This window comes from Cnephaeus nilssonii (assembly GCF_951640355.1).
Source record: "Cnephaeus nilssonii genome assembly, chromosome: 5".
NCBI classification, from domain to species: domain Eukaryota; kingdom Metazoa; phylum Chordata; class Mammalia; order Chiroptera; family Vespertilionidae; genus Cnephaeus; species Cnephaeus nilssonii.
The window spans coordinates 20,204,905-20,316,017 of NC_137076.1; the positions used below are offsets into that span (position 1 = coordinate 20,204,905).

Consider the following 111,113-nt stretch of genomic DNA (forward strand, 5'->3'; position numbering starts at 1 on the left):
GGGTCACTGGGCTTTTATTATATAGGATTTTATTTAACCCAATATGTAAAAACTTAATTCCATATGTAATCAATATAAAAACAAGATATTTTACATATTTTTTTTTTAATATATTTTATTGATTTTTTACAGAGAGGAAGGGAGAGGGATAGAGAGCTAGAAACATCGATGAGAGAGAATCATCGACCAGCTGCCTCCTGCACACCCCCTACCAGGGATGTGCCCGCAGCCAATGTACATGCCCTTGACCGGAATCGAACCCGGGACCTTTCAGTCCGCAGACCGATGCTCTATCCATTGAGCCAAACCGGTTTCGGCTTACATATTTTTTTTTTCATATTAAATCTTTGAAATGCAATTTGTATTTTACACTTGCAGTCCATCTCAATTTGGGCCAGCTACATTCAAGCACTCAATAGCCATGTGGCCAGTGGCTATCAGATAGCACAGGTATAAACACATCAAAGTGGTTACTCTGTTGGGAGAGTGGGTGAGGGAGGATGCTTTATTTTTCCTCCACATTCTTTTACATTATTCAATTAAAATAGTTTCATGTATTACTTTACTAAAAACAAATAATACCAGTCAGAATTACATTGTATAATACTTCATATTTCATTCTTTAATGTTTTATTAATCTTTTCTGTTTTTCAGTATTGAAAACATAGTAATAGCAAGAGAAGTAAAAAAGAGCTTATCAAAATGTGAGCCATCCTGGCTGGTGTGGCTCCGTGGTTGAACATTGACCTATGAACCAGGAGGTCATGGTTCAATTCCAGGTCAAGGCACATGCCTGGGTTGTGCTCCATCACCAATAGGGGGCGTTCAGGAGGCAGTCCATCAATGATTCTCTCTCATCGATGTTTCTTTCCCTTCCTCTCTGAAATCAATAAAAAATATTTTTTTTAAATGTGAACCATTAAGTAATGAGACTATTAAACTGATTCAACTGAATAAACATTTTCTGAGTTTGAGCTATCTGTGAAGAGTTAGGCTATGTAAGCATTATGGAAGACAAAAAGGATGAGACGTTGTCCTAAAATATTTTTGGAGACAGCTTTGGAACTCCCTTTACAGTTTCCATATTCTCTTCAGATTGGACTTGATTTCTAGAAATGGCCAAAAACCCTCCAGTTGGGTCCAGTAAATCAAGCTAAATATTTATGGTTTTGTCTAAAATGAACTGTGATTCTAGAGTCAAAGGAAAAATTTTATTATGTAACTTGCAAACTGGGAACTGCAAATTACTTCCAAAGACATTTATTGTCTGCAACAATAAATTAAGTGGATAATGCAACAAGGCAACTGTGGGAAAGGGCAGCTTAAAATGGATACATTCTGGCCCTAGGCGGTTTGGCTCAGAGGATAGAGTGCTGGCCTGTGGACTCAAGAGTCCGGGTTTGATGCTGGTCAAGGGCACGTGCCTGGGTTGCACGCTCGATCCCCAGTAGGGGGCGTGCAGGAGGCAGCCCATCAATGATTTTCTCTCATCATTGATGTTTCTATCCTCTTCTCTCTGATATCAATAAAAATGTATTTTAAAAAAAATGGATACATTCTGGTTTCCTTTAAAAAATAAAAAGTTGTTGTTCCATTCACTTAGCCCTGTGTACCTTCCTATTCTTTATTCCATCTCCAACTATTTTCTGCAAATTGCCCAGCATGCAAAGTTAGAAGCCAAAAGATATTCAACAGTTTCAATATTCTGTAATACAGAATTAGAAGGAAGCTTACTAATGAACCAACCAATGACTATTACTGCCTTTATTTTTTACTCTTAATAATTTGTTATCTCATACTTTGTTAAAATAAAGGGTAAAATTAAGTCTTTACTTTGTTCAGGACTCATCAGTGATTTATGATTGCCCTTGATGAAGAGTGAGCAAACACCAGGATAGGGACAAAACTGTTGACTACTATCCTAGTATATCGATATATTTTGAAAGAATGGGGCATCAAAAATTTTTAAAAATTTTTTAAAATTACCTATATATTTTTAGAATAACTTGAGTCTGCTATTATTATTATTATTATTATTATATTTTATTTTATTTTTTATTATTATTTTAAACTATATTTTTATTGATTTTAGAGAGGAAGGGAGAAAGATAGAAACATCAATGATGAGAATCATTGATTGGCTGCCACCTGCACGCCCCCTACTGGGGACTGAGCCTGCAACCCAGGCACGCGCCCCAATTGAACCTGACACCCTTCAGTCCCCAGGCCAACGCTCTATCCACTGAGCCACACCAGCTAGGGCGAGTCTGCTATTTTTAAAAGATTGGGACTAAAAATGCCAAGAGTAAAGATAAGAGCAAAGGGGAAAGGAGGTTATGTTTCCCCTTTGAAAATTTTCATAGAATCATTTTAAGGTGCAAGCGACCTAAATAAACCTAAGGTCATTTTTTTTTTAACTATATTTTTATTGATTTCAGAGAAGAAGGGAGGGGAGAGAGAAACGTCAATGATGAGAATCATTGATGGGCTGCCTCCTGCACGCTCCCTACTGGGGATGGAGCCTGAAACCCCGGCATGTGCCCAGACCAGGAATCCACTGGTGACCTCCTGATTCACAGGTCGACGCTCAGCCACTGGGAACACCGGCCGGGCAAGCCTAATGTCTTTTGATGGAGCTGACCTGTAGTTGAGTCTTAAGGACAAGAAGGAGGTCAGCTGGGGAACAACTGGAGGGAGAGTGCTCTGGGCCCCACGTTCAGCACCTTCCAGTTCTTACCTCTCTCTTAGCTACCGGTGGCTAGCCGAGAAAGATGTCACCTCAGCCTTGTTGATGGCCTCAGCTCTTTCCCTCACCCCAGTGCTGGCGCCCCTGTCGGTCGCAGCAGCTCGCCCGCCCTAGTGGCCCAGCACCCCCAAACTCCTCCTACAGCCTTCAGATTCCCCTCCGGGGAGGGGGCTTCCTCAACCTTGGTCTCTCCTCGGCCTCTGCCATCCGTCTTTGAGCTTTCCCATCACCGGCCTTCCTCTTTGAGGGTCGATCATCAGAACCTTCCGAAATTTTGGACGTCTATCTCTGCCTTCGGATCTTCCCCCTGAACGCAGCCTCCGGTCTCCCCGCGGTCCCTTCCCTCAGCAGCAAGGGGTTTGAGGAACTTCTCCCTCGGTCTGCGAGGTCTCCTCAGCCTCCTCCCTCAGTCTGTGGGGCCCCGCCCTCCATCTGAAGAGTCCCCCTCGCTGGGCCTGCGGGGTTCCCCAGCCCCGCCTGCCCGCCTCGCGCACTTACCTCGCGGCCGCGGGCTCTCCCGAGCTCGCACGCTCCGGGCGCGATCTCGGGGGCGCGCACGCCGGGCGGCGGCGACGCCGGGCCGCGCGCACAGCGTGCACGGTGACGTCAGTGCGCTGGCGGCGGCGGCGGCGGCGGTGGCGGCGGCGGCGGTAGGGCTGTTTGTTCTGCTCTCCCGCAGCCAAGGTGCCGAAGCAGTGGCTGCGACGGTGGCGGCTGCCGGCGGTGCTCGCCGGCGAGCGGGGCCTGTGAGCGCGGCGGAGCAGCGGGCGCGACGGGCGGGCCCCGGCGCCGCATAGCAGCTCCAGGAGGAGGCTGCGGCGGCCGGTGGGGGCGGCGTGCGGCCTAGCGTTTCAGGTGAGGACCAGTGCCCTTCGGGGCGACGGAAGGCTCAGGGCGGCCAGCGAGGGCTCTCAGCGCCGCCCGCGTCACCTGCATTGCGTAATGGGCCGGTGCGCCAGTTCCGACGCCATCGGCGCGAGGGTAGGAAGGCCGGGGCGACGCGGGCTCGGGCCTGCGGGCCTCCCGCGTCCCCGCGCCGCCCGCTCGCGCCGGGGTCGCCTACGCCGTTGGCGTCGGGGCGCCGGGCCGCTCGCTCTCCCCGTCATTGGCGCCGACGCCCCCGGGGTCGGGCCGGTCAGCGGGGCGGGGGCTCCTGCGGGGGGCGCGTGCGCCGCGGCGGGGCGGGCAGGCGGCCGGGGCGGGGGGGGGCGGGCCAAGGCGCTCAGCACTTCCTGTCGCCGCCATTTTGTCAAGTGAGGAGGAGGAGGAAGCGGCCGCTGCGGGGCCAGCGGCGCGCCCGGCCCGGGTAAGTCCGGGCCCGGCGAGGTGCCCGCGGCGCCGCCGTCCTCGGAGCGGCCTTGGCCTCAGCCCGACCGCTCACGTGGGGCGGGTCCGGCGCGCTCTTTGCCCACCTCGGCGCCTTGGTCCTTATGCCTGGGCTGGGGCAACGCGCCCCCGCCCCCATTTCCTCACCTTCCCGAGTGTCCTCGGAGCTCTGCGGAGAACGCGGCTGTTCCATCCCAGGAGGAGGCTGCCGCTGCACTCCGCCTGGGGGGCGAGCCTGGCTCTCTTTACCCAACTACTTTCAGCCTGGCAGCCCCTCGCTGGGCGCTTTGTTTTGCTGGGTCGGTGCTCGCTTGGCGTCCTTGCCACTGCCCCGTTTATTTGCGGTGTTACGCGGGGTGATGGTTTGGAGTTGGGATGTGATGGAGTTGTGATTCGGCGAAATAAAATGACCCCCCCCCCCCCCATGGAAATAGCACAGCTTTACCTAACTGAGACGCCCCCAAAGCCTGGCCTTGGACGAAGATGGGAAATCCCACTTTGGTGTAGTGGATAGTGTTCAGGCCGGTGGATGAGTCATGTGCTTTTGCTGAGTGGCTGGCTGACTTCCCTTTTACGCAAGACCACGCACTGTTTTTTGAAGTGTTTTTATGTAGTAGTTGTTTACTCATTTGATGTTTCATGCAACCTGGTGGGGTTTATATTTTTGGCCCTTGGGTTCATTTTTACTGTGTGTTGGATGCAAGAAGTGACCTCTTGCCGTCTGTGCCTAATGAGACTTGAAGTGTCTTTGCTTACCTTTGAGAGGGCTGTAGATGTCCGAGTTTACAAAAACCAAGTCTCAGTGTACCTCTAAGCCAGTGGCTCTTTGGTGCTATAATACAGTTGGGAGATTTTCATGAATGAGGCTGTCAGGTTCCTTAAATTGTGAGCCCTTGGAATTTGTAGTCCTTAGAATTTGTCACACAAGCGATACTCAACAGGATTTATGAATGTGCTTTCAATTTCAAGGTTTTAGATGGCACAGTTTTATGACCTTGCCAGTAATTTAATAAAACATTCCTTTCATTTTAATTTGGATGGGGATTATCTCCCAGCAAGGCATTGTAGATAACCAACTCCTTCTCCCCAAAAGCTTCAACCTGGGGCAGGTAAAACTCTCAGATGGTTTCAGCTTACCAAATCGAGAAGGAAAAGTCTGGTCTGAAACAAAATGCATCCCCTGATTATCCACCATATCCCCTATGTTGGTAGGAAACAGTATCTAAGGACTGAAGATGTGGACTAAATGAGTCTTAGACTTTGTTTCCAAAAGTTATCTTTTTGAGCCAGTTGTGCTCTTTGTACTAAATTGCACTTCTGCTTTTGGTGGTGGTGGATATTTTCGTGTTACACAAATCGGATTATTGAATGCCTTCTCTTTTTTTCGTATTTTTTTTTAAATTAATTTTAGAGAGAGGGAGAGAGAAACATCCATCACTTGCCTCCCGAATGCACCCGACTGGGAATTGAACCCGAAACCTGGGTATGTGCCCCTGGCTAGGAATCGAACCTGCCACCTTTCAGTGGACAGTATGTGGGAATTCCTTGCTGATGATGACAGTTAACTCATAAGGCATGAGTTTATGCTCTGGCTTCCACCAACAGCCACACTGGCCTCACTTTTTCTTAATTTAAAGCAAAAACCATTTGGTGCCTCAGTAACTTGAAGACTCTGGGCTGTTAAATTTTCCAACAGCCCACTGTCACTCTCACAATTATGTGCATGTAAAATGTTTTAATTTTTGATACTAAATAAATTTGTGAAGTAGGTTGTGTTTGTCTTTGTGTTTGTCTTTATGTGGTAAAAGTATAAAAAGAAAGGCTTGTCATTGAAAATTGCTACTAACGTTACTGGACATTCACATTTGCACAGTGAGGATTGTGGGGATTCCTTGCTGATGATGACATTTAACTCAGAAGGCATGAGTTTATGCTCTGGCTGGTGTTCTCTGTGATTAGAGTGTTGTTCCATGTCAATTCCTGGTCAGGACACAAGCCCAGGTTCTGATTGGGCCACGTGTGTGATACAACCAATGGATTTTGTCTTTTACATCAATGATTCTGTCTGTCTCCCTCTCCCATTCTCTGGCTCTAGAATCAATAAAAAGGCATATCCTCGGGTGTGGATTAAAAAAAATGGCACGAGTCTAAAAATAAAATTGTCCTAAATTGTTTTCTTTTTACTGGACTGTTAAGTTCCGTGAAGACAGGGTTTTGTTTGCTTCGCTTTGTCTATTTTTATTCTATATTGTATCCTTAATTCCTATAAGAGCACCTAAAATATTCTTTGAGTGAATAAACTGAAGAGATAATTGAGCAAGAATTTGGGATGTCCAAAATACCAACTGCAAATAATTCCTTTTATGTTAATAAAATATTGTTAACAGGGGACATAATTGTTCAGTAGGTCTTACAAGGAATGTGAATTTTAACTAAGATAACATTAAAATCTCTAAAAATTGCAGTAAACTTATTAATAGTCCAGGCAGTGTGGCATGTAGTATTTCTGTGCACTGTCTACTGTATATGTACTACTTAGCAGTTTGAAATGTGGTGAGTGGGTTTAGGCTGTTGTTCAACTCTGACCTGAGAAAAGTGTCTTAAGAGAGTGATAAATCGTGCCGAATAATAAACAGGTATGGGTAGCATTTCTTAATGTGAATCTCATATTGTCAATAAAAACTTGATTGAAAAAAAGATTGAGCACTTTCTTTGTGAAATTCTCATTTCATGTGTATGTGATTGGCTAATCCATATCAACAATTAGTTCCTGAGCTCTTACTATGCACAAGGGAAGACAAAAAGCTATTTGCTTGATGACTTTTGTTCGGTACATATATTCTTTATTAATGTATTCATCCCCAAAGTATTTATTGAATATAAACTATGTATAATGACAGCTTTACTTAGACATAATTTACACATGATACAGTTCACCAATTTAAAATGTACAGTTCAGCCCTGGCCAGTGGGGCATTGTCCCTTGTTACCCTATGGTCACCAGCAGGAGACAACCAATCAATGTATCTCTCTGATTGATGGCCCTCCCTCCCTCCCGTTTCCTCTCTAAAAATCAACAATAATAAAAACATTTAAAGTGTACAATCCAGTGTTTGCCTATTTTGTATATTTCAGGAATTATATAACACATAACGTTGTGTCTAGCCGCTTTCACGCGGTGTAATGTTTTCAGGGTTTGTACTGTAGTATGAATCAGTACTTTGTTCCTTTTATAACTGAATGCTATTCCATTATATGGATATGCTACATTTTATCCCTTCATCAGTTGATAGATATTTGGAATGCTGTCAGTGTTCATGTGCACGTTTTTGTGTGGACATATGCATTAATTTCTCTTGGGTAGATGCCTAGGCATGGAATTGCTGGGTCATGGTAACTTAACTTTTTGAGGCTGCACAATAACTTTTTAACGGCATTGATTTTCTAGTGCTTTTACAGAGGGCTTAGAAGAAAAGCTTAATGGAATATGGTATGGCCATTTAAAAGAATGAGGAAATGAAAGTGCAAGGATGTCAGCATGTTGACATGTACTACAGTCTGGGTAGTTTGATTCCCATTTAGTTTTTTAAATTATACATTGTTGGAGAACAGTTTGAAATTCGAATAAGGCACAGAAAACAGTTTGGAAGATGTACCCCAAACGTGTACTACTTTTGTTATGAAGGGAGATTTTAGAAACATTTAAATTTTTTCTTCAGTCTAAACAGGCTTTAAGTTAATAAATTTGATTTTAAAAACCTGCATCTATATATCCCAGCATAAATCATGGATGTATTCCATTCTAAAGAAATATAGTTAGAGCAAAGCAACCATCTGTCCCATTCAACCCTGAAGGGAATAGACTTGGTTGGTCCACATTTGAAAATGAGATTGTTAGGTTTTGTTTTTTCCTTCTTCGTTAATATGTTTGCTTGTCTTTTATTGGTTTCAAAGAGAAAGGAGAGGAAGAGAGGGATAGAAACATCAATGATGAGAATCATTGATTGGCTCCCTCCTGCACATCCCCTACTGGGGATTGAGCCCTCAACCCAGGCATGTGCCCTGATGGGGAATCAAATTGTGACCTCCTGGTTCATGGGTCAGTGCTCAACCACTGAGCAACACTGGCTGGGCTGTAAGGATTTTTTCTTTAAAAACAAAAGTAGCACGTGATCATTTTAAAGAATTTGGAAAACAGAATATTAAGATGGTGTTAAATGTGAAAAAACATCTTTTAAATCTATTTTTATTCTAGTCTTTCTACATGAGTAACAAAATCGAATGCACTCTTTAACTTTTAAAAAAAAAATTACATTGTGAACATTTCCAAAATGCTATGTTTCAAATGTTTGCCTAAGCCCTGGCTGGTATGGTTTAGTGGTTAGAGTATTGGCCCTCACACCAAAGGGTCTCAGGTTCAGTTCCTGGACAAGAGGAGTGCTTGGGTTGCAGGTTTGATTTCCAGTGAGTGTGGGAGGCAACCAATCGATGTGTCTCTCTCACATCCATGTTTCTCTCTGACCCTTCCTCCTTCCCTTCTGCTCCCTCTAAAAATCAATGGCGGGCGGGGGGGGGGGGTGGTGGTGGTGGTGGGAATCATTGGGTAAGGATTAACAAAAAGAAAACAAAGATAAATGGTTGTCTAATCTAACATGAAATACTATAGTTTAATTCTGCTATTTTTGCATGTGATTTTCAAGTCTTCTCTTTTTTCATGTCTAGAGTGGGAATTGCTAGACCAAAAGGGTGTGCATTTTTGAAAACTGGATACAAATTAGTTTTCTAGAAAAGTTCGATGAATTTCCTTTTTTTTCCCCCACAGCTTAACACAGTGTCTTGTTTATAAGGGTGAGGTTTTTAACATTATCCCCCCACACATAGCAATTGTGTGAAAACAAAATGTCGGCTTGAGTTTGTTCTGAGAAGCAGAAGTGTCTCAGATCTTGCTCTATGACCTTTCTACTCTCTTGTGCCCAGAGCTGGACTTTGTTTCCTGAATTCCTGACCCTAAACTAGGAGTCCAGTGTTATCTGAATGCTCTGGGGAGAGTGACTGGGAGGGCTTGAATGGACTCTTGGTGTCCAGTCCTATCTTCATTTTCTTCTGGCCTGCTCTAACCATTGTGGCACAGTTAGACCCCATTTTGAATCCTGGCCCTGCTGTTCGCTCTGTGACCTTCAGACTGTGTCTCAACCTTCCCCAAACTCCATTTACGAATCGTTCAGCTGACAGTAAAATGAGGCAGTGCCCTCTCAAGGTTAGCTACTTGCTTGCTGTCATTGACCTTAGCCAAAACTGAAATGAGATTAGGTACCCGGGTAAGAGAGTCACACTGATGAGGGCTAGGAAAGTGCACTAGTTGACACCAAGATCGGCCAGGTGCCTTTCTGAACGGAGGGAGGGGGTTAAGGTTGTTTTTAAGTGAGGATTTGTTTTTATCTGATAGTGAGATTAAAAGTGGTGATAATGGGATTGGTGGAAAAGTGGCAGCTCTGGGGACTGCCACCCATGGATCCTGGCTGAAGAGTTTGGGGAAATGATCCAGCAGAGGAAGGTGGTCCAGTGTATCCTCAGGCCTAAACTGTAACGTGCCTGTTTCATTAAAGCCTGGTTACCTGGACAAAGGCAATGGCCAGGTTGCCAGAAATTGCTGATGAACTGAGGTTTTTCCAGCGTCCCTTCATACCTTCCCTGCTTTCTTTGGCCTTGATTTGAATTGTGTTGACATCTGGCTTTGGTGAAAAGATTCTGGTCTCCTGGAAGATTTGTGTCACAAGTCAGGACCTCTCTAGAATGGGGACAAGATAGCTGGATATGCCAGGGAAACAGATTTCCTGGCTGGAAGGCTGAGATCCAGCTAATGGACTTTGGGCCTATTGACCAGAAGAACCAGTCCATTCTATTCACCATTACTAGGTGCTGTTAGGATCCAGTTCCATGTAGAAATTCCTTTCGTGTTAAACCCAATTGGAGAACATACTTCTTTCAGAGATTTATCAAATCTGAGTATTTAACTGTCAATTAAGAGTACTCAAATGCATATGCCATTTCTTTTTGACCTGTGACATCTTACAAATAAATACTTTTTTGTTGTTCATGCCAGGTATAGCATATTCTGTGATCTTTTCCTTGACAGTGTTGGCCTGTTCTCCCTACGTAGAAAATTTCAGGACTTTGGGCTGTGTTAGCAGGGTTGGTTGGGCTTGGGTGGAACTGTGTACCAGAGAGGGAGAACTATGGAGTCTACTGTCAGGTTTCAGTCCCAGACAGACCCCCATCTGGCTTTGACCTCAGGCAAGTTACATAATTCCTAAACATGCCCCATTATTTGTAAAATGGGTTCTGATGCGGGGGTGGGGGCTGGTGTCTCATTTTTACTGTGTTCAGATTGGGAGAATAAGGAGGAGCCTCTATTATTCTGGTGGGAGATAGGGAGTGCTTGCTTTGCTCTGCCTGAAGAGCTTTGAGAAAAGCTATCCAGGCCCCATTTTGCCTGTGGTCATCTTCTTGGTCTTATTGTCCACTTACAGCCTAAACTTCTTGTTTGTTCCTAGTTGCTGTTATGTCCACAGACATTGGCATACTGTGAAGCAGTGCCAGGGGAGACTTGGGCTTGGGCTTGCGCAATTTCCAGAAACAGGAATGAGTAATTCCTATGTCCTTGTGGGTGGCTAATGTCCCCAGTTGTCTTACCCCAGGCAATGACACATACATGCCTGTGGGTGAATTGGCATTTGAGATTTTGTTTTGTGTAAAAGAAGAGGAAGAGTGAGATACATTTATGATTTTACACTTGAAACACTTTCCACTGTGTTTGAGGAAATACATATTTCGTGGGAGCAGGTTGTTATTGTGAGAATTGAAATGGGAGATCTGCATGGAGTATGGAACCTGCCAGCACAGGTGGGGGGCAGGGGTGCTGGCTGTAGAAAGGAGTACACTATGCCTGCCTTGGACCAGTTGTATACCCTCCCAAGCCTCAGTTTCCCATATGTGAAATGGGATAATAGATTTTGGCTCTAAGAACTTTGACCAGTATCTAGATTTTTAAGGGAACGTAATTCTTGTTTTATTATGTGTTTTTCAAACTGTGGGTAATGGAATGAATGAATTAGGTAGATTGCAGTTATTGTGTAAGAAAAAAAAAGAAATGTTAAAGGGTGTCAGACACTCAAGGGTACTTTATAAAAACTTTTATTTCATTTATTGTGTACATGATAAAATGTGTTTTTTATTGTGGGTCATGTTAGAACAGTGTGAAATAACATTGTGTTAGATACTACTCAGTGGTAACTGGTTACCTTGATTTCTCCTCCCTTTTTGGCCATTTTGCAATCTGTTCATTACTTGCTGTTCGAGGAGGGGCGTTATCCAAGGCATCCTTTGAGATCAACTTAACGGTGCAGGTGTTCAGACATTAAGTAGTTGCTAGCAAAGAGACTAAGCAAGCAAGACTAAAAAAATTAATATAGTTAAGACTGCCGGAGGAATTACGCCACACAAGAATATGCAGTTGCAAATCACACAGCACACTTGATTACTCACAAGGTTCCTGGTGCTGTGGGCTCAGACTTAATGGGGTCCCCAGGGAAGAGTGGCGTTCTCTGCGGACAGCGGTGGATCCGTCTTTGGGTGGCTGGCCATCTGGTTGGGTCAAGTCAGCGGGAGGAGGGCAACCGAAGGTTAGGCCATTCTTCTGCCATCCATTGTGGAGCAAGGCAGCGTGGAGTGTGGACCAAGAGGATGATCGATGTCTAAAGTCGGGGACCCGTTTTTAAGCCTGTTCTGACCCAAGGCGGTCCATGTGGCTATCAGTAACATATGTCATCACACAAGTGTTAATCAGAGTACAAGCTGGTTATCAATCACAGTGTCACTCAGAAGGTGTCTATCAGGTTTACATCTGCCATTCCTAAGGGTAGCATTCAGCTATGGTCTTATCTATATGGTACAGCTAGGGCTTGGCCAGAGTGGTCATTCCCTGTGCTCTTTAATATTTCACACAAGTATTTCACAAAAAATAATTTTTCTACATTTCCTATAACACTTTAATTATTTTCTGTTGCTATAACATTGTAACACTCTCTATTTCCTATCATTATCTGTTACTATGACATTTGCCCAAGGATGTCCTCCTGGATATGCTTTTTAGTAGCAGGTGAACTGCATTGATTTTTGTTTTCTTCCTTGTACCCACTGCTTGCTAGAAGCTCTGTAGGAAGTGGGGGTGGTGTGGTGAAGTTGAGAAGTCATGTAGTGATGAAGATTGTCAGTAGTTTGCAACAGTCAAAACAAGTATATGTGCACGTGCATGTGTGTGTGTAAGGCAAGCTACTTGTTCTGTAGATACTGTCCTACCAAGTTTTAAATTAAGATGTCAGTTCTTTTAGGAAATGGTTGTATTGGATAGGTCTCTGGTATAAATATAACAAAACTAGTTACAACAAGAGGAAATTTGTTGGCTGATATGTCAAGAAGTTTGGAGTGGGGCTCAAGCACAGCTGAATCCAGAGGCTCTAACAGGGACATCAAGAGCTTGTTCTCTCTGATACCCTGACCTCAAGGTCAAGAGTGAGTCTTCCCCAGTAGTGCTTTCTGATGGCAGGAGACTCTGGCTCAGATCATTGCCCATCCCTGAACATGTGCAGGATGGAATGCCGAACCACCTTGCCTTAAACATGGCACTTGTAGCCTGTCTCTGCCCCCCACTTGTTCACCTCAAGTAGTAGCTCCAGCAGTGTATTGGTTATTATTATGAGACATGCCAAGTGGGATTTTTTTGTTAAACCATCTGTCTTTTACGCTAGAAGTAGAGTGTACTCCTTAAAGCAAGAAATTTTGGATAGGTGAAATGCAAGTTATTTTTTCATACTGAGATGGTAAACCAGAATTAGATGAAAAAGAAAAGGGTAGCCTGGTCGGTGTGGCTGAGTTGGTTGAGTGTCTTCACATGCACCAAGAGGTCGTCACCAGTTGGATTCCCGGTCAGGGTACATGCCCTGGTAATGGGGTTGGTCCCTGGTAGAGGGGGTGTGCAGGAGGCAGCCCAGCTGATCGATGTTTCTCTCTTATCAATGTTTCTCTCTCTCCCTCTCCCTCCCTCTCTTTATAAAATCAATTAAAAAAAAACTACACACTACCTTTTTTTTTTTTTTTAAAGAAAAGAGAGTAAAGAGATACAATATAAAGAAAAAAGAAAAGGGTGAAGTGAATATATATGGTTAAGGATGAATGTATAGAATCCTATGCTAGCCCTAACCAGTTTGGCTCAGTGGATAGATCGTCGACCTGCGGACTGAAAGGTCCCAGGTTCGATTCCGGTCAAGGGCATGTACCTTGGTTGTGGGCACATCCCCAGTAGGAGGTGTGCAGGAAGTAGCTGATCGATGTTTCTCTCTCATTGATGTTTCTAACTCTCCCTCTCTCTTCCTCTCTGTAAAAAATCAATTAAAAAAAAATATATATATATAAAAGAATCCTGTGGTAGAGGAATGAAAAACAGTTTATCTTACCAGGTACAGAGGGAGCTGCTGTGGGGGCTCTGGGAGGAGTCACGCCAAGTCTCAAGAGTCTCTTGGGTGGGTGAGAGGGCTTGGGCCACCAGTGAAAGGGCCCTGTTTGGCCAGAAAAACATCCCTCAGGAAACAGAGATAAATTGGGTGGGGAACTTGAGACCGTAAAAGGCCCACGAAATAATTTGGTCTGGCCCTGCCAAGGCATTAGGGGTGAGTTAATTAAATGTTTGACCAAATATAGCAAGCTAATTTTTAAGTTGATAATTTTATTTGGCCCTTGAATATAAATATCCAAATGGCCCTTGGCAGAAAAAAGGTTCCTCACCCCTGGCTTAGACCATCAGGGAAGCATAGGGCAAGGCTAGGATAAGAGACCAGGTAGATAAATTTCAGTAGACATTTACATGAATGAAATTGTAACGAACTTTTCAGTAGGCCGGATTCATCTTTGTCCATGTTTGCAAAAACTGTTGTCATTTGCTAAGCTGTGTACTTGAGTTCTTGTAGTCTGCTGCTTGGCATTCTTCTAGTATTACTGAAAGCTACTCAGATTTCCTTTATCAAAAACAAGTGTTAAGCATTGCTAGAGCAATAATTTTTCTACAATTTATTTGGCTTTATTTAGTCCTTTAAGGGGCTCAAATAATCGAGAGTCCAGTGGCCAAGGAAAAAATAGCCCTGCTTCTCACTAGAGCATCAGTTCTTAATTTGAGGGGAGGTCTGAGGTCTCTTTGAGGATGTGATGGATGCTGTGGATTCTTTCTCCAGAAAAATGTGTATGTGTGAACATTGAATAATATTTGGGGAGGGGGGTTTAGAACCCTAAAGCCCACCCAACGAGTATGTACTACAATGAATTAACTAGGGTTTTTGTTTTGTTTGTTTGTTTTATTTTTTGAGAATGAGAAATGTCTTGTTAATTAAAAGGCTCTTGATGGTTTTGGTCGAGTGGCTCAGTTGGTTGGAGCATCATCTCGTAAACCAAATAATTGCAGAGTTGATTCCCTGTAGGGGCACATACCTAGATTGTGGGTACTATCCCCGGTTGGGGCATGTACAGGAGGCAGTACATAGATTTTTCTCTCTCTCCTCCTCTCCCTCCTTCCCTTCCTCTCTTTCTAAAAATCAATAAAAACATATTCTTGAGTGAGGATTTTAAAAAGTAATAAAAATAAAAGGTTCTTGATGGTTTTGAAGACTTTCCTTTTTGCATGCAGCCTGATTTGTCAGATGTTTGCAAATTTATGAAGCAGAAACAAAGTGGAGCACCCATTTTGGTTTGTTCTTGTAAAAATCCTCCAGAGGTTTTTACAGAGTCCTCAAGTAACCCATGTGCCCACAGTGGTACAAACCTGCCCAGGGCCCCTGTGCACCCCTTTCTTAGCTTGTTCTCTTCACTGGGTATAAGGAATGTCAGAATATGCCAGAAAAGGCCTGTGGTGGCTGCAGATAAAAGATATGTGTTCTGGGGCTCTTTACTGAAGCTGCTACTGTTCCTAAAACTCTCCAGGATTTGGTGTCAGCCTAGTGTCTTTGCTATAGAAGGTAACCCAATAGGTCGCTAGCCAGCCTGATCATTTGGTGGTATTGGGTATGGGTAGACATGTAAAGATTATGGCTGTGGCTCCTTGTGTGACTTAACACCTGCTCTCTGCTGTGAGACATTTGTTCCTGCACGCCCTTGAACCTGCAGACTGAGGGAGATAAGCCATTCTTCATAATAATATACTTATACACTTAGGACTATGAACACCTATACCAGGTGGTGTGCATGATGTCACTATATTCTCCCTCTCCAAATCCCTGTCTGGTGAAAGAATAGGAAATACAATACCATAAACTTGAATAATTCATACTTTTGTAATTGGGACAGAGTTGTCAGAGGATGGAAAAGAACTATTACTTCTAAGAATGGTGCATATTAAAGTCTGCTTTGACCCTAGCCAATTTGGCTCAGTAGACAGAGGGTCCCACGGACTGAAGGGTCCCAGATTTGATTCTGGTCAAGGGCACATGCCTGGGTTGTGGGCTCAATCCCTAGGAGATGTGCAGGAGGCAGCCAATCAATGATTTTCTCTCATCATTGATATTTCTCTCTTTCCCTCTTCCTTCATCTCTAGTGATGGGCCAATGCTAGAAAGGTGATATAATTCATTTAACAAGTGTGCATCCAAGAAACAGATTTTTATTTTGCTGTTTTTAATTTTTAAAAAAATTGATTTTAGAGAAACATGCATTGGTTGTGATCAAACACGAAACCTGGGTATGTGCCCTGACCGGGAATCAGACCTGCAACCTTTTGATGACACACAACCAACTGAGCCACACCAGCCAGAGCTTTATTTTACTTTTAAAAACTTTCCTTTGACTTTGTAAAATGACAATTGATCTCATTGAATACGAGTTTGGCTCTGGTTGACTCGGGTAATTTCACTCAAGAAAATGGTAGAAATGTTAGACAAGCTCCATGCAAAACTGGACTAGTAATCAGATTTGAGAGTACATGATCAAAATACACTAGATGGATTGCAGCATAATTCTCTACCATTTGTGGGTCTGCCAGGAGTGAATCAACTGAGTGAGGTGCTAGTAGACCTAGTCAGACCCTACAGCCCATTCAGTTTTACTCCTTGATTATAGGCTCATGAAATGAAACTATTTTGAAAGTTAATACTGAATCATGACATTCACTTTTAATAGTGTTGTTGAGTTCTTATTTTCTGTTGTATTTCATTTGAACCTTACATCAGCCCTGTGAGAGTATATGTGTTTTAGAGTTGAGGAAATTGTGTTGAAGCCATCTGCCTACTTTTTTTTTCTGGTCAAAAACACAACATATAATTTTACTGTCATAACATTTTTTCTTTTTTTAAATATATTTTATTGATTTTTTACAGAGAGGAAGAGAGAGGGATAGAGAGTTAGAAACATCGATGATAGAGAGACATCGATCAGCTGCCTCTTGCACACCCCCTACTGGGGATGTGCCCACAACCAAGGTACATGCCCTTGACCGGAATCGAACCTGGGACCTTTCAGTCCGCAGGCCGACGCTCTATCCACTGAGCCAGACCGGTTTCGGCTGTCATAACATTTTTTTTAAAAAATATATTTTATTGATTTTTTACAGAGAGGAAGAGAGAGGGATAGAGAGTTAGAAACATCGATGAGAGAGAAACACCGATCAGCTGCCTCTTGCACACCCCCTACTGGGGATGTGCCCACAACCAAGGTACATGCCCTCGACCGGAATCGAACCCGGGACCTTTCAGTCTGCAGGCTGACGCTCTATCCACTGAGCCAAACCGGTTTTGGCTGTCATAACATTTTTAAGTGTACAGTAGTGTTAACTATATACACATTGTTGTGCAGATCTCCAGAACTTTTTCATCTTGTGAAACTGGAACTATATCCATTGAACAACTCTCCTTTTCCTCCTCCCCCAGTCCTGGCAGCTGCATTCTACTTTCTGTTTCTAAGAGTTTTGACTAATTTAGATATCCTGCCTAATAAAAGAGTAATATGCAAATTAACCATCACTCTGCTACATGCCCAAGCCATGCCCACCAGCCAATCAGAGTGAGTATGCAAATAAACCCAACCAAGATGGCTATAGCCACAGAGAGCAGTAGGGAGGCTTGGGTTTCCCTGGTAACAAAGGAAGCCAAGCTTTCCCCGTGCTGTTGCAGGCCTAAGCCTTCACTCAAGGCTACAAAGTTTCAATTATAGAAGGTAAACAAATCCAAACAGAAATGGCGGCAGCCACGGAACTGGAAAGAGCAGGAGGCTAGGGTTGCCCCCTGCTTTCCGTACACCCTGGCCGGCCCAGGCCTCCGTGTAAGGCTACAAAGTTTCAATTATAGAACATATACACAAACCCCAACAGAAACGGCTGCCGGCCACTGAGTGAGCAGGAGGCTTGGCTCCACTCCAGGCTACAAAGTTTCGATTGTAGAAGGTAAATAAATTCCAGATACCAGGGCCTCTGCTTGGGTTGCCAGGGGACGTGACTGGCCTGCAAACCACCACAGGCCCCTCACTCAGGCCACCCCATGCCCCAAGGGAACCCCCACCCTGATCTGGGACACCCTTCAGGGCAAACCAGCTGGCCCCCACCCATTCACCAGGCCTCTATACTATCTAATAAAAGAGTAATATGCAGATTGACCATCACTCCAACACACAATATGGATGCCCCCATGTGGTCAAAGATCCTGCCCCCATGTGGACACAAGGTGGCCACCACAAGATGGCCAGCAGGGGAGGGCAGTTGGAGGCAATCAAGCTGGCAGGGGAGGGCAGTTAGGGGTGACCAGGCCGGCAGAGGAGGGAAGTTGGGGGCAAACAGGCTGGCAGGGGAGCAGTTAGACATCAATCAGGCTGGAATGGGAGTGGTTAGGGGGTGATCAGGCTGGCAGGCAGAAGTGGTTAGGGGAAATCAGGAAGGCAGGCAGGCGAGCATTTGGGAGCCAGCAGTCCTGGATTGTGACAGGGATGTCCGACTGCACGGTGGGATCGGGCCTAAACGGGCAGTCGGACATCCCTTGAGGGGTCCCAGATTGGGAAGGGTGTAGGCTGGGCTGAGGGATACACACACACACACACACACACACACACACACACCCGCCCCGTGCATGAATTTCATGCACCGGGCCTCTAGTCTATAATATAAAAGGCTAATATGCTAGGTGTCCCAACTATCCAACTGGTTGCTATGACATATACTGACCACCAGGTGGCAGATGCTCAACACAGGAGCTGCTGGGACACAGGCCCTGCCACCAGCCCGGAGTGACACCCCACCAAGTCGCAGCCAACGCTTCCAGGACCCCGTGGCGCAAAATGCGGCCCACAGCCAAGCCCAGTCTGGAAACGGTCACTGTGGGCTCCGGGTAATGGCGTCACGTAGCAATGCCCAGCTTCCTCTCCCTAGTGACTAGCCTCCTTGGAGTTTCTTCAGCCCAGGAACACAGGTGGAAACATTTTACACTTTAACCAAATTTCTGTGAAGCGTTTTTCCTGTGCCTCACCTCATTTGATCCTCATAGAAGTCCTTGGAGTAGGTAGATAAGGAGACTTGGTGGAATCCTATTTTCTTTTCATTAGCCGGAAAACGGAGATTTAGAAAACTTAGAAACTTGACCCAACTGAAAAGAAGTAAGAAATGGTGGACCTTGAAAATGACTTCAGGTTTTCTCACTGTGCAGAATATAGTCAAACACTGCTGTAGTTAAATATTTTACCCTTTGTTCTCCCTGCATGATCTACAATAATAATCTGCTTTGTGTTGATATTTACTGCTGTGTTGCTGACAGTTACCTGAAAGAGAAGTTGGGGTGCTTCACTGGGCCGGAAAAAGTTTAGTTACATCAGAAAGCAGGTCTAATTAAGCAAGTTTATTCTCTCTATATAAAAGGCTAAGTTGACTCACGCATGCACGATACATACAAAGCTCTTGCTGATGCCAGTCGCACACGTGTGTTTCAATCTGTCATTGTCGATCATGAGTTTGGTTGACACTTCTATTATAGAGAAAGGGCGAATAGCGATATTAAAATATTTCTTCTAATAAATTTTCTTTCAATGTGCACGAATTTGTGCACCGGGTCACTAGTCTAATGTAAATGGAAAAATGCATTATTTGTCTTTTTGTGACTAGCTTATTTCACTTAGCATACCATTTGCAGACTTCTGCCACTTTCTCATTTAAGGTTCATCCTGTGGTAACCATAGCTCATTAGAATTGTTTTTATTGGAGTAGAAAGGGAGGACAGAAGAAGTGCCATTAATAAGCATGTTTTTGTGAACATTCTTCTGTGTGTGCATGCATGAGATGTGTGCAAGTGTCTTAATAAGTGCCCACGAGTGGAATTACTGGGCCATTGGAGTTGTTGTAATGCCAAATTATTTTAAAATCTCTTGCATAAGTTTACCTTCCCACATCCAAAAATGTTGGACTGCATTTTCACTAGCGTTGGCATTAACAGATTTTTATAATTTCCCAGCAGTGGTGAATATAAAATGTCATTGTAGCTTCAGTTATCAAGGATATCTAAATTAATGAGGTGAGCATCTTCTTCAGTCCTTCTTTGAAATACCTGCCCCTTGACTTTTGCTTCTTATTTTTTTTAAGCTTGATTATCTTTTTAAACTAATTTGCAGGAGTTCTTTGTAGAGTCCAGTACTAGTTCTTTGTGAGTAATTCATTTTGCAAATATTTTCCCCTAGTTGGGTGTGTCTCCTCTTGCATGTATAACATCTTTTGAGGAACAGAAGATCTTAATTTTAATGTAGGTGAATTTATGGATCTTTGTTTTATGGTTGGTGAGAAGAACACTACCTGAAGACACATGTTCTGTATTATCTTCTAAAAGTTGTCCAGTTTTGCCTTTCAAGTGTATGCCCTGAATCGTCAGGAAATGATTTTTGGGTATAGTGTGAGGAGTCATGCAGCCTTCTAATCCCTGTAGGTTTTGTGACCTCAGATAAATGACCAGTTTCTTCTGGCATTAGCATCCTCAACTGCAACAGTCAGTCCTAATTCTTACTGTGTGCGAGGTTCTGGTGAGGTCAGAATATAATATCCCAACACATGGAGCCCTGAGCTCAGTAGGCATTTAGTAATTGCTCCTTGATCTGAATTTAGCTGCATTCCCTAAGTGTGTAAACACCCAGAAAAAACTGGCACTTAACTGGGAAAGTTATTTCTAGTACGATGCCTGCCAACCACTACAGGCATCAGGGCCAAGCTGGGTTTGGCTGCTGAGTGAATCTCCTGACGGCACTGGCGGCTTGGAGGATGTTCAGCGGGTGCAAAGCTTGCCTGGTTCAGACAGGTGCTCAGTCAGTCCTAGAGCTGATTGCTGTGATATCAGATGCAGTCTAGAAATGACTGCTTCATCCCTGATGCAGTCTTAAGGCTGAGTCCTGACAACTTCTAACCAGGAGCTTCAAGCCTTAAGAGCTTGTTTAGTGAGTGACTGCCAGTGACCACATGTGCAGACACACAGTGTGCGCTCATGTTAGCAAACAGATGGCTGGGGATCTGGTGGTCTTTGGCATTTTTGTCACAGCATACCTTCTGTGAACAACTTGTGGAGGAATTGAATGGGCTAGGATTGTGTGGTGTGGTACAGTTAAAGATGTCCATGATCAGAGTAATGACTATGAAGGTTGGATGGACATTTCTTTGTGAGCTCTGGCCAGATTAAGGGTTTGAGAGCCTTTTCCAGTTACGTTCTCTGAGTGTTGCTGGTATTTTGGTCAGGAGCTTTGCCATACACCTTCACACAGGGAATTGCTGAGCAAGCATGTAGTAGTAAGCCATCAAATGTTTGTTTTTTTAAACAGTGGGGTGTTTTTTGTTTTTTAAATATATTTTTATTGATTTCAGGGAGGAAGAGAGAGGGGAGAGAGAGATAGAAACATCAGTGATGAGAGAGAATCATTGATTGGCTGCCTCCTGCATGCCCCCTACTGGAGATCAAGCCCGCAACCTGAGCATGTGCTTGACCGGAATCGAACCCAGTAACCTTCAGTCTGCGGGTCAACGCTCTATCCACTGAGCCAAAGCAGCCAGGGCCATACATGCTTTTGTTTGTTTTTAACATATTTTTATTGATTTCAGAGAAATAGAAACAATGATGAGAGAGAATCATTAATCAGCCACCTCCTGCATGCCCCCCACTGGGTATCATGCCCACAACCCAGGTATATTCCCTGTCCAGTGTAGGAGATGGACCTCTGTGGTTGGCTTTTGATGGAATTTGCTGATTTCCCCCCATGGCAAACAAGAATGTAGGGAGGAGGGAAGGGGAACAAAGAACTGTGCATGTGGGCCAGTGTCATGGTGAAAACCCTGGAGGCGTTTTGCGACAGCTAGATGGGGAGGTGGAGGCAGCTAGAAAGGCCTCAGCCCAATTTTTTTTTTTTTTAATGGCCTAATGGGAGATTGCAAGACCTAGGTGACATATGAGGAAACAGGTCACCCCATAGTACTCAGCCAGTGAGGAACCGGAGGAGGGACTAAATAAATAGGCTATGTTCCCTGGCCCAGGTGTGCCTGTACAATGGGATGGTCTCTGAGTCCATTATTTGAATTCAGACATGTGAGCATTTTCTCACACCAGGAATCAAATTGTGACCTCCTGGTTCATATGTCAACTCTCAACTACTGAGCCGTGCTGTGAGAATAAACAAGTAATCGTTCCTGTCAAAGAAGGGAGTTTAGGCAACCGCCATTTTGAAATGGCAAGGTCAGCCCCTTTTTCTTTAAATTAACCAATTGTGCAAAAATGTGAGCCTAAGCTTTGACCAATCAAGAGTGAGGGACAGACAGCATGCATCAGCAGTAAAACCCCGAGCAAGCTGGCTGCTCAGTGCTTGTTCTGCCAGACCCTGCTTTGGTATGCACCCTTCTGCAGAAGTAAAGATATTTGCCTTGCTGTCTGGCTCTCAAGTATCCTTTGTGTTCTTCCAGGACCCCTGGTTTTGGGGCTCACCTTATTTCTAACAATGCTGGCTGGACTACACATGGGTTTTTAAACAAGCTCCCTAAACAGTTTTCTGTGTAGCTATAGATGAGAGTCACCACTTTAGAGCTCTGTCCAGAGCAGCAGTTGCGTTGTATTTTTAGCTTGAGAATCTTGGTGGGTGAGCTGCAGGAGAGGGTAAGGACAGATAGCATCGGAATTTTGGAGCAGTAATGGCTGCCTAGTGGCAGCATGTTGCTGCAGCCTTCCTCTGGGGGAGGAAGGAGGAAGCATGAATGTCATGCCACAGAATTCATTCATACATGGAAATGTGTCCCTGTTCTGTGTGCCTCTACATCTGTGCGTATTGGGCTTTCTGCTCGAGGCTAGGGCATTTATTGCTAGGGCATCACAGAAGAAACTGCTTTTTAGCAAGAATTGGCCATAGCCCAGTTGCCCCAGGCCCTGCCCCCTTGTCCCTTTATCCCATCCCCCGCCCATACCAAGGAACTCTTGAGTTGATCGCATTGTTACCGCAAAAAACAATTGTGACTTTTTGTGAAAGCTGCAGAATTTTAAAGGCGGGGATTCTTTTTTAAAAGGGAGGGAGCACTCTGCCTATCTATCTATCTATCTATCAGCAAATATGCTAAGTGTCTGTCTGACCATTAGCTATGACACACACTCACTACCAGGGGGCAGACGCTCAACGCAGGAGCTGCAGTGATTTGGCAGTGGTGGTTCTTGGGTGACGTACCCCAAAACCAGAGAGGAGGGAGCCCGATTCCTCGCAGGGCCATGCGATTCCACCTTTGGCTATGAGTTAAGTAGTTGCTGGGGCACTGTTGCCCTGAATCTGGTTTATTGCACACTTGTGTTTGCATTTCAGACCCTGTACGAAAGCAACTTTGCAGAGTGCCCTCTCGCACTCCGGGACCCCTTGGGCGATGTTGGGGAGCCAGTTTTGGCCCGATCCCCACAAGCCAGGCCCAGGGACCCCACCTGCCGGAGGGACTCCGCTCATTCTGCAAATGCCCTTCTAGCCACGGCGCCACCCCAGGTGTGGCTGGCCTCAGGAGGTTGGCTTCAGGGCATGTCCACCCAGTCCCGCCCCACCAGCCACCTTCTAATTAATTTCCTTTCAGTGTGCACGAATCTGTGCACCAGGTCACTAGTTTATACATAATGATCACCTAATAGAATGGTTGGCCCTTCTGTTGTAAAACAGACACGATGGTGTCAAGTAAGTAGTGCCAGGCCAGAGTCTCAAGGCATTTGTGCGGGCACATTTGCTCCCCAAGTGTCTACATCTGCAGGTGTTTGTGGTGCCCTTGGCTCTGTGCCAACAGAAGAGAGCTGTTGATACAGTGCCCAAGGTATGATCTATAAAGGTGACATAATGACCCAAGTGCTGCAATCCCAGGAAATTAGCCTGGACTGCTTAGGAATCTCTTAGCATGGGACTTTTTTTCTTTCCTTGAGCCTCAGGTGGATTTGGACTGATTGTGAATTTAGGTGTGAATGATTTGGCATTCTTTCTGTCAAGCCAGTTTTTTGGTTGTAGGAAGTAGATTATTACAAAATTGTTTTAGCTCAAAAGTGTTAAAGAAGCTGTATAGAAGTGACTATTTCATCTTTTTTTTGGGGGGGGGGGGGCGCTTGTGGTGGGGAGAGGAGTTATGTGACCACAAGCTTTTACAGTAAGAATGCAAGGAAAGCATTTTGCAGTGTTTCTTGACAGCCATTCAAGTTAACCACAGTCTTGTACACAGACTTAGCCAAGGTTCAGGCAATAATAAACCAAATATTCTGGCAGTGCTTGTAATAAATACTTCTATTTGTGGACTCCTACTCATTTGTGTGTTTTGTAGAGCCCACCAATAAACCATTGTTTAATAGTGAAGTCCAGATTGGCCTGCCTGGGGCACCTGTGAAGCCTTTATCACAATTGTTGACTGCCATGTAACTCAGTGTGTTGGCCACCTGTCTTGCTGTGGCTTGTAGGGTACACTGCTGGGCCTTCAGCTTGAAAATGAGATGGTAGAAATGCCAGAGATTAGGGATGGGGTTAGGGTGTACCCCTTCTTCCCTGCTCTTGGGTTTTTCTATGCTGCTGTTACAATTCCATCCTTGAATTCCAAGTGAACCTGCTGCTTTCTGCCTCTTACATCATCCCTGTGATGAGGGCTTGCCTCAGATAGATGACAGGAAGATTGCTTGTTAGTCCACATCTATATTCCCTTTGTCAGCAGGCGGGGCATCTCCCACTAGACCTCAGCCCAATGCACAGGCAGATCCAAAAGATGAAATGTCGTCATGCTCTAAAGGAGTGCAAATGGAAAGTTCTTGTACTTGTCTAGTAGACAGAACAAAGGAAGGGGCAGGAATGTGTCTGGCTTTAATGAGTCAAAGGCTTGTAAAGCAACTTAAGTCCCCATTCCGCCCCCCCCCCCCCCAGGTGATGTACAAACTTTGTGAAGACAGAGTGGAGGGGCTATAAATGCTTCTGTCTTGCTTGTACCTTGCTTGTCTGCAAAAGCGAGGTAGTAATATATTCAACTGAAGTTTTTTCTTAATGGCAGAAAAGAGAAAAGCTCTAGTAAACTAAGAACTACAAAAGGAAGGCATAGCAATCTGTGCAGTCTGGTCAGCAGGAGGGCAGTCTGGTCAGCAGGAGGGCAGCAGGTCTCTCTGGCCTTTCTAACATTTGAAGGTGCCGTGACAGTGATGATGCAGGACCTGGGTGCTATGCTGTCTTTTCTGTGATGTAACTGAGGGCTGCTAGTGTTTCATATCTTGGATTTTACCTGTTTGTGTGTCGGGAGAGGAAGAAACACATATACATACATACAGCAGTGGTTCTCAACCTGTGCGTCGCAACCCACAGGTTGAGAACCACTAGCAGGGTCGCCTAAGACCATCGGAAAACACAGATATTTACACTACGATTCATAACAGTAGCAAAATTACAGTTATGAAGTAGCAACGAAAATAATTTTATGGTTGGGGGTCACCACAACATGAGGGGCTGTATTAAAGGGTCGTGGCATTAGAAAGGTTGAGAACCACTGGTCTAGATCTTAGGAAAGAAGCTAGTTTCTCAGCATTTGGTACAACCTGTGATTGTGATAAGACAAAATTTGGCCATAGGAACCTTTGAGAAGGCCACTACAGCAGACTTGGGGTGAGCAGGGGATAGGAACTCAGAGAAGGCTTCTTGAAGGAGAGGGGTTTGCCAGGATGTGGTGGTGTGTAGGACAGGGTATTCCAGGTAGGAAAGACCTAGTTTATTGAAACAAAGGAATCAAGCCCTAGCCGGTTTGGCTCAGTGGCTAAAGCATCGGCCTGCAGACTGAAGGGTCCTAGTTAAGGGCACATGTCTGCCTCCTGGAAATCTTGGGTGTCAGCCAGGTTCTAGAGCCCACGCTCCAAAGAGATCAGGTCAAGGTCACATGTCCGCTTTTCAGGGTTGATCCCCAGTAGGGGAAGTGCAGGAGGCAGCCAATCAGTGATTCTCTCTCATTGATGTTTCTCTCTCCCTCCCCCTTTCTCTCTGAAATAAGTGAAAAAATATTTTTAAAAAAGAAACAAATCAAGAGTGTCATAATGGTGCATGTGTGAGCCATACGTGTGATCATCTTGGAGAGAGACAGGGAATTTGGCTAGAATCCTTGGGTTTTTGTCATATGCCCAGTGCCCTGATGTGCCAGAGACAGTCTGCATAGACAGAGGACCGTGGCACCCCCAGACTGTGCTAATTCTGATGTGATGCAGCTTCCTTCAGCAAGCTGGTTTTCTTGAGTGGACAGGCTCCACCGAGGTTAAGCTTCAACTGGTTTACATCTGGGCCACTAAGTAGCTGACTTGAAAATTCTAGACAGCACAAAGTAGTATCATGGGGTTGAGTGTTGAGGCAATTGGGGATACAATTATAGCTGAAGAATAGTTTTATCTGTTCCCTTTTTGAAGTTCAGCTTGTCTACCATTTATGGTTTTTTACTCCATGCCACTTCACCATGCAGGTCCTAGAGCCCCAAGCTCCAAAGAGATCAGTGATTCTGTTCATTTAGGATGAGTCCTGTCATCCAGCCATCATTTACAACATTCTTCCCTGGGAACCTGGCAGAAAAGTCCCAAGAACTGGCTTGCTGAACCTTTGGAACATGAGTCTGTCTTAGGTTGCTAGTTGCCTGTATTATGTTGAAAAGACTTCTGCAAAAATAGTGGGAAGGGGAAAATTTCCCCACCTAGAAATTAGCCTTGGAAATATAACCAAGTTTTTATTGTGTTGAGTGCTAGCCACAGAATCACATTCCACCATTTCTCTTCTCATCCCCTTGGCTTCTGGACTGGGGAAGAAACGAGTGGACCCAGGAAATCTGGGCATGAGGGTGTTTTTCACTGAGCTGATGGAGATCACAGTAGAGTTCCAGTTGCCTGTGTGCCAGATACGTATTTCAGAGACCAGCATGTCTCCTCCACTCTGAACTGCATATCCAGACCTTTATCATTTATAGCTGCACAGATGCAAGGGAAGGAGAACATTCCGCCTTGGTGTTTTCATCTGTGTTTTACTACACATTTACAGAAATGTGTAGTTTCATAATATGAGAAAGTTACTGTGAATTACGTTTGTACAAACTCATAGACTCCTGGCACAGCACACCATTTCTTGATTGTGCAGTGGATCAGTTTTGGCTTGAATGTTAGAACATGTGGGAAGCTTTTGAAACTCTTAATACTTGGTCCCCACCCAGAACCCTGTTCATTGAAATCTCTGTGGGAAGAGGCCCAGGCATCAATATTTTTAAGGTTTCCAAGGTGCTGCCAGCTGTACAGTTCTGTAAAGCACTGTTTGTATCAAAATTTCACTCTGGGTCAGGTGCTGAGTGTTGAGACTCTGGGAAACTGCACTGTCTCCCGAGGAGAAATTTACTGGGCAAATTGCAGGCCCTTTTGGTCATGCTTGGCTAAAATGCTTTTGTTTATATCCACCCATGGATTTTTCATCTGCTCTCTTCATTGTAGATTACCACCTTCTTAGTCTGAGGACAGAGGAAATGGTGGTCTGGTTTATTATCAAGGCCCGTTTGACTATTTTGGCTACATTTGGGCTCTGCTGAAATCTGGGAAGTGGAGCCCTGACCATTTTAACCTTTTGCACTCGGATGTCGAGTGTGACTCGACACGGTTAGCATTGGTAGCAGCTCGAGAAAAAAGCAAGCGAGTGCAAAGGGTTAAGTGCTGAAGCTATTTATTCATTTGAAATGGAAGACTTTCTGAAATGAATTACCAGAGTCTTTGCCACGAGGTAAAAGGGTTGTGAAGTCACCAGTGTTCATAGCAGCAGTACTCACAGTGGCCAAAAGGTAGAAACAACCCAAATGTCCACTAACAGATAAATGGATAAACACTGGCATATCCATATCTAAAACATTTACTGAGCCTAAAAAGGAAGAAAAGTCAGATGCATTCTATAACATGGATGATCCTTGAAAACATTGTGCTAAGTGAAAGAAGCCAGACACCAAAGGACAAATATTGTATCATTCTACTTACATAAGATACCTAAAATAGTAAAATTCATAGGGATAGAAAAATAGAAGAGTGGTTACCAGGAGTTGGATGAAGCAGAGTGAGAGTCACTGTTTAGTGGGTGTGGTTTCAGTTTTGGACGATGAAAAAGTTTTGGAGATGGGTGGTGGGAATGGTTGCACAACAATGTGAATGTATATAATGCCACTGAACTGTGTACTTAAAAATGGTTCAAGTGGTAGCCCTGGCCAGGTTGCTCGGTTGGAGCATCATCCCGTACACCAAAAGGTTGCAGGTTTGATTCCCGGTCACAACATGTACCTAGATTGCAGATTCAATCCCCAGTAGGGTGCATGTGTGAGGCAACCGATCAATGTATCTCTTTCTCGCCCTCTGAAATCAATAAAAACATATCCTCAAGTAAACTTTTATGTTTTGTATATTTTACCATAATAAAATTTTAGTGGGTGTACCTTGCCACCTTGCTGAATATTGATTTTATTCACTGACAGATCAATGAGTGGTACCCAAATAGTTTATCTAAAGCTGTTTCCTTCTGTCACAGCAGTTAAATTGTTGGCTGGTTTTCTTTTGGTAAAACAACATAGTTGTCTTCTTGCCTGCTATTGAATTGCTGGCTGTTGCGTCCTGTTCCCTGTGCCTTCAACTGCTCCTTTCCCCTTTCAATAAGCTGCTTCTAACCTGGTGTCCTGGGAACCAGAGATAAAGTCTGCCTTCACCATGCCAGACAGATACATATTAGCAAATGACTTTGTAATGGCCTTATCAGATGCTACCACTCTAGTGTAGCTAAACTATTGAGTTTCAGGCTTGTTTTTTTGCTTCAGTTTTTACATTTGGCATCTGAGGGTTCAACTTGTCTTATGTTGAATTAAAGTTGAGTTTATTATCCACTAGAGGCCTGATGCACGAAATTTGTGCAAGGGGCTCGGCCCTACCCTGGCTTTGTCCGGATGGTCATCTGGATGGGCTTTCTGCTGATTGGTCTAATTAGCATATTAGCTCTTTATTACGTAGGATTGTTTTTTCCATCTGGATGTCACTGTTTTGAGTGGTACTTCCATTGCCCTCCTTGAGTTATTGGCTTCAATGGTAGATGGCTGTTGTGAGGATCTCAGATGTACACTGGGTCCGTGGTAGTCTGGAGTAAGCCAGCCCTTCCAAGGGCACTGAACCTCCTAGAGAAGGTGTCCTGCCTGCCCAGTGATGAGCAGAGAGCTGCTCTCCTTCCTTTCCTGGAGTCCTTTAGGGTCTAAAATGATGATATCTAAGACCTAGGATATTTTCAGTTTGGGGTATTTGGGCTTAGAAGCATCTCTAGATGTTTTCTCATATGCTCACAGTGCTTTATTAGGCAAGCAGCTTTCTATATTGGTCCATTGTGGTGTAGTCCAAATAATGCCAGAGCTTCTGGGTCCCTGTTTCCAGCAGCAAAGAGAGACCTTGAGGTATAGATTTAAGTCATCTGAGTCTGCAGTCATGAGTAAAGGTCATAAAGGTACCTTGCCAAGACAGTTGTGACTTGAAGGTCTTTTGCATTTGGCACATAGGATCTGTGGGATTTCTGAGAATTCTGAGATAGAAAACCAGGAAATAGTCAATAAAAACAGTGGCTTGTTGTCATAACAAGGGACTCTTCTTGGACTGCTTTCCTAATTAAAGGTGGAATATATTTGTGAAATGAAAAATTGGTCAGCAGAGTAGCTGTTATTCAGCATTGCTTACAATTGTGGCTTTTATTTAGGCAATCATTCTGTGACTACCAGGAGGAATTAGCATTCTTCTAGCTGTAATAATGTAAACCTAGGGTTTGCTGTCTTTGTAAACCACCTAATGGGTGGAGTCCAGGATAACTGACCCGATCCTTGCCTCTCACACTTGACGCTGAAGAAAAATGTACATATGCTTATAATAATCAATATTTAGGTAAAAAGTGAAGTTGTAGTATGGAACTGGCTTAACGAGCTATAAGTCCTTAAAGGTAAAAAATAATCTGTCCTTTTTCATTATCTTTTAAGATGACAATGTAAAGATGCTATCACTGAATGGAAGCTGCTATTTTAAGTAAATCACAAGCCACCATGTTCAAAATAGAGATATATGCCAGGGGAATGGTCTTTTGAGTAATTTACACATGAATGAGATGTTTCAGTGAAGAAAGTTTGTTCTCTGTGTGGACTGTTACCCATTTAATACATAATGTGGAGGAAATGAGAAGAGATTAAAAACCATAGAGCCTCACTTGTGAAAAATTCCAAGAAGTGGGGACTAAAAATGTCCCAATCTCAGGTGCCCCCACCCTTTTTTCCATAGTATGTTACACAGTTGTTGTTTTCATTCTTGATTGCCCCCACCCACCTCCCAGCTGGAATGTTGAACCCATAAGGGCAGGTGCCTTTGTGCTGAATCCCAAGAGCCTGCAGTAGTGCTACAAGGTATACAGTAAGTTTGTTGAATGATTGAATCAGAAATCCAGAGTTTTCACCTAAACCAGGAACATCTGAAATGACAGGGATATATACCTAGTTACCCCCAGGTTGCTGCTGCTTGGCCAGCCTAGACCAGTTGGTTTTCAGCCTCTTCATTTCCACACGGTCTTACAGACCGATGCCAGACAGATACATATTAGCACATACCAGTGAAGAGGGCAGCAAAAGGACAAGCCAGATAGATGCTGGATAGTGAGAAGAAAGCTGTAATCGGATCACAGGGACACAGTTAACAAAAGTAGGAGCAATCTGGACCCTTATCAGAACCCCTTGATTGGGGTCTTGCAGGTTCAAAAGTGCCATATGCCCACCTCTTTCAATCTAGGTCCTGCCCGGGACCATTACCTCTGTAGACTTTTTTTCTTATTCATAATACTTTTTTAAAACCTCTCAAGTCATACTTTCAGTTGAAATCTATCTTACTAGCTTTTATTCTCTATCTTTACTCATGAGAGATAGTGAACCTCACCCACAAGGGATCTTGTGTCTCTTGGGGGTGGTGCTTGCATGTTTTTGTTGTTGTTGTTGTTGTTATTTTGTTTTTTGTTTGTTCCTTTTAAGAGAGAGTGGAAGGGAAGGGGAGAGACAGAGAGGAACATCAACGTGAGAGAGACACATGGATTGGTTGCCTCCTGTACATGCCCCAACCAAGGCTGGGAAAGAGAGCCTGCAGCCTGCTCTTGACCAAAATTGAACCTGGCACCCTTCAGTCCGTGGGCCTACCCTACGCTCTATCCACTGTGCCAAACTGGCTAGGACAGGAGCTTACACTTCCAATATGTAAACGGAACAAATCAGTAACATGAAAACTGTGGGCTCAGAGAGAAGGAGGTTGTGTGTGCTGTGTGTGAGCTTTGTTGCCTCTGGATGTGCCTTGGTTGAGGGCAGAATATGTTGGGTCCCAGCCTTGAGGGCAGCAGCCCCAACAACTCAGTTGTGTTTGCCTAGAGCAGTGGTTGGCAAACTGTGGCTCGAGAGCCACATGCGGCTCTTTGGCCCCTTGAGTTTTTAGCAAAGGCCAGCTTAGGAGTACCCTAATTAAGTTAATAACAGTGTACCTACCTATATAGTTTAAGTTTAAAAAATTTGGCTCTCAAAAGAAATTTCAATCGTTATACTGTTGATATTTGGCTCTGTTGACTAATGAGTTTGCCGACCACTGGCCTAGAGGATCTTCCATAGGGCTAGTGTTCTGTATGATTGTGTTGAGTGAAATTACTTTCTCCCCTAGGCCTAGGCCACATCTGTGTAGGTGATATTCTAGGTATACTTGTACTTATTTACAGTCAAACAACCCTTTGGCTTCTCTCAGGCAACAAAGGAGAGAATGCTTTTGTTGCTGGCCAATCAGCAATTAGTACAATTTTAAAACAAAAAGAGGCCATTGAGAGTGCTAATGTTGGTAAGGGTGTGAAAGAAGCAGTGATCACTGGCAATTGAAGAGATTGAAAAACTGTTGTTGATTTGGATAAAGGAAAAGCTGTTAGCCAGTGACAGCATTTCGGAGGCATTGTTGTATGAACACAAGAAGATGCTGCATGCTGACCTGAAAGACACCCTTGGAACGAGTGCTGAAAGTGATTCCTTTAAGGCTAGTAGGGGGTAGTTCGATAAATTTTTAAAAAAATATATTTTATTGATTTTTTACAGAGAGGAAGAGAGAGGGATAGAGAGTTAGAAACATCAGTGAGAGAAACATCGATCAGCTGCCTCCTGCACACCTCCTATTGGGAATGTGCCTGCAACCAAGGTACATGCCCTTGACCTGAATCGAACCTGAGACCTTTCAATCCGCAGGCTGACGCTCTATTCACTGAGCCAAACCAGTTAGGGCTAGTTTGATAAATTTAAGAAATTTTTATTTATAGATTAAGCAGTACATTAGACACGTGCTGTATATAAGAAAGGTTAAAACGAAATTATTTGGGGCTCTGGAACAGATTAATTCAATTTACATGGTTTCTAATGGGGAAAAATGATTTGGTTTTCGAACAAATCACTTCTCAAAAAGCCTTCCAGAGCGAATTAGATTCTAGAACAGAGGTTCCACTGTATTTTTACAGGGTTTGAACTGGATTGAATTAGATGAAGATTTTTCTTCAACACCCATGGTGTGCTTCTTCACCTGAAAGTAGAATGCATTTTGATGCCATTTCTATGGCAACCAGTGAACTCGAAGGGAACAAATTATATTTTTGTGTTCGAACATGGTAACAGGATTAGTGAAGGCACATTGAAATACCATTAATACCAGTGCAGCATTTTGAAGAGAATTTAAATAGTCCAGTACTAATTTTTTTACATTGACTCAATTTGAGTACACTTCTAATAATCTGCATGTCATTCAATTTAGTCTCTGTTTTGAATGTCATCAGGGAGGGGGGCGCTTAATCCCAAATAGGTTTGCTCACAAACCTCTACCATTGGGGATTCTTGTGTTTGAATATGTGACACCCTACCCCTACCCCATCCTGGAGGTTTTTAGTTATCCATTCTTCCTTTAAACCAAACCTCCCCCATGAGACCAAATAATAAGATAAAATGTGAATTTCTTCTTTGTGGATCTGTGAAAGGTTACTTCTCAGGAAGACTTCCTTGATCTGAGTCCCTTGCTGAGGCACCACTGGCACCCTGGGAGGTAGCACTCTTTGCCTGCCCTCTTGTCCGAGAGGGCAGGGTCCTAGCTGTCGGTGACTCGCGGGGAGGGGTGGGGAGAGTGTCCAGTGTCCCTGCAAGCACACTTTGCTCATGGCCATCCCCCATGATTCACATCTTTCCCAGCTTCCATTCTCTTGGCTTCATCAGATTGAGCTATCCTGGCACCAATTTTAATTCGGTAAGAAGCATGGTTTTCAACTAGAGTAATTTGGAGACATTTTGAGTGAGTCACCTTAACCCATGGGATTTGGGAGACAGACATGAAGCAGTTCTAGTGTGGTTCTGTATTTTGCTTCTCCCTATTGTTATGGACAGTGAGATAGCGCATATGGTTTACATTCTTGTGCTCATGCCTTGCAGCCACCATGTACAGTGGGGACCAGGGCTGAGGATTGCTGCCTGTTCCTCTGACCTTCCTCTCGCCTCAGCAGATGGTACTGTTGCGTGTTCTTTTTTGCTAATGAAAGAGCTTATTCATGCCATTCACTGAGGGTGGACTCAGAGCTCTGCCCTCCTCCATCTGCCGGGGATGGCACCCACCATCCTTCTCAGAGGCCACCCTCATGCATTGACTTCTTCACATTGGCCTAGCACCCTGCACTGCCCTGAGCAGCACCAGCTGCTCTGAGGCCAGAACAAGGGAAATGCAAAGCCTCTCCAAGCTCTTTACACAATTGGGGGGAGCCATCCCAATTTGGGGAAGAGGGGCTCAGGGCAGCATCAGTAGTCCTGCTGAATTTTGCATGTCTTACAAAACATCGCCTGGGAAGGAGCTACATTTGTAACTAGATCCTGTGTTCCAGTCCCCACCTTCGCCTTGTGAGGAACCTGGGGGCCCAGCCAGCTCTCAGCTCAGGCTCTAGAGCCTTGTTCAGAAGTTCTCATCTCACCACTCCCTTTGGTGTGTCCACCTTGGTCCAAAACTCTCCCTTCAATATCTAATGCTTATGTACCTCACCTCACGGTTAATGTTTTCTAGGATAGTTTCCACTTCCTTCCCTTTGACACCAACTATTCGATTCTTGGAAGACAACTTATGTTTTCCCCAGTCCTTTAAATTGCCAACAGCCTGACAGAAAATCCAGGGAGTAGTCATGATACCCTAAAGCCATGTGGCCCACATCTGTCACCTATAACCTGGCCTGCGGTGTCACCAACCAGGAGGCTACTGGTTCCCTGGTCTCTTTTTCTGCCTACCTCCCCGGAGGGACTGTGGTTGGCATTCTTCTGGGTGCTCTCCCCTCTGGGTATACACCTTCCTTAATGGTCCCACTCAGCCCTGTTAGTCAGTTCTGTTCTGTCCTGCCCTTGTCCCCAGATAACCAACATTTTACCAGATGGTTTAGCAGTTGATTTTAATCCTAGGCTCCCCCTCAGGGTCAACTATCAGGAGTAAGCCTCTTAAATTATATTTGAATCTGACTCCCGTCCTCCACCCATTTTTGGGGTCTTATTGTGATCCTGCAATAGCTTTCATGCTGATCTTGTTCTCTATTCCCTCAACAATGTTCCCAAATTGTTGGATGCCTAATTCCTAACTAAGGTGACTTCAGCTAGTCCTGGGACCAGCAATCCTCATGGGAGAACACACCCTTACCCTTAGTTTCCCAAAGTCCTTCTCACTTTGAGATCTCATTAGATGCTAATCTCCCTTTGTGCAAATCAAGCACAGCTCCAAATCTTGTGCCAGCAGTCATGCCAGCAACATTATTTTCATTGTACTTATTTTTGCACTGGCTTTCTCTTCATAGCAGCTGGTGCTAGTTTTTAAGTTACTGACTTTTTTTTCTTTTAATTTTGAAAAATTTTAAATCTACAAAAAGTAGACTCACCAATTAACATTTTGCCACCTTTGTTTTATTAGTGCACAGGATTTTTATCTAAACCCTTTGAAAGTAAGTTGCAGATGTGATATTTTATCTCAAGTACTTCAGCAAGCATCTCTTTAAAAATAAGAGCATTCTCTTGCCCTGACAGAGGTGGCTCAGTTAGTTGGAGCCTTGTCCAGTACACCAAAAGATTGAGGGTTTGATTCCAGGTAGGGTGCATACGGAAGACAACTGATTGATGTTTTTCTCTCACATCAATGTTTCTCTCTTCCTCCTTCTAAAAATCAATAAAAACATATCCTTGGGTGAAGATTTAAAAACAATAATAAAATAAAAATAAAGGCATTCTTTTGAAAGCAGGGTCTCCAATAGGCATTTGTGCACCCATGTTCATAGCAACATTGATCATAGTGGCCACAAGGTGGAAGCAGCAAAAGTGTATATCCATATAGTGCAGTGGTCGGCAAACCGCGGCTCGCGAGCCACATGCGGCTCTTTGGCCCCTTGAGTGTGGCTCTTCCACAAAATACCACGTGCGGGCGCACACGTACAGTGCGATTGAAACTTCGTGGCCCATGCGCAGAAGTCGGTTTTCGGCCTGGGAGAGTCTATTTTGAAGAAGTGGCATTAGAACACTTTCACATGCTAAGTGAAAGAAGCCAGTCATAACAAGGACAAATAGTTTCACTTATATGAGGTAATTAGAGTAGTCCAATTCATAGAGACAGAAAGTAAAATGGTGGGTGCCAGAGGCTGGGGGGAGAGGATTCGGTAGTTAATGGGGACAGTTTCCATTTTACAAGATTAAAAACGTTCTGGAGATGAATGGTACTGATGGCTGCACAACAATCTATGCTAATAAAAGAGAATGATACAAATTGACCGTACCTTTGCGATGCCCACCAGCCAATCAGGAGGTGGGCATTAACCCAACAAAGATGGCAGGTTAATTTACATATGCAGGCGCTGAGCAGCCTTTGAGTTGTCACCATGGTGACGACGCAGGCGCTCCGCACCACCCCAGCAGCTCTGGGCCTCTCCACCCCAGCAGCTCCAGGCCTCTCGGCAGTGTGGGAAGGCTGAAAGGCAGCTCCGGCGGCAGCGAAGGCAGTGCTGGCAGCCAGGGGAAGGAAGGCCCATTCTTGCATGAATCTTCGTGCATTGGTCCTCTAGTGTGAATATACTTAATGCCACTAAACTGGTCATTTAAAAATGATTAAGCCGAAACCGGTTTGGCTCAGTGGATAGAGCGTCGGTCTGCGGACTGAAAGGTCCCAGGTTCGATTCCGGTCAAGGGCATGTACATCGGTTGCGGGCACATCCCCGATGGGGGGTGTGCAGGAGGCAGCTGGTCGATGTTTCTCTCTCATCGATGTTTCTAGCTCTCTATCCCTCTCCCTTCCTCTCTGTAAAAAATCAATAAAATATATATTTTTAAAAATGATTAAAATGTTAAATTTTATGTTGTGTACATTTTGCCACAATAAAAAAAACAAAAATCATTGAAGTGTTTATTCATTTAAAACAAAAAGGGCATCAGCCTTAAAAACCCACAATAAACATTTTGTTATATACAAGAAAATCAACAGTAATTGCATGCCATATTAGTTTTTCCATTTTGACTCCCAAAATGTCTCTTCCATTCAAACAGGTTCACGTATCTCATGTGATGTTAGTGTTTTCTTTTAAATAATTATATTTAAGTTTATAAAATGCAAGTTGATTTATAACACAGGTGGATCACTGGGTGATGAAGGTGGTTGGTGTGGGACTGAGTTGGGGTCAAACCAACCCTAAATATGTAGTGTGGTCTGGGTCACTGTAGTTCTGGAGCTGAGTTTCTAAAGGGTGTGCCCTGACCTAGCATCTAGAGGAGAGGAACCTTCTAGATGTTTATGGTAAGGTCTGCACGGGCTCTTGAGTATCAGAATGTGGCTAGTGCAGCTGAGGAACTGAATTTTTAATTTTTATTGAATTTGAATTAAATGTTAAAGCTGATGCTTAATTTAGTTATTGGAGAACTTTTAAGTATGTTTGGAATACTTTGGATATGTAAATCTACTTTTTCAACTCTTAAGTTTTATAGACTCTAAATACAGATAAATTATTTTGAGTGAAAATTTAGCTACTAAATTGAGATGTGCTCTAAGTATGGGGTACACACGTGGATTTTAGACATATTTAGTATGAAAAGAAGGGTAAAATTTCTTTCATTATGACTACATGTTGAAATATTTTAGGTATATTGGGTTGAATGGCATATACTATTATATATTCAACAAAATATACTCTTAACTTGACCTTTTTACATTAATGTGGCTACTAGAAAATGTTATAGTGCTTGAGTAGCCACATAATGTTTCTGTCAGTTGTGTGTAGATATGGTGCAAGTATGAATTATCACTTTCTCTGTGCAGCAGCCCCCATTGCACCCTCCACCACCAGGTCCTAAGTCCTTCCTTTATGTCTTATTCTGGGCTACTGAAGAACTTTGGGCCCTATTTATTTATTCATTCATTCATTCATTCATTCATTCAAATTCTCAGCTGGAGTCTTTTTCTCATCTTTTGCCCTCTCCTAATGTGAGAAATGCTTACCTGTTCAAATTCAAATAATGGACTCGGAGACAGAAGTATGGCGAAAAACGAGACTTTTAATACGTTCTTGAGAGCAGGTGTCCGTTCTTGAGAGCAGGTGTCCGTCCAGGTGTACAGGCACACCTGGGGTAGCAAACAGCCTATTTTTCAGTCCTTCCTCAGGTTCCTCATTGGCTGAGTACTATGGGATCACTTGTTTCCTCATACATTGCCTAGGGGTCTTATTGTCTCCCATTGTACCATTTAAAAATACTAGGCTGAGGCCTTTTCTAGTTGCCTTAACCTCCCCCTGTCTAGCTGAGGTGCTGCCTCAGGGGTTTCCACCTGGAAGCTGGCCCACGTACATGGTGCCTTGCTCTTACATCCTCTTCCCTCCTCCTTACATTCTGCTTATCCTGGGGAAATGCAGCAACTGGTTCCATCAAAAGCTGACCATGCTGGAGATGGATCACAGAGGCCCGTTTCCTACACCTCATGGAGCCTTATGCCTATGAGCTCTTGAACCCTGGGCACGCCTCTGCTCCTCCGCTAAATGTCAGGCCTGTGGAGGGAAGGAGCTTGGTTTGGACGGGAGGAAGATGCTGACTGGTCTGTGTTACTAGATACATAGGAGAAGACCTCTCCTTTTTTTTTTTTTTTTGTATGTTTTTATTGGATTTTAGAGAGGGAGGGAGAGAGAGAAATATCAGTTATGAGAGAGAATCATTGATCGGCTGCCTCCTGCACGGCCCCTACCGGGGATGGAGCCCACAACCCTCATGTGCCCTGACTGGGAATCGAACCAGCGACCTCTTGGTGCTTGGGTCAGTGCTCAACCACTGAGTCACACTGGCCAAGCTCTCTCACTTCTTCTGTCTAGTTCCTTGCCCCAGGCCCTCAGACAGTACAGAGGTGTGGGAATCATTGGTGTGAGGGCATTAGGACCCCAAAGAAGATAATGGGGACATCAGCTCAGCACCCTCCCAGATGTGGAGTCTGGGAGAACTCAGAATCCCAAAGAAGGATGTGGAGAGCTGCAGAAGGGTCATGGGCTCATACTGCACAGTGGGTGTGGGTCTCCGGCTTTCTTCAGCATGGCTTGCAAACTAGTTATTAAAAACCCACTTTGCCCTTTTCACTCCACTTTGCCCTTTTCACTCCAGGATATATGTGTGTGCGCATTTTTATTCCTCTATATACCAGACCCTGGTTTGAAGCTTCATGTGGTGAATGTTGTATATTTTTGGCAGCTTTAATACAAAGGCATTGAGGAATTCCAGGGAATGCTCCAGGTTCATTGGGAATATGATTGTGCACTGGGGCAGCGGTTTCGGTTTCGGTTTCTGGTGGCCTGAGAGCTCCTCACCGAGTGGGTGCTAAGGACAAGCTTACAGAATCAGCCAGGTAGTAAACTTGAACTGTGGGACAGAATCAGAATCTAAAATCTGCTGCTTCCCTGGGGCATAGAACCCAGGGTTGGCTTTGCCAGTGGTTACCATCTACAAGCAAGCCCTGGGCTGCAGGGGAGCCCTGCTAGGAGATGGACCACACTTTTCTCTCCAGTATCTGCATCCCCCTCCTGTCCAAGTAAGAGTTGGGACGCTTAACTTCTGTGAGTCATTTACTTCCATGGAAGCTAGGTGTAATTAATGACAAACAGGAATATTCATTTTCACAAGGCAGCAGATCCCTGGGCAGTTCTTTGCTTCCTTAGCTGTTCTTGAGAGGAGAACGATTATTTAAATCTAAGCATCCACCTCACAGATTATGAGGGCAGAAGTAGACACTGAATATTTGCTGAGGGCTAAGGCCTCCCTGCAGTGCATGGAGGTAGCTATCTGAAGGCCTTACCCTAACATGACAGGAGAGGTGCCTTAGCTGTTTCTCTGGGGCTGCTTGACTATCAAAGGGCCGATTTTTGCTGTACCCTTGGTGTCTCTAGTTCAGATGCTGTCATCTCTCACTGGCTGGTTGTCTTTGGGCCTTGTGTCAGTCTTTCATTTCCTACTTTGGAAATCGGGGACTCAGTCGGGTCTTCAAGTTCTGACATTAACTTTGTCACTTTCTGTGTTCCCTTTTCTTTGCGAAAAACGATGCTCTCCCTTCTCCCACCCGTTATTTGGGTTCTGAACCCAGTGAAAGGTGAGGCAGGCCCTGGCCAGTGTGGCTCAGTTGGTTAAGCATCATCCTGTGCACCAAAAAGTTGTTGGTTCGATTTCCAATCAGGGCCCATGCCTAGATTGGGGGCCTGCAGGAGACAGCTGATTGATGTTTCTCTCTCTCAAAAAAATCAGTAAACAATCTTTAAAAAGAAAAGAGAGAAAGGTGAGGCAAGGTGAGAGGAAAAGTCAGTCATCTTTCCTGGAGCCACTTCTTGAGAGGGCCTGATACTGACAAAAGTAACCTTCACCCCCACCCCACCCCCCAAATCTTTAAAATTTAGCTTCTCGGTGAAAGTCAGAGGGTAGGTAATATCATTAAAGGAAAGGTCACTTCATTAGCATAAACTCTTAATTGAGGTAACCAGGCTCCTGCATCTCTAAACCCTGCGTCAGAGTGTGCCTTTATCCATCATGGATATATCTGTTCCTGGCTCTTGGGAGTGTCTCCATGTCTCCTCTTAGCCATTGAAGGGCTGGTTTTAATTTTCCTCTCATTGAGGGCTTTTGGTGGTGATAGCTGAAGTGTTGCTCAGATGTCAGAGTTGTGGTGTCTCTCGGACCTCTCTGCTAGCCCCATTCCCTGAGCCCCTGTTATCCCCAGTGAGCGTAAGTGGGTCCCCGGGAAACCTTCAGTATCACTCTCAGCCACCACTCTGCTGCTTAGAGCCACCACATGCTTTTGTGGAGATTCCGCTCGCGTTAGCTCTGCTTACTTGTTGAATGTTGTTTTCACTTATACCAGACCTGTGTACCCAGCTGATGCATTCTGGAACATTTCAGCCACAGGCAGTGGACTGCTTCTCCCTGTGTACTGCTAGCCATTGGCTGTGCAAGTTGTTGATCGCACTGCTCACCTCCCTCTGCTTGGCCTTCCAAATCTCCAAACAGCTTGACTTTGGTCACTTGCTTGGAGGTTGACACTAACATGTTTCCCTCAGTATTTGGTGTACTGGAAACATCATAGTTTTTATTTTTACAGTTTTACATTTTGTTCATAAGGATTATTAACTTGATTATTATCCTTTTGTTGGAAATGGGGAGGGTCCCAGAGAACCAGTGTGCTTATCATCTAAAGAAGCTTTCCGGTCTACAGCAGGGCAGTCCCAAGACTTTTGTCAGCCTAATCCTAATTTCTCACTCTTAGTTTTTCTCCTCATTACAGTAGTTCCCTCCTACTGGGAAATTCTCATCTAAGTGGAGGAATTGCCTGGCCTTCCTGTCCACCTCAGCTTTGTGATCTGCATGGCTCTGTAGCCATCTTGGAGTCCACCTATCAAAGTAGAATTTTTCTTCATGAATTAACAGCCCTGTTACATTGCAGTTCTTATTATAGTGTAGATTAATATCAGTGTCAGCTCTTTTGAAAAATTAATAACTAAAGATAAAAAGTGAAGATAAGTGAAGGACTAGAGTAAATAACTTTAAAAGAGGCAATCAGAAGACAATGACTTAGGAAAGGCAAAACCCAAGACCCAGGTCAGTGGGAATGTAGAGTCTAAATTAATGGCATCATAAATAGGTATAAGTCCTCCACAGATCCACTACCATATCCCACTTCATTTTATTGTTCTGTGTACCTGCCTACTTGCACATTTTTACCTAATTTCATCTGTAATTTTTCATTCTGCTTTATCTCACCTTGCCACAAAGTGTAGAAACGGGTTGCAAACCACAGGCCAATCTCAACTATATTGGCACACAGTCACATCATTTGTCTAAGATTTTTAGGGGGCTGCTTTCCTGATATAGCAACAGCAGAATGCAATATTGCAACAAACTATGTCTCACACAGCTGTCTTGTGTTTACTCTCTGGCCCTTTATAGGAAAAATTAGCCTGCCCCTGCTGGGAATATACTTTAGCCTAGCACTGTGGTCGGCAAACTGTGGCTCGCGAGCCACATGCGGCTCTTAGGCCCCTTGAGTGTGGCTCTTCCACAAAATACCACGGCCTGGGCGAGTCTATTTTGAAGAAGTGGCGTTAGAAGAAGTTTAAGTTTAAAAAATTTGGCTCTCAAAAGAAATTTCAATCGTTGTACTGTTGATATTTGGCTCTGTTGACTAATGAGTTTGCCGACCACTGGCCTAGCACATTTTATCTTGTCCACGTTAGAGTTTTGTTTGTTTTTACTGTATGTCCATCATAGGAACATTTTAAATTTACAAATCCATACAACCAGATTTACTTGTCAGCACCAGTGGGACCTTTTATTGTACCTGAGCCACTCAGTCCTCCATCTTTTGGCAGCTTTCTCAGGGGAAAGATGGTGTAAAATTTTCAGTGCCCCTATTTTTTTTTTTTTTTAATCCTCACCCGAGGGTATGTTTTTATTGATTTGAGAGAGAGAGAGACAGAGACAGAGACATTGATGTGACAGAGAAATGGCAATCGGTTGCCTCTCATACATGCCCGGACTGAGGATTGAACCCACAATGGTATGTGTCCTGACCGGGAATTAAACCTTTTGGGATGACACTTCAACCAACTGAACCCACCCAGCCAGGGCTCAGTGCCCCTAATTTAATGACCCAACAGGTCATTTAGATTGGTTTCTAAAGCAAAGGGACTGGAATTCTGATTGGCAAGGTTGGCGCTTGCCTGGGGCCTGGCTCCTGGCCCTCCTGGCTGCAGGGTCCTTGTAGACCTGGTCCCCTCCATGGGAGACAGAGAGCTTAAGTGTATCTGTACTCCCCTATGAGGAAGACTGGCTCATCTGCACCTTGAGTCGCCTGGGTTAAGGCAAGCTGCTGGGTGGAGTCCAAGGTGTAACAGGCCCAGTTGGCAAGTCTTAGGGGTGTGGGTCAGAGTGTGTACAAGCTTGGGGAAGGAGGATTAAGACTTCTAAGAGCAGCTTCGGCTCACAGCCACTGGCTAGGCTCCAGGCAGTGCAGTCTGGCTGATGACATGAGTGCTGTTCTCACCAGCTGCCTGAGCTGGTTAGATGGACAAGAATCCTGTGTGTGTGCTTCCCCACTGACACAGATCACACAGTGAAGCAGGCTGTGGTCCTGAATGGGAAGTAACTTCTGCTCTGGGACCATGAGGGAGCAGACCTTCTGATACTCATGTTTTGTAACCAGTGTAACCAACAGTTCCAAGAAAGATGTTCTTAGGACAGGGTAAGAATTGCTGCAAATTAACTAGCATTGAGAAATTGGTGAACATTTATCCCAAGTTAGAGTTCCCCACTCCCTTCTCTTTGTTCCCGGGTATAATCTTGCACTTCCCCCAAATGATTTTTAAAAAATACATATTTTATTGATTTTTTTTTTTGATTTTTTTTTTTTTTACAGAGAGGAAGAGATAGGGTTAGAAAGTTAGAAACATCGGATGAGAAAGAAACATGGATCAGCTGCCTCCTGCAACCCCCCCCTCCTCCCCACTGGGGATGTGCCGCAACCAAGGTACATGCCCTTGACTGGAATCGAACCTGGGACCCTTCAGTCTGCAGGCCTACGCTCTATCCACTGAGCCAAACCGGTTAGGGCCCAAATGATTTTTTGTAGTAGAGCCTTGTAGCGGTGGGGAGGTGACTTCTTTTTTCTGAAGAGTGTGTGTAACTGTGAACTTATAACTTCTTTAGGGGCTGGGGTCACCTGGTAATCACCAGCATTTTGCTTGGCATGAAACAAGTTTAGGCCACAGCCCTGTGGGCCCCTTACTGCTTGGGATGCATAAATAACAACTTGGTTTCTGCTCCCCTCCACCTTGCTTGCTATGGCATCAGCAGAGAAGTGTACTTCAGATTTCACCTGTGATGTGGGCCGAATAACATTATAAACAGATGCCAGGTACTATGAGTTATCTTGGCTCTGATTTGTTTATGGGTGTGAAATTCTTTGGAAAGACCACTCCTGAAATCTAACTGAGACTCAGCTCAAGGACCATGTGGTATTCTGCAAAGAGGGTAGGTCCACTAATTAATAAATGCTGGGACTTTTTTTTTTAATATATTTTTTTATTGTTTAAAGTATTACAAATAGTAGTACATATGTCTCCTTTTTTTCCCCCATTGACCTTCCCCCGGCCTCCCCTCCACCCTGGCAAATGCCCTCACCCCACCCCAGTGTCATGTGTCCACTGGTTATGCTTATATGCATGCATACAAGTCCTTTGGTTGCTCTCTTACCCCCAACACTCCCCAGCCTTCCTGCTGTAATTTGACAGTCTGTTCGATGCTTCTCTGCCTCTGTATCTATCTTTTTGTTCATCAGGTTTTAATGTTCTTTATTATCCATAAATGAGTGAGATCATGTGGTATTTTTCTTTCACTGCCTGGCTTATTTTACTTAGCATAATGCTCTCCAGTAAAAAGTCCGGCCGTTGTTGCTCAGTAGTTGTCAACCCATGAACCAGGAGAGCACATGCTTGGGTTGCGGGCTTGATCCCTGGTAAGGGCAGCGTGCAGGGAGCAGCTGATCGATGATTATCTCTCATCATTGATGTTTTTATCTCTCCCTTCCTCTTTCTGAGATCAATAAAAAAACATTTTAAAAATAAATAAGTAAATAATAAATAAGTGCTGGGACATGAAAATGGGGTGTCATTGGTCAAATTGCAGACCCACAAGGCTCAGCAGTGCTGGTCAACTGCCTCCACCCCTGGGTTTGGTTGGTGAGCAGAGGCTTCTATGGAACAGAGCACTCTAGACAAACAAAGCCCCAGGTGACCTCTGACCAACCAAGCCACCGCGACTGCTTCCATGTTGCCATGGGGATGAGGATGATGAGGCCTCCTTATGCCTTATAGAGTTGCTGTGAGAATTAACCAAGTAGATACAGATCAAGTGCTTAGTGCAGAGCACCAGCCCAGGAAGCACCACGTACCTACGGGCAAGCTTTCTTAGGCCCTGGCACAGGTGTGTGTGTGATAAGTATGGTCATCTTTCACGGGAGAATTGAAGCTTCGAGTCAACCTGCTCTGCTCCTGCCTTCCCTGGCATCTTGCTAACTATGTGCATGTCACTTTAGCACAGGGATGAGAAATGAACAGGACAGAGTTAAGGCAGGGTCATGGCTTTGTGGGCCCTTTGGGAGACCAAGACTTCAGGTGGAACCATAAGTATAAAGTGTAAACAGTCATAATCTGCTAGGTTTACTCAGCCTCTTAGAATGGGCAGAACTGGGACTGAATCTCTGGAAATCAGCTTATTCCTGGGCAGGTGCATATAGCCTTTCTCTTTTCCTCTCTTGCTTGCCTTCCAAGTCCCAGAACCAAGCATACCTTATGCCTGTCTCTCTCTCATCTCCTACTTTTCAGGAAACAAAATAGTTTCTGTTGAAATTTGAAAAACATTATATTGCGTTGTCTGCTAAATAATGTCTATCATTAAAATGTTTTCAGGTCACTTAAATGAGTTGGTATTATAGCAATCAATGTCCTTGAAACAGAAGTGCTTAATCGGGGGCTGGGGGGTGTCTGTAAATTTAGGAAAATAATTTATTTTCATTAACCCAGAAATTCCCAAACTTTTGTGGTTCACAACATTCTTAGCATCTCAATGTTTTGTTTTACTCCTAGGCCAAAGCATACAACTAAATAAGTATTAATGTCCCAGCAGTTTGAAAAAAATAAAGCACATAAGTTGGAAGGAAGACAATACCTTTGGATAATCATAGTTACTTCCTAATGGAATGTGTGTGCCTGTTGCACAGCTCCTCACACGCTTAGAACCAGATTGGCCATCTGCTACCTGCATTTCTTGTACCACGTAGATTTTTACATGGTGTCTGCTTTTTCTTGCAGTAACTTCTGAACAGCAAGCTTTGTAAGATATGACATTGTCAAAAGAAATATCGTGCCATCTGATGTTGAAATGATTAATTGCCTTAATTTCTCTAAGCTGTGAACATGTAAGAAATCTTTTGGGAGTATATCCAGAAATGGGACACCCAGTTGGATCATGCAAACTTCTTTGGGTTGGAAATAATAAGTGAAATTCTCTTTCCCTTGTCCTTCAACTAACTCAACACATGGTGGCTCCTGCCTCTTGGCCACAGGTCATTGTGAAAACAAAGGAGACAGCATTTTTGGGTCTTTTAGGTGTAAAACTTTGGTTGAATTGGTTGAAGATGCTGTCTACTCTGTCATGAGAATCTAGACAATAAATTTCTCCATATATCTGCAGGTAGATTTATGAGTTTCTGCGTTTCCAGCTTCTCTTCCCCATTGGGTCCAGGTGCTGAGAGCCATTTATTTCCTGTAGGACTCAGACACACAGAGAGCAACCCTGGCACTCACCCTCACTGATGTACCCTGTTTCTATGCATCCCTTCTTTGGTTCCCCATCTTTTGCATCTGTGAACAGCATGCTGAATGTGTGCAGGTATAGTTGAGTATGGGATTCTCAACTATATAGTTGAGGCAGGAATGAGATTCTCCTATTGTCTACCTTCAGAATGTTCCTGGAATCTGGGTCCAGTGCACCTTCCAAGCTTGCCCCTCACCCCACACTATATTCCCAACCCTGCAGTTAGGGACTTGTGAGGACAAAAAGCCAATGTGGTCACTTGGCCCCTTCACTGTGCCATCCCACCTGCCCTCCTTTCAGCTGCCTGCATGCACTGGTATCTGTCCTGCCCCCAAACCTGTGTCTGTGTTACTACATTGGTCTTGCCTTCTGTCTTGTCCCTCTCTGCTCCTCTCTGCCTCATCCTCCTCAGGAGTGCACACACTCCCTGTTTGTGGCCAGAACAGCCTTGCCCTTCTTCTTTGCAGTACTCATCCAGGCATTGCTTAATCACTTACAGAATATTATTTCAACTGCAGTTTCCAGTCCTGGCATGGAGCTCAGATGAAAAGCATTGGTTGAGTGAGTGATGGTCTGGCCAGTCACCACAATTTCCTTATGCTAATGAGAGCTGCTTTCCTTTTCCAGAACTTTGGACTTGAGCTGAAAGCCCCAGAATGACAATCTGGTGTGGTCACTGTGGGATGCCCTTTATCCCAGGGTCATTCACTGATTACCTGCTTTGTACTGGGAGGACAGGGATGAAGTAAAGATGTCCCTGCTCTGGGGCTCCCGGGTGTGTGTATGGGGGGAGGCTGAGCTTCAGAGCCACAAAGAGTTCAAGGTAGCACCAGGTATAGCAAATGAAAGTTCTGAAGGTGAAGGAAGGAGTCTATTGTGGCCCTTTGTGTTGTTTGGCACGTTGATGGTAGGGGCTGGCTGGGGCAGTATGGAGCGAGGGCGACAGCTGTGGAAAGGATTTACCCAAGGCTGCAGTCTTGTTAGGTCTGTGCCTTAGTAAAGTCATCCTAGCTCTCACATAGAGGCTACCTGGTGCCTCTGTTCCCTGGCCTACAATAGACTGATTCTTTTTTGGGGGGGAGGGGGTGGGGTGAGGCTGAGTGCAGTGAACTTTATTGATGGTGCGCGACAAAGTAGGGCCCCCTACACCCCTCCCCTTCTTCAGGGGGTCTGGGATGGAAACGGTGGTCAGGAGATTCTCAGTGTGTTGGGGAATTGATCTGGGGCAAGGACTCCCCAGCAGCGGAGGGCCTCTCTTCCTCTTGCTGGGGCTGGTGGTCCAGGGGGCTCTTACTCCTTGGAGCCCATGTGAACCATAAGGTCCACCACCCTGTTGCTGTAGCCAAATTCATTGTCATACCAGGAAACGAGCTTGACAAAGTGGTCATTGAGGGCAATGCCAGCCCCAGCATCAAAGGGTGAGGAGTGGGTGTCACTGTTAAAGTCGAAGGAACAACCTGGTCCTCAGTGAGGATGCCCTTGAGGGGGCCCTCTGATACCTGCTTCACAACCTTCTTGATGTCATCATATTTGGCAGCTTTCTCCAGGTGGCAGGTCAGATCCACAACCGACACATTGGGGGTGGGGGCACGGAAGACCATGCCAGTGAGCTTCCCATTGAGCTCTCCTTGGCCCCAGCCTTGGCAGCGCCAGTAGAAGCAGGGATGATGTTCTGGGCAGCCCTCGGCCATGATGCCACAGCTTCCCAGAGGGGCCATCCACGGTCTTCTGGGTGGCGGTGATGGCATGGACTGTGGTCATGAGTCCCTCCATGATGCCAAAGTTGTCATGGATGACCTTGGCCGGGGGGCCAAGCAGTGGGTGGTGCAGGAGGCGTTGCTGACAATCTTGAGGGAGTTGTTATACTTGTCATGGTTCACACCCATCACAAACATGGGGGCATCCGCAGAAGGGGCAGGGATGATGACCCTCTTGGCTCCGCCCTTCAAGTGAGCCCGGCCTTCTCCATGGTGGTGAAGACACCGGTGGACTCCACAGCATACTCAGCACCACCATCACCCATTTGATGTTGGTGGGATCTCGCTCCTGGAAGATGGAGATGGACTTTCCATTGATGACAAACTTCCTATTCTCAGCCTTGACTGTGCCTTTGAACTTGCCATAATAGCATCACATTGGAACATGTAGACCATGTAGTTGAGATCAATGAAGGGGTCATTGATGGCGACAATATCCACTTTGCCAGAGTTAAAAGCAGCCCTGGTGACCAGGCACCCAATACGGCCAAATCAGTTTACTCCGACCTTCACCATCGTGTCTCGGGGTTGTGGCTGCTGGCACTGGGAAGGAGAGGAGGCTGTCTGATGAACAGGAGGAGCAGAGAGACTAGACTGATTCTTACTGGTTTCTCTTATGTTTGCTGCAGTAGGAATTAATGTTTTGTGTTTCTTTTTTCTTATTTCAGAGAGGAAGGGAGAGGGAGGGAGGGAGAGAGAGAGAGAGAGAGAGAAACATCAGTGATGAGAGAGCATCATTGATCGGCTGCATCCCCCCCACTGGGAATCTAGCCCGTAACCCCAGCATATGCCCTGACCAGGAATTGAACTGTGGCCTCCTGGTTCAGAGATCAACGCTCAACCGCTGAGCTCCACTGGTCGGGCTTTTTCCTTTTTTAAAGGAATGGCTTCTTGACCTTTTCTAAGGATTTTACTTGCCTACAGTCATGGGAGGGCTGAGCTGCAATGTGCAGGTTTTCTGAGCCTGGCATCTCACAGAGATCCCCTTGGCTCAGTTGTTGCAGATGCAATCCCTCACATCAGCCATGGATGTCACCTGTCATTGGTTGTCCTCAGTGCCTCCTTAAAAGAAACTTTGAGGTACTTGTGGCTCCCAGGTCCATCTCATCTGTTGAAACAGCTTTCTCCACATAGCATGCCTTCATGCTTGAATTGAAAACCTCCAGCAGTTTCTTTCTTTATGGAATTGACCTCAGGCATTGAAAGTGTGTGAGTTTTGTGCCTTGGTTTTTCATGTTAAGATGGTGTGTCCCCACACCCCTTCTTGTCCCCCCTCCCAACTGTTTGCTTTGGACCCTCCTGGGGGTGCATATTCAGCTCATAAGTGGTTCAGAATCATGTGTCAGATTCTTGGCTACCCTGGATATTTAGGCCTGATCTTTGCACATCCTGTTTAATAATCACATTGCGGACCAGTAGTTTTATTGCTAGCTTTACCCAGTGGCCAGATAAGTTTCTGTTGAACGAGTACAAAAAACGTTTTACATAAATGTTAAAGGCACGCCTTAAAATTAAATACCCATTGCATTTTGAAGTTATTTATTGTTCTTACAAGCTAATATCTTTTTAAAATATGATACTTTGTAAAACACTGTGTAATATGAAAACACTGGTGATGCTTCAGCAATGTGTTTCTTCTCTGTGCCTTTGTTTACTTGTCTTTAAAATGGGGATGATGCCAGATGCAATCTCAGAGATGTTTTAAGGATTTAGATATTACCATATGTCAGATCTGAGCCAGCTGGCTAGGAATGGGGTTTTGGCTTTTGTGGTGGAGGTAGTTTAAAGCACAGAGATGAAGCAGAGTTCAGGATCAGGTTTTCTGTAGAAAAAGCTCTGTTCATTTTGTGAACAGAAAATTCAGTTTCTTTGCCCTTAAGGGATTTCCAGAATATCATTACTTAGTGGAAAATGTATGGGACTGCTTCCTCCTCATGGGACTTGATTGGTAGGGACCTGGTGTCCTTGTGGCTGACAGGGCTCCACTGCGTTGAGGCCAGAATGACTCCTCCAGGGAGGGGCCACCGACTGCCCCTTGCCTGCAGGGATTCACCAGGTGTGTTTGTAATTCCTAAGCTTCTTTCTAGGGGGAATGTAATAGTGGAAACCAAAGTGAACATCATTCTTTATCTTCATTTAATGCCCTCTCCCTCCCATGCTCGCTTCTCTAGCACACCCAGGCCTCCCTTCATGATGGGGCCACTTGTCCCCTTTTGTCCCTTTAGGCACATTGGTCTGCTGCGTGGCCAACTATAGGCATTTTTAACCCTACTGACATACTACTTCTCCGTGGTGCTGCCCCTCTGTCAATATAAGCACTCCCAAAGGCATGTCCTGTACCTCTCTCTGTCTCATTTCAAGCAGTGAGCCAAAGGCTCCTGGCCAGCTGGCAAGTTGCCTAGTCATTCACTCTGTCTCCTCCTCCTGTCTCACTGGCCCGAATGTTACCCAGTAAATGATTACCCCGTCCACTTACCTAATCGTGGAAGTCTGATGTTCTATGAATGCTTTTCTGTCATTTCTCTCTCTTCCAACAGTTTCCTGCAAACTCTCCTGGCCCATTGGCTTCTCCGCTTGCAGCTTTCAGTCATGCAGTCGGTCTTGGCTGGCTCCCCTCTGGAGAGAGTCACAGACTGAGGCCACAAGCCAGAGGCCTTCTGTGCACATGGCCAGCCCTCCATTTCCCCCACAGCTCTCCTGGAGGCCAGGTTGCCCTCACCACTCCTGCCTCACCCATCTTGTGTTGATACTTGTATCCTTAACTCTGTGCACGTGTGTGTGTGTGTGTGTGTGTGTGTGTGTGTGTGTGTAATTAGTTTACTGTTTTATTTATAGCACCTTTTTCTGAAAGAAAACCAAATCAGAACACACATGGATAGCAGTAAAATTAAATACCATGAGAACAAAACAACATTAAGTTCTGTTCAGATAATAGTCTGTAAACCCTCCCCCGGCCTCACCCAAACCCTGGCGTGTCGCTCTGCAGATGGCTGTAGACCCTGTTTCTTTGAGGTTGAGGTCCTACTCTTGATCAACTAAACCTGAGAACTTGGAGAAATCCTCTTTTCCTTGCCGCTCACCTCAGGATGAAAGCATGCCTTTTGTCTGCAAGGTTCCATGCCCTTCCGAATGTAGCTTCCAGGGTGCTGCCGCTCCCTCTGTCCCTTTCTCAGGTTACTCACGACACCCTGCTGCATCTTGCTTGGTTCACCAGTATTTGTTCTCTATTCTCTGAGCAAGCTTTTTCTGACAGTTCCATCCTTTACTCCCAGCCTTTGGTTGCTTCTCCCTGGATCTACCTGTAGGCATTTTCAACTCTACTGGCCCCCTTGCTGCTTTCATTGGAGTGCATTTTATTCAAGTCTTGGCTCTGGGGCCCATCTCTTCTTGCCAAACTCCCAGTCAGATGCCTTCATGTGTCTCCTTCCCATCAGTGTCACCTCTGTCCCCATTGCCCTGCATTGATTTATGCTATAGGCACTATTTTTTCTGGACGTCACATGGCCATTAGTTCTAGCCACACTTGTACCACCCCAATGGGTACTTGCCTTGTATTCCCAGAGCCTGAAGCAGGCCTACCCAGTTACATCTTCCTTTGGAAACTATTGTAGTCTGAATAGTGTTCCTGTGGCCCACTGTCAGATGAAGTTATTTAAGCGGAATGCCCTTCATGATCCTGCACTTCTGGCACGCTGCTCTCTTAGTTTGGGGCTACTCCCCGCAAGCTGCTGCCCAGCTGATCTTCACCTCCAGTCTCCCTCACATTCTCATGCCACCTCGAGATAGGTGCCCCTTCCCTATCTCGAGCACCGTGTGTGCAAGAGGTACCAGAAAACAGCTTGGCACCCACAAAGGCCTCCCTAACCCCTCTTCCTCTAAGAGTTCTGCCTGAGCTCTGGGCTCTGTTCTCCAATAGAACCCACCCTTCTTAGAGATTACCTTAGGAGCCATCTCTCCCTTCTTGAGGCTTAGGAGTACTCTGGGAGGGCACATACTGTAAATTTTTGCCTGATGTCTTAGACGTAGTTAGATCTCATTAAATAGTTAAGTTCAGCATGGGGTGCAAGACTCCTTGGAGCAGGCAGCATGATTGATGAGAGCACTATGGAAGAAAAGCTGGTGTCTCTGGCCATGTCAGTTTTGCTAGTCCTCAGACTCATCCTGTAACCAGGACCCCAGCGTTGGGGGCATGTGGCTAGGATCTGCCTGCCTGCCTCAGGAAGTCCAGCTCTCTATAGCCCCACCGAGTTGCTTTTACATAGCAAGCTCTCTCTCCCCTGGTGCTTTTAAAATTTGATCATTTACCAGAATTGCATTTGCAAAAATCTTTGTGGGAACTTCAGTTAAAAGTACACGTGGACTGGATTATAAAGTAATTCATCAACAGAGTGCCTGGCATGTGCTAAGTGTGTTCCAGAAAGAAAGCTGTGACAGAGCCAGCCAGTTTTCCCTGTCTTGTTTTGTCCCCTGCCTACCAGAGTCCTGTGGTCCTAAAATAGGTCCTCTTTCATAAGCCCTTGCCTGACTTCCTCAGCCAGAGTTCTTTTATCCCTAGTAACTCTTGGGTTTATTAATGGAGATGCTCCTGTGATGCAGGCAGCTGCTAGCCAACAAAGTCTGTCTTGCTCTGCTCACTGGGTTTAAAGCTGATCATTCCTTTGTCTTGCTAGTAGGAAAGTGTCAGAAAAGCAGTGTACAAAAAGAATGCAAATGGTCAGCACATGTTTGAGCAATGTTTCTTCTCATTAATAGAATCTGGGAACTCTCAGCACTGTGAATAAGGGTGGGTTTGTGTGTCTGGAGAGTGGTTTGGCAATAAAAACGTGTAATGCTAGCCCTAGCTGGTTTTGCTCAGTGGATAGAATGTTGGCCTGTGGATTAGAGTCCTGGATTCTATTCCGGACAAGGGCACATGCCCGGGTTTCGGGCTTGATCCCCAGTAGGGGGCGTGCAGGAGGCAGCTGATCAATGATTCTTTCTCATCATTAATGTTTCTCTCTCTTCCCCTCTCCCTCTCTGAAACCAATAAAAAATATATTTTTTAACGTGTATCCCTGCCCTAGCCGTTTGGCTCAGTGGAGAGAGCATCGGCCTGTGGACTGAAGGGTCCCAGGTTTGATTCCGGTCAAGGGCACGTGCCTGGGTTGCAGGCTCAATCCCCAGTGGGGAGCATGCAGGAGGCAGCCTATCAGTGGTTCTCTCTTATTATTGATATATCTATCTATCTCCCTTTCCCTTCCTCTCTGAAATCAGTTTTTAAAACAAAAACATATACCGCTGACCTGCAGTGGTCTCTTTAGAATAACTTCAGCAGATACACAAAATCACCCTTGTAAGGATGCTTTTTGCAGAATTTGGTGCGGCTTGAAGCAGAGGTTGTTCAAGTTAAAGGGATCCACAGGACAAGGGGTTCAGATAGGCGCTGGGCGAGGGTGGGATAAATAAGCTTTAAAATCAAGTTAATAAAATGGTAGGTCAAGTATGGATTCATTATTGTGTTATCAGCAGTTCCTTGTGGGATTTCTTTAATCAGCAACCACATATGATTTAAGTTGCCAGAAGATGTTCTTAGTAAGCTTGAGGCTTTGCCTGGAACACTTCAGTAGTGGACAGTGGCCATCCCAGAAGGGCAGGCCAGCCTTTCTACTCCTCCCTGCCTGGCCTCTGCTCATCAAATGGAATTACTGACTTGGTTTCATGATTCATGAGCCATAAATACAAACAAGAATTTTAATGTAAATGACATATTTGGGGCTTGCAAATCATCCTCTTTCATACATGGGCAATGTCCCCTAAAAGCTCTCAGATGTTATAAAACCCGGTTTGTCTGTTTTTTGTTTCTTTTTTCTAAAAACCTGATTTGTTGCTCATTGTCCCTCCTGCATGAGCTCCATAGAGCCACAGCCCCTGCCACCTCCTGTTTGGCTTACCTCCATGCCCTGTTTCTCCCCGTTGTTACCTGTTCTCTCTTTCCTTTTGGATGACAAGTCTTTGAGAAGAGCAGGCCCTGGAGCCCTTTTAGTCAGTGTATGGAGTGGCTCCTTGGCCTACAGTCTTTGCGAGAGGAGCTTAGTCCTTGGTCATGGTGGTGGTGTGGAGACACATGTCGTCATGGTGGCGCCTCTCCACTGATGGTGGCTTTTCTTTTCCCTTTTAGAGTGCCCGGTGAAGAATGTGATGGGATCAGTAGCATGTCTTCGGAGAACGGCCCTGGGACGAGATTAAGAAATCTGCCCGTAATGGGGGATGGACTAGAAACTACCCAAATGTCTACAACGCAGGCCCAAGCCCAACCCCAGCAAGCCAACGCAGCCAGCACCAACCCCCCGCCCCCGGAGACCTCCAACCCCAACAAGCCCAAGAGGCAGACCAACCAACTGCAATATCTGCTCAAAGTGGTGCTCAAGACACTATGGAAACACCAATTTGCGTGGCCTTTCCAGCAGCCTGTGGACGCCGTCAAGCTAAACCTCCCTGTGAGTAGTTTGAGCAGGAACCCAGAGTAGCATCTTCCAGGGCTCTTTTTACGCTGCTCCTGGGGAGGATAGACTCTAGGGCAGGGTAGAGATATGCTTGAGTTGTTGTGAAAGCATGAGACCCAGCTCTGAACTCCAGCACCCTCCGGCCCTAGAGTGAGTGGTTTCAGCAATCCTGAGGAGTGGTGATGAGGAAGAATAGAGGACGTGCTTATTGGCTTAAGCAGATTAGGATCCCAGGAAGTATTGTGTAGAGAGCAATTGAAACAAAGGTAAAGGAGTACTTGCAGTTTCCCTTTCATTCCATGGGTAGCTGAAGGGGGAGCACTTCTGTCCCCTCTCTTCTCAGGTGCTCCTAACCTTCCCAGAAGTAGATGCGGTTGGTCAAACCATGCAAGAGAAGGCTGGCTTGCTGCAGGAGCAATCCTCTTCTGGTACTGGCGCCATTATTGTCACTCAGAGCATAGGACAGGGAAGGTAGTTGATTATTTCCCAGGGAGCAAGTTCATGGAAGTGGCCTGGCTGGAGGCTGGGTATGGGTGCATCTTTGTCCCAGCTGCCTCTCTGCATGCCCTCATGCCTACCCGCCCCTTTGTGGCTATACTGCACTAGCTCTTGGTGGTTTTTTGTTGTTGCAGTTGTGAGTTTTTTATTTTGTACTCTCTGCCTCTTCTCTCTCTAGAGAGGTTTCTGTTTGTCTACATTTTTAGCAAATGATTCTGGAAACTCGACTTATAACCTTAACTGAACCTCAAGGAACAAATGGGATAAATGCTTTAATATTGTCTTTTCTTCAAATGCTTTAATTGTTTTTTTCTTCAAAGCATCAAGGACTGAATGTCTTTAAGTTGCCCTCTGCTGTTTGCTAAGTCCCATCCCTACACATCCAACCCCTGCACCAGGAATTGGAATTAGATAACCCAGGCAGCGGTTTTTGAGTGCTAGAGCTATATAGCTGTAGGACCTCCACCTTAGCCAGGCATCCAGATTCAAGTAGGATGAACACACTGGCATGATTCTCCTGGCTTAAAGGCCACTATATCTGGGACAACTGTCCAGTGCTATCGGTCCGCTGAATACATGTCATGTGCACTTGAGAAGAGATAGTCAGGAGAGGGCACTGCAGGTCTGAGTCATGAACTGGCTCAGGAAAGAGGATGGAGGCAAAGAGGGTCCTCGCCAAATTTGGACTTCAGAGGCCACACTTGTCATTGACTATAACAAGGGGTAGAAGCAGCTGACCTGTCACTAGAGGGAAGCTCTTGGGAGAGCTTGCTACTCTGGTCTCTGGTTGAGCTGGTTGTGCAGGGTCCCAGATGAGGGTGATCTTCCTAGAGCAAATACAAAAAATGGGGGAGAAGAAGCCCTGGGGTGGAAACCAGGGAGGTGGAAGCTTGCAGAGGGGAGCCAGGAGACCTACCAACAGAGAGCAGTCCCCCATGTCTCCACATTGGAGGCTACAGGGGGGCCAGAAATGAGGATTCCGACCTGACCCTCCTGTTGGCCTTTAGGAAGGCATTGGTGACCTTAGGAAGATGTGACGCAGAAGTAGAAACCAGATTCTCGACGGTGTGAATGAGAAGGTGAGGACACGAAGCCATCATTCGAAGAAATTTGGCTTTGAAGGGAAACGCGGCAGGGTCAGAACAAAGAAGGGGTTGGTTTGTATAGGGTGATGCAGAGGGCTGAGAGGGTGAGGCAGACAGGAGAAAGGGCACTGGGGGAGCTTTTAGGCAGGAGCGTACTAGCCAATGGGACAGCCACAGGGGCAGGTTGTCTATTAGGTCAAGGATTCCACTTGTCTCTGTGACTGTTGACATCACCCTCAGCAGTTCTGATATAGGAAGGAGAGGCGGATAGACAGTGGCACTGATCCATTATCTTTAGAGAGGTAGGAATAGTGAGAAGTAGACCCAGAGGGGCAGGGTGGTGGTGGTGGTGGTGGTGGGTGGTGGTAGGCTGGGAGCAATGTCATGCTAAAGCCCAGTTTTTCAGGGGACTCAATCCCCCACCCCTCCACCTCCCACTTTAGGAGATGTTAATAGGCTCACCCAGAAAAGGTTTCCTTTCCTTCTTCCCCTGTTTTCTTATGCCTTTCAGATCTTCACCTCCATTTTCGTCTCTGATTCTTGTTGGCAGACATTTCACTAGAATGCCTGCCTCTTTCAAATTCAGTACACATGTATGGTTGGATTGTCATTCCACTAAACCCACTGCCTCCTTGTCAGTCCCTTTTCCCTACCACCCTCTTTTTGTCTTCATCCCACCTCCTACCATGTCCTCTATCCTCAACCACTGTCCTGTTTGCCCTTGAGTCACTTGACACACTGTGGTCACTTCAAGCACCTGACACCTTCTAAGAGACCTCTGACCATAAATAAAATCTGAATTTCCATTGGGACAGATATATCTGGACTTGATTCTCTTGGGAGAGGTGATCAGAGCACAGTATAATGTAGTAGAAAGTCTGGTTCAGTCTCCCCTTTGAGGCCTCTTGGCCTGGATGCCTAGAGCTGGGATCTATGTGAGCTGGTGATTTTTGTTCCTTTTCTCCTGGGTTTCAGAGCAACTCAAAACCTCACACCCCCAGCTTGCCTTTTCAGTACTGCCCACCACTGTTCCCAGCGAGGACGTTGGCACATGCTAACAGATAGGCCTTCCCCTGCCATAGGCTTCCACTTGGACTTGGTTCTGTTACCCCATTCAAGCCTAATTATGGGGTTCTTGCTGGGGCTAGGTGGCTGCATGCAGGTCCCCCGCCTGGCTCTCTGGTCCTTCCACCTGGAAACCTAGGTGCTTGTTCTGTCCCCAAATTCCCCTATGGTTGTTTTTAAAAATAAACATTTGGTTTTAGTATTCCAGACTTAGAAGAAAGCTGTGGCGACAGTAGTGTTTGATCCAAAGGGCTTGTGGACATCTATGCTTGCCATATGGCTCCTTCTGTTTGGCACTTGCAGAATAAGAACCAAGGGTTTGAGGAAGGTCTGTGAAGGCTGTGCAGATTCCTCATTTGACAGTTAACCTGTTTAGTGCTTACTTGTACCAGATACTAATGGTTCCTTCGTGGTAAACTGTGTACAAGTAAAAGAAGTGAAAGTCCAATGAATTTGACTGAAGGTGGAGGTCTGCTCCATGATTATTCAGTGTGACAAGAAGTAAGGGATCCAGTTGTTAGGGGTGAGCTCCACTACTGGTTCCATTGGAGTTTGCATTTTATGGACGCATAAAATATCACATTGTGGAGAGAAAGTAGAACCTGCCACAAGTGGTTTTACTAGATAAAAACTGCTTTTGTAAAGGCTGTATGTTCTCCCCATTATTTATTTAAAATGGAAGGTCACTTTAACATACACACACACACAAAAATCTCAGTAAAGACAACCTGTTCCCAGACAGGGCAATTGGCAAACTTGAATGTTTTTTCTCCAAATTACCACCTAGCATTTGGGAATCCTTCCCTGGTCTACTTTATCTTGGGGTCCCCTTGAAATTGTTCACGACACCATGGAAGAACTTCGGGCTGTGCATCTGTGGAGTGACCTGTGAGATCTGTAGGCCCAGCTATGAGTGCTGTGTGACTGCAGAGGTGACACTGGCCTTTTGCTCTCTCTGCTCTCCAGGATTACTATAAGATCATTAAAACACCTATGGATATGGGAACAATAAAGAAGCGCTTGGAAAACAACTATTACTGGAATGCTCAGGAATGTATCCAGGACTTCAACACTATGTTTACAAATTGTTACATCTACAACAAGGTGAGATGTTGGGGCCAGTGTCCAGCTGCCCTACGGGGAGGAAGAGGCGGATATGTCTGAAATGCATAGGTAGGGCTGTTGGAGTAGATTGGAGTCTGACAGAGGACACTGTTAGAAGCAGGGGTAATGGAACCCGTGGTCTTGCCTATGACTGTGTTTCTTTTGCGGGGAGAGGGGTGCTGTGTGTTTTTATTCTGAGCCGTCCTTGTTAGCTTGAAGCACGTGCTTCTTATGTCCTTGGGATTTGGGTTCTTGAGTATGTGTAGTAGAGAAGGTGTAAGAAGAACAATGAGGACTTGTTAGAAAGTCCATTTGGATGATGTAAATTGTCAAGAAGAAGTCTACAAAATGTATGCTCAAACAGAAACCTCAATGTGAGAGAGGGGGCAGTGGGGCCTGCCTCATCTGGAACTGTGAACATGACTGTTGTCAACTTGTAGCGATAGAAGCAAGTGTCCCCCAGTCTTACATGTAGACCTGAAGATCACTTCTTAATCCAGTAGCCAAACCTTTAAGCTTGGCTGTGCCATGAAGCCGGATCATTTGTTTACAGTTCAGACCACACATGTGATTAAAACCAACCCTTTCAAATAGAACGACCCTGGAGGGAGACACTATACAGAAATCACCTTTTGACCTCTGCTGGTGTAGTGGGTAAAATTGCCCAGAAGAGATGGGTAGGTGAGTTTCTTGAAGTTTACCACATTTTTTTTAAATTCTCAGCTCTCACTATTAGATTTAAGCAAAATGTGCACAGATGAGGTTCTCAGTTTAGAGCTGAGTGGGAACAGTATACTACAAACTAGGGGAGATTGGGGATCCGTAAGGCAGTATGAGATGGTCATTGCCCAGAGCCCAAGTGAGCTGGCTTGGAATACACTGGGGAACATGGTTGGAGCCCTGCTAACATACCTGTAGCAGGAAATCATGTGTAAATCAAGTACATCTAGTGAAGTTAAAAGAATAGTATTAAAAGAAGGGCCCCTGTGTCTGATTGATAGATTGCTAGATGTTTAAGGCATAAGGATGGTTTCTCAGATGGGCCAGAGCTTAAAAGGCTAGAGAGGGAGGTGCTGGTTCAGCAGACGTGCAGGTACATGAGACTGTGATGCCTAGTGGTATAGCTGTGTTGTGGGCCTTTGGGGTTCATCTCGGGGAACCTGAATATGATGCTTCACACTTTGGGCAGAGGTGGTGGCACAGTGTGGGGAATTCTTGCTCTGCTTAGAAGTTAGGTGGGGGGAGGGGCGGTTCTGACCCTCATCCTACATGTCTCTTCCAGCCTGGAGATGACATAGTCTTAATGGCAGAAGCTCTGGAGAAGCTCTTCTTGCAAAAAATCAATGAACTGCCCACAGAAGAAACAGAGATCATGATAGTTCCGGCAAAAGGAAGAGGACGTGGAAGGAAAGAAGCGGGTAGGGGCCCCCACACTGAAATAACGAGGAAATGGCTTCATTTCTCCCCATTGTTTGCCCCTCTTCACTCCAGTAGAAGACTAGGAGTGGTAGGAAGATGGATGCTGGTTGGATACAGTTGGACCAGGTTCAGTGGTGGACCTGCCCCCGCGGGTTCCATGACTGTGTAACCCTCCCCCAAAGTAGAGCTCTGCCTTTTTTGATGGGCTTCAGTTAAGAAGAAAGTAATACTTCTTTAAAATATTTTTAAATTGTGTTCATTTTTTACCCTGCCAGCACCATAGATAGTCTCTGCTTTTTCATTTTAGAGAAAAGAAATTAACCTGACCAAAGGCATTTTTAATTAAACCCAATCTTAGAGTCTCGGGGGTTTGTTATCTGAATTATCTTAATGTGCTTGTGTTGGAGCCCTGCCTGTTTTTTGGTGCCCGGACTTTTAGTCTGCCTTGCCTATCTCAGTGCCTATTCTTGCCTTCTGCATCTTGCCGTTCATGGTTCCTTGCTGCAGAATGGTGATGCTTGCAAGGTGGCCATGCTGTGAGCTATTTGCTTCTCGCAGGAGCCAGCTTTCACCTGGCTTCCCACCACACTCAGAAGTGGTGATTTCATGGGAGCAATGAGAGTTAGTTGCCCTGCAATGCTGAGGGGTAGCCAAGGAGAGCTGGTCTCAAGTCACCCCTTAGCCACAGAACCTGCCTGCATGTGGGGCGGACATAGGGCTTTGTATATCTGGGCTCACCCGCACAGCTGCAGGGAGGCAGCAGCTGGCCAGTCTCCCTGTGGCTCAGGAAAGTGGGAGCTTGCCAGTTTCCAGAAGCCTTGGCCATGGCTTCTAATGCCCGCCCCCTACCAGGAACACTTGCTCAGAGGCAGTGCTTCTGGGAATGAGGACAGTACTGCCCGAAATTGCCAATAAACATTTTTCTGCTCTTCATCTGCAGTCCTGGTGCTGACTCTCAATGTGTGTTTCCTCCTTCAGCCCAGGCCTCCCTGCTTATGAAGGGTCTTTGTGCCCAAGAGGATACTTGCAGCCAAGATCCCCAGGAAGTGTGAATGCATTGCACCCACCACTACTGAAGCAAACCCTCTCTCTCCACCCCACCCCAACCCTCCCCAGCAGGTGGACAGACTTAGCTGAGGTCTGGGGTGTTTGAGATGTTTTCTCTTAGGCAAATAGCTATGGTGACACTGTGTGCCACATCTATGAGGATCTGTGCTCACCACATGTGGCAATGTCCCCAGGAGGTCAGCTTGCTTGTGTCAGATACAGCATCTAACCACCTATCCCTTTTATGGTTGGTAGGGCCGGCAAAACCTGGCGTCTCTACGGTACCAAACACAACGCAAGCATCGACTCCTCCGCAGACACAGACCTCTCAGCAAAACCCTCCACCTGTGCAGGCCACACCTCACTCCTTCTCCACCATCACCCCAGACCTCATTGTCCAGACCCCTGTCACAGTGGTGCCTCCCCAGCCACTGCAGACTCCCCCGCCTGTGCCCCCTCAGCCCCCACCCCCACCAACTCCCCAACCTGTGCAGAGCCATCCACCCATCATTGCGGCCACCCCACAGCCTGTGAAGGTGAGTGTCCCTTATGTGCTTGTGTGTGGCCCAGCCCAACCACTGGTGGGCTCCTACCACCTCAGCTAGCGCTCTCCCACCCCATCTCCTTGATTTGTAGCAGTGAGTCTTGCAGGAGATAGCTACCCATCCTTGCCAGTGCTTCATGAAGAGCTTGTCCTGGCTCCCAAGGGCACTTGTGAGTGTTGGGGGATGGGGGAGAGGATTAAGTCAGCATAGTCCAGAAGCTACTGACCCAAAGATCCCATAATGGAGGCACTGTCTCCTGAGGTTGTTGACCCCTCCCATTTCTGATTTAGACCATACATGTTGACAGAGGCTAGCTAAATAGTTTCTGAAACGTGCCTTCCAAGGTGGCCTACTGGCAGGCTCGGATCTGGGAATCCCCCAACAATGAGTAGGAAGCTGCGTCAGGATGTTTTGTTGGCCTTTGATGAGCAAATACAACGCTCAGTGGCATGCATTCTTCTGCCCCTAGAAGGGCCTGTCCCAGCTGCAGAGCAGAGTGGTGGGACACGGTCTCCTATTCCTTGGGAGGGTTGGGACCATAGGAAGGACCTGGTCTCCGGAGTGACTTTGAGGGCTCGAAATGCCAACCACACCCTTGACTGTGCTTATCTCTTCTGTGCTTTCTGCAGACAAAGAAGGGTGTTAAGAGGAAAGCAGACACCACCACTCCCACTACCATCGATTCCATTCATGAGCCACCTTTGCTGCCCCCAGAGCCCAAGACCACCAAGCTGGGCCCCCGGCGGGAGAGCAGCCGGCCTGTGAAGCCCCCAAAGAAGGATGTGCCCGACTCACAGCAGCACCCAGCACTGGACAAGAGCAGCAAGATCTCAGAGCAGCTCAAGTGCTGTAGTGGCATCCTCAAGGAGATGTTCGCCAAGAAGCATGCGGCCTATGCTTGGCCTTTCTACAAGCCCGTGGACGTGGAGGCGCTGGGCCTTCATGACTACTGTGACATCATCAAGCATCCCATGGATATGAGCACAATCAAGGTGGGCCAGCAGGTGTCCATGAGGCCAGGGAAGACCCCAGAACTGTGCCCCAGCAGCTCTCTAGCCGCCTCACCAGCCCAAAGGAGTGCAGCTCCCCCTTCTGGGAACTGTAGGGACATGCTCCTAGACAATGTGGCAGTTTTGGTCTGAGGAAAAGAGCCCTCTTTGACCTTGGGGCCCAGTGCCACTGGCACCTTGCATACAGTAGATGCTCCAGAGAGTGTGGGGTTTGATGACTTTGCCAGGCTCTGTGTCATGGGGAGGGCCTTGCTGTCTTCTCTCGGTAGGAGGCACACGACAAGCGCTGGCATTTCATCACTGTCATATTCTGAGGCCTTCTGGTTTTATTGTAAGCTTTTTTGCATTTTCCTTCTGAGAGTGGAGTAAGCCTACCCAAACATGGGGTGGGCACAGCGGGGACAACTATGTTCCTTTAGACCAATGTTTTGTCCTGTGTCACCAAAACAAGTTTTATATACCTGGTCAGAGCAGGGCCCAGCCCTCCCTTTTCAATTCTGGCTTAAGCTCTGCCTCTGTGGATTCTATGTCCACTTCTCCCTTATCCAGGCAAAGTGACCACATGGGTGGGTTTGCATCCTAACGGCAGTTTCCAGCCCTGAGAATTGCTGTTGAGTGTTACCTTTTCCACCTGGCACTGAGAACTAGGGTGATGACCTCTTTCCATGGTCTGGGTTAAATCCCAACTTGCTCCTGCTAGTAGCCCTCCCTGTTGCTACCTTCCACCAGCAGGGGCAGACACAACCTGTCTTGTCTTTCCAGTCTAAACTGGAGGCCCGTGAGTACCGTGATGCTCAGGAATTTGGTGCAGATGTCCGGTTGATGTTCTCCAATTGCTACAAGTACAACCCTCCTGACCACGAAGTTGTAGCCATGGCCCGAAAGCTCCAGGTGAGGCTCTGGGAAGCTCCTGGGCAGGGCAGGCCTCTGTGGGCCTTGGCAGACTTTATCTCTGTCACTTGCTTTTGGCGTATGCCACATTGCTTTGGAATAGTGGACTCCGGATAACACCTACAGTTCATATTGAGATCGTTTCATTATAATTAAAGCAGGGGGCTTGGTTGGGGTTTGGATCTTGGGCATTTTGGGTTTTATTTGGGGTATCCCACTGAAAGCCCCCATCTCCCTTGCATTTGGTTGTCCTTGGTTAGAAGAGTGTGTGTGCTGCTCATGGCCCAATCTCTTCTCCAAAACAGACCTGTCTCAGGTGGGGGGCGGGGGTGTGACACTCTTGCCAGGTAGACACTTTGTCACAGTTGTGAGCTAAAGTAACTACTTGACCTTGGGCATTTCTTTACTATAGCCCTGAAGCCTTGGCTTGCCTTCCAACTGCAGAGCCTCTGCTTTTAGATGTCCCATGTGTTCACAATGCCCTAATGGGATTCATGTTCCCTTTAAGTGGATCCTGGGCTGTGCACACAGTAGATGTGCGGGGAATGGAGGAGCAGATTACAGCATAAATGTGTACATCACGTTCTTTGTGTGTATGTGTGTGTTTTTAAGGGAATCATATTCACAAATAGCAACAATTAATCTTTGGTTAGAAAGATCAGAGGTTAAATTGTGAAGAATAAAGTCAATATTTAGTACTGTTATAATCTGTCTTCTTTTTTTTTTTATCTTTAAAATTACACATATAAGGCTCCAGGTTGCTTCTGCTTTTAGGGACAGACACAGCAGGCGTGGGCTAGGCCACATGCCAACACAAGGTGCAAGTGCTCTGGCTGGAGCTCAGGTCCATCTCACATCCCATGTCCAGCCACTTGTGAAATACTTTCAGGGCAGAAGTCAGGACTTGGAACTACTTTTGCGTCTTGTGGGTCTATTCCAGTTGAAGGTCACCTGAGCCCTGCTGCCCACCTGCCTCCCAGATATGTTAGCTCCACATGTTGTTTCACTGGAGCCAAGGCAGTCTCCCCAGTTCTTTCACTTGGCCTCTGTCCTAGTCATGGGTTGCCTTGGGTTCAAAGAATGTGTCTAGAACACTTGGGGTAGAAAAAAAACTTGTTATTAGTATGGACCTGCCTGGTTTTATTTTGTCTTAGTTTTGGGGAGGCAAGGGGGCTCTCTCTATTTGGTGGTGTTGGCTTTCTTCACATTTCTACTGGTTCGCTTTTTTTTTTTAGCATTTCCCATTCTTGAAGTAGTATAGGCTTTATCATTTTACTGCAATTCTCACACGTGGCCACCAGATGGCAGTGGTGCTCGCAGTATTGCACCTTAGACAAAACACCTAACCCTCCTGGGAGGACTGGGGCAGCTTTTTCCCAGATTGATTCCCACACACTTGATTTGCCTTCATGTAAACAGATAAACCCAAACAAGTTCTCTGCCAGCACCAAAGATTGTCTTCCTAACTTTTGTGCCTGTTTTAAGATTGGTATTTTCTTCTTTATTTTGCCTTTTTTTTTTTTTTCTTTTCCCTTTTCTGGGAGTGGTATAAGCATGCTTTCAGGGCCGGGTTTTTTTTCCCCCCCCTAATATATATTTTTATTGATTTTAGAGGGGAAGGGAGAGAGAGATAGAAACATCGGTGATGAGAAAGAATCATTGATCAGCTGCCTCCTGCACACCCCACACTGGGTGGGGATCGAGCCCACAACCTGGGCATGTGCCCTTGACCGGAATTGAACCTGGGACCCTTCAGTCCACAGGCTGATGCTCTATCCACTGAGCCAAAGCAGCTAGGGCTCAGAGCGGGTTTTACCCATAGCAAGGCCACTGATAATGCTTGCCACACAGCAGCCTCTTTCTAAACATTGATTCTAAGTACCAGGCTGGGCTGGGCTGGGCTGGGCTGGACTGGACTGGGCAGTACACAGGTGGGTAGCTCAGCACAGGACCACCTCCACCCCCAGCCTGCTTTGATGCAAGGTATGGGTCACCTTATTGAAAGTAATAAACCAGGAGGAGGGTGGGGTCTCTGCTGAATGGCAGAGTTGAAGTGTCAAGCTCTCTGACATCTCTCTGAAAGGCAGTTGCTATTTGTATGGCATTGTGGGCTTTGTTTTATTTTTTTCTCTCAAAGCTCTTCTGGATCAACATGGTTTAGATCACTGGATTTCCCAGCAGGAAGGGAGAGGAGAGAAAGGTGCAAAGCCCCAACCCTTGTTTGCCTTTGTAAGCGGTCTTGAGACCTGTTATCTCTTAGGTTATGCCCAAGGACTGGGATTTACCTGGGAAGTGTGATATGAAAAAGGATCTTCTTTGTTTTCCTCTTTCAGTCTCTAAATTCTGGGCTTGGCAGCTATTGTCACAAACTTCTGGGCTTGAGGTTTCCTCAGGAGCCCGAGGGTGACTTAGGACCAGAGCTATTAGTAGTACTGGCCTCTCTTCTCTGTTGTGAAATAAGTAATTTAGGACGTTTAGTACCCATGTGGATTATCTGTTTATTTAAAGAAAAAGTGCAAATTAAAGTAGAATGCAATTGTGTTTATAGTAAGGAAAAAATTGAACTGAAACGTGTTGGTATTCTGTGTTAGATCCCAGAAACAGGAAGCTTTTGAGGGGTGAGTGTGTGTCTCAGGATACACTCATGGCTGCATCTCCAGCACCTGGACCCTAGTGGGTCTCCCGTTCCCTGTATTCTGTTTCTCTTTTTTGTGCCCTTTGTGCCTTGGATGTGGCCATACCCCATAGCACTATCCAGACTTGGCTGAGATGGAGCTGGACTATACTTCCCCCCAAGGGTCTCCAGCTGCCTGCCTGGCTTTGAGTCAATTCACTTGGAGGTCTTTGGGCACTACGGCTTCCCAGCATCTAAACATCTCTGTTTTATTAAAAAGTGGGGGGAGGGGTATGCTTCCTCCATGAATCTGATGCAGCCCGGTTAAGTGATCCTGGTCAACATTCTAGCGAGAGGAGGTACTTGTTCTGAAACTAGTGTGGTTTGCTGGTGCAAAGAATCACAATGTGGTCCAGATTCATGGGGTAGGGTGCAGATGATGGCATGCTGGGCAGGGAAGCTGGGTCCACTTTGAGACATACCAGGACAAGTGCTGTCTCTCTTCCCGCCCCCCATTTCCACAGCAGCCAAAACCTATGTGGAAGAAACAGGGACATCCTTATGGCAAGAGTAATGCTGCCTAGCAGCTGGCAGGGGAGTCTGGGCCAACAGACAGGTGGCATGAAGCATCTCCCATTTCGTAAAAGGTTACCTCTTAGTAGCACTGGGTGCTGGGCCCTGCGTGCTGCTCTCCCCCTTTCATGGGGTCCTGATGCCCTGACACCTTATTGGACACAATTCTCTCACCTGCCCCCTGCTTCTTGGCAGGAGGCCTAAATCTTCCAGATGTTTGTGTAAATCACTGAGGGACCTGGGTGGAGAGGACCTTTCTCACGCCACTGGGGTCTCTGCTCTTGTGTGAAGCCCCCTTTCCCTGGCAGCCTGGGTGGTGGTCTCTGTTTATTCCTCCTGTTTTCTCCATGTCCCTTAGACCTGCTTCAGGATAGGCCAGGCCTTCCTGGAAAAGGAGCTGCCTCAGGGGAGGTGACAGCACCACAGTTGTGTGGGATGCCTGCCTGCCCTGCCCCAGGGGGAGGGGAAACTGGAGCTGTTTCCAGAGACATGCGGGCTTTTAGAGATGGCTGTGTCAAGTGTGCTCCAGTTTGAAACAACAGTCTTGGAGCTCAATCCCATGGCCCTCCTGGGCCACACTGCTCTCGGGGGGATCAATTCACACTTAGGGAAGGCCCCTTCCATCCTGTGAGATACCATGTTGACTGACTTATACCGGGCTTAAAGCAGATCCCAATATCCTGCTGGGAAGACAGCCCTTTTCCTTCCATTTCTGTCCTCTGTCCTGGGTCATCACTGGATTTATGATAATGAAGCCCTCAAGGTAGGATGGGACCTGCCAGCTAATTAGTGAGGCAGCATGTGCTGGCTTGCTAGGTGCTCAGGGAGGGCTGCTGCCCCCCTGAGCTATGACCTCACAGTCCCATCAGATTCCTGGATCTTCGGATTGGAAGCTATCAGAGTCTCCTGGGCTGTGATTTCAAGTTGAGTAGTCCCGTGGCTTCTGCTCAGGTGCTTACACCTCACAAAGCTGGCACCCTCCTGTAGCTTATCCTCAGCATCTCCACATCCACTCTCTTGTAACTTGCTTACCTTGCCTGGCATGCTCTGGAGACACCTTAGCCGGTGGCATGGGTCTGCTCAGTTATGTGCCCCAGAGGTGATCTGATGAGTGGGGAGGCAGACCCAGCCATGTGCCTGCTGCAGCAGGGCTTGACCTCCTCACTGGCTGAGGGCTCTGCTGGGTGCACTTTCACCGCTGGGCCTTTGCACATGCTGTTTGCTCTGCCTGGTACACTCTCTAAAATTGCGGGCCCCACACCCTCCCTGCAGGAATGTGAACTGGAGGTAGGCAGAGCCTCCTGCGCTGGTCACTGTTGTGTTCTGGTGCCCAGTCCCAGTATTCAGAAGGTTCCCTTGGGATGTGCTGACTGAGCGCCAACCTGACAAGAACCTTAAAGCACTCTTTCTGTGGGTCCTGGTCTCAGCCCACCATTTATCAAGGATCCTCAGTGATTGTCTGCTTCCTGCCACCTATTTCCCTTGTCCTTACCTAGACTGTGTGCCAGGCTGTGTCAGGAGCACCTTTCTCCTCAACATTAGATTAGAGAGAGGAGTATTGGAATTAGTGTCAGGAAGCCCTAGCCAGCGTCTTGCCATAGTGGCAGGGAAAGGGTTACCATCGGTCTAGCTCTCACCTTCCCGCTCACTTCCTATTCCTATTGAGTTGACCCCAGCAGCCAGTGAAGCTATGGTGACACTGGGCCACAGCCTGGCCACCCCCACATGCCTGGGAACCCAGCAGCCCTGATGGGCATGGCTTTCCCCCATCCCCACCTCCCTACCCCTCAGGATGTATTCGAGATGCGCTTTGCCAAGATGCCGGACGAGCCTGAGGAGCCTATGGTGGCTGTGTCCTCCCCTGTGGTGCCACCCCCCACCAAGGTTGTGGCCCCACCCTCATCTAGTGACAGCAGCAGCGATAGTTCCTCGGACAGTGACAGCTCAACTGATGACTCTGAGGAGGAGCGAGCCCAGCGGCTGGCCGAGCTCCAGGAGCAGGTGAGGGCATGACCACTTCCATCCCTAGTTCCCCCTGGAATCCATGGACCAAGCATTCTCCCCAGAGCTCTCCATGAGATGATCATGGCTCTGAGTCCTGGCAAGAGCAGAATTCCCAGTGGTGCCATTGTGCTAGATCACGGGCATATTGAAATATACATATGTATGTCACATGTGGAGATGGGGAGAGATGGCTGCTCTTTGGGCAGAAGGGAGGCTTCTGGACCCTTTCATTGTGTAGAAGGAGGCCAAGCCAGGGGCTGCATGGTTGCTCTGCAAGCTGGCCATTGGGCCTTTAGTGCCCAGTGTGTCTGCACTCCTGCCCAGTCTCCTAGGGACCCTCCTCCTGGGCCCAGGATGGCCAAAGGGCTTTAACAGCTTGTCCGTTTAGGTGGTTGCTCTGGGCACGTTTGGAGTCCAGGACCTGGGTGGGCATGGGCACTTTAGAAATCTGATGGGATGGCAGGTCAGGGAGCTATACCAGCTCCCTCCTTCGTCCCCGGGCCCTGATGCTTGGGAGTCCTCGCCAAGACCAGTGTGATAGGCATGTGTCTTGCCTGTATATTCCATAGCTCAAAGCCGTGCACGAGCAGCTTGCAGCCCTCTCGCAGCCCCAGCAGAACAAACCAAAGAAAAAGGAGAAAGACAAGAAGGAAAAGAAAAAAGAAAAGCACAAAAAGAAAGAGGAAATGGAGGAGAATAAGAAAAGCAAAGCCAAGGAACTTCCTCCCAAAAAGACCAAGAAAAACAACAGTAGCAACAGTAACACAAGGTCTGTGCCACCCTAATGCCCCCATGGGGATCTAGCCTGCCCCAGTCAGAGGTTGATTATCTCTGCTCTTCTCCCAGGGACAAGCCTTTGGCGTTCTCCAGGTTTGGGGGGAGAGGATGACCGGTAGCATGGTGCAGATGGCAGGGACAGGCCACAGCAGCTCCCCTGTTAACAGTGAAGACCAGCAGGGTGGGGGTATAGAAAGGACCCCTTCCAGTGAAGGAGTGGAACGGGTCCCCAGCTTCCCAGGGTACCCATTCCTGACAGTATCTGCATTGTCCCTTCATAGCAAGAAGGAGCCGGTGCCCATGAAGAACAAGCCTCCTCCAGCATACGAGTCAGAGGAGGAAGACAAGTGCAAGCCCATGTCATATGAGGAGAAGCGCCAGCTCAGCCTGGACATCAACAAGCTCCCTGGTGAGAAGCTGGGCCGAGTGGTACACATCATCCAGTCGAGGGAGCCCTCTCTCAAGAACTCCAACCCCGACGAGATTGAGATCGACTTTGAGACCCTAAAGCCATCCACCCTGCGGGAATTGGAGCGCTACGTCACCTCCTGTTTGCGGAAGAAACGGAAACCTCAAGGTGCCCTTGGGTTCCCTCGGGGCTTGAGGGTTGGAGGGGGGTCCCAGGCAGAAGAAGGGTGGCTAAACTGCTTTTCCTGCCCTTCCATCAGGGAGGCCCCTGTGGGCACCTCAGGTGACTCTCTTCCAGACTTGGCTTTTTCCTTGACATAGACACCTCTGGAGGATTGTGACATGGCCCTCGACGCTGCGCTGTCAGTGCCCTTCTTGACCTCTCTGGTTGATGGTCACCTGGGGCCCACCTGCACCTTGGTATTCTAAGCCTTGCTCTGAGCAGCAGCTGTTTTCATCTTCGGCCTCTGAAGTCTTTTCCCCCAAAAGCCACACACATAGCATCCCCTCACCCCACCCTTTGGTGCCTCTGAGGGTTGAGGCTGGGGGAGTCTTTAGGGTAGCTCTATGCCTGCCTGCCATTCTTCTCTAGCTCAGCATGGCCCCCTCTGTCTGAGTCTTCCAGGTAGCTCTTTCGTGTTACAAGTGTCTTGTCTTGGCTCAGCTTTTGTCTTAAGACCAGTAGGACTTAGGATCCATAGCAGGGCATTGTATGCAGCCTTCATCCCATCCCAGACTGACTCCAGGGGTCCTGGGCCTCTTCACTCACTGTCAGGAAAGTTACTGAGGAAGCCTTAGCTGACTCCTCATAGGGAATTTCCTCCTGCCTGTTTCTTAATCCTGATGAACACTGCAGAGGGGATTCTGAGAGATTGGTCAGGGGCAGGGCAAGCTTCTTGAAATTCCAGTGTAAACTGAGTGTTTGGCTAGCAGGCAGCAGGCTAGCATCTTATCACGGGGAACAGGGGGCTGGCTGGGGGCGAGGATGCTGTCAGGAGCCTCTGGCTTGTGGGGCAGTGGAGTAAGTTTGTGTTAAGAGCAGCCCCAGGGTTGGGCCTTGCCTGATGCAGTTCTTATTGTTTTACTGCAGCCGAGAAAGTGGATGTGATTGCTGGCTCCTCCAAGATGAAGGGCTTCTCTTCCTCTGAGTCTGAGAGCACCAGCGAGTCCAGCTCCTCTGACAGTGAAGACTCCGAAACAGGTTAGGGTCCTACTCAGCATCTTGTCCCACTCCTACCTGTGTTCAGCACCATTTGTCCTATGTGACGGTCATAAGAATTGCCTGGCCACTATTTTAACTCTAACTGGGGTGTTGGGTAGCCTGGCACCCTGTTCTCTCCCTCATGGCCTGGGCTAGGAGGACACAAGTGGCTGAAGGTATTGGCACTGCAGAACTGGGGTGGGGGAAAGCTGGTGAGGATATTGGGTGTTGGGGCCCAGGTGTTGGCATTGATCCTAGTGTGACCCTACACAGCTCCACAGTCTTCCTGCATCACAGTCACATACAATGTGGCCATCCCAGGTAATGTGCTTCATTCGGCAGGTGTGGAGCAGCCTACTGTCAGCCCTGCTGTCCCCAGACTCGGGGCACTGCCATCCTCCTTAGCGTGTGCTCACTGCCATGTTGGTGGCTCCTAACTGCGCACACTTGGACATGGGAGTCCTGTGCCTCTAACAGTCCTTCTCTTTATGCTCCATGGGCCTGCACATGTGCCCAACCTGAGCAACAGTTTCAGTGTGGGAGGTGTGGGGCAGGTGGAGATGCTGGGAGCTGCACAATGGTGGGGAGGGAGGCCTTCTTCCAGCTGTGTGCTTTCCTGATGATACTCAGGGGAGCAGAAGCTCAGACTTACCCAGAGAGGCTAAGGAAGAAGCCTGGCAACCAGCCTGTGCTGTGAGATGGAGCCAGCTGTTTCCATGGGGTGGCCACTGCTGAGCAGACAATCTACAGACTACCTGAGAGCTGGTCCTGGGGGCCTCAGCATGTCCCACCAGGCAAGCAGCAGTGTGCATGTCCACAGTGGGGAACATGTGTTTGGACAACAAAGCATTTTCTTTTGTGGACCTGTCCTGTCTCTGGTATTTTATTCTAACTGGAAATAAACCATAAGCTCCACTTAATCAGTTCATATAAATAATGTGACCTTATTTTACCAAGGAGGTTTGAGGATCATTTACAGCATCTGGGAAGAGGATGCTGCTCTGAGGCTTTGCATGCACAGGTTCCTTGTGTGGGCTCAGCCTGTTTCTGTCAGGGGAAGCTAGGGACCAGGGGCCTCTGGTCCTTGTCACTGTCCTTCTTCCCTGTTTACAGTAAGGGCACCAGACTTTCCAAGTGTGTAGGGGACTCACCTGCAGGGAAATTAAGAGGGTGCTGAGGGCTTTCCTGAGGCTACAAATGCTGAATTACCTCGTTTTCATTGGGCCCAAATGAGATGGAATTCATTAGGCCATGCTCTGTATTTATTGAGGTATTACTGTATGCAGAGGCTAATGTGTACAGTTTGTAGGACACCTTTGTCACCATCCTTTATTCTTTTTTTTCTTTTTCTAACCATCACCTCCCCCCCCCCATTCCATTTTTATCCATTTACCAGCAGGGGGCGCCCACAGCCCATGCCTGCCCAGAAAGGGCTGCCTGGCCAGGCTGCTGCCCTCTGCAGGGTGAATGGCTGTATTCCTGGTCCCAATTAGCATTCCTGGTAGCAGCTGACTTCTCACTTTGGGTGCCAGTCACACGTAGGGTTTGCCTTCACTCTGGGGTTCCTAGCAGGCTACTCCTCTTAGGAGTTTCTCATCCTTTCGCCTAAGGATTCAAGTGGTCAAAAGAAAACACTAAAGGCTAAAATTGGCATGGGGCCTGGTCATTAAACCAGCACAGGTTGGCTGAGTGTGAACTGCTTTGGCTGATGTGGCACCTTAGGGGGTTATGGCTGGCCTTTGCCCCTGCCCCCCAGGCTTAGCAGGACCACTCCAAGGCTCCCGAGTGTCCTGCTGCCGTCTTTGTGGGGCGACCATGACGGCATTTTCAATAGCTCTCTCCTGTTGCCAACATGTTTTTCTTTCTTTTTTTCTTTTTTCTTTTTTTTCACATTTTCCCCTCCTTTAAAGAAAGTGGAAAGATTGTGCAACAAGTAATCTGAGAATCCTGGGAACAGCTGTCTTGGCGGGAAGGAGGATGAGATTTACAGTCTCCAAGCTGCCAGCCTGCAGGAACTCGGGCTCTGGTTAACCAGCCTGACTCCAGCTTATCCCTCTTCCCATGCACCCTTCCCACCTTGGGTTTGTGAGTCTCCATTTTGCCTTCATGGTCCTGGCTTTCCTTTCCCATAAGTTTGTACTGAAGAGCTCTGTTGTGGGCCAGTAGGGGCTTCTGCTATCAGGAAGGACCCATCCTGTGGGTTTGTGTTCCTGTGGCTCAGATGCTCCAGGTCCCAAGGTGGGAGCCTGTGACTCTGCACCACTGAATACAACCATTGCCACCCATCCCTCACAGGAAACTGCACTCACTTCCCAGGCAGCTCTTCCAGCAGCTGCTCATGATGGGTCCATGGAGCCGGACAGCCCCGGTTTCTGCAACCAGTTACAGGTGGTTCTGCTGGGGCAGGCATATTAGAGGTATTTTACTTGGTCTTTGGGGGCTTAAATAGTTTTTCCCTCCTTGTGTTTCCATTTGTATTGGAGCTGAAATTCCTGAAAGGGCCTATATTTTGTCACTGGTATTACTAAGTAAGAGTCAGTTCTGCCGATACAGCCCAGAGACATGAGTCACCAAAAGAAACTGAGCAGAGGCACTAACTCGGGGACCCCTCCTCTGGCTGCTGTTCACAGACAAGGATGCTGAGGGCAGATCAGGGCATGGGACTGGTCCTCGGGGTCATTTTGCAGTTCAAGGAGGCGGTGTGCTCACAGAATAGGGGAGGAGGGCAGGCATAGCTTTCCCAGCCCAGTCCCATTCTACCACATGTTCTCCCACTCAGCAGCACGCAGTGCTTTTAGCCTCTTCCACCACATTTTCTGAGCCCAGCTCCAGGTTGAAGTGTGGATCTGCTTGAGAGTTCAGTATTGGGAGGACAGAGTGAGTACAAGTGTCAGCATCCCACTGCCCCTAAGGCATCTGTAGACCTTATCTGGGCAGGCTAAAGGTGCCCCAGTTCCCCCTTTCCACTGATGTCTCAGGTGGCTATGGCAGAGCTGTGGCTTCCCTGTCACCAGTGCTAGGATCCTGTCGACCAAGCTCATGGGGCCAGGGATGTCCTAGGATTCCTAGGATTCTTCATCCTGTTTCCCTCCATCATATTGCTGATGTCTGGCTCTTTTTGGGTGGGGGTGGACACACAACTTGTGTCCCTCTTAGGAGCAACCCTTGGCATCGACTACTAGGGCTGGGACCTAGGTTCAGAGTTGTGGGGTATTTCTTTTGGGCTTGGCCTGGTCTTCTAGTTGCAGCTGGAGCACACTCCAGCTATTTTAGTCTCCTCTTTTCCTTTTCCCAGGATTGAAGCATGTGGGTGTTTTTTAATAGCTCCAGGGGGAAAGGAATGCTTTATGTTTTGGAAAGATTTGAGCTGGAAAGTGCAGGCAGAGGCCATGGGGCATTCTTCCCAGACAACCAGCCTCAGCTTCCGACCCACAGAGTCTCTGAGGGACTTGGTCCCAGTCTGTTCTTGGGACCTGCTGTTGCCCGCTCCAAGGGTGTGCCGCTTGCTCTCAGGGCAGTGGAGAGGCCCCTGGTGGGGATGGGGGAGAAGGCAGAGACCTGGAGGACTGGGCTGTAACCAGTCTGCCCACACTGCCAGGTGACCCCTCACACACCCACATGCAGCTGGCGGGATTCTGGGGCGGGGCTAGCCTTGTGGAATGTGCCCTGAGTGAGAGGCTGAGCCAGTGGGCGGGTTTTTCCCATGCGTGCACTGGGAGGCCATGGGAATGCAGTCGTGTCCATGCATCCGGGACTCTGGCAGAGGCATCTGCTCTGCTGTTTGGGTGGGAATGACCCTATGCTTCTGCCTGGTCAAGGGGAGCTGAATTCCATGCCCCAGAAAAAGAAAGGACGACTTTCCTCCTTGGCCTGTTTTTATTTTATTCTACACCCCCATCCCCCTTAACTGTGTCTGTAACTGATTTCTCTTTTTATAGTTTATTTTTTTGTTTCCTGGGGTTTGTAGGAATGCAGAAATGAGATGTTAGTTGTAGATGCTACACCCGAGAGCCCCTGTCTTTTCTTCCCTCTACCCAGGTCCTGAGTAGGGCCAAATCACCTTCCTGAGATGGACAAGGTGCAGCAAAGCAGGCCCAGGGGGATAAGCTCAGAGTGAGTGGGGCCTGATGGCATCGAATACCAGGCTGGTAGGACAGGCAAGTAGAAAGGAAGAGACCTCGCACGTTAAAAGGCTGGTAAAGTAGATGCTGTTGTGCATTCAGGGTGTGCATGGGACCCAATCCTGGAAGCAGTTTTGTATAAAAGCATAAACGGGCATGGGTGGTTTTGGAGACGTCCATGGCCCTTGTAATGGGAAGGTGGGTCTGTCCCTGCTCTCAGCTGGCCAGGCTGGGGCAGGGCTTCTAGTCTCCGGCGCCGTTCTCTGGTGTCCTGTCAGCGAACAGGGCACAGGAGGCTGGCTCGGTCTGCAGTTCTTCTGTTCTTGTGACTTGGAACGGTACATTCCACACCATTTCTCTCACACTGGTTTCTCTCTCCCTCTATGTAGGTCCTGCCTAATCATTGGACACGGACTCTTAATAAAACGGTCTTCAGTTCCAGATTCCTTCCCAGCAAGCTCTAGCTTAAGTCCATTTTCTTCTGTGAAAGGGACAGGACTCCATCAAGTTATGGAATTCCTCAGAGCCCTGGGCCTGTCCCCAGGGTGCATTAGTCATGTCCATCAGAGCAGCACACGCCTAGTCCCGCCTCCGGGAAGGCTGCCTTGCCTGGCTGGCCGCCCGGGCCTCCTGTGTACAGACTGCCCGGCTGTCCCGCCCAGCCTCCCTGGTCGTCTGGGCTCCTCTGGGTGGGTGGCATCTCCCAGAGTGATGACAATCTCGCTGCACACGCATGCGTGTGGTGCTGCTCCATGTGCAAGGCCCCATCACAAGTATGTTTTCTCTCTCTTCATCCCTCTGTCTCTTTCTGGGATTCTGGATCCTAACCACTTCCCTCCTGGACCTGGCAGTGACATGTAGATCCCAGAGGAGATCTCATTCACCCTATGGAAGAAAGAACACACTAACACCTAGAGCTTTCCCAAGTGAGGAATGGGGGCTGTCCCTCAGCACACCTTCTTTTCAGTGGCCCATGCAGCTCCGTCAGCCGAAGGCTATCACCAGCCACAGCTCACTCACAGCCCCTGGAGTCCTTCCATTTTTGTTGTTCCCGTGGTTGCCTATTAGGCATTTTTCCAATTTCTTTAGCCTCTTCTAAAGTCGCATAGGAAAAGGACCTCTGGGCCGCCTTTTGTCCTTTCCAGGTGAATAGGAGCAGGCTGCAGTGGGGCTGGCCACTGGTGAGGGCATTTGGGGAGGCAGCTGTGACCTGGCCCCTGGAGCCCATCGTCTCTGCCCCCAGTAGTGTCAGGGTCTGGGCTAGTAGGTGAGAAAGGGCTCTCAAAATCCAGGGCACTGAACTGGTCAGTGGTAAGGGCATCAAAGCCCTTAGAGCCAGCTCCCTGCACATGTCTGAGGGACATGGCCAGTGCGAGCACCCTCCTATTTTTCAGTTCCCTGGAATAATGGCATCTGCTGGGAGTTTGGCAGGCCAGGGTGGCCGCATCATATAAGCCCTCTGAGAGGCACTGAATAGGCTTTTTTTGCTCTAAAAATAAATATTGGCCCTTTTTTGGTCATGAATCCAGCATCTTAGCAGAAAATTGCCTGGTGTGAAAAGTCCCCTAAGGAACAGCATCAGCCTTAAAGGAATATTTTTTAATTTTTTTTTTTAATATACTTTGTGCATATTTCAAGACCTTGCCATCTGCTGGTGTCTTGGAACCAGCCTTCTGGAATTGGAGCTGGCTGGAAGAGGTGCAGTTCACCATCCGCAGGCCCAAGCAGCTCTTGCTGCCTCAGATTGGCCTTGGCCTTGGGTTCTAGCTCTAGCCTCCCACCCCCACACCCAGCCTCTAGGGTCTTGCTGTGATGCTGTGAGGTCCAGGCTGCTCTCTGGTCCTCTGGCCAGTCAACTTTCAGTCAAGCACTCTTTGCCAAACAGACTATTTTGAGTTGCCCTTTGGCCTGTGCCTGATGTGTTCCCAGCACAGTTTGGCCTAGCTGAGGCCAGGGGTCTTTTTGCCCAGAGATTCCCAAAGGACAGTTGGGAAGTGGCTGGCACTGTCTTTCTGGGAAGATTCTTAGAACAAATGGAAGCCTGGATTCCCACAGTGTCAGCCTGTGTGCCACCCCACCACCCCTTCCCACACACTTGTACATGGGCTGTAGTCGCAGATTACAGAGTCCTTGCACCCTCTCTGTTCAGGGATCCTGTCCTTCTCGCCCGTGGGTTTTCATCTGGCAGAGAACATGATCTTTAAACTCGAACTCTCACCTGTGCCCAGTGCCCCAGGCACAGAGCAGAGCCCACTCCTTACTGAAGACCCTGTGCTCAGACAGTGGGAGGTGCCAGCCAGGCCTCAACTCACCAGCTGGCTTCGGGTCCTGAGGACTTGCTGAGGGATGGGAGCCCACTGGTGCCAAGACGCTATTTAGTTCAGTTTAGGGCTCCTTACCTTTTCCCTGCCCTTACTCTCCATCCTGTCTCCTTCCCTTGATTTGGGGGGTGTGGGAGGAGGAATCAGTGTTTTAATCAGATTTTACAAAAAACGTTTTAATTCTTTGTACAATTACCATCCTATGTAAAGATGACATTTGTGTTCAGTTCAAGATTTTCATGGAATAAAGATCACACAGTACTTGAGGCCATCTTCATGTAACCCTTTCTAGAGAGTTTTGTGTGGGGGTGTCTTGGGGCTGGTGTGTCGTGAAGCCGTGCACCTGTTTTGTCTTCCTACCAGTCACTCCAACATGAGGCTCGGGCCACATGAGCCAGATGCACTCTCCCAAACAGGCTCCAGCACCCTTGGTTCCCCCCGCCGGTTCTTTTAGTCCTCTGGTCCTGAGCGTATGCTTTGTGCCTCCAGCCTCTCTCCCACTCTAAGGCTATCCTACCCGGCACTGCCACGGAGCCCTGGAGTACTCCCAGTGACCTTTCCAAGGCAGCCAAGACTTGTTCCCTGGAACCCCCAGGGTCCCATTGCACTCTGTCCCCCTGAGTTCTCATATGGGCCTCTCTCCCCGCTCAGAGCCTACGGGGAGATAGGACTCAGAGCCACCATCCCTCTTGTATGGTGGCAAAAACAGTGCTTCCCCAAGTGCACAAGATGACAGGCCACCCCAACCCTCTTCCCATGACACAGTGTCTTCTGGTCAGGATTTGCCCACTGGCCCTCTTCCCCCAGTTACACACACACACACACCAGGCTCCCCAAAAGCATGCCCCGTGTATGAACAACTGTCCCCGCCTCCCTCGACATGCAGTTTCTGTTCATGGAATTGATGCTGGGAGAGGATCCTGTCTGGGAGGAACACCCAAGCCTCTTCCGCTTCTTTGGTGGCCACAGCACTGAGCTTTCCCCCAGCACGAGCAGGGTCCCTGTGGTTCTGGGCCCTGGCATCTTCAGTACAATGCTTCCCCCATTCCCCACCATGTAGCTGCCAGAACCTATGGCCTTGATCCTGCAAATCACCTAAACTGTCCCTTTGTATGTCTCACCCACAGTAGTATCCCTTTCCCCAGGTGTCCTGCTGTGACCCAGAGTCCTGAGCCCTGTCTCTTGGAATTTTTAGTGTCCCAGTTTGGGGCTGGGCCTACAATTCTCATGTCCCAGGTGTCCCGATTGCTGCCATTTGTATGAGGATGTGTGTCTAGCTGCTGAGGTCTGTGTCACTGTCTTGTCTCTCGCATGGAGTGGTGAACTCTTGCAAGGCATCAGATCCCTTATCCCTTTGGTTGGCACATGGCACCCTGAGGCTATGCACCTCACAGAACCTTAGCATGGCCCTCCATGAAAGCAGCTATGAGAAGAGGTAGCCCTGCTTTGGGCAAAGCCTATGTCTTCTGACCCTAGCAGCAAGAGCCAGCATCCTGGCAAGGAGCCAGGGGATGCCAGGCAAAAGACGTGAGTCCAAAAGGCGCTGTGGGTTCCAACTTCCCACCTGGTGGTTAGCAACTTCATCATTTCCCAGCCCGTGAGCACCGGCCTGGCTTCTCTCCCTCCCTCTCCCTGGGGTTTGCATACCAGTGGAGTTTGGCGAGGGGCATTCAGCTGGCTAGTTCCGTAGAGTGGGTAAGGGGGGCATGCTGGCTCTTAGCGCACTCCTCACAGATGTGTCCCCACAGTGGCGGCACCAAGCTGTTGTCCTCTGAGGAACCAGGGCACATACTGCCTTCTCCCTGCAGCACGTCCACTGCGTACCAACACAGCTTTTCTGAGGCCACTCTCCCGAGAGGAGGGAGAAGCTGGCCATGGCATTGAGCATCTCCCTGTTTGCTCCTGGTGGTTCCTGGGAGGTTTGCTGGCTGGCCTGCCTTCTTCCCTTCCCCCTCACCCCCCCCCCCCTAAAGTACTCACACACTGTGGCCTTCCATGTGTCAGCACTCTCCTCACCTGTCCCATGGCTCTGTGGCCAGACTTTGGCTCAAGCCTGCACCACATCTCTCACCCTAACTGAAGCTATTTGCCTCCTTCTGGGGGGATGGGAAGGAGTACACCTCAGTCATTGGAGGCAGCTGTGTGGCTCCTTTACACTTGTGTGATCCAGGGCAGTCCCTTGACTTCTGAGCCTCACTTTGCTCATCTGTCACATGGTTATGATCATTTCCAACACCATAGTTATTCCAAGACAGTGGGTTAGGGTGCAGACACTCAGATTGCCTTAGTGACCTGTCACCAGAAAGTAGGGGGAGATGTTGGGCAAGAGGTCTACATAGCTCAACCCCCAGTTCCCAGGTGTTATTCTTTAATGCAGCTAGGGGTCAGGAGTTGGGCAGGGAGGCCTTTCAGGCATGGTCCCAGCTAAGAAAAGTGGCAGGCAAATGGGTAGGTGACACTCCCACATTGTCTTTTTCCCATAACAGACTCTCATACCAGACAATCCAGCCACCCTGTCTCACCGTAACTGGCCCTTCTCCTGAACTCACCCTGTTTTCTCCTGGTTCTGCATCCAAGGCAGCTTAGTCTTCTCCCCTAGACCTCACTACCTTCTCTTTTCCTTCACAGAGATGGCTCCGAAGTCAAAAAAGAAGGGGCACCCTGGGAGGGAGCAGAAGAAGGTACGTGATCATAGAGGTGTCTTCCTTTAGGGGAGTGGTGGTGACCTGCCTCTCTGGGCCCCGGGGGACCCTGGGGCTGGCCCGGAGGTTTCTGCCTGCCTGACATCAGCCTCTGTCTGTCTGTCCGCAGCACCATCACCACCATCACCAGCAGCTGCAGCAGGCCCCGGGCCCTGGGCCCCAGCAGCCACCACCACCTCCCCAGCAGCCCCCGCCACCCCCACCTTCGCAGCAGCAGCAGCAACAGCCACCCCCACCACCCCCACCCTCCATGCCACAGCAGACTGCTCCCACAATGAAGTCCTCGCCCCCGCCCTTCATCGCCGCCCAGGTGCCCGTCCTGGAGCCCCAGCTCCCAGGCAGCGTCTTCGACCCCATCGGCCACTTCACCCAACCCATCCTGCACCTGCCGCAGCCCGAGCTGCCCCCTCACCTCCCCCAGCCACCCGAGCACAGCACTCCGCCTCATCTCAACCAGCACTCAGTGGTCTCTCCTCCAGGTGAGCTGTGGCCATGGCTGCCCAGGTTCAGGGAGGCCCTTTCCCACCCTGGTCTCACCATTCTGCCACTGGGCACTCGGGGCAAACTTCAGATCCCATCTCAGCTTCAGTTGTCTCTAAGGGGATGTCAGCAGCTTCTCAGGGCCATTGTGGAAATTATACAAAACACCCAGGATAGCCTTTGCAGACAGTTACCAAGTCAGTCGTGCTGGGTCAGGCATTGTTGGGTGAAAAAATATGTGACCCCTCTGTAACTCCCAGTTACAAATGGGGGGACACACACTGATCCCAGATAGGAGGGTCAGATGGGGGCATTTAGGACATGCCTGCTTTGAGACTTGAAGACAGGGACTAGGTGGAGGAAGGGAGGGAGGTGGGAGGCACAGGCCACCTGACAGGACAATACTGGTGAGGGCCCGATCCCGTAGACCTTCCTGGCAGCTGCCTTTATTCTGGAGATGGTGAGGACCTGAGGAGGGTGGGGAGAGAGTGCTTGTCAGAGATGGGTAGAAGGTCAGGTTGGAGTAGAACGGCCAGGCTGAGGACCACAGGAGCCTCACTGCCACACTATTGTGTCCTTCTAGCTTTGCACAACGCGTTGCCTCAGCAGCCGTCGAGGCCCAGCAACCGAGCTGCCGCCCTGCCCCCCAAGCCTGCCCGGCCCCCGGCTGTGTCACCTGCTCTGGCCCAACCACCCCTGCTCCCACAGCCCCCCATGGCCCAGCCACCCCAAGTGCTGCTGCAGGAGGAAGAGGAGCCACCCACCCCACCCCTCACCTCCATGCAGATGCAGCTCTACCTGCAGCAGCTGCAGAAGGTGCAGCCCCCCACACCTCTACTCCCTTCCGTGAAGGTGCAGTCCCAGCCCCCGCCACCCCTGCCACCCCCGCCTCATCCCTCCGTGCAGCAGCAGTTACAGCAACCGCCACCACCTCCTCCACCCCCGCAGCCACAGCCACAGCCCCAGCACCAGCCGCCCCCCCGACCTGTGCATATGCAACCCATGCAGTTCCCCACCCACATCCAGCAGCCCCCGCCACCCCCAGGCCCACAGCCCCCCCACCCGCCCCAGGGCCAGCAGCCACCCCCACCGCAGCCCGCCAAGCCTCAGCAAGTCATCCAGCATCACCCTTCACCCCGGCACCACAAGTCGGACCCCTACTCAACCAGTAAGTGGCCTCTGGTTCCTAATCCTAATCCTAACCCAGGGAGGCTGGGACTGGGTCCAGGGTTTTGTCCTTGAGCAGCCAGGCAGGTCAGCTCATGCTTCAGGCTGAGGTTGGAGAGGGGTGGCTGACATGGTGTGGGTGCTTCTTGTAGTGTCTCTATCAGGTATGTCTTGCTTGCAAGCTGAGATGGCTGAGAAGAAGGCCCCCACTGGCCCTCCTCTTAGAACTCAGTCAAGAACGTTTCAGTGTATCGTAATTCCTGCTACGTGGGAAGCCTAGAACCTGGGGGGGTGCTCCAATCTGTGGTTGGAGCAGGCTTCCAGGAGGAGGTAGCCAGAGGATGAGCAGCAGTTAGTTTAACTGATGGGGGGGGGGGGGTTCCAGGCAAATCCAGGGGCAGGTGTGAGCAGTGGGGGCTGTTTGAGAACCTGCAGGAATAGGTGCTCTGCTCTTGATGTCATGAGGCCCATCTGGTGGAGCCAGGACCATGTTGGGGAGAATTGGGCTGAAGATCAAAGGTAGTGTGCTTCCCACTTCCCCTGAAACCATTCCTATCTCCTGCTGCTTGGTCCAGGCTGCCCTATTTTCCGACACAGCATTGGTCAGGTCATGCCCTCTTGCCTTTCTTGGGCATTTGGTATCTAAATGTCTGTAAACAAAACATTCTGGCCAGCCCTGGTGTGGCAGTGTGGCATTGGTGCCTCGTGGTGTACTGACGTACAAGGGTCAGAGTTGAGGTCCCTGTGGGGGTGCAGCATTGCTGCTCACAAATTGAACAGGCCATAACTTTATGTGGTGACTGCTGCTAAACCCAGCAAAAGCTGCCAGGTACCAAGTGGATTGCTGCAGACTTGGGCCAAGAACAGCTGGCTGTCTTCCCTGGGAAAGACGGGTGCTGGTCCTGGCAGCCATGCAGCTGTGCCTCTTCCCATCCGTGAACAAGGCCAGGCTTCCAGTAGTGAGTAGTGATAGGTGATGAGACCTTTAGAAGAGCCAGCAGGCGGGGGGGGGGTGGGGGGGGCAGGTCCCCCAGGTCCCCCAGGTCCCCTCTGGTCACCTGGGTCTATCTCACCATGGCCAGGGAGTGATGTGGATTGGAACCCAGCTAGGGCTTTGGGTCTAAGGCCAATGCATTGGAATCCTAAGGAACTCAGCAGGCATCCTTGGGTGCTGAGCCAGCTCTCAGGCACTGCCACTGGGCCTCCCCTCTAGGTATTAGTAGAGAAAGCCACCAGCCGGCAGGCGATTCCTACAGATCATAGGCCTAAGAGCCTGCCCTAGTCACCTCTGTAGGTGTTCTAAAGGGAGCCTCCCCAGGCAGGAGGCTGTTACAATCGTGTGACTGCGGCTGGCAGACCTAGGCTGGCAGAACCAGCCACCTGGTGCTGGGGGCCAAGGCACAGGCACAAAACTGGTCCTTGCCGTCATGTCATCTCCTTAACAGCTTTTCTGACTCGAGAGAGAGTGTAGGGGAATCAGTTGTGGGTCAACTCCAGGCCCACTAAAATGGGCACCTCTGCCCAAGGGGCCTGTAGAGGGCCCAAGGGTGTCTGTTGGCAGACAGAGGCAGGTCAGTGGCAGGGCAGGTACACAGAGCCTGGGTTAGGTGGTTCAGTGTGAGGAAGGACCAGGAACACAGGCACTGCAGAGCGGTGTCTTTCTTTTGTGGATACTGTGGTGTGTCCCATGGTGGAGCTGGCCAAGACATGTAGGATTCAGCCTGGAGGGTGTACCCTTGCTAGGGTGGATGGAAAAGTTTAGGGCAGGACTTGGTGTCTCCTCCACTGCCCAGTCCTGAGGGGCTGGTCCGCTGTGATCTAGGGCTGTTACCTCACCAATGAAGCTAAGGTGTCAGGCTTCAGTGCCTCGCCACACCTTTCCCGGGACCAGTAGTGGGGCTTTCCAGGCTCCTGCCCTCTATAGGGTGTTTGTACCCTGTGGCTGCCTAGGTCCCTACACCCATTGTTGGGATAAAGATCAGTGGACTGGCCCACCTCCTACAGGAACCACAAGCTCAGGACCTGTTCCCTAACTCTGCTCTGGTGCAGGCCAATTCCAGACTATCCTAGGCCTGAAGCAGCTGTCTAGGCAGGCAGGCCAGGCCACACGGGAACTGCCAGGACCCAGGCTGCCTATTCTGGGCGGTTATTGATGTGCCTTGCCTTTAACCCAGGCATTGCCATAGAACTATCTGGAGAGCTTTTTTATTTTTTTTAAATATATTTTTATTGATTTCAGAAAGGAAGGGAGGAGAGAGAGATAGGAACATCAATGATGAGAGAATCATTGATTGGCCACCTCTGGCACGCCCCACACTGGGGATTGAGCCCGCAACCTGGGCATGTGCCCTGACCAGGAATTGAATTGTGACCTCATGGTTCATAGGTCGACGTTCAACCACTGAGCCACACTGGCTGGGCTGGAAAGCTTTTAAAAAGTTCTCAGACCCAGTCCCCACCTAGGACCAAACGTATCAGATTATGCACTTCTCAAACCTTCCTGATGATTCTGATACAGGTTTTAGATACTAGGACTGAGTGCACGGCTCCACAAAGCCCTGCTCCACGCTGAGCTTGGGGCCTGACTGAGCAGGCCCACAGGCCCCATGTGGCGGGGCTCCCTGGTGGGGCTCTGATTGGATTGGGAGACCAGACTGGGCCCAGGACTAGCAGCCTCCACACCAATCCGGCTGACATGCTCCTTGTCCCCTTTCCTAGGTCACCTCCGTGAAGCCCCCTCCCCGCTTATGATACATTCCCCCCAGATGCAACAGTTCCAGAGCCTGACCCACCAATCGCCACCCCAGCAAAGTGTCCAGCCGAAGAAGCAGGTAAAGAGCAGGGCTGGGCCTCGGCCCCCAGGGCCAGGCACGGGCCAGGGCCAAGGCCGCCTGCCTGCCTCACCGGTCGCCATGCCTGTGCCGTCCCAGGAGCTGCGTGCAGCCTCTGTGGTCCAGTCCCAGCCCCAGCCCCTGGTGGTGGTGAAGGAAGAGAAGATCCACTCACCCATCATCCGCAGCGAGCCCTTCAGCCCCTCGCTGCGGCCGGAGCCCCCCAAGCACCCGGAGAACATCAAGGCTCCCATCCACCTGCCCCAGCGTGAGTGTCCCGTCCACTCTCTGCCAGTGCTAAATGTGAGCTGCTTATTGGCCGGCCAGTCCGCCATGCCTGCCCCATGGGGGATCCATGCCTGCCCCATGGGGGATCCAGGCCCACAGGCTATTTGTGTTCCAGGGCCTGAGATGAAGCCCGTGGACGTTGGAAGGCCTGTGATCCGGCCCCCTGAACAGAATGCACCCCCGTCAGGGGCTCCCGACAAGGATAAACAGAAACAGGAGCCGAAAACACCAGTTGCCCCTAAAAAGGTAGGGTCCGTGGGCCCACAGTGCACCTCACTCCCCTCACCCCAAGGAGGCCTCCATATGGCAGCAGGGCCCCCTCACCCACCCGGTGGTCTCTCTGCCTCACAGGACCTTAAAATCAAGAACATGGGCTCCTGGGCTAGCCTGGTGCAGAAGCACCCCACCACCCCGTCCTCCACAGCTAAGTCATCGAGTGACAGCTTTGAGCAGTTCCGACGCGCTGCCCGTGAGAAAGAGGAACGGGAAAAGGCCCTGAAGGCGCAGGCTGAACATGCAGAGAAGGAGAAGGAGCGACTACGGCAGGAGCGCATGAGGTGGGCGCGGGCTCCGCGGGCGGGGGCTCCTGGGGCGCCCCAGGCCCCAGGCTGACCTGGAGCCCTGCTCTGCTCAGGAGCCGTGAGGATGAGGACGCACTGGAGCAGGCCCGGCGAGCCCACGAGGAGGCACGCCGGCGCCAGGAGCAGCAGCAGCAGAGGCAGGAGCAGCAGCAGCAGCAGCAGCAACAACAACAAGCGGCTGCAGTGGCTGCAGCTGCCGCCGCCCCCCAGGCCCAGAGCTCCCAGCCCCAGTCCATGCTGGACCAGCAACGGGAACTGGCCCGAAAGCGGGAGCAGGAGCGAAGGCGCCGGGAAGCGGTGAGTCAGGGGCCCTGCTGGGGAACCCCAGGGCAGGAGTACAACCCTGGAGGAGTTGGGAAAGGGGACCTGAACTCAGAGAGGGGCAGGAGCATCACTCTGAGAAGTGGGCAGGCAGGGAGACCCTCAAGTGTGTGCTTGGAGCAAGGAACCTGCTTGTCCACACCAGCTGGCCTCGGAGCCACGAGGTCCAGGGAATGGGCCCTAAGGGAGCTGCCGATGCTGGAGGGGTGGGGGTCCTCTCACTCTCTGACTCTTCCCTCCTCTTCCCTCCAGATGGCAGCTACCATTGACATGAATTTCCAGAGTGACCTATTGTCAATATTTGAAGAAAATCTTTTCTGAGAGCACCTAGGTGACTTCTGACTTTGATTTTCTGGCAAAAAGTTGACTCTCCATAGTGTTAGGCGTGGCAGCGGAGGAGGTAGCAGTATCCACAGCCTGTCTCTGGGCCTGGCCCTTGTGCATGCTATGCCAGGGCAGGCCTGATGGGCAGCTAAGGACTGTAGAGCCCGTCTGCCTTACAGCCAGCCGGACGTCCTGCCACCCTCACAGGACATCAGTTCAGAACACGTCTCACTATGAGCAAGTGTCGGCCAGACCCACGTCCGCGTCCCCGCGTGCGGGCAGAGACCCTACTCTCCGCCAAATGTCTACACAGTATACAGAGGACATCGTTGCTGCCGCCACCGTGACTGGTTTTCTGTCCCCGAGAACGTGACGTTCATGACGTCCTGCCTGCCGGGAGTCCTTCCCCACACCCCAGCCTCAGATGCCTGCCCCCAGGACAGCAGGACAGGCCCAAGTGAGCTGGAGGCAAAAGAGGGCACCGGTCCACCCCCTTGCTGGCACTGACTTTGCCTTGAACAGATCCCACCCCTGCCCTCCCCCCACAAGCCTTTAATCAAGAGCCGCTCTCTGTAAGTGTTTGCTTGTGCAAAAGGGAATAGTGCCGTGGAGGTGTGTGTGTCCATGGCAATCCAGAGCGAGGTGACTGTCACGCGCGTGTGGGCCAGCCTCGCCTGGTGAGTGAGGCCACCAACCAAAGTCAGTTCCTTCCCACCTGTGTTTCTGGGTTTTTTTTTCTATATATATATTTTTTGTTGGATTCTATTTTATTTTTAATTCTTCTCCTCCAAACAATGGCACTGCTTATCTCTGAAATGGTGTAATCCTCTCGTCATTGGGCAGCAGCTGCCACTGCGCTGTGGGTAGTGTGTGACTGTGGCTGTATAGTGAAACATAGTTGGCATATCTTCGTTTGAAGTTTGTTGGTGACTCCACCAAACTGGTGTAAAAAACCTCAAAAACCCACAAAAACAAAACAAAACACAAAACACAAAAAAAACTGCCTACATTGTACTCAGTTTCAAACTTTATTAGTCTATTTTTAATTACAAAACCAGAAAGCTGTGTTTTCTTTTTCCAACCCCATTCATTGGCTTCTTTGTTTTTAATGTCAGATCTGTTTTGAGTTGTTTTTTACCAGAAAAGGAAGGGTCGGGCTAGGGGACAAGGCGGGTGCCAGGGCCACAGACTGAGGCAGAGGCTCCTGGCCTGGCACCGGCTTGGTGCCCACCTGCGGGCACTTCCCTCACTTTTTTTTTTTTTTTAAGTTTTATAATTGGAGCCCTTGGTGAGGTTACACGTGCCATGATAACCCACTCTACACCACAACACTGGTGCCTCAGTGTTGGCCATACTCTGGAGTCAGTGACTGGTTTGACTTTCATACAGTGAATATGCATTTGGTCTGTACTGATCATGGAATAAACACATCTCTCTTTTTTAATGCTGGTGTCTCCCTGACATTTCTTTGTGAACCACCTGTTATCTAGGCTAGACCCAGGAGTCTCCAGACCCCAAATCATGTCTATATAACTCGCACCAGGGGCCATCTAGCCCATTTCCCATGGTCTTTCCTGCCATCCCAAGCTGAAGCTGTGACAGGGAGCCCAGGTACCCATTCCTCCCTCCTAGGCAGGTGGTGTGCTCCAGGGAACCTGGCCAGATTCCAGACAGTATTCTCCTACATCCTTGTCCCCTACTCACCGGGGGACTTGGGCCACTTCTCCCACTTTGTCTCCCTCTACTTAACTCTTTTCATTTAAGCTCAGGGTTAACCAGATATTCTTAGGTAAGTGTACATCCTCCCAACTAGGATCCTCCCTCACATGCACACAGATGCACACCCACACATTCCTGCCAGAGAAAGTCCACCAGGTGGCCACCCTTGTCTGTGTGCCCATCTGTAGCCACAAGGCAAGCGGGATACCCAGGAGCAGCCCCTAGGATGAAAGATGAAAGTATATCATTTATATGTATGCAGAGACACAAACTGATTGAAACATTGCTAGCACTGTTTATTAATCCACATCCCCCCTTTATCGGTGTATTGTGTTTGGGATCTCCCAAACCTCCCAGAGAGGTGCAGTTCTGGCATCTAGCCAGCCCCCCCCCCACCACCACCACCACCACCTCTCCTGCGCCCCTGCCCCATCCTCCAGGCTCTTCCTCATAAACACTGTGCTGGTTCAAGTATGACTTACATTTTGGTTCTTTGGGGTTGCTTCTATCTCATCCCACACGCTCCCTCATTTTTGTTCTGACACTTCCCCAGATGCACACAGATCCGACCATTTAGCTGGAGAAATGGTTGTCTCCACCTTCCTTCTAAAGAGTGAATTCTGCCATAGCCCTCTTCACACCTCCCTCATAGGTGTTTCTCTAACTGGGTTATAATTACAACTTGGATCTATTTAATTTCTCTGGCCATTTCCCAGGCCCTCCCACAGTACTAGAAATCTTAGTCCTATACAAGAGTGCGAGGTGTGTACAAGCCCCCACTGTACTGTATGCACGGATCGCTTGGCCAATAATTATGTCAGTGAATCTGAGACTTGTATTAAACACTTTAGACATTTGTAGAAGGGAATTCGTAGACTTTTCACTTATATACTAAAGGTTTTTTTTTTTTGTGCAGTTCTCATTGCAAAAATAAACATTTGTACTGAATATAAAATTACTATCCTGTGACTACTGCTGTCTTTGTTTGAGGGTAGAGCTGAGGGTTAGGGGTGGGGGAGTGAGAGTCAGTGTTGTGTACTAGTAGCAGAGGAAGAAGTAATGTCCCCAGAAGCCCAGTCATGCAGCAAGATTAGAGAGCTCAGGAGGGATATCAGGGTTGTCAAGTGGTCAAGAGAATTGATTTTATAGAAAATGTAAAAGAAACTAAAGCTGTGACGGTCTAATCATGCAAGAAAAGAAGGTTAAGTGCAAGGGAAACAAACATTTGTACAATACAGGCAGAGTAATCATAGACAACTACTTGACGGAGTGCATTGTTTACTAAGGCCGAACCATGTAAACCACTATTCCCTTTAAGTAGCAACCCAGGGACTTAATTATGGTCCCAGGACAGTATAGTGTTCAGCAGTGACAATACAAAGGTAAGATTAACAGTGGAAGGTGGAAGGGAGGGTGAGAGATGACAAAAAGGGGTGAGTGGAGTGTTTCAAATTAGAGGAACCAGTAGAAAAACTACAGATGGGAAAAGCATGTCCAGTGGTGGTGACATGATCGAGTCAATGGATAATATCCCAAACTGATAATAAAGAAGTAGGCACAGCCCAGCCAGCGTGGCTCAGTGGTTGAGCGTTGTCCTATGAACCAGGAGGTCACAGTTCCATTCCCAGTCAGGGCACATTCCAGTGTGGGGAGTGCAGGAGGCAGCCGATCAATGATTCTCATCATTGATGTTTCTCTCTCTCCCTCTCCCTTCCTCTCTGAAAGTTACATATATAAAGAAGTAGGCACATAAGCACACTGAGGTACCCACGATACCAACAGAAAGCCAAAAGCGTTCCTATGGCTGCCAAAGGCTGGGAGGTGGAGCTCAAGACGGCTGCTTTTCTCAGAATCCTGGATTGCTGTTTAGCCAGTTGTACGACTTTGGGCAAATGACTTAATCCTCAAATTGCAGGTTCGTGGTCTGTGATGCAGGAGTGTGATAATAGCACTTCCACGTAATAGGGTTGTTATAAGGGTTAAATAAGGGACCGTGAAATAGGGTCTTGGGGAACGGTTGCAAAACGACGAAGTCTCTTGCCCGGCCCAGGCCCACTTCCTCTTTCGGCCACAGTCCCATTGATGCAACAGGCCCGGTTTTCCGAGGAGTCAAGGGCATCCCCTCCTCCACTTGCTGCGGAGCCCGGGCCTCAGCACCTGCGGCTGGGCTCTCGGGCGGGACCTGTCGCCTGCACGTCAAAATGACCGCCACAGTCCAATCACCGCTGTGCAGGGGCGGGCCGAAGGGTCCACTGGGCCAACTGGAGGCTAGCGCGGGGTCGAGGCTGCAGGACCCACCGTTGAAACCAGAGCTGGGCGAAGGTGCTGTTAGATCTCTTGGAGCCAGGCCGAAGGGTGGGTCGCGCGCTCCCGGGGGAGGGGAACTCCCGGGAGATGGCGTCCGGGGACTCCTGAGGGAGACCTCAGGCCGCAGCAATAGCCCCAGCCGCCCTCCTAATCTCAGCGGTGGCGCGGGCTGCCCCCTCCTCACTCTTCTGGGTCCGCTTGGCCCGCCATATTGGTCTCTGGCACCGCCCCCTTGCCTCATTGGCCCGGGTCCAGGCCGGCCCCCAGCTCATTGGCCCAGCTTTCTTGCTCAGTCCTCCGCCCAAGGTTAGACCCCGCCTTCTCTCCGCCCACACACCTAAGCCACGCCCCCAACCCTGACTAGGCTCCTGGGCCAGGTTGGGTCCACCCTTCCGGCTGGTAGGCCACACCTACCCTTCAGTTCCCCGCCCCTTCGCTCCAGGTTCCTCGCGTTTCACGCAGGTCTCCCCCTCCTCCCTGTTCTTGCAGGACTCCGATCTCCCTCTGGAGTTACACCCTCACCCACCTGCTGCGGGAATCCTTCTAGGCCACGCCCCCATGTTAAGCCCCGCCCACCGCTCTAGCTCCTCGCACCCCTGCGCCCCAAGGTTCCTCCCCACCCACCGAAGCCTGGTCCTCGCAGGCCCCACCCTTGCACCCTAGTCCGGTTCCCTGTGGCCATCGCGCCCAGGTGTTGAGCTGGCGCTCAGGTAAGTCGTGTTCTCTCCGTGCGTTCCGCAAACCCCGACGGCACGGAGGGACCCCAGGCTAAAGGCGGTGGGCTCCGCGGCCCGGACCCCGCCTCGCCGCTGCTGCGCGCGCCCCTGGCCGCGAATCCCGACGGCAGCGCAGTCGTCCCAGGACGCGGCGACATGCCCGAGCTGGTGGTGACGGCTCTGCTGGCGCCGTCGCGCCTCACCCTGAAGCTGCTGCGCGCCTTCATGTGGAGCCTGGTGTACTCGGCGGCGCTGGTGGCCGCCGCCGTCTATGGCTGCATTGCGCTCACGCACGTGCTGTGCCGGCCCCGGCGCGGCTGCTGCGGGCTGCCCCGGCGCTCGGCACCCGTCTGCCTGAGCGACCCTGAGCTAGGGGAGCACTGCTTCCTGACCCTCAAGGTGAGCGCACGGGGTTGCCGTCGGGGCTGCGGGGCTCGAGCAGGCTGGGAGGCGGGGCTGCGGCTTCGTGAGCTGAGCGCTAAGGGTGGAATCCAAATCTAAGGCCGAGGTGGGGGGTGGGGGGTGTTGGAAGGGCGGGTTCCCAAGCATAAGGAAGAGGGGTTCCCCAGATCTTAGACTGTGCCTCCCCCAGAGCTCGGGCCTGCGCCTGCACTATGTCTCCGCTGGACGCGGCAACGGGCCCCTCATGCTTTTTCTGCACGGCTTTCCCCAGAACTGGTATGTCTGAGGCCCAGGGCACTGGGTGCACAGGGCTCGCGGGAGGGGGAACTCGGACCACCAGGGCACCCAGGAGGCAGGACCCGGGCTGGGTAGACTGGGGGCGAAAAGACACAGGGCTCAGGTGGGGCGCTGTGGGACAGGTCCATAGGAGGCCCCAGGGACCAGAGGCTCCAGGGGATGAGACATAGAAGAATGGATCTCTGTTAACACTGCCCGGGATGGGCCTCTGCTAGGTGTGGGATGGAGGTGCACCTTGGGGACCCTGACTCAACCTCCCTTCCTCTTCTGCCTGCTCGACAGGTTCTCCTGGCGCTACCAGCTCCGGGAGTTCCAGAGCCGCTTTCACGTGGTGGCTGTGGACCTGCGTGGCTACGGCTCCTCTGATGCACCCAGGGATGTGGACTCCTACACTATGGACTTGCTGATGGCGGACATCCAGGACGTCATCCTGGGCCTGGGTGGGGATGTGTCCCCATCCCAACCTTGGCCTTCCCCACCCCTGACTCACCTCTGCCTGGTGTCTCACTCCCTCCGTTTCCTCTGATCCCTCAGGTTACTCCAGGTGTATCCTCGTGGCCCACGACTGGGGTGCACTTCTCGCCTGGAATTTCTCCATCTACTACCCATCCCTGGTGGAGCGGATGGTGGTGGTCAGTGCTGCCCCCATGTCGGTGTACCAAGGTGTGTCAGGCAGTCCAGGGCGCTGGAATGCGTCTGTCTGAAGGAGCATGTGTCTGTGTCTACACTTCTCGGTCCATCGGTCAACACTCCTGGGGCTGGGGGGTCGGCCGCGAACCTGGGTCCCTTCCCCTGTGGCACTCCCAATCTGCAATCAATGACCGTCACTTAGGAGTAACTCACATATTTTGAGCACTTACTGTCACAATTTCTCTGACAAGGAGCCTCACACAATAACCTTCACAAGCCACCTCGGCTTAGGAAAGTGTTATTATCCCCATGGTCCAGTTGGGGAAACTGAGAGAAGTTAAATGGCTTTCTTCTGGCAGTGAAGGCATAGGTCACTAAGCAACTACAGTAGCACAAGATGCCATCTCTGGCTACCCAGTGCTCATCACATCACCTGATTTTAATTCCCAGCATTGCAGTCATAGCTGAATACTTGTTCTCCACCCCTACCTATCCCCCCCCTCCCCCCGTCTCTCTCTGTGTCTCTCTTGCTGTTGTTTCTTGCCTGTTTCCATCTCTAGACTGTCAGCTCCCTGAGGACAAGGGAGTTTTGTCTGTCCTGTTCACCACTGTGTCTCCAGAGTCTAGAACAGGGCTTGGCACACAGTAGGTGCTCAATAAATGTTCGTTGGATGAAGCAGGCCTGGGCAAGGAAAGCACACCAGTGGAGGTGGGCGCTCCCAGGAGCTGCAGAGGGAGGTGCCCCGTTCTGTAGGTACAGTGCCTACTCAGCAGGAAGGGCAGCTGGTGCCAGGGTAAAGGGGGACGTCAGGTGTCTTCACGGCTCAGACAGGCTGCAGTTGCCTGCCTGAGCGTTGGTGCGTCTGTGTGCCTGACCTGGGTGTGTTTAGGGGTACGGGGATGTGGAGCCATCCCAGGCCCAGGCCTCATGTCTGCATTCCCCCCCTCCCCAGATTACTCAATGCGCCACATTGGCCAGTTCTTCCGTTCCAACTATGTGTTCCTGTTCCAGCTTCCCTGGCTGCCCGAGAAGTTGTTGTCCATGTCTGACTTCCAGGTGAAGTAGAGTGAAGGCCTAGGGTGGTGGTGGGTAGAGGGCAATTGGTTGGGTAGATGGAGCACTGAAGCCAGAGTCTTGCTTTGTTCTCAGATCCTGAAGACCACCCTCACCCACCATAAGAGGGGCATCCCACGCTTGAGCCCCAATGAGCTTGAGGCTTTTCTTTATGACTTCTCACAGCCCAGTGGCCTCACTGGGCCCCTCAATTACTACCGAAACATCTTCAGGTAAGTCCAGACCCAGGCGGAAGCTCAGGAGAGTTGGTGGGGAAGGAGGTACGGGCTGCCATACTTCTTCTGCCTGTCTTGTCTTGGTCACAGGAACTTCCCCCTGGAGCCCCAGGAGCTGGCCACGCCCACCCTGCTGCTGTGGGGGGAGAAGGACCCCTACTTCGAGCAGGGGCTGGTAGGGGCCATCAGCAGGCGCTTTGTGCCCGGCCGGCTGGAAGCCCACATTCTGCCAGGCGGGGGGCACTGGATCCCACAGAGCCACCCTAAGGAAATGCACCAGTACATGTGGGCCTTCTTACAAGACCTGCCGCACTAGCGGCCCTTGCTCACTGGCCTGCGTGCACCTGGGAGACCACACAGTGTGCACTCACAGGTGCTCTCTTGGATCATGCAGAGGGGTGGAACCCCTAGATTGCACACAAGAGCATCGGTGGGTGTCCTGGAGCACACCAACCCATATACTCACAGGCATGAGTGTGTACCTGTGAGCAAGCACGTTGACTCCAGGAAACCAGGGATGCCTCTACTCCGTGGAGCTAAATGCTGTGTTCTCTCTCCCTTCCCTGGGGCCCCAGTTTTCTTGCCAAAATCAGCACCCCGAAACCCTGAAAGTAAACTTTTTATTTCCTGTCCCTAGCTTCTATCTCCATCCAGTCAGGGTCTTCAGCTAAATGCTGCTTTGTCCAGTACAGTCCTGGTAGTCACATCTGGCTACTTCGATTTAATTGCAAATTAATTAAAATTAAATACAATTAAAAATTCAGTTCCTCAGTCACACTAGCCATCTTTCAAGGGCATCAACATAAAAAGTTCTATCGGCCTGGCCCGTGTGATTCAGTGGGTGAGCATTGACCCATGAACCAGGAGGTCACTGTTTGATTCCCTGATAGGGCACATGCCCGGGTTGCGGGCTTGATCCCCAGTGGGGGGCATATGGGAGGCAGCCGATCGATGATTTTCTCTCATCATTGATGTTTCTATCTCCCTCTTCCTTCCTCTCTGAATCAATAAAAAAAATATGTTTTTTAAAAAGTCCTATCAGACAGTGCTGATGAGGATGTTCCTAGTGCAGGGGGCCTCCTGCTTGGCTCCTGACCACCTCTCCAACGGGGGACCCCTGGGGAGGCAAGTGGGTGCCCAGAATCCTCTCCAGCCAGGCCCTGGGCAGCGCCCTCCCATGACCACCCAGTCTTAACTCCAGGCCTTGAAAGGTCAGGTTCTCTCACAGCAGCCTGGGAAAGATGCCTGGGGTCTTGTCTCAGGCCCATGGGAAAACAGCTCTTGGCTCCCTTAGGATAGGTGAGATTCTGGATTGGGCACAGGAAGGGACCAGCTCGCCGAATGGCCATCCAGGGTCCGAGGCCTGCTTCTCCGGCTCTTGGAGTCATCTGTTCCAAATTCGCCAGTTTCTGTTGATAACTATTGGGGCCCCAGGCTCCAACCTCCCAGTGAGGGCGGTACAAGTCAAGGGTGGATTACCCGCCTCAGACTAGTCACAGCATCCACCTCTATCTCCCTAACCTTTGTCTGGCCTTTGGGGACAGTACCATGACCCACAGCATGACAGATCTCTCTGGGGATCCAGCAGCTCATCCACACATTCTCATCTCTGAGGGGCCTGCCTGGCCAAAGCCAGCCTGTTGGTCACACCAGTCGGCCCTCCCTTGTCTCCAATGTAACAAACATCCTTTATATATATATATATATTATTGATTTCAGATAGATAGATAGAAACATCAATGATGAGAGAGAATCATTGATGGGCCACCTGCTGCACACCCCCTACTGGAGATCAAGCCCGCAACCTGGGCATGTGCACCGACCAGGGATCAAACCCTGACCTCCTCATTCATAGGTCGACGCTCAACCACTGAGCCACACCGGCCAGGCCCAATGTAACATCCTTTGGTTGTGGGTGGCAGGAACAAGCACCAGGTGTTACCGCCGTGGGGTCAGACCGGACCTGGGCTCAGCAACCTCGGTACTTGAATTCAGCTGGCAAGGCAAGAACTCAGAGCAAAGACTCAAAACTATAAGAGAAAGTTTATAAAATCACAGAGATGAAAGAAGTAATTTGTAGAAGAAATGGGCTTAGGAAACAAGTTATAGAGGCAAAGGAAGGGACGTTGGAGTTAGAAGTGAGGAAGGTAAAGGTGGCTCCCCTGGGGGGAAGAGGAGGAGGAAGAGAAAGGCACCTGCATGCTCCTGGGAGGGAGCACACTGGATCCTCTGTCCTAAGGGTTTTAAGGGTGGAGATTTTAGGGGAGGTTTCAGGGGAAAATCTCAGTAGAATATTCCGCAGCTTTCCAGGTGTGTCCTTCCAGGGTCCGGGTCTCCACTGATTGGTCGGCGCCAGGGCAGGGGTCATTATTCAATGCAGCTGGTCCTGAGGTCAGCCGTGGTGTCACTGGTCTGGTTTGGCTGCTTTCTGGGCCTGGAGCTGAACTACAACTGAGGCCTGGAGAGAGGAAAGGTCAGGGGGTCCCAACCCAAACCGCAAGAGCAGCAATACGCTAGGCCCTAGCGGCTAGGGGAAGAAAGGTCACCCTGGGGAGGAGGCCTCACCCTACAATCGTCCTTTGCTAGGCACCCAGGGCTTTCTGCCCTAGAGACCTTCTGTTCCTGGCCCATCGTCCTTGCTCTGCTCATGTCTGTCTGTGTACCACATCCCCCCGCTCAAGGATCTTGGCTCTGGATTCTTTCAGAGAAAAGGGGCGCAGGGTCTCTTCTTTAGCTGCTTCCTGCTGAAGAGGGATGAAGTTTTCCTTCAGAGCTAAGAGATCCTTGCTCATTGTCAAAGGAGTAATGAGACCTAAGAACAGAAGGAGGTGATGGTGGTGTTTAGAGGTGGTATTCCCGAGTATGAGTAGGGTTTGTAACATGGTGGAGACAAACTGTGTTAAAAATCTTAGCATTGCCCTAGCCAGTTTGGCTCAGTGGATAGAGCGTCAGTCTGTGGACTGAAGGGTCCCAGGTTCAATTCCGGTCAAGGGCACATGCCCGGGTTGCAGGCCCAATCCCCAGTGGAGGGCGTGCAGGAGGCAGCTGATCAATGATTCTCTGTCATCATTGATGTTTCTATCTCTCTCTCCCTCTTCCTCTCTGAAATCAATAAAAACATATTTAAAAATTTTAAAAAAACTTAGTATTATTGGGGCAAAAGCTAGAATGGCAAGAATTACGACAAATGATCCTGTGGAAGGAAAAAAATGTTTTCATTCTCATTAATTCCAAGTAAAAGGATGGGAGAAAAATGAAACAGTTTTGAGGGTTGTAGCCAAATATTTAAGAAAATTAGAAAAATTCATGATCCAGTCCAGTTTATAGGTGAAAAATATAAAGCTTTTAATTGAACTGGAGTCTAATATTTACAATTGTGTGTTATAGAGTGTATTGAAACATAATTTCCCACCTAAAATTACCCTCATTTTTAATAAAAAGCCAAATTAAGACCAATTTATGTATTGTATTAAGTCCAGTTTCAATTGTTTGCATAAACACAGTAAGAATAGCAATTGATTACATAGGCTTTCTTTTTAAAAATATATATATTTTTATTGATTTCAGAGGAAGGGAGAGGGAGAGAGAGAAGCATCAATGATGAGAGAGAAGCATTGATTGGCTGCCTCCTGTGCACCCCGCGCTGGGGATGGAGCCTGCAACCCAGGCATGTGCCCTGACGGGGAACGGAACTGACTTCCTAGTTCATAGCATTCTCAACCAGGGAGCCACACCAGCCGGGCTAGGCTTTCTTTTTTTTTAATATATTTTATTGATTTTTCACAGAGAGGAAGGGAGAGGGACAGAGTTAGAAACATCGATGAGAGAGACACATTGATCAGCTGCCTCTTGCACACCCCTACTGGGTATGTGCCCGCAACCAAGGTACATGCCCTTGACCGGAATCGAACCTGGGACCCTTGAGTCCGCAGGCTGACGCTCTATCCACTGAGCCAAACCGGTTAGGGCAGGGCTAGGCTTTCTTAAGTCTTTTGCTGGAATCCCATGATTGAGCTTTAAGTAGCCCCTCAGGGCAAAGAAGCCAAGCCCCCTAGTTGCCATCAGGTTCGTCTGAAATATGTACAGACTTGGGTGACTTCCTCAAGTTCTTGGGTTCCGTCCTTGCCATCTCTCAGGAAAGCAACCTTGGCTGCTTACCTGGAAAGACTGCCATGTGACCAAGCAAGGTGCCTGACCATTTCTCCCAGGGGCTTATTGGCTTCAGAGTCAATCTTAACTCCTTCAGGCTTTCTGGTGACATCCAGAGTCCAGGCATGTCTCTCTCAGGCATGACATTCCAGTCAGAGTCTTGGTTAATAAAACCACAATTGGAAACTGGGCTTATTGAAATCATGCAAAAAAACCCCAACACATTGCCATGAAAATAGTAGCACTTCAGTTTCCAAAATCTGGAGGGATTAGGTAGAGAGAAAAATACAATGTTCAAAATCCTTTTATTTTTTTAAGTATATTTAAAACCATTTGGCTACACCGGCCAGGCATACCAAATCCTTAAAAAAAAAAAAAAAAGTCTTGCCCTGGCCGGCTTGGCTCAGTGGATAGAGCGTTGGCCTGCGGACTGAAGGGTCCCGGGTTCGATTCTGGCCAAGGGCACATGCCTGGGTTGCGGGCTCGATCCCTACTAGGGGGTGTGTGGGAGGCAGCCGATCAATGATTCTCTCTCATCATTGATGTTTCTATCTCTCTCTCATTCTCCCTTCCTCTCTGAAATCAATAAAGAAATATATTTAAAAAAAAAATAAGTCTCCTTGTATTTGGAAAGCAAGAGGAAAATTCTTGTTCTTTTAACAGAATGAAAAATAACCAAATTCTAACTCTATATTAGTTCACTTTTTATTTTTAAATTTATTTATTTAATTAAATTCATTATTTAGCTTACTTATATAATTTCCTTTTAAGATTTTTTTATAAACCTTGCTAAAACTTTCACAAACCTTTTTACAACTTTCATAAACCTTTCCCATTCAGAAATAATCAGCTTTAGAACAACTCACTTTTTTTCTTTTTAATTTTTTTTTTTTTATTGACTTCAGAGAGGAAGGGAGAGAGATAAAATGATGAGAGAGAATCATCAATCGGCTGCCTCCTACATGCACCCTAGTGGGGATTGAGTCCGCAACCCCAGCATGTGCTCTGACCAGGAATTGAACCGTGACCTTCTGGTTCATAGGTTGACACTCAACCACTGAGCCACACCGACCAGGCTCTCACTTTTTTTTAAAAAAAAAAATGTATCTCCATATTTTTTATCAAGATTAGGAAACCTTTTTTTCTGCCAAGGGCCATTTGGATATTTATAACATTCTTCATGGGCCATACAAAATTATCAGCTTAAAAATTAGCTAGCTATATTTGGTCAAACATTTAATTAACTCACCTTAATGTCTTGGCAGGGCCAGACCAAATGATTTCTTGGGCTTTATATGGCCTGGGAGCTGGATGTTCCCCACCCCTGCTTTATACCTTCTATCACCAAAATTATAAAAATTTTTCCAATTAATTAGAATTCTTAATTCTTGGGAAACCTTAATTTTTAGTGACTACTAAAAAGTAAGCAATTAGCCCTAGCCGGCTTGGCTCAGTGGATAGATCATTGGCCTGTGGACTAAAGGGTCCTGGGTTCAATCTGGTCAAGGGCACATGCCTGAGTTTCGAGCTTGATCCCCAGTAGGGGGCATGCAGGAGGCAGCTGATCAATGATTCTCATCATTGATGTTTCTCTCCCTCTCTGTAATCAATAAAAATATATTTAAAAATAAAATAAAAAGTAAGCAATTAGTATCCTTTCAATTGGCAAGTACATTTTATAACTTTTAGAAACAGGCTTCTCTGTTGGCAAACACACTCATGCTTTTAAGAGACATCATAATAATAAAAGGCCAAGAGGCGTCAGGACCAAAACGACCAAACAACCAGTCACTGTGAAGTGCATGGAGCACCTCTCGGGCCCGCCCCCGTGGCCCACAGGCTCCCATCGAAGCAAGGCAGGTGGCCGCGGTGGGCGGGCGGGGCGGCGGGCAAGTGGGTGTGGTGAGGCGGGCACACGAGGGTCGGCGGGGCTGAGCAATTTCCCAAACTGGGCCTCTAGTATTTCTAATAAAATATAAGACATTAGCCCTAACCAGTTTGGCTTAGTGGATAGAGCCTCAGCCTGCAGACTCAAGGGTCCCAGGTTTGATTCCAGTCAAGGGCATGTACCTTGGTTGGGGGCACGTCCCCAGTGGGGGGTGTGCAGGAGACAGCTGATCGATGTTTCTCTCTCATCGATGTTTCTAAATCTCTATCCCTCTCCCTTCCTCTCTGTAAAAAATCAATAAAATGTAAGACATTAACAGCTCCAAATTTATTTTATTTTATTTTATTTTTATTTTTTTTTTAAATACATATTTTATTGATTTTTTTTTTTTTACAGAGAGGAAGGGAGAGAGATAGAGAGTTAGAAACATCGATGAGAGAGAAACATCAATCAGCTGCCTCCTGCACACGCCCTGCCGGGGATGTGCCCGCAACCAAGGCACATGCCCTCGGCCGGAATTGAACCTGGGACCCTTAAGTCTGCAGGCCAACGCTCTATCCACTGAGCCAAACCGGTTAGGGCTCCAAATTTATTTTAAAGCATTTTTTTATAATAAAGGGCCAAAAGTAGGTGAACTTAAGACTTGTCTAGCAAGCAATATGTTACAGCTGAGATGAGTTAATTGATCTGCTTAAGTGGCTAAAGTTTTTTTTTCCAATAAGATTACCTCCCAGCTGGGCAGGTGTGGCTCAGTGGTTGCGCATCAACCTATGAACCAGGAGGTCACACTTTGATTCCCGGTCAGGGCACATGCCCAGGTTTTGGGCTTGACCCCCACTGGGGGGTGTACAGGAGGCAGCCAATCTATGATTGTCTCTCATCATTGGGGTTTCTATCTCTCTCTCCCCATTCCTTCCTCTTTGAAATCAATAAAAAAAATTTTTAAAAAAACAATTACCTCCCAGAAATGTGCATTTTAAAAGATGGCTAAGATAAGATTTGGTGGGCTGTGTACTGTTTCTGGAGACACACCTCTGGCCCTGTAAAGACTTCATTTATAAAACAAGGACAATTTTTTTTTTTTTTAATATCTCAAGGTTTGGCAAATGTTGGTAAAGGGCTGACAATTTCATTCATCCATCTTTGGAATGTTTCTTTCCATTTGGGCACATTTTTCTTTTAGGCTCTGTAGCAATTACAGAGATCTAGCTTTGTAGGTAGTACATGGCTGAGAGTCATTCTGAGAGCCGTGAAGACGTGCATGTATGGAAAAGGCACATTGACCCAAGGAGGCTTCATCCTCCATTCACTTCCCTTGGGAATGGCAAAACAGGTCTAGCTGCAGGATAGTATTACTCGTAAACGTAATGGTGCCATGAACTGGCTAAATCTCTCCGTTGCTCACTTTATAGCGGGGCCAGGCTCTGTTATAAGGAAGCTTGAGGGACTTCGGGTCAAATTTCTCCCAGGTGGCGAATATGCATCCTAAAGGGTTATCTTGAGACACCGTGGACAGGTTCGCCATCTATGAAGAGACAGGTGAACTCCCAGCTGAGAGTTAGAGGCACCCCTACTGGTCTCCGGGCTGTCCTGTGGTCAGAACCACAAGAGCATAGGTTCCCTCTCACCCGGGGACATGCCTGGGCTGCGGAGTGCATGCCCTGTACCCTGAGGGCAGACTTAACAGCGACCTCCCTGATGGCCAGCATGGGGAGGATGGACTTACTCTGCCCAGACAGGTGGATTCCATCCCACAGGCATTTCCTGCCATCTGGGTGCCACCCGGCTATAGCGTCTTACCCCATGCTCTGAGGGCAGACTTACCAACAGTGGGCACAGTGATGGCTGAGCACTGTAAGGATGGACTCACTCCGCTCAGACAGCTGGACTTCAGTCCCAAGCGAGGCATCCCTGCTTGTCTGCCTCTGGACTTAGCCGGCCTTACCAGAGGTCTCCCCTCTCGCGTCTGTCCGTAAGAGGAGTGCCTGATATCTCCGTGACCTCCGACGGAAAACTCGGCCTGCAACTCTAGTCTCCAGTTGTTGGGCCAGTGACCTGTTGCCCTGCCTTTCCTGATCCCCAAAGCCCTGGTCCCTTAGGAGGTCTAGGAGAGAGAGCCCCCACCCCTCAGAGAGAAAGGAGAGTCCCTTTTAAGTTATCCCTGAGGCTTTCATAGAAGTTGGAAATAATAAAGATGATTAGAAGAGTGTAGAGGAGGTGAGGGTGGTCTCACTCCCCAGCTTCAGGGACCCCAGGGAGTATGCAGAGTTGCGTTTTTAAAACCAGGAGGCCCCCAAGGAATCAGAGAAGATTCCTGGTGGTCTATCTATGTTAGCTGGGCCTGTTGGCCTTCTCTAGGAAGATTAGAAGCTCTGGGTGCCCCTTACTGAGTGCGTTTAGGCTCTCCTTTACCCAGCAAAAGGTTTTGTTCAGACCCTCAGAAAGCAATTCCAGTTGAAAAGTTAAAAGGCAGCCATCCATTTTTTCTCTTCTTTCCTTAGTTATCTTGATGCTTATCTATAGCCTAGGGTCTCTCAACTCTGAACCCTTAGCTCAAAACCTGAGTATTTCAAAATAAAACAGCTCAAAGGAAGCCAGTCTCTTATCTTAAAACAAGGAGTTCCCGAATTCCAAGAAACTCACCCAAGTCCACCTGATGCAAAGTAAGGAGCTGGTAGGGCCCATTGGGTCCCTGCTAGTACCTAGCACTGGTCCAGGTCTGCAAGGTGGTCCTGGGTGAGCTTCTCTGGAATCCTGCCACACAGTGAGAGTCATGGCACCATAATGTGGCTGGCAGGAGCCACACCAGGTGTTACACCCATGGCCTCAGGTGGAACCTGGGTTCAGCAACCTCGGTACTTGAGTTCCGCCTAGGAAAGAGTTCAGAAAGAAGACTCAAACTATAAGAGAACATCTTACCTAATAATAGAGAAACATGTAAATTGACCGTACCTCTGCTACGTCCACAGCCGATCAGAGTGAGTATGCAAATGAACCCAACAAAGATGGAGGTTAATTTGCATAAATACCTGGGTTCCAGGAACCTCCTCGGCACCCAGGTCACTCCCAGCTGGACATCGGAGGGGCGAGGGGGCTCATTCCCAAGCCTAAAGCCTGGGGCGGAGGCTTTAGGCTTGGGAAGGGGCTGAGTCTGCGATGGGAGGGAAGGGGAAATAATCAATGGAAACATATCCTCAGGTGAGGATAAAAAGAAAAATAAAGAAAGAAATGTCATATCCTATGAAAGACACATCTTGAAAATGCTTAAAGAAAGTTGTCATTTTTTCGTGGTGAAGTTGCCATTTTTTCATGGAGTCCATGTTGATGAAAATACCTTGGTGGCTGCGGTGACTTGCAGTGGCTGCAGCAGCAGGATGATGGGGCTGGCGCCTTCCCCTGATCAGCCTGGTCGCCTCCTGCAAAGGGAAGCCAGACTGCGGCTCAGGTCTGCTCCCAACGGGGAGTGGGCCTAAGCCATCAGTAGGACATCCCCTGAGGGCTCCCAGTATGTGAGAGGGGGCAGGCAGGGCTGAGGGGCTCCTCCCCAGTGCATGAATTTCATGCACCAGGCCCCTAGTTTATTTATAAAATAACAGTGGTGGAAGAAGTAATCTGTAGAAGAAATGGGCTTAGGAAACAAGTTACAGAGGCAAAGGAAGTGTAACACCAGAAAATTGTATCCGACCCCACTATTCTTTTGACATTGTTTCTGTAAATGCTGGCTCTAATGTGTAGCTTGTAATTAAACAGCATATTTGTATAAGAATCCTAGGAATGAACTTCAGAAGATACAGACTCCAACCTTCAGTCATCCCAGTTCCAGGAGATTTGCTGACCTTCAAACATAGAACCAGGATGAAAAAGAACCGGGATGACCAAGACCAGGGTGACACCCACTAGACCATCACTTGACCATTTTGGAGGTCCTTCTTAGAATGGACTGTACTGGCCTGCATATAGAGATCTTTTCAACCCCCTTCCTTTGATTTCTTTGTTGGGTTTTGCCTTTGCCTCTCCCTCCTCATAAAAACTTCTGTCTGCACTGAGATGTTGAGATGGGCTTTGTGACAAGAGTCCCCCATCTCCTCAGGTGAATGGCACTTGAATAAACCCCTTTCCTTTTTTCACTAGCATCTGTCTAATGAGTCTGGGTTTTGTGGTGGCAGGCACTGAACTTGGGTTCCAGTTACAATTTTGGTGAGCCAGCCAGGAGGTTGTGGGAGCCCCCTCAGTAATCCCTGGACTTTGGAGGGGGTTCTCCAGGCTGCCTGTGGCTGACTGACCTGGTGAGAGAACGTGGGAGTCCCTAACAGCTGCCAAGTGATTTTACTTGGGGACTGTCCTTCACTCTTTCTCAGTCCTGGTCACATGCTACGCCTCGCTGGTGAAAGAAACAGGTCTTTGGGGAGTTGTTGGACTCCAAAACTGAGTAGTGTTTGGTGTGCATGACCAGGAGCCCTTTGCCTCCATTTGGCGTTTTTTGAACAATTTGGGATTCCATAGGAATCAATAGGTGCTGCATGGCAGTAGGCATGGCTCAGTGACTAAGAGAAATTCCAGTTCCCAGGTGTGAGATTTGGTTGGAGCGCTCTTTTGATTTTGGTATTTGAATTTGGGGGTATTGTTTTGCTTTTCTTATTGCCTATATCTGTAGATTGTCTTAACAGACTTTTTAAAATTATTTAAAAATATTTTTTATTGATTTCAGAGAGGAAGGGGGAGAGAGAACATCGATGGTGAGAGAGAGAATCACCCATTGGCTACAGTGGATTGAGCTCACAACCTGGGCATGTGTCCTGGCTGGGAATTGAACCGTGACCTCCTGGTTCATAGGCTGTTGCTCAAACACTGAGCCATGCCAGCTGGGCTTAACGGATGTTTTTAATTTGGAATATTGTTGCTTAGAGGAATTTGCATAGGAACCACGTTGCTATAAAGTTGCTTGCTTGTTTTTGTTTGTCTAATTGTTATTACTATTTTGCAACTGGAGTTGTTTTGCCAAAAGTCTGGTAAATAGGATAAGATCTCTTACGTACAAGCTTTCCTATTGCTACATCATGAGAATTCTACTCAGATCTAAATTGACGATTCAGCCCGGCTGGCGTGGCTCAGTGGTTGAGCATCGACCTATGAAACAGAAGGTCACGGTTCGATTCCCCGTCAGGGCACATGCCTGGGTTGTGGACTCGATCCCCAGTGTGGGGCATGCAGGAGGCAGCCGATCAATGATTCTCTCTCATCACTGATGTTTCTATCTCTCCTTCTCCCTTCCTCTCTGAAATCAATAAAAATGTTTTTAAAAGAATAAATAAATTGACAATGCAAAGAGGGGGGGAAAGGTCTCAATGTCCTCCCAGAGAATAAAAGAAAAAAATGTGATGAAATAAAATTTTAAACACTCTAAATACTTCTCCTGGAGGCCCAGGAGCTACAGTGGTCCTGGGAGCAGTGAATGTCACCCCCAAACCCTGTGCGGGCCGTGGAAGCAGCAGGGGCCAGTACCCCACCTCAGTCTAAAGGGGGAAAATAGTACTTTGAAATTCGTCTCTGGAAGCCCTGGAGCTGCTGCAGCCCCAGGAACAAGCCAGCAAGCTGCAGGGCCTGCCGTCTCTCCCAACCTCCGGCTTTCCCCAGCCTCCTAACAGTGGTCAGTGTTCTGTTACTTCTGTTATGCCTCTTAAAAATGTAAGTGCATTTTCCAGTGGGGGGGGGGGGGGGGGGGAGCCTGCTTCTGAAAGTTATGAAATGTGTTCATAAATTTGCCAATCTTAAGAATATTAATTGCTTGCTTTTAGTTGTCACTAAAAATTAAGGTTTCTAAGATTTGAGAATTCTAATTAAGTCAAAAGGAAACGACATGGTTTCGGTAATACAGAATCGAAAGTAGATTGTTCTAAAATTGGTTATTTCTGAATAATTTAAGAAAAAATAAACAGAGGAATTAGGAGTCACAAAGGGCTCATGTGAGCTGCAGAAGGTTTGTGCCAGCTGCAGAGGGTCTGTGTAAGTTGAAGAAGAATGGTATAGAGAGGGAAGAAGCAAAAGGGGAAAGAATGAAGGAAGTGAAAACGGTGAGGAAGTTAAAAGAAAGGGACATACATATTATGGGGGAAAGACACTGGAGGAGAAATACTCCAGAAGGAAATCGAAAAAAGAAATAAGAAAGAAGCCCTAGCCGGTTTGGCTCAATGGATAGTGCGGACTGAAGGGTCCTGTGTTTGATTCTAGTCAAGGACATGTATGCCAGTTGCAGGCTCGATCCCCAGCCCTGGTGGGGCGAGTGAGGGAGGCAACCAATCGATGTCTCTCTGTCTCTTAAAATCAATGGGAAAATATCGTCAAATGAGGATTAACAAGAAAGAAAGAGAGAGAGAGAGAGAGAGAGAGAGAGAGAAGGAAGGAAGGAAGGAAGGAAGGAAGGAAGGAAGGCAGGCAGGCACATAGGTAGATAGTAAAGTGGAATGCTAATTTTAATGACAAATGAAAAGCCCAGGAAGCTTCCTTTGATTTTTTCAAAACCAATTGGAACCCCAGGAACCCCAGGTACAATTGGCAGTGGGACAATTAATTAATTTCTTAGTCTTATATATTTTTATTTGTAATTCTGAGTGTTATCTTAAAATGTTGTTACAAAATAAGCAAACTGCATTGTAATCAGATCTATAACCATGTTATTTTAAGTACTTTTTTTGTCATTTAGAGACAGTCATTGTTTTACTCTGATGCATTTGCAAAAATGCTACATCTTCTGACTTATTCTAAAATATTAATTTTGGGCTCTGGCTGGTGTGGCTCAGTTGGTTGAGCATCATCCCATGCACCAAAGGGTTACCGGTTCAATTCCCGGTCAGGGCACATATCCAGGTTTTGGGTTCAATCCCCAGTCACGATGCATATGGGAGGCAACCAATCAATGTTTCTGTCTCACATCATTTCTCTCTCTCCCCCTCCCTCTTCCTTTGTTTTTTTCTAAAATCAATAAAAACATCTTTAAATAAAATATAAATTTCAGAAAATAAATGTTCAGATCATATCTTTAAAATAGATAAAAATTTATAGAGCTCTAAGGAATAACTGGATTCATAAAAATACTGGCAAATAATCAGGATGAACAAAAATTAATTATGGGCCTGAATAAACAGAAGATAATTATACTTATGACTTTGTTCAAAATATTGCTCATTTTAAAAAAACTTGTTTGTTTTCTTAGAACAATTTGGTAAATTGTACCTTGATAAATAATATTAAAGCATTTATATATTTCTCCCTACTTGATCCCTCCAGAAATTAAAAACTCTTAATGAGTATTATTATTATTTTAATTACATTGTTTATTTGCATGAGTCCAATAGGAATCTGATTTCTTCATAACAGGACACATAAAGCCAGTTTCCAATTGTGTTTTTATTAACCAAGACTTTGACTGGGATGTCATGTTTGAGAGAGACATTCCTAGATTCTGGATGTCAGCAAAAGGCTCTAAGGAATGGAGATTGACTCTGAAGCCAATTAGAGCTGCTTGGAAAAATAGCCTGTTATCTTGCTTATTTACCTGGTTCACGGTAGTCTTTCCAGATAAGGGGTGAAAGTTGTTTTCCTGGGAAATGGCAAGGAAAGATCCTCAAGACATTTGGGGACCTCAAGAACTTGAGAGCAAGGCCGGTATGACTCAGTGGTTGAGCGTCGAACTATGAATGGTGTGTGTGTGTGTGTGTGTGTGTGTGTGTGTGTGTCTGTGTGTGTGACCATTCGATTCCCCAGTTGGGGCACATGCCCGAGTTTAAGGCTCTGTCCCTAGTTGGGGGCCATTTGATGATTCCCTCTTGTCTTTGATGTTTCTATCTCTCCCTCTCCCTTCCTCTCTGAAATTAATAAAAAAATATTTTTTTAAAAAAGGACTTGAGAAATTTACCCAAACCTATAGGTATTGCAAGCAAAGCCTGATGGCAACTATGTGGCTTGGCTTCTTTGCATTGTGAGGAGATCTTGTGAGATTCCAGCGAGGAAGATTTTAAAAGTCTATATGATAAATTCCTACTCCTACTGTGTTTATGCAAATAATCAGGCCAAATTAAAACTGGACTTAATACAGTAAATGAATTGGTGTCGACTTGGTTCTTTGTTAAAAATTAGGATGATTTTAAGAGAAAAAATGTATTTCAATAGAATCTATAACATACAGTTGTAGATATTAGACTCTAGTTCAGTTAATTTTCTGTAAAAATTTATTTTTCACCTATGAACTACATTGGATCCTGAATTTTTCCAGTTTTCTGAAAAATTTTGTCTGCAACCCCCTAACTTCCATGGAAATGGAAGAAAAATTGACAGTGGAGAATTGTAACAGTGGAAAGTTATAACCCACTCACTATTCTTTGTTCCCCCATTTTTTTGTTAACCCTCACCAGAAGATATTTTTCCATTGATTTTTAGAGAGTGTGGAAGGGAGGGGGAGAGACAGAGAGAGAGAAACATCAATGTAAGAGAGACACATCCATTGGTTGCCTGCCTGCAACCAAGGTACATGCCCTTGACCAGAATCGAACCCAGGACCCTTCAGTCTGTGGACTGACACTCTATCCACTGAGCCAAACTGGTCAGGGCCCACTCACTATTCTTTTGATGTTCTTTCTGTAAATGCTGACTCTAATATGTAGCTTATAAATAAATAGCATCCTATCTAATAAAGAGAGAATATGCTAATTGACCCTTATGCTGCCGCAAAGATGGCGGTGCCCACAGCCAATAAGGAGGGAATATGCTAATTGACTGTCCCACCCTCAAAGATGGTGGCACCCACAGCCAATAAGGAGGGAATATGTTAATTGACTGTCCCACCCTCAAAGATGGTGGCACCCACAGCCAATAAGGAGGGAATATGCTAATTGACTGCCACACCCTCAAAGATGGCAGCACCCATAGCCACAAGATGGCGGTGCCAGTCCCCTCAGCCCTGTTGGGGTGCCTGCTTCCACAGTCCCCCAGTCCCCTCAGTCCCCCAGCAGCCCAGGGCCGGCCCAAGGCTCAGGTAACCAGGGCTGGCTGAGACTTGCACTGCTGGCAGTGGCAGCAGCAGAGGTGTAATGGGGGGGGGGTCGCCTTCCCCTGATCGCCGGGTTGCCTCCTGCCCCTGAGGGCTCCCAGACTGTGAGAGGGGGCAGGCCGGGCTGAGGGACACCCCCTTCAGTGCATGAATTTTCATGTACTGGGCCTCTAGTGTTTGTATAAGAATCCTAGGAATGAACTTCAGAAGATACAGACTCCAACCTTCAGTCATCCCAGTTCCAGAAGATTTGCTGACCTTCAAACATAGAATCAGGATGAAAAAGAACCAGGATGACCAAGACCAGGATGACACACACTAGACCAGCCGTCGCCAACCTTTCGGACTGCAGACCACCAGCTGGCAACTGCTGCACTAGACCATCATAAACCATTTTTTGAGGTCCTTAATGGAATGGACTGTACTGGCCTGCACGTAGAGATCTTTTCAACCCCCTTCCTTTGATTTCTTTGTTCTGCTTCGCCTCTCCCTCCTCATAAAAACCTCTGTCTGCACTGAGATGTTGAGATGGGCTTTGTGACAAGAGTCCCCCATCTCCTCAGGTGAACGGCACTTGAATAAACCCCTTTCCTTTTTCACCAGCATCTGCCTAATGAGTCTGGGTTTTGTGGTGGCAGGCACTGAACTTGGGTTCCAGTTACAGAAGGGCCCTTGGACCTTAGAAGTGAGGAAGATAAAGGTGGCCCTGCTAGGGGAGGGGAAGTGAGAAGGGAAAGGGGAGATACAGGCACGGTCCTGAGAGCACATTGGGTTCTCCATCCTAAGGGTTTTCAGGATGGAGATTTTCAGAGAGGTCTCAGGGGGAAGATCTCAAGGGAATATTCAGCAGCTTTCCAGGCGTGTCCTTCCAGGGTCCGGGTCTCCACTGATGGATTGGTCGGCGCCAGGGCAGGGGTCATTATTCAATGCAGCTGGTCCTGAGGTCAGCTGTGGTGTCACTGGTCTGGTTTGGCTGCTTTTCTGGGCCTGGAGCTGAACTACAACTGAGGCCTCGAGAGAGGAAAGGTCAAGGAGTCCAAACCCAAACCGCAAGAGCAGCAATACGCTAGGCCCTAGCGGCTAGGGGAAGAAAGGTCACCCTGGGGAGGAGGCCCCACCCTACGATTGTCCTTTGCTAGGCACCCAGGGCTTTCTGCCCTAGTGACCTTCTGTTCCTGGCCCATCGTCCTTGCTCTGCTCACGTCTGTCTAGCTGCCTATCACACTTTCATTCACACTGTGTTAGGCACTGTTCTCCAGGGGGAATAGTGTGAACAACAACACGCCTCATTCAGAGAAGTATCAGAGCTATTGAGTGTGAGATGGGGTTCAGAAAAGGCTTCCCTCGCTGTGGGGCGCACTTTTCTTGGAGAATGGGGAGCAGTAAATCCCGCGATGGGAGGCTGGAATAAGCTCCGGCTACTGGAGTAACAAGGAGGAGATGAGTCCCTGCTGGGGCAGAGCAAGGGAGGGGGCAGCCAGACCCATGAGTTTGGACTTGATTCTCAAGGAGCCTGCGGTTGGGGGCTTCCGCAGGGGAGGGACATGGCCTGCATTTTGAAAAGCTGGACAGTCCCACGCAAGAGTGCGCGCAGAGCTCGCAGCCTCTGCCCAAGGCAGAGACCCGAACTGGGACCCCCCCGCCGGGGTGGGAGCAGTGCCCCCTAGGGGCCCAGAGGTGAACGGAGGAACCTGGGGTGTGTGTGTGTGGGGGGGGGGTGTCTGGGCGGGGAGGCTTGCAGCAGGAGCCGGACCGTGTCAAAGGGGCGGTGGGTCTGGCGACAGTTGCCGGAGTGACGGGGGAAGGGCTGATGGTTGAGCAGAACGGGTAGCAGTTGTCTGGGCGACCGGAGGGGCCCCAGTGAAGGCTGACTGGAGGCCTCCGACAGTTGCCGGAGCAACAGTGTCCGCTGACGGTTGCCAGGGCAACGAGAAGGCGCTGCCTGCCGCCTCCGCGGCTGCAGGGGAGAAGCGGGGGCGGAGGGAGGAAAGCGGCCGCGGGGATTGGGCAGAGTCCTGGGCCACCAGCCAATAGCGGCGTGCGGCTTGGCCGGAGCCCGCCTCTCCGGCCTCAGCCAGTCGGGGCGCGTCTTCTGGCCGGAGGCTCGGTGGGAGCCGCGAGGTGAGGGGCCTGGAGGGCGGGTTGGGGCTTGGGTAAGGTGACCAGATTTTAACATCATTGGTGAAGCGGGACACCATTGGGGGGGGGGGGGGGGTCTTGGTTAAAAATTTGGTCTATATGGAGCAACAAAAATTTTCATAGAACGCAAAAATAGTATTGTAATATATTTTTTTAAATTTCAACATAAGTACAATTTACAAATATAATAAATTAAAAAAATTATGTATAGTATTATTTTATTCTTTGGCATATTTCTCATTTGAGTGAATTTTTTTTTTAGTAGATTGCTGTCGTTGTTTAAAAGGTCATGAAATTTTTCACAGGAATTTGTTAAACTATATTTCACACATGAAATGGCTTTCAAAGTCTCAACACTTAATGGTGATTTTTCTGATGTCCACACTTTATTTACCGTAGAAAAAAACGCGTTCAGTCGCAGCATTAGTTCCTGGTAAGGACAGCGCGTATTCCACAATTTTTAGTGCATTATTTATCCTGGCGAAATAGCCACACGGCCGCCGAAAACCGTATATTCCCTTCCCGTTCTCCCGCCGTTCCCCAGCTCGTCGTGCATTCTTTCCAAAAATCGGGACTTTTTAAAAACGCCGCGGGACGCGGGACAAATTGTTAAAAATCGGGACTGTCCCGCCAAAAGCGGGACGTCTGGTCACCTTAGCCTTGGGCCCTCCCAGGCTCGGCCTCTCCGTCTCCCAGCTCGGAGCTCTAGCCTGCAGACCCCCTTCCATCTTGCACTCGTTCATGCTTTCACTCATTCATCTGTTTCTACCACCCGTTCTAAGCCGCTGGCCCCGCAACAGGGGTGGGCGGGGTGGGGACGGAGCCAGGCACCGCGGCTCTCAGCCCGGGGTGGTCAGGCCCCAGCTGTTGAAGAACTGGGGAGGGGGCACTTACCTAGGAGGAGGAGGAGCGGGAAGGCTTCCTGGAGGAGGTGGCTTTGGCGCTGACCCTGCACGGCGGTGCTCCGTGCCCTGACGCTTTAGCACTTCCGTGAGACCAGGAGGAACGTCTGGGATGGGAAGACATGCCATTGGTCCCCAGCGCGATGCGGGGAGCAGGAAAGGGTCCCGGACAGATCTGTGCGTCTAAAACATTACTTGGGGCTGGACCCCGGGGGCAGGGACCTAGACACATCTAACGGGTTAAAGACAAAGAGAGCCCAGCGGAACGGAAGGCACTGACACTGGGAGAGAGGGTGAAGTCTCCCCAGAACAGAGTGGAGAACAAGACTGCAGTCAGAGCCCGGGCGCCCCGACACCTAAGGGGCAGGCACAGGAGAGAGGCCGCAGAGGGAGAGGGGAAGCAGGCGCTGGGGGTCACCGCAGGGGAGGAGGGAGGAG

General features: G+C 48.3%; 2 protein-coding genes and 1 pseudogene across 6 annotated transcripts; 2 read left to right on the top strand and 1 right to left on the bottom strand.

The window, feature by feature from the left end:
• The first annotated feature begins 3,366 nt into the window (after positions 1–3,366).
• Positions 3,367–87,818, top strand: BRD4 (bromodomain containing 4). 4 transcript variants are annotated; one of them, XM_079770603.1, is made up of 20 exons: positions 3,367–3,601; positions 53,492–53,810; positions 57,431–57,568; positions 58,851–58,986; positions 60,290–60,570; positions 61,209–61,571; positions 62,352–62,480; positions 67,459–67,668; positions 68,241–68,440; positions 68,730–69,025; positions 69,947–70,057; positions 79,128–79,180; positions 79,311–79,680; positions 80,265–80,849; positions 83,567–83,679; positions 83,779–83,947; positions 84,083–84,213; positions 84,319–84,524; positions 84,602–84,845; positions 85,122–87,816. In XM_079770603.1, the coding sequence occupies exons 2-20, from the start codon at positions 53,526–53,528 to the stop codon at positions 85,188–85,190; spliced, it is 4,089 nt and encodes a 1,362-aa protein (XP_079626729.1). In that variant the 5' UTR covers positions 3,367–3,601; positions 53,492–53,525; the 3' UTR covers positions 85,191–87,816. The 4 variants fall into 4 exon arrangements, with proteins under 4 accessions (XP_079626729.1, XP_079626728.1, XP_079626730.1 ...); XM_079770602.1 differs by having other exon boundaries at positions 83,567–83,947; positions 85,122–87,817; XM_079770604.1 differs by lacking the exon at positions 3,367–3,601 and adding an exon at positions 3,980–4,052 and having other exon boundaries at positions 83,567–83,947; positions 85,122–87,817.
• On the bottom strand, positions 36,319–52,225 carry LOC307099298 (glyceraldehyde-3-phosphate dehydrogenase-like; annotated as a pseudogene). Its single transcript has one exon. The product of its transcript is annotated as a glyceraldehyde-3-phosphate dehydrogenase-like (transcript).
• A 689-nt stretch (positions 87,819–88,507) lies between the features above and the next one.
• Positions 88,508–94,143, top strand: EPHX3 (epoxide hydrolase 3). Its single transcript, XM_079770625.1, has 8 exons — positions 88,508–89,267; positions 89,709–90,334; positions 90,528–90,613; positions 90,917–91,074; positions 91,169–91,297; positions 92,218–92,321; positions 92,415–92,551; positions 92,645–94,143. Exons 2-8 carry the CDS (start codon positions 90,092–90,094, stop codon positions 92,868–92,870), a joined length of 1,083 nt encoding a protein of 360 aa, XP_079626751.1. The 5' UTR covers positions 88,508–89,267; positions 89,709–90,091; the 3' UTR covers positions 92,871–94,143.
• The last annotated feature ends 16,970 nt before the right edge of the window (positions 94,144–111,113 follow it).

What these genes read in the sequence shown, in the direction of transcription:
- EPHX3 (XM_079770625.1), top strand. Translation starts at nt 90,092, where the DNA reads ATGCCCGAGCTGGTGGTGACGGCTCTGCTGGCGCCGTCGCGCCTCACC. An exon ending in CACGGCTTTCCCCAGAACTG is followed by an intron (nt 90,614 to 90,916) that starts GTATGTCTGAGG and finishes CCTGCTCGACAG; the next exon opens with GTTCTCCTGGCGCTACCAGC. An exon ending in TGTCCATGTCTGACTTCCAG is followed by an intron (nt 92,322 to 92,414) that starts GTGAAGTAGAGT and finishes CTTTGTTCTCAG; the next exon opens with ATCCTGAAGACCACCCTCAC.
- BRD4 (XM_079770602.1), top strand. Translation starts at nt 53,526, where the DNA reads ATGTCTTCGGAGAACGGCCCTGGGACGAGATTAAGAAATCTGCCCGTA. An exon ending in TGGCCGAGCTCCAGGAGCAG is followed by an intron (nt 67,669 to 68,240) that starts GTGAGGGCATGA and finishes TATATTCCATAG; the next exon opens with CTCAAAGCCGTGCACGAGCA. An exon ending in TCCCATCCACCTGCCCCAGC is followed by an intron (nt 83,948 to 84,082) that starts GTGAGTGTCCCG and finishes TTTGTGTTCCAG; the next exon opens with GGCCTGAGATGAAGCCCGTG.